The sequence below is a fragment of the Fundulus heteroclitus genome, chromosome 17 (assembly GCF_011125445.2).
Source record: "Fundulus heteroclitus isolate FHET01 chromosome 17, MU-UCD_Fhet_4.1, whole genome shotgun sequence".
NCBI classification, from domain to species: Eukaryota; Metazoa; Chordata; class Actinopteri; order Cyprinodontiformes; family Fundulidae; genus Fundulus; species Fundulus heteroclitus.
In genome coordinates this window covers 7,106,863-7,217,261 of record NC_046377.1, presented here as the reverse complement: position 1 = coordinate 7,217,261, position 110,399 = coordinate 7,106,863, and the positions used below count along the sequence as shown (strand labels likewise).

General features: G+C 42.9%; 7 protein-coding genes and 1 long non-coding RNA gene across 11 annotated transcripts in view; 5 read left to right on the top strand and 3 right to left on the bottom strand.

The window, feature by feature from the left end:
- Nucleotides 1-11,131: 11,131 nt before the first annotated feature.
- On the top strand, nt 11,132-20,634 carry wnt7ba (wingless-type MMTV integration site family, member 7Ba). Its single transcript, XM_012873522.3, has 4 exons — nt 11,132-11,650; nt 12,631-12,857; nt 16,589-16,860; nt 19,864-20,634. The coding sequence occupies exons 1-4, from the start codon at nt 11,568-11,570 to the stop codon at nt 20,341-20,343; spliced, it is 1,062 nt and encodes a 353-aa protein (XP_012728976.2). The 5' UTR covers nt 11,132-11,567; the 3' UTR covers nt 20,344-20,634.
- Nucleotides 20,635-23,977: 3,343 nt separating this feature from the next.
- atxn10 (ataxin 10) lies at nt 23,978-39,317 on the bottom strand. Its single transcript, XM_012873562.3, has 11 exons — nt 39,154-39,317; nt 37,783-37,974; nt 35,842-35,927; nt 35,581-35,677; nt 35,307-35,471; nt 34,108-34,188; nt 33,792-33,948; nt 33,584-33,701; nt 33,119-33,303; nt 30,346-30,409; nt 23,978-27,456 (listed from the first exon to the last, which is right to left on the bottom strand). The coding sequence occupies exons 1-11, from the start codon at nt 39,282-39,284 to the stop codon at nt 27,272-27,274; spliced, it is 1,461 nt and encodes a 486-aa protein (XP_012729016.2). The 5' UTR covers nt 39,285-39,317; the 3' UTR covers nt 23,978-27,271.
- A 33-nt stretch (nt 39,318-39,350) lies between these two features.
- LOC110369207 lies at nt 39,351-41,870 on the top strand. The gene is made up of 3 exons (XR_002428817.2): nt 39,351-39,494; nt 39,574-39,639; nt 41,789-41,870. It is a non-coding gene; the product is annotated as an uncharacterized LOC110369207 (long non-coding RNA).
- LOC105933811 (fibulin-1) lies at nt 40,683-57,103 on the bottom strand. Its single transcript, XM_021322042.2, has 21 exons — nt 56,931-57,103; nt 56,707-56,812; nt 54,844-54,979; nt 54,605-54,752; nt 54,371-54,430; nt 53,076-53,165; nt 51,032-51,163; nt 50,751-50,888; nt 50,234-50,377; nt 49,221-49,346; nt 48,431-48,565; nt 47,995-48,132; nt 47,766-47,909; nt 47,020-47,142; nt 46,762-46,887; nt 46,537-46,656; nt 46,291-46,413; nt 45,981-46,104; nt 42,413-42,555; nt 42,185-42,325; nt 40,683-42,111 (listed from the first exon to the last, which is right to left on the bottom strand). The coding sequence occupies exons 1-21, from the start codon at nt 56,983-56,985 to the stop codon at nt 41,972-41,974; spliced, it is 2,592 nt and encodes an 863-aa protein (XP_021177717.2). The 5' UTR covers nt 56,986-57,103; the 3' UTR covers nt 40,683-41,971.
- A 2,041-nt stretch (nt 57,104-59,144) lies between these two features.
- trim24 (tripartite motif containing 24) lies at nt 59,145-75,287 on the bottom strand. Of its 2 annotated transcripts, none has more exons than XM_012873560.3 (19): nt 74,592-75,287; nt 73,312-73,430; nt 73,051-73,198; nt 70,874-71,006; nt 70,596-70,712; nt 69,721-69,835; nt 69,488-69,634; nt 67,946-68,060; nt 66,458-66,600; nt 66,123-66,347; nt 65,187-65,309; nt 64,949-65,096; nt 64,799-64,856; nt 64,572-64,698; nt 64,181-64,473; nt 62,896-63,007; nt 62,734-62,808; nt 61,069-61,224; nt 59,145-60,969 (listed from the first exon to the last, which is right to left on the bottom strand). In XM_012873560.3, the coding sequence occupies exons 1-19, from the start codon at nt 74,833-74,835 to the stop codon at nt 60,421-60,423; spliced, it is 3,147 nt and encodes a 1,048-aa protein (XP_012729014.2). In that variant the 5' UTR covers nt 74,836-75,287; the 3' UTR covers nt 59,145-60,420. The 2 variants fall into 2 exon arrangements, with proteins under 2 accessions (XP_012729014.2, XP_021177720.2); XM_021322045.2 differs by having other exon boundaries at nt 66,123-66,326.
- A 1,375-nt stretch (nt 75,288-76,662) lies between these two features.
- LOC105933849 (aldo-keto reductase family 1 member D1) lies at nt 76,663-80,358 on the top strand. 2 transcript variants are annotated; one of them, XM_012873567.3, is made up of 9 exons: nt 76,663-76,823; nt 76,932-77,111; nt 77,233-77,349; nt 77,491-77,568; nt 77,755-77,877; nt 79,372-79,481; nt 79,844-80,009; nt 80,106-80,188; nt 80,267-80,358. In XM_012873567.3, exons 1-9 carry the CDS (start codon nt 76,731-76,733, stop codon nt 80,307-80,309), a joined length of 993 nt encoding a protein of 330 aa, XP_012729021.3. In that variant the 5' UTR covers nt 76,663-76,730; the 3' UTR covers nt 80,310-80,358. The 2 variants fall into 2 exon arrangements, with proteins under 2 accessions (XP_012729021.3, XP_012729022.3); XM_012873568.3 differs by having other exon boundaries at nt 76,665-76,823; nt 76,932-77,099.
- A 1,826-nt stretch (nt 80,359-82,184) lies between these two features.
- Nucleotides 82,185-106,920, top strand: kdm5a (lysine (K)-specific demethylase 5A). 2 transcript variants are annotated; one of them, XM_036149206.1, is made up of 28 exons: nt 82,185-83,178; nt 85,407-85,484; nt 86,137-86,259; nt 86,446-86,616; nt 87,400-87,579; nt 88,259-88,337; nt 88,448-88,539; nt 88,636-88,794; nt 90,893-91,012; nt 91,136-91,294; nt 91,778-91,959; nt 93,560-93,722; nt 93,810-93,929; nt 94,034-94,228; nt 94,298-94,479; nt 94,566-94,690; nt 96,064-96,214; nt 97,261-97,381; nt 97,503-97,679; nt 97,918-98,096; nt 98,209-98,527; nt 99,928-100,488; nt 100,581-100,739; nt 100,909-101,037; nt 101,614-101,761; nt 102,966-103,186; nt 103,636-104,103; nt 106,151-106,920. In XM_036149206.1, the coding sequence occupies exons 1-28, from the start codon at nt 83,002-83,004 to the stop codon at nt 106,436-106,438; spliced, it is 5,226 nt and encodes a 1,741-aa protein (XP_036005099.1). In that variant the 5' UTR covers nt 82,185-83,001; the 3' UTR covers nt 106,439-106,920. The 2 variants fall into 2 exon arrangements, with proteins under 2 accessions (XP_036005099.1, XP_036005100.1); XM_036149207.1 differs by lacking the exon at nt 87,400-87,579.
- Nucleotides 106,921-109,086: 2,166 nt separating this feature from the next.
- The window catches only part of LOC105933847 (sodium- and chloride-dependent GABA transporter 2), a 7,759-nt gene continuing 6,446 nt past the window's right edge, over nt 109,087-110,399 (top strand). The window contains 4 exon segments of the mRNA XM_021322050.2: nt 109,087-109,195; nt 109,281-109,466; nt 109,955-110,089; nt 110,377-110,399. The exon segment at nt 110,377-110,399 is cut by the window's right edge and continues 207 nt beyond it. Of these exon segments, the coding sequence (XP_021177725.2) occupies nt 109,189-109,195; nt 109,281-109,466; nt 109,955-110,089; nt 110,377-110,399 (351 nt within the window). The 5' untranslated portion in view covers nt 109,087-109,188.

Below are 110,399 nucleotides of genomic sequence, written 5' to 3'. Positions count from 1 at the left end.
AGGATTAAAGGGTGACACAGGTTCATATCGATCCCCTGATCTCACTCAGAACAAGAAAAATAAACATAAATACACTACATACATTTTTGTTTTATTTTTTAATACCCAAACTCAGCAACATATTTATTTAATATATGGGCACTTTCATTATTAGTATGTATTAATTTATAATTATTATCATTTCTGATGGAAAATATTTTTTTATAATAAAAAAAAATGCAATTACTCATAACATTACTTTACATGGTCTAAACATGGGAACTTTAATGATGTGTTTCTTAAAAGAAAACATAATTTATGTATAGATTGACAGCATCATTTGCATTTAAATATAGATGTGGACACATACCAGCATAGAAACTATAATTTTGTTAAGAGGCTCAGGGTGAGTTTCTTCTCATTTATGTGGTGGGATTTTAAACTTTCCCCTCCACTTTTTGCACATAAGTCTCTTTCTTTCTCTAAATGTAAAAACAAAATAGGAAATATATATTCGGTGGATTCTTTGTTTATATTTTTTGTTTGCAGCAGTTACGTTTAGAGAGAAAATATAATTAAACAGCGATAAAAAAAAATCTGAATTACTGCTGTGACTTGATGTTTTGCTTAAGGTCATAAAACATCTAGAGGAACATGGGGAGGATCGTTCTTTCGTTTTATTTATTTTGAGGAGTGCAATTATCCCACATTTCACTCACAAAGAGTTAAGAGAAAAGTCGTGACGTCTACTTTTTTACTTTTTTCCCCCCTAATAACGTGAACCCTCGACATGTCCCGGGGTTTGAGGGGGGAACGGTGTCGGTTCTAATGGAATAGGCCAGCGCTCTCCAGTTTCCTCATTCTGCAGTCACACACTCTGAGTTCGGGCCATGCCACATCTCCAGACAGTATGGATGGCAGCCGAGACAAAGCCCGGCATTCTCCAGCACCCAGGGCCCCCTCTTGGTTTTATTTCAGGCCGTTGCTCTCAGACACAGACCATTCTGCGCCGAGCACCCAAAGATGGCAGCCAGGAAGAGAAAGAAAAGCAAAGAGGTGAGGCTGAGAGGAGGTGAAGGGGGGGGAGTGGGCGGAGGCTCTGGCGAGGACCAAAACTCACTGCCATCCTCACCACCTGATGGTTACTCTGGCCTGTTCGCCCTCCAGCGTGCTGCAGTGCGGTACCACGCCCCACTCTGTACTGCAAAAAAAAAAAAAAAAACCTCAAATGGGATGCACATGAGGACAGTCGAGTCAGTCACTCTGAGCGGATTACGTTTGAACTTCCATCTTGGTGCAGGAAGTTTTGGTAAACCCCTGAAGACTTCAGTGTGGGTGTTAGTATTGGGTCAAAGTGTATCCTCACAGCCTGCTCTGGTCCATTTAGTGTTAAGCCTGACTTTGTTAAGCCTGACTAAGCAGTGGCTCTTAATCAGTGGACACAATCCCTGTTTAAATGTTGCGTTTATGAATGATTTGAGAATATTTTCCACACATAATGACATCTAATGTGCACAATTCAACAAATTTATCAGTGTAAAATGTAACAGTACAGCTGCCATAATCCGGTTGCATGAATGTGCGCATGTTTAAATCACTACCTTGTTAAAAACCAACGTCAGATTCGGTTTCAGCAGCTCAAGTTCACGCCCGAGATGTTGAAATAGATCAAAAAAAGGATCTCGCTGAACAAAGGTATCAGTCAGGAGAAGGGTACAGAAAAAGATTAGGATAATGGCATAGTTTCAACAATTTCCCTCTGGGATTATTAAAGTATTTCTGATTCTGATAAAGACAGCCATCAATAATTAGAGAACATATGCGTCAAGAGGGACATTACAAAAAATGACTGCCAAAAGAAGCATCAAAGAACCTGCGGGGATTACTGATTGTGTTCTCCGTGTGGCAACGATTCAATGCAATTCAATTCAATTCAATTCAATTTTATTTATATAGCGCCAATTCATGAAACACGTCATCTCAAGGCACTTTACAAAGTCAAGTTCAATCCAATGTCCTGTGATGTCAATATGTCTAGGTTAAGGGGAAGGGTAGCGAAACAGACAAAACCCCACCAAAACCTTACAGTCAAATGAAACTATTCAGGAACTTCTGGGCCACTGTTCCTGAAGGTACAGTAGGTTTGCCACAGTGAAACACGGTGGTGGCAGCGTCATCATGTGGCCTTTTTTACCCAGATCTGTCAGTTCACCTGAGCAAGGCCCGAGGACAAGAGACGCCCGTACAATCTCAGAGATTTGGAGTACTTTTGCAAAGTCGGTGTCCAAATGTTGCAAAGTCAGGGTCTGGAATTCTTCTGCTCACAAATTTAAATGCTTTTTAGCCTAAACTCTACATGATAAATGTCAAGTTATATGGGGAAAAAAGTGTTACAATTACTTATTTTGGTGTAATTGGTTTTGAACATCGCAAAAACTTGCCTTTAACAGAGTTGCATAGACTTCGGGGAGTCGCCATGAGTATGGCCCTGCGCGGCAGGATTCATTCAAGTATGCTCTCTGGGATTTTAATAAACCATTCCGAGAGGAGCCACGGTCGGATGAGCGCGCGTGTTTTCACAGCAACGCTCTGTTTGAGGAAGACGGCTAAAGGATAACAGCTTTTCCCTGAACCTTCTCGGAAGAGAAAACGAATGTCCTTCCAAGGTCAGCTGCGCCGACTGAACCTTCCAGGAGTCCGACATCCATCAAAGGCTGCGAGAAAGCGTGTCGCCGCGGCCCGAACGCGTTTCGCCGCAGGAGCGCCGTCGCCTTATCGTCGGCGGAGAAGAGGCTGGGCAGCATGTGCCGTGGCTCAGTTGCCACAGGTAACGGGTCAATGATTACCGAGGCGGGGTTGACGGTGTCCTCAGGCTGGGGTCATAACAGCGGGGCCTGCAGCTGGCAGCTGTAAGGCGCACGCTCTGATTGGAGTGTCCAAGCTGCTTGGAAAATGCTGAAATAAATACATTAAAAAAACATTTAACAGCAGTTGAGTGTTTACCCAGTTTGAGTCACAAAGCAGGTCCTTTCCCTATCTTCTGCAGGGCCCTCTGGACACCGAATCTGGGAAGGAAGATTGAGACGCTAACTCGCAGCCAGAAGTGCTAATTTAAAGTTAAAATTGAATTCCTTTTCATTAACGATACAGAGGACAATCTTGTTTTTTTCTTCTTTTTTTCTTTGTACAAGTTTACGAGGAGAGGAGGAAGGCTTTAGAAGAAAGAAATAAGAGCAGAGATTCTTTCACGCAATCCCCCTGGGGAGCAGAATAGCAGGTAAGGTGATCTTGCGAATGCTGAGTTCTTCAAAAAGGGACTCGGGCGTCTCTTAACCACATTTCTGGAAAAATCGTCCACTATACCTTTGATAACAGCCATGTTCGTCTTTGAGTAGGCCAGTGATACATTTATAACCTATCTACAGGTAAGCTGGTTGTGTGTGTTCCATATCACTTATCAGGACTACATTTGGTATTATTCTAATACTTTTCAGCAAATTTTTGAAAAGAAACCCCTTTTCTTCACTCAGTAACTGCCTTTGCTGCTCTGTTTTTGGTTGTCTTGCAAGTGGACCCATTGATGTGCTCGTTGCTTAGCCTCCCATGATGGGCAGGGGGCATGTTTTTTTGTGGCATCACCGTAACCACCTACTGCTCTGAATGGATATGTGCCCCACAACCATCGCACCAAAAAGCATCTAATTCAAGCTCTCTCTCTCTCTCGCTGCTGTGCCAGAAAAAGAGCTAGCCTGAAACGACACAAGCACGGCGTGATTTGATGCGTATGAAGGCGGTTGCCCAGGGCGGCATCAGATAGGGGGGCATGATGCACACGCACTCAATAAAGACATTGTAATTTATCTGTCTGTTACACCTTGTACAAGTTTCTATTGCTTTTAAGTTTCTAGTGCTTTTATATATGTACAGTGAAGGGGGAGTTTGCTTCCCCTGCTTGCTCCAGGGAAATGAAGACACTTGAATGTGCTTTTTGCAGCAATGCACTGATTCTTGTCGTAGAATATGTATAATCTCCGGAAACTTGAGTATATATATATATATATATATATATATATATATATATATATATATAGAGAGAGAGAGAGAGAGAGAGAGATAGATAGATAGATAGATAGATAGATAGACAGATAGATAGATATACTGTATATATCTATTTATATATCCCTTCTTTGACCCCCTTTCCGCTTATTTACAGCCCTCGTCAATGCAGCCCAGGAAAACAACTGAGTTCCTATGCTGCGGGTGACCAGGGGACGGGAGGTGAGCTTCAACGGGGACCACGCTGAGTGAATTATGCCTCCAACCGACGGCACATTTGCTCGGTCCGGTGCCTAAATCGGCCCGTTCCAAAAGATTTTGTACAGAAAAAGGGTCTGTGACACTTCTGTAAACAGTTCAAGCACACACAGCTAAGGAGGATTTTGTAAAACGGTCACAGTGAGTCACGTCGTCGTCGCCCTGTTCCATCTTTCCCTCCCTTGTTTCTCGGAGAGATAGAGGCCCCGCCTGCCGAACTGTCCTCCCGCGCTCCGCTCGCTCCTCCCTCCCGCCCTATCCCCTTTCTACATGACATCATCTGCACATCTGTCGTCCCAACAGGGTGCTGGTGACACAGACAGGCCACAAAAAAATCGGAGGAGCTCTCCCTCTACTCTTTTGTCACCGTCCCCATTCCCTTCGTATCTTTTGCTCTCCCTCCACCCGCGCCCGCCCTGCTTTGCGGCATTGTGTCCTGTAAATAATATAGCTGCGTGCTGCATTTCATCCGCCTGCTTCCTCCAATGTGGCGTTGCACTATCTGAGCTAGGCAGGAAACAGCCATTAAACTAAATGATGCATGGACCCGACTCCAGGCCTTGACCCGTGTGATTGTGAGCAAACTCAATCAGCGAGGTCAGCTCTAACGTGAGGTGACTCTTAAAAAAAAAAAAAAAAAAAGTAAGATATTTCTGCCTCACTTTCTCTTCTTTGGTCTGTGTGCGTTATAGTGACGGAGAGGGACGGGATAGAGAGGCAGGGGGAGTTCTGGTGCGTTCCGACAGAACGGCACAGCCCATTAAGGCCCGGAGTCTTTTCAAGGGGGAATAGAAAGTTGGAGAACTGCAACACATGTTTGATTCCCAAAGACCCAAGCGCACTAATTCCTCACATGTGAACTGCTCGCAGATCAAGACCAAAAGTTGTAACCGGTCGGATCACACCAGCTGCTGTGGATTTACAATTCTGCTGATGTACACGAACAAAGACAGCTAATCCTATAATTAGATACAGTAACTGGCAACTTTTAACAAGTTTTTTTTTTCTCTCTCTCTCTCTCTCTCTCTCTCTCTCTCTCCTGAAATTAAGAACGTTTTTCGCGGTAAGTTGATGAGAGATTGGCATAAAGATAAACAAATGACAGTTAATGGTTTTGGATCTGTATCTGAACCTAAACGGTACAAGGTATGGAGAAGAGGAGGCGGCCGACTGGACACTGAACCCGGGCCTGAACAGCAGAATCAGAGCGCAGGACTAATATTTGGACTATTTCTCCTAAGCTTTGCAGCAGAAACGAGCCTGACTCTCCTATTAGCAGGTTACCCGTCAACAGATCACCGAATCTGAATATTTCGGGGGTTTTGCTGTGGATCCTCTTGTTAATTTCTAATGACAGCTTGTCCATTTTATTTGCAACCTCTCCCTTTGACTTTGAACAAACTAAATCCAACTTGTTTCAAACATCTGCTGCAGATGAAGCTTAAAGCAGTCTTTGCAAAGAGCAACAATTACACACGCATTTAAAGCCTCCTTTGCCGCATTGCCCCCGAAACTCAAAGTGCACGTCGCGTGGAGACGGTTAACTTATGAAATTTCGATGGTAGGAACCAAAATGGAGGAACTATTGAGAGCTGGTGGGGGGCGATTGACGGGCTGTACAGCTTCGCATCCAGTAGTTTCAAACGCTGGAGTAAAGAGCCCCCATGAGGACGTCAGCAGTACTCACTTCGTAGTAGGACTGGCCCTTAACCGATTACCGTTTTTCCCATTTTGTCACTTTACAGCCACAAACTCCAGCGTGTTTTATTGGGTTTCGCTGTGACAGACACGCAAAGCAGGGAGGAATTGAGAAACTATTCAAAGGTATTGCACAAATAAAGATCAGAATAAAACACAGGGTGCCGTTTTATTTTTATGTCTCTAAATTGTAGCTCCTGGCCGCCTCTTCAGATGTGTTGTCCTCCCAGAAGGTGAACCTCCACCCCAAGTCCCAAGTCTTTTCCAGCATCTGAGAGGATTTCTTCCAGGATTCTCCTGCATTAGCTCCATCCATCTTCCCAGTAATCCCTGACCGGCTTCCCTGCCACCAGCTGAAGGATACCCACAGAGATCAGTGAGATGTTCAAAGCTTGGGATATTGCTTCATGACCTAATTCAGCTTTAAACTTCTCCATCCCTGCCTTAATGACCAGTTTGTTGTGCTCCTTGGTGCTCATGGAGCTGTTTGTTCGCTAATCGTCTCTGACAAACTTCTCAGGCCTTCACATGACCGCTTGAATTGAACTTCCTTATACAGCACCAAGGTGGACTCCGTTTACAAATTAGGTGACTCCTGATACTTATTTATAAGTATCAGAGTAATTGGGGGCTGAATATAAGTGTGATTTATAGATTTATAGTCATTTGTGTAAAAAAAAAAAAAAAAAAGAAATCTTACCAATGCACAATTATGCCCTCTTTTGTCTCAGTCTTTCGCATAGTATGCCGAGAAATGACGCTGCAGTTTGACATTGAAAGGTGACAAAATGCTAAAAAGTTTCAGGAGAATCAGTAATTTTGCAAGTGGACAGCGTAGATATTTATGACTAATATTGAAAAGTAGACATTTGTATATTTAAATAAATGTAATTGTGTAAATATTTATTCGAAATGTATGTTAAAGTTAAAGAACTTACGTTTAGTTACTTGTTCATTTAACTTTGATTACTTTGTGGGTTTGATTCACAGTGGTTTGCTTTGTATTGTTTACCATTGCCTTTGTAGTTTAAGTGGAATTAATTTAAGTAAATTCACTTATGGATTAGTAATTGGTTTTTTTTTTCTTTTGGGCTTATTTAAAGGATTTTACCTGCTTCTGGACCAATTTTGCACATGTCCTGACATTCACCAAATAAATGGAGGATAAAAGAAGGAAAACTGTGTGGTCCTTTGAGTAAAAACCCTGTTGATAAAAGTCTACATGAATTTATCCATCCCTTTTGAAGTGGGGAAGCTGCACAGATTAAAAAAAGAACTTGACAGTGTTCTTCAACAAATCTGCAAAAAAAAAATTATTAAAAGTTTTCATTGTCTTCAGCCCCCAAATTTATCACCTCAGGATGGATAAATCAACATAAATAATGGAAAACTGTTCAGGACTTAAGAGCACTTGCTGTTTTGGTAACGTGTGCCTCCAGAGCACAGAGGGGTTGAATCATTTCCGCGCTTTGTTGATGCTTTGTCTCCCTCTGCAGGTACAACCAAGTAAAGACAGCTGGATCTCTGACAGCAAGAGCTGAGTGAGGACACGGGGTGACCCACAGCGATGAGTGGGAAAGTCAATCTTGGACTGTCTTTCTGTGAGATTTAAAATCTTTGACACTGGACAGCGACGCGTTTATTTGTTCACTTACTTTTTGTCTAGTTTGCTTTATTTTATTTTTTTTAGGGGGGTGGGCCCTATGTTTCGTTCCAGTCCAAACATGTGCAACCACTCTCGAGTCCGTATTTCAACACAAAAACATAAATCCTGCACACATAAAACGACTCATCTCTCAGGACGTTTATGTGCCTCGTAACGCTGCCTGAAAAATATAGCTCTGCCTTCGTCTGATCTCAACGAGGGGTTTCAAGATGCTCGGCGTGGTGATCTCTCAAAAAGCAGAGCTTGTTCTTCAACGTGGAAGCAATTCTCCCCCCCCCCTGTCAGCTCCCTCTGGTTTCCCTGAAATTCACAACAGTGTAAATTACATTTGATTAAAAAGCGGCGTGGCTTGATTTACTGGCTCGCCTCTGGGGAGCTTTCGGGGTTTTATCTGTAAAATCTTACATCCCTGCTGTGAGCAGGAGGGGGGTGATATTCATTTTTCAACAGCCGCAATCGGATTTTCAGTCATATATCTACATCAGTTCAATACGTTTGCCCTAATACTAGACTAAGACCACTGAAACTGTGGCTGGGCTTAAAAGCAAACCGGAGCAGTGCATAGTTATGCACGTAAAGGCCCACATCTCTGACCTGATCGCATCACCCAAAACACTCAGGTGACTGCTGAATATTTTTCCTTGTTTCAATAAATGCTTAATAAAGCGTGACATAATGATTAATAATGAGTATTGGTTTTACTCTGCTCAAAAAGAGTTCTTACTGATGTGCACTGGTGGTTATTGGACATTTTACGTCATTGTAGAGCCTCAGGATATAACTATGATCCTCAGATCTTCCCAGACTAAACGTTGCCACTATATTCTCTCTAAGGCTTGATTTGTCCTCAATCAAACTAATGGTCACAGCAGCCACCTAATAAGAAACCCAGCAGGTGAAAAAACAACCAGAATTGTCAGAAAAGGGTTGGTTTTAACTTTTTTTCACAGCTTTATTCACGACTTCTGACTGTATTTGATAGCAAATATTTATAAATATGATTCATAAATTTGCCTGTTGAATTTTGTGCTCCTCAACTCTATTCAAGCTCATTTTTGCACAAACAAAATAACTCAAAAACTTAATTTCTTTGCTTATTTGACACATAAACATTGGCTGTATTTAGATGCTTCATGCAACATTTCACAACAGGAGCCACAAACAGAGGATTAGAAAAGGACTAAAGTTGCATAAAAATTGACGAGGACCTCAACGCCTGGGTAAAAATACCCAATGGATAGTTTATGGTTACATAATTGATCGTTAATCCTTATCCGATGATACACTATACAATAGTTCGATAAATGTTTGTTTATTAGAAACTTATGAAAAGAGGGAGAAACAATTCAGTAACTAGATGCTAGTTACCCACTAATGATTTTTCTGCTGCTTCTCTTAATTGATTCTTTAAAAAATGGTTTTATAAAATATAACCAAGATTGCATATAGATGGAATAGGTTAGTGAACGTAACTAACCATTACCTAATGCTGGATCTGATTAATAAACAATATAACACAATGAAGTATAAATCATTAGGTCGCGGTGAACTGTTAACTAACTAAAACTAATTGACTTAGCGGTAAGTAACCAATAGCATAACTGGGATCAGGAGGGAATCACTAAGCATCGTTAGCTGACTATAAACTATCCATTAACTAATCACTAGCAAACAAACAAAAATGAGTAAAGATCACGCGGCGTAAAATATACCTTACTAATCAGAGGTTACCAACAAAAATTGGACCACAATTTCACCAATTAAATTAGATTTTTCTTGTCATTAACTAATACGAACAAATCGTAGGTTATAAATCGAAATGAAATCTAGATCAGAGATTAATAACTAACTATCTATTATAGAAAATACAAGGAATGAACAACAGACTAATATTTTTGCTACAACCATTTATTTTAAATCCAGACGGGATGAGGAATTAATCATTAGATTAAATTGCCTTATGATTAATTTACAATAACTGATCATAGGTTAAATGGAATGGGGAAGACATCATTAACGCTTATTAGACAACAGATTAACATTAAGTAATCATTGGTTATAAATCGAAACGGAAGCAGGAAATAAACATCAAGTACTACTTAGCTGACCATTTACTAACCCTCATCTAGTAAACACAAGCTGCTGGTGTTTTTTTTTTTTGTTTTTTTTACTTATTAATAGGTCCAAAGTGCCTTTACAAACTGGCAGAACTGCCTTTACACCACCGCGTTCAGGCTGACGGACCATGAAGTCATTGTGCGTCGATAACAGAATAAGTGAATGTGGACACTTCAAGAATTTACAGGAAACAAACGAGTCAACCGAGTCAAAAGAGATACTGCATGTAAAATAAAAAAAGATCTGCATAAAGTATGATCATCTTGTCGAGTCAATTGTTTCAAAGTCCAAACTATGTGTTTGTGTTCATGGTGTTTTGTTGTGCATGCATTGTCCATCAGTAGGTCCCGAAAGGAGCCTCTTCTGACTGCATGTGCTTGTGCTTCTACTTTGGATTTTAGAGAAAGACTTCAAAGACTTCAGCCTCACCATTCCTCCGCCATGCCTTCGGGAAATCCTGAACATGCCCTCATGTCACCACAAGAGGGCGTAATGTTTGAACAGCCACCAGAAAAAGTACAGCGTAAAGATTAGTAAGCCTAAAAAAAAAAACAAGAATCTGTCCTGGTGAATAACCCCAGCAGAGGATGTGATTAAACATGATGTCAAGTTTGGAAAAATTGTTTTAAGTCAGAACATGACTGGAAAGTTTTAAGCAATTGCATTTTAAAAAGTCATTATATTGATTCTTTTTGAACCGCACGACATATTTCAAGTGTTTATTCCTGTTGATTATGGCATGGAATTGATGGAGACCAATATATATTGTCCTTACAATCTACCTTACAGTATATGTACTCTGTGAGGACACCAGTGTGTGGCTCTGCTGAGGTGTTAAAGAAGCCCAGGTTGATTTAATAGAGAGATGGAATAAATGCTCTCCAACGTCCTGGCAGATGGCTGACGTTGGGCTTCATAAAACAGAGGACCAACACCAGCAGATGAAAAGCCCCCCATCCCCCTTTTTTATTGGTCTTCTATTCAAATTAAAAAATTTTCGAGAACCGTTTTTATTGTCCCATATCGCTCTGAAAAGAACAGAAATACTGTACTGCTTTTGTGGCCATGTTTTCATCTACTTGTCATGCGAGTTTTGAAAATGTGGCAAAAAGGAAAATGCTGATTGAACAGTAGCAAGGTTTGCATTTACATTGGGCTGGCTCTACATTTTGCTTCAAGCCAATCGTTGCCACAAAATGACTACATGTATAAACACTAGTTTATCCGCTCTAATTTATAAGTGTCGTAAAAAAATATAATTTAGCAGTTTCACTACCAGAGCTGTTCGTGCCAAGGTGGTAAAGAAGCGCGATGTGTAGGGAGAGCGGGGAGGCCGGGGAGGTGCGCTTGGTGGGTGGAGTGTGCCGGCCGGCCGGGTGTGCAGACTCATCCCGGTGGGCTGGTGCGCTCCCTTCCTCCTTCTCCGCAACATTCCCACTTTTGGAGGGCTGACCATAGAGCGTCCGAAACCACGTCCTCCCCCCCATTCCCCCTCCCCCCTGTTTCCACTTTTTTTTCTTGCCCCACCATCACCCTACCAGGCTCTCTTTCAGGGCCAGGTGTCAGGCGCGCATCGGCCGGGAGATGCCTCTGCTCTGGCGCTGCACACTGACAGCGGGCTCGGAGCTGCCGCAGAGCGCCTCGGCTCTTTCCGGGCGCAGCATCCCGGACTGCTTCTAACACATTGAATCCACCTAAAAGGACATATATCTCGGAAATCTTTTTTTTTTTTTCCTTTCTCACATTTTTTTTCCAGAGAGAAAGCAAAGCAAGCTGTGTTCGATGCGCAGCCATGCTTCTCATCTCGTCTCGCAGCGCGCTGCTGTCCGTCTACTACCCGCAGATCTTCCTCATCCTCACCAGCGGTAGCTACCTGTACGTTACCCGAAATGCGCGCGCCTCATTACAGCTCGAGGCGCTTTGATTTCCAGCAGCCTACGTTAGGTCTACGTTACGTTCCAACGTGCGTAAAACCTTTAGCCAATTACGCACAAAATGACACGAGAACGGCAAAGATAAGAAACCGGGACATGTTTTCGAGGACTTTTTTAAAACCACCTTTCCAGATAATCGTGTTCTACATTTATAACATCTTTTGCTGCCAGGTCGTTTCTGGAATACTTTGGAAAAAAATGTGCGACTTTCTTTTCTTGTTTAGCCATTTCCCTCCTGAGTGGAACATGAGCTGCTGATTTCTCCTCCAACACGCTGGCATTTTCATTCAGAAATTGAGCCATAAAACGGCTGAGTGAAAACTTGGACGATTGAGGCCGGCATTTAATCTGCTCGATTTTATGTTTCGGACCAGCTGATGAGATAGCCTGCCCTGGTGGATTTACACATTTCACCAGAACCACTTTGTTGGAGGCACCTCGTCAGAACTGGGCCATAATGTGGGACGGCAGCATATGGAAAATAGTTGTGTTAAATGATGATTACTTCATGCTCTCTTTATAGAAAGAGAGGCCTTTGTGAGGAGCTCTTGTGACCAAGGCCCCCACAATGAGAGTGACTGCAGCACCATATATGCCTCTCATCCAGAACAAGGGCAGGTTCTGCTATGAATACCATAAACTAGAGGGGTTTGTGATTTCTCCTGGGAAGGTGATCAAAATGTGCTCAATTTGAAACCTTAATTAAGCAGTTCTCTTAAAATGTGATCCAATATTTGGTATGGACAAAAGTTTAGGGCACTGCAGTTCCTGATTTTTGACTGATTAAAACCTAGCCTACTTTATTAAAATCACAACTTAGCTTGAGAATTGGGCCCTTCTTCTAGTTTAAGACTGAATTTTTACCGTATTTTTTGCTTTAAGTCTATCCTGGTAACATCTCTGTGATCTTGATTTCTGCAGGGCGTTGTCCTCCGTGGTGGCCCTGGGTGCCAACATCATCTGCAATAAGATACCGGGACTGGCACCCCGGCAGAGGGCCCTTTGCCAGAGTCGACCGGACGCCATCATCGTCATCGGCGAGGGCGCCCAGCTGGGCATCAACGAGTGCCAGTACCAGTTCCGCTACGGCCGCTGGAACTGCTCGGCCCTTGGGGAGAGGACAGTCTTCGGACAAGAGCTGAGAGTAGGTCAGTCCAGTCTGAAACGCTGCTTTTTTTTGGTTTTCCTTTTTAGTTTGTACAAGGTAATGTAAATTACTCCACGGTAGTTTGGGTTTCCTTGTAACACATGAAGATGTTCGAGAGTCAAAGCTACATCCAACTTACAACACTGCAAACGAGCAAGCTCCAGTTCAAGGTTTGAATGCTGTCAACAACCAAGTATAAATTTAATCTAAACCACTGTCCCAAAGTGAGAGGAGACTTCATTATGTCAAGCCTATCAGGGTACGATCTCTCAAATCCCTACCTGTACAGTCTGTAAACACTAAATATCAGCGTCTCTCTGTCCAACATTCATTTTGACTCCTCACAGGAGCCTCTTTGCTTCTAATGTGAACCTCTTCCATAAATTGTTCCGGGTCCAGAATGTTTTTGTTGCGGTTTTGCTATGGGTTTGGGTCCATGTTTAATCTAGCAGTTCTGGGAGTCATCACTGTCTGCCATCTGGACCCCTTGCTTTTGGACCTTTATCTTAGTAAAGATCAGTTTTATCTGGGTAAACAAATTTAAAAAAACATTTGAGATCCAACTTTTTTTGTCACGCCCCGTTATAAAAAAAAACAATTAAGGAATTTCTGTCAGAATCCATTTAATAAGAGCTTTATCAAACCTTGTGAGAACATCGGGGTTGACTTTCTAAACCAGGACTAGACAGCAGTAAATGGATTTTACACAAGCTCACTACATCGACTTTTAGGGCCTGTGGATTAATTTACCTTTCAAATATACGAGGGAGATTCACGCAGTCGATTGATTAAAGGCAGTTCCAGAAGCTGGATGGCAACACGGGTAACCTGCATGCGCCGCCGTTTAATCAAAATAAATCACTGGGCCAAAAGATGGCCGCTTTGGATGATGCTCGCGCCCGATGCCTTGAGAAGTGCTGGGCGGCGCCGCACGACGTATCCGAATAGCTCGTGGATTTAGCTCGGTGAGAGAAGACTTCAGCGTTTGTTTTGAGTTGTGGGGCCGAGGGAACCATGATGGTTTCAGCCAAAGAGTTTGTCATGTTGGAAGGGAGCCATCAGAATTGCCTCTGAAGGAGACGCCATGCTTTGAGAACACAAACACGGCTTTATCCCGCTTGAAGACGTAGGGTATCCCCATACAAACTTGAGTGGCAATGAATGGATTTTGCCCCTTTTGCCCTATAAACATGTAGCTTCTTTGTTATGAAGCTCAAACAGTGATAGAAACGCTTGAGGACGGGCTAAACCGTTGCTGCAATGTGGTGGATCGTCTTAGACAGAAACAGAGCGACACTCAAGCCGCGTGAGAAATCCGGCTGATGAGAAACACCACAGCACAGCGACTCGCTTAGGACCAGTGCGAAAAGCCAGCCAGTAGGTGTCACTTGTGTTTCCTTCAGAGTTGCTGCTGAGATGGAGGGTCTGCTGTCTGAGTTAAATACCACACAAGCAATGATCTCAGAAAACCATCTGCTGCAGCACACAGCAGTCTGTGAAACGGTTGGAAGGCCGTTTAGGAAAAAAAAAAAAAAAAAAAAACTTGCATCAGGGATCACTACTGTAGGCGATGTGAGAGGGATGTAACACCAAGTTTTTCTACCTGCCGGTTGTCTTAACGTTACGGCCGACACATGTCGAAAACATATAATACAGTTGCCGGCCCCCGTAGCTGTTGACGTCTCCGCAAACTCAACAGCCGAGACCGGGCGGCGTTTAGGAAGAAAACGCTTACACGGCACAACAAACACTCACTGGGCTACAGGACTTGTCTGGATGGTCCACCAGACACAAGAATAGGACAGCGGAAAGAAAAAAAAAAAGCGGCAAAGTTGAATCTGAACAAACCACAAGACTTCTGGCTCCTTTAGACCAACACGGCCAAAGTGGAGATTTTCAGAAGTAACACACGGTGCCATGTTTTGTGAGTCACCGTTTAAAGAGCCTGCCATTTCCCCCCCTTATTAGGGGGACACGAGCATCAGTTTTAGTTCTTCAAGACACCACCGATGACTAAACTCTGACAGAGTGAGCCATCAGAATACCAACGTACACCATTTGAGGCGTACATTTGGATGGGCGTAGGCCTGTCACGATAACAAATTTTTCTGAATGATTAATTGTCTCAAAACTTATTGCGATAAACGGTAATATTGTTTGAAGACCTTTTTGCACTGATTTAATGGAAATTACTTAATGTTTGCGATTTCCTGCCAAAGATAAACACACTTTACACTGGAACTGGTTAACAAAATAAAACGAGAAATAAAAATCAAATGGACTCTTAGTCTCTGTTAACTAAAAATACACTTGAATAAAAACTAAACACAAGATAAAACCATGGTGGAAATAAAAACTACATTCAACCAAAAGAGTACAGATAATGAAGTCTGTATATCATTAGATTTTAAAAAAGATAGGCAAAACTGCCATTTTATAAAAAAAAAAAATGCAACGTAACAAAAGCAGATTCTTAAATAAGACTAGATGCCTCAACAATCTTTAAGCAGATCTGTAACTACTTTAGTCAGACAGATTCCGAGCAAGAGTAGCAATGTGTCCAGCTGTACCAAACATTCTCTCTGAACTGGTGCTTGTTGCACAAATACACATGTATTTTTTTGGCCAAGTTTGCCATCAAAGGATTCTTTGACTGACTACCTGATGCGATAGTCAACTCCTCCTCCCTCCTCATTTTTCCCTTCCTAAAAAAAATTAGGAAGGGGAGGGGTCAGTGGATAGCACCGGAGTTAAGCCTTTTCATCCAGCGTCATCAATAGAAACAGAAAAACACAGGCAGAGACGATATAGACGATAAATTAAAAGACGCAGATAGTTTTTATTTATCGTGCGATTAATTGATTTATTGATTATCGTGACAGGCCTAGATGGGCGTACAAACCCATCGAAAAGTGACATGTCGGAACGCATTATCTAGTTTCTTCGCTGTGATGTCCAGCTATTACTTGACCTTGATCTTGTGAGGTTCAACCCCAAAGAGGCAGAGCCCACAGAAGAGGGAGAGTGTAGTGAGATGATGGTGAGACAGGGTGGAGAGAGCTGTGGCTCTGTCCACCCCGTCTTCTCAAAAGCGCTTTTGTATCGCCGTAAAGCTTGTTGGACATTTCAAGACATCAAGAGATTGTGGTAACTGGTTAGGAAAATGTCAGATTTGGTCTCCCTGAAGGCGATATTATGGTGATGTAGCCTAACATTGCACCAAAGACATACCGACAGAGCAAAAACCCTGAAGGAGAATGTTCAATCACAGGTTGGTTCCAGGTTTTCGTGTGGCCGAGTTAAGGTACCAGACCTAAAACCGTCTCACACCTGAACCACATTTAGCTTTTTTTAAACGGTGTACGTCAAAATGATGTGAAGATTATTTACGGTGTTACCCGCTTTTCGTCCAGTCTGCTCTCCTCGGCGTCAAGCCCTGACTGATGGTGACCCATCGTTCATCCCACTTTCTCCCATGGAGCTCTTATTGGGGTTAAGATAGAAGGATTTTCCTGAAAAGTAACTATTTTAAAGCATTTTTCAAACAGAAGTGTTCAAGGGCCAAATTTTGGAGAAAAACTCGGACTTCCCTGATCTGTCAAAATCTCTACTGTGTAAGCCTAACAATCCCTGACTGTAACCCAAGTCAACGACATCTCTAAACACAGAACTCAAGCTAGCCATATGACTTTCAAGTACATTTTTATCCCAATTCTGTCCTCTTTTCTTCAGGCAGCAGGGAGGCGGCATTCACCTACGCCATCACCGCCGCCGGGGTCGCCCACGCGGTGACGGCCGCCTGTAGCCAAGGCAACCTAAGCCAGTGTGGCTGCGACCGTGAGAAGCAGGGCTACCACGACCGGGAGGAGGGCTGGAAGTGGGGGGGCTGTTCGGCGGACGTCAAGTACGGCGTGGAGTTCTCGCGACGCTTCGTGGACGCCCGCGAGATCAAGAAAAACGCCCGCCGGCTGATGAACCTCCACAACAACGAAGCGGGTCGAAAGGTAACGCAATGAGGTTCGCTCTCATCAAACACACGGGTGGTCAGTGAGTTCACAAATTCAAAGAGTTCACACTCGACTTGGCTAAATCACAGACGATTTGGAGCTCAACTCGGACTTTAATACCGCAGCAAGTGCTGCTTTTAGATTTTTTGATTGAACGTACTTCGTATTTTTTTCAATTTGCAGCCAATTTGCTCTAGCCAGAAGGCCCTGACTGTGATTAGGGTAGAACAGAGACAGCAAGAAGAGGTTGGTAAAAAGGGATACGTTTAATTTCTCACACAAATTAATATAATTAGTGAGATAATTAGTGCAGTAGTGACTGCAGAAGCCAGAAGCCGCGCTACAAATATTTTTGAGGTGATTTCTCAAGATGAAGAGAAAATAATCACAAAATGACTACAATAAAATAAATAGCTCATCAATTTATTTATTTATCTAGATAAAAATATTAAAATTAAAGACACACTGTCAGCTTCAAAAAGTAAGTATTGTCTAGTTAATGGTAGCTTAACAGCTAAGGAAGTTGTTTATTTTCGCATAACTTAGTAGATAAATCGTGAAAGCTGACTAGTCGTTTCTAGAAGTTGCAGTTTTTCCACGTGGCCTGTCTGGGTTGTTGCCCAGGGCGGCAACAGAGGGCGGGCCACACAAGCACCATATAAAACGGCAACTTATTTATCTGTCAGTTGTGCCCTGAATAATTTGCTAATGCTTTTTTGGATGTGAACAGGGAGTTGACTCCCCCATATGATGATTAGGTGCCGCCTGGAAGATCAGGTCATGTATGTTTGTCATTCACACTGTGCCCATGTGGCATCAAGTGCCACCAATCCTGTGACGTCTCTGCTTCTTTTAGCTGGACTGTCTGAGTACTCCCTTTGGCTCCTCCCAACTGGTTAATTTGAAGGATTTATTTTGAAGGACGGTTTCTGTCACTGTTATGGGGACTGAAAGCAACCAAAGTCGCATCAGAAGAAAAATTGTAGATAAAACAGCTTTGCTCGTACAGTGTGTAGTTGCGGTCAGACGGCTAGAACGACACACCACACGCCAACAGATTTCACTTTCAGAAATCTTAAAGCTGCCTGCTTGTTTGTCCTCGGGGGAACACCACACATGCTAGATCATCGGGGCAAGACAATCCAACATTTTGAATATCCCCGATCTGAGGTCGGAGCGCTACAGACTTTGTACAGAGTAGAATAGCTCACTCTTAACACACGCCAGGAATATCTCTTAAGATTATCTTTAGAGACGGGGAAGGGGAAGATCGGGGCAAAAATCAGGCTAGAAATCCTGCCATGTGAACCAGCCTTTGCCTTTTCTTTTAAAAAAAAACTGTCCAAACTGCTTCTGGTAAAATGTAAATAAACTGAAAAGCTGCAAATCTTACACATGGGAAGTTTAAACTGAAAGCATTTCTTTAAAAAAAAAAATGCTACTTACATGCATTTGCCTTTTTGTAATCTAATAAAACAACCTGTAAAACATATATAAGTTAAGTAAGCACTTAAATAGACCTGTTGGGTGATAATAATGAGTATTGGTACCTCATTACGTATTTCGTCACCTGGCTTGTCTAGTGTGTCTGGATTATCCATTGAGAATTTCTTGATGCAGGACTTGCATGTCTTCAGTTAAGACTTGATTTGGGACCCGAGATATTTAAGACTAACTTGTGATTTGAAAGACAAACATTAGTTTTGTGTCACGTTTGTAACATTATTTAGTCTACTGTGGGGTTTAATAGTCTCTTTGTTTTGAACCAAATAAACTAAATGTTCATTTAATTTGTCATTCCTATCGTTCCCATTAAGAAGCGATGTTTAGCAGGGACAGCCGTCGCTCAGAGCTGCTCATCGATCCATCCATGTTTTCCACTTACTTGAGATCCGGTTAGGGAGCAATCAGGTCCAGGATGGAAACCCAGACATTCCTCCCTAGATCCTAAGGGATCCAAGTGGGATGTGCATGGAAAAACATCTAAAAGGGAGCGTCACCGAAGGCATCCAGGATCAGATGGAAGAGCTTCCTTTCGATGCAGAGGAGCAGCGCCTCTACACAACGAGCTCCTAACTATACCTCTAATGCTGATCCCAGCCACGCTGCTGAGAAACCTCGTTTCAGGCGCTGGTATCTGGTTCCGGATCCACATCTCATAGTCGTAGGTGAAGGCTAGAACGTGGGCCGACATGTAAATCAAGAGCTTTTTTTGCGTTTTCGGCCCGGCTCTTTCTTCGCCAAGACAGGCGGGAGCTGCATTCTTCCTGCTGCTCTATCCATCCATAACCCGTGGACAAAACATTGAAGTCAGAGCCGGGAATATTCTTGCAGTCCCCCCCCCCCACCCCCTTTCCTTTCCCAGCGACCACGCGTCTGCATCGGAGCGCACACACTGACCCAGCCAGGGTGGAGAACCGCTTCCAAACCTGCGATAATCGACGAGGGGGAAAGACGCAATCCGCTGGTTTGAATAACGATGTGTACGAACATGTGGCCCTTTGTTATTACAGCTTCAAGTCTCTGAATTAAAACCGTACATATTAAGAGTGGATCTTGATCAAAGGTGGCTCCCCCATTACGCTGAAATCAATCACCTGTCTATTTTGCCGTTTGAATTTATTTATGGGGCATTATAATGTATATCTGACTGAAACCACCGTGTAAGAGTATACACATGCAGGGTTACGCAACAGTTCTGGTCAGTCTTCTTCTGTCACTCCGTTCTGTGGTCTGAGGAAAGGTAATGATAATTAGAGACTGCAGCTCGCAGCTACGAGCTATTTTCCCTGCACTTTTTGACACAAAGTTGGCTTGCCAGCAGCTGTGCTGAAAGTTTAAGTGGCTGCAGAAATCCCAGCTTCGCAAAAAAGAGACAGACTTAACCGTTTACGACGACGTTACATTTATCTTACAGGATATATTTTCTTCTCCTGTCAGTTTATTTTATTTCTTTTTTTTTTGTTGCACATAACGAGTCTAAACTCTCTGTGTGAGCAGATCCTGGAGGAGAGGACCAAGCTGGAGTGCAAGTGTCACGGCGTGTCGGGTTCCTGCACCACCAAGACCTGCTGGATCACCCTGCCCGGCTTCAGAGAGATCGGCTACCTGCTGAAGGAGCGCTACGGCCACGCGGTCCAAGTGGAGCCCGTCCGGGCCTCGCGCCTCCGCCAGCCCTCCTTCCTGCGCCTCAAACAGGCCCGGGGCTACCAGAAGCCCACGGACACGGACCTGGTGTACCTGGAGCGCTCGCCCAACTACTGCGAGGAGGACGCGGTCACGGGGAGCGCGGGCACCCGGGGGAGGCTGTGCAACGGCACGTCTACGCACGCGGACGGCTGCGGCGTGATGTGCTGCGGCCGGGGCTACGACACGCACCGCTACACGCGGGTCTGGCAGTGCAACTGCAAGTTCCACTGGTGCTGTTTCGTCAAGTGCAACACCTGCAGCGAGAGATCGGAGGTGTTCACTTGCAAGTAGGCATAGGGAAAAAAGGGGGGCTCAGGACGGATGGATGAGAGCCCCCTCGGCTCCGATACGAACCAAAACATATTTATTACATTTTGCACATATTGGCATCCTGTTAAGTTTACCTTGTAGGGAAAAGGAAACTCCCAGTGATCTTTGGAAATAACTGGGAGCAACAGAGACAGACGGCTGTGCAACTTCGCCAAAGTTTTCCTACCATTTGAACCCCACCCTCACCCCCCCGACGGCCACAAACGTCATCGTATTTCTTTGGGATTTTGGGTATTAAACCAACACAAAGTAGTCAAGTGAAAGGAAAAAACCGTGCATTTTTTTTTTTTTGTGTGTATGATCGCGTGTAAACATGAAGATGTTTAGACATGATGCGATCTAACGTGTTCCTTGGACGTCGTGATTCTGTGTCGTTATTAATGTTACCTGACAAAGAGCTTTATTTACACTGAGGAAATTACGCACGAGTCGACTCTGTTCACCAAGTGGTCAATTACTTTCTGAGGGCAATTGATATCCCCAGATTTTAGTTGCGGTCAACGCAGAAGGAGCTAAACACAGATGTATGTCGCACCTTTCAGATTTTTATTTCAAATCCACGTTTCGGTTTTGGTTCCCATTTCACTATTATGCGCTACTTTATGTTGGTCTGCCACCTAAAATCGTCAAAACACATTCAAGTTTGTGGTCGCGATGAGACAAAATGTGTAAAAGTGATAGAGGCGCGACTATTTTTTGCAAGAACCGCTACTTTGCTTCCATGTTGGTGCAAAGCATGAAGGACCAGTCCAGGCTGTTACTTTCCAGATGAAACATATTTTCAGAAGAACAGAAGTAAGGAAACCGTACATCTGAGACGCACTTTGGACCGGCCTGGAAGCGGCCATGTTCCCTATGAGGCCCGAAACGTGGCAGCCGAGCATCTTCTCACACTGTATTCTGTTTAAACACTGAAACAAATGTAACTATTATTTATGTAAAACACCTTTCAACTGGACAACTCGCAAACACATTTCCTCCACCGTGACCCTCATTCCCCCCCATTTAAAGTGAACCGTAACTTCTGAGGCACATTCGGATGGACGCCTTTCTTTGTTCTCTGCCGTAGGACCCAAGTTCTGCACCGAGCGTTGGTGCTGAAGTGGAACATTTTGCGCATTAAACCACCATCCCAAGGCCAGAGGGTTTCCTCCGCCAACAAACGCATTACTCCAAGCATCCAGCTTTTTTGAGTCCGAATGGCACTCCATCCTGACTGCGCTCATTGTCTCGCTGTTGGACGAGCCCGCGCTTCGGGGGAAAACCACGGAGGCCTCGTTTGACAATCCACGGAGGAGCGATCGGGTCCAGAAACATCCAGGGTTCCCGTGAGCGGGCCGAGACGTGCAATTCCACACGGCAGCCTCTGCTTACACAAAAGCCTTCCAGCGTGGTTTAGGCCTCCTCAGGCGGACGGCGTGGGACCCTCACCACATGGAGGAGCGGGGGCTTCAACACCATTTCTGGACACTAACCTTAATATATTAACATTTCTTTATTTAGGCTTTGTATGAGTTCCAAAACAATTTGAAGAGTATATTTTTATATGAGGAACGTGGCACTTTATGTCATTTCTAGCTGGAAAGTGTTTCTTTTTCGTGTCATTTCATTCATATTTGAAAGCTATAACTTATTTGGAATTTATGTTATTTTGGAATAAAGCTTCTGACATGCAAACGCTCCGTACACTTCAAGGCCGGGGGGGTCCAAAGTGCGCAGCGCACCCACCCGCCAACTGCAATTCAAGAATGATTCGGTCCATCATCACAGGTGATCCAGATGGAGACTCTTTTTTTTTTTTAATTAGAGGCTAAATTATTACAGACAAGTTCAAATCTTCTTACAATTGAAAATGTCGGGCAAAACACATGGTATTAAACTTGCAATAACTACAATTTTTTTTTTTTCTTTTTACGTTCTCTTTAATTTCTTAGTAAATAGGACCACATCTGTCCAATGACTTTTACTCAAATGCAGACTTTGGTTGCACCAAAATCTGATTTTATTTTATTAAAACTGACTAAATACAGCATGCCTTTTCAAAGAAAGGCTGACCCAACTTCTGCTCTTATTCTTAATATAAAAAAATAAATAAAAAAAAGCCCAAAAGAATCAGAAAAAAATTAAACGTCTTTTATTACAGCAAATGTGCAAAATCCCTTTTAAGTTTCGGTTTTAGAATTATTTTTACAGCCCTTTCCTACAGAAAATCCAACTAATTTGTTTGATTAAAATATTGCACGCTTTTATTTTGAGCAGTTGAGCAAAAAAAAAAAAAAAAAAAAAAGTTTCCCTATTTTTCGGGGGGGTAATTTTATTTTTATTATTTTTTTGGGCTTCGATGACTGTTGACGCGACAATTCTGGCACTCGTGACCAACAGTTTGGGCACCCCTGTTTTAAGGGAATTGTCCACATAAAAACAAAAAAAGGGTCCTTTAACTTCTAAAGACGCCCTTAACAGCCAAGTTACATAAAATTATTCCCGTGAAGTTTCTGGAAACGCCACAGGTACACCTCAGTAGTCAAGAACATCATTGAAAGATTCATTCTATGCATAAACCAGCTACACCTGTCAGCAGGCTTCGAGTGTTTATTTCTGTTCATTCGGCTTATTATGGCTTTTAGTTAATGAAGACTCAGTATTCAATTTCTCAGAAAATTTTAATATAACGCGATACCCATACAAATATTTCTATCCCCCTCCATAAGAGAAGCAAGCCACTAAAGCTATTGCTTAAGAAGCTCGCCGTTTACAGAAAGCTGGTTGCAAAACACATAAACGGAAAGTTGAGTGGAAGGAAAACTGCGCAAGCAACAGTAGCTTTGAGAATTCTTTGAAGCCAACTCCATTTCAGCGTTTGGGGAAGAACTACAAGGAATTGACTGCAGACCTGTGCTTAAAGAGTCACCACATAAGACGTATCCTAGACTTAAGCCACTCATAACCAGAGAAGACATCAGCGACATCTATCTGTGGTAAGATGGAAATAACTGGACTATCGCTCAGTGGCCCAAATTCCCCATAGACTAACTCTGGAGTACTGCTACAAGGAAGATGAGAGACATGAGGCATGACCAAGCCTTGAGAGCATAAACTGTACAAACTTTAAGTAAGCTAACATTTCTGTGATCAAAATTATTTTATACCTACATAGTTCTTCCTTCCACTAAACTTTCCATAAATATTCTGATACAGGACTCTTGGCCATGCCGTTCGCCCGCTGAACAGCCGGCCTCTTTATCGTGGCCCTTTTGTTGCTCACCCTCCTTGTGAAGGGTGTCGGTGACTGTCTGCCAAATCAGCAGTCTTCCCCACGATTGTGTGGACCAGCATATAAACATTTCTGCCTTTAAAATACAGTTTTAAAAAACAGGTTTTGGATATGCCAGTTTTTTGGGCAACTATACTTTGGGTTTTACTCAAACCCATTAACATTTCAGTGACGTCTTTATTTGTAGCTCTAATACCTGGAATGAGTCATAAGGCTAATTGGCGACAACAAACTACTTTTTTGTTAAAGGCCGAGTTGGATTTCAAATCTGGCCCTTTAAATGTTCCTACTCAAAAAATAAAAAAAGCTACAAACACAATATTCTTTCATACACTTTTATTGAATGTTATTCCCCAACTCCAACATGAAGCCCATGGTATGACGAACAGAGATCTTTGCAGAAGGCCTCTGAACAGCGCGGTAGAGGCCTGCGATTTAAAACGGCGATAAGAGAAACAATAAAGATTCTTGCATTGTCCGATTCGGCAGACGAGCGGCCGGGTTCCAGTCCTGACACCTCTTCTCTTTCAGCCCAGCTGATTTGCACGGCCCCCCTTCTTTTCCTGTGGGGCTGAAAAGCATTGCGGCCGGCCAGTCGAGCGCAAGTAAACGGCTGTTGTGTTAGCCGTCTGAAATCCCGGTGAGCGGAACCCCGTAAGCTCCCTGTACTATGCTGCCGGATCGGCGGGGAAGGCCGTCCGATTGTTCCAGCCCCGTTTTGTCGTTAGGAATCGGAGGCAGAGCAAACAGGGTGGAGCAGGGCGTGGGCCGGCCCGAATAGCGCCGCATTGTTGAGTTGTCAGAACTGTTCAGCTTAGTGAGCGGCAGGAGGAGCGCAGGAAGGAGCGTCATTCTGCAAACTTCACACTTCTCGTCTGAATTCCCTCAGCCTTTCACGGATAAACGACCCTATGGATAAGCATTTCCAGCGCATGCGATGGCTAGATAGAAAGCGAGCATATTAACCGCCAATAAAACAGCAATGGAGTCGAATATGAGATCCTCTGAGGAAAGGCAGGCTATTTAAATGAGATTTTAATGAGATGATTAATGATTTATGCTGCATAGTGCATGCCATATAGTGGGTGTGGTGGAAATCCCCGGTATTGAATATCAAATCCTTCAGTGCCAAAGCAAGTAAAAAGACAGTAATAAACTCATGTTGGGCACAGAACCTTGGTTTTAGATTTTTAAAGCATGCATAGGGACAGAATACACCACAGTAGCTAAAAAATCTAAATAAATCAGTAAGTCCAAAAGGCCTTTGCTATTGTTGGAATAGTCATTGAAGATGCATAAAAAAAAACAGCTTTACAAAATGTATCTTGTATTGCAGTTGCGCAATCTCGCACTGAAGAAGTAAAAAAAAGGGGCATTAATTTGTTGGAGAAAAAACAAACACTGAATGTCAAGAAGCCCTCTGGGGATAATCGTTCTAGATAGTTCAGTCTCTTTAACCCACAGGTATGTTGCTGGGTTCAGGTCTGGTGATAGCAGTAGGTAGGGTCTAGTTACTTTGGCCATAGGATTAAGATCACTATCCCACTGACTGATCCAATAATGACCACTTTTTCAGTACATGGTGTTCCAAAGAGTGCAACAGACTAATGCACCATAACAGGGTTGCTCTTATTTAGCAAGAAAACATCACAACCCACAATCCTTCACTGTCACAGTTTCACATCAAAACATCAAATCACAATTTTAGTTGCACAGGACTTCTTAAGTGCAGTATCTGGAAGGCTATAACTCTGGTCGCCATTAATATTTGCTTTCAGCTGGACGAGCTTTCCCTCCACATTTTACAGATTTCACACTTTTTCAGACTCAATTTCCCAGAGTTCCCAGTCCTTTGTTATCACCTTGAAATCTAAAATACTAAAAGTAGACTACAAAAATGTATGGCAAATATTTCTACAGTTGTAGGTTTTGAGTGTGTGAGTTTCAAAAAAAAAAAAAAAAAAGAATAAACAATAAAAAAAGAACCTAGAAGAGAGACAAAAAGGACATATGTAAGGAGGGAAAGTATGAAATATGGAATGGAGGTAGGTAGGTTTGTAGGATACGAGGACAAAAGGCTAGAAAGAGGACACGAAAGAAAATGCTTGAGAAGAAAGGAAGGCAGGGCACAAGGAAGAAAGAAAAAATACAAGGAGGACACAGGAAAGGTAGGAAGAACACGATAGAGTTCTTACTGTTGACCCTGTGAAAAGGTCCAGGAACAGGAGCTAGAACCTATTATTAAGGGTATCTGGATGGAGCCATGGACAATAGGAAAGGAACATATGACACAAGAAGGATACAGGAAAGAAAGATAAGAAAGGAAAAGATACAAGGACTAAAGGAAAGAAGGATACACAGAAGAAATGAAGGATACAAGGAAGGTAAAAAGGATGCATACAAGGAGGAGAGAAATAAAGGGCATAGGGAAGCATTATAGGGATGGGTGGAAAGAAGGAAGGAAACAACTGAGTATAAAAGGAAGGTCAACAAGGAATCAAGGAAACAAAGAAGGAAAGGTAAAACCTTTAGACAATGGTTAGATTGAATAATGTGTGGGGGAAAAAAACAACATTTTCTAAAAAAAAAAAAAAAAATTTTCTAATTTTTTTTCCCACCCTTCAATATTCTTCCAGAGCTGGAAAACAGTGAAATCAAATTCCAGACTGCGTAGGAACCCAGAGATATTCACCAATAATTTCACAATTTGATGTTTTCCTAATACTGTGCAGCCCTTATTCTAAACGTTTTAATCACTCAGAGTAACTGGCTGCTTTCCTGAAGCCTGATCTGATCTTTTGAGTCACTGCAGGATAATTTTCCCCACTGAAAAAAAAAAAAAAAAAAAGGACTTAAAGACGGTAGGGGAGGATTCCTCTAAAATAAAAATTTCAGCGTCAGATTATGGTGCTGAAGGAAGAGATTAAGTCGTTTCTAAGCTTTTTACACATTGTTACCGGGGGGGCGCCTGGAAAGGTGCTGTAGGTTGCTATGCTTGTATTTTATGAATAAAAACAACATTTTGTTACATTTTCAATAGTCACAGCTTGAAGTTTTATTCTTGGGTTTGATGCTTTATTATAATACCAATACTACGTCTGGTCGGACATGCAGCTGTTTTAAGCGGTTTAATAAGCAGAGCTGCGACCCGAGGCCATGATATTTTAATTAGGCGAGGCCACGAGGGGGTAGATTACATCATGTTTTAGACATTTGCTTTCATGGTTACGGCAAAAAGCCACGACGGGCCTGAGATTAAAACCCCAGCTCCTGCTGGTAACTTGACCGTGTTTGAAAAGCAGAAAAGCCTCGACCCCGTGGCGCTCTTGTTTTTGGATTAAACCACAAGACATCAGCGTCTCCAAAAAGGTGCCAGCGTGTGTTTGCCACTTAGCGACTCCTCGTTTCCCAGGCTCGGCTCACGCCGGCCCTCTGCTTCTGTGACATGCAGACGCCTTAGAACTTTGCTGAGGTAGAAAAGTTTGTTATAAAGACTTTTCTGATTGACATATTGTAAGTAAAAGCATAATTACTGGGTAAATACAGCGTGCACACTTAAGCTGTGTCACTCCTTCTTTAGCTGCTCGGTGTGAAAACCTTCGTTCTTTAGTGTCTTTAGGAGTCCTTCCTCACAGATTTGAGCAGCAAGCTTCCATCGCGCTCCTCAACGAGGAATCCCAGCTCCTTCAGCGCAGAATAGTCCACCGGACCGCGTCTCTCCAGGGAGGCCACCAGCTCCTGGTTCTGAGAGTTGTTTTCTAGGAGGTTCCTGATGGCGAAGATGGCCCACTGGCTGATAACTTGAGGCGGAGTGGATTAAGGAAACTAGAAGACCAACTTGTAGCCAAGATTCTGCTTTTTGTCTGTTGACATACAGCACCTGGCAAAAGTATCCCTACCTGTTGAATGTTTTCACCTGTTGGTACATTACAACCACAAAACTCAATGGATTTGATGCAGCAGACAGACAGAAAATAGGGCGACTATGTAAAGTTCAGAGGATTCAAAATGTTTTACAACGTAAAAAGCTGCGTAATGTGACATGTCTTTGTATTCGGCCCCCTTTAAGCTGATACTCCATCTTAAACAGGGCTACTGCAAAGTCTTGAAAAGTCAATTCAATAATCTTAATTTAAAAAAAAGGTGCATAGCCACGTTATTCGACTTTTTTATATTTATACGTCAGTAGCTCACTCTGACAGCATACAAAGTTTTTAATGAAAGATTATCATGTCCTGCTGGCGTATTGGTTGTTATTTTATGCTTTGTTTTTGCTCTATTTGTTAGGAAATAAAGCTTTTTGTGTTTATTTACGACTTCAATGGAAGTACGTAGTGCGCATGCACAGCAGGGGATAAAACAAGGAAGCGGCTAACGGCCATTAGCATCTCCCAGCGAAACAATGAACATTCCAAGATCCAGTGGAAAACAAAAAATAAATAAATAAATAAATTTTAAAAAAAGTACCAAAAAATATATATGAATTCAAGAGGGAAAAGACCGGAATGTCGCTGGGAATACTGTCTGAACGTTGGTGTTCACTGAAGCAGACGCTAAACCTGCCGAAAATCAGATGTGGCCACAGAGCTGACTGACGTGAGTTATTGTTCTGATATGAGGCTGTTAAAGTTGCTGTAGATCGGTGTATTTAATTAATAACGGTTGGTCTTCGATCACGCCGAGCTGCCGCTTTACTGCGAGACATTGTAGAGGGTCAGGCTCGGTCCGGCATTATTTAATTGTGATTTATCAATTAAGCAAACAGGCATTACGATAGTTCTGCAATACTGTCACTAGATGGCGCCATGTCTATATCTGGTTATCGCCTGGTGCTTGGGCTATTTTTAACCACAAAAAGGACCATCAAAACATTATCAGGATGGAGGCTTGGTGTATATAACTTTATTTTATCGTGATCAAACAGTTTTTGGTTTTTTATTTTTAAAGCATATAACGTGGCTACATACCTTTAATACTGCCCACATTTTCCAGACTATGGCTTCGATTACTGTATTTAAGGAGGCTTGACAAGAAAATCTTTTCAATAGTGGGCTGAAACCTGGGCCCAGTGTAGGAGGGCAAACAGGTTATGTAGCCTACAGGTACAAAAACCCTCAAGGTTCACAAAGTTTTGTTTATTGCTCAATATATCCATGTAGATAAGTTATTCAAATTATAATAATTATTATTATGTGGTTTTCAGCCTTTAGTCAAGTCTTATATTTTAGAATCTGCTCCGTGTTGAAGTTAAAGAAATAATGTCTCCCTCCTATCACGGTAAAACGTCCTCCTTTCACAAACTAATAGAGAATGGTCTTTTTGTTCTAGTGCTTGATAAACTATTGACAAAGCAATTCATAGGAAAAACAAAGTGTAATAATCTGAAGGCTCGAATTGCAGAAATCTTACTAACAAAAAGGTGACAGCAAGATCTAAGAAATTTTCTTAATTAGACATCACCACACCTCGCCACACTCTTCAGACTGAAGAAGGGAGTTATGGGAATCCTAAACATGGCGACACCTTCAAGCACCTGTTCTATGAAATCTTTTACATAAACTGTAGGGAAGCAGCAGAATGGATTCGTGATAACAGCTTCACGATTGAGAGGGAAGCAAATAAAGCCCCCCCCCCTCCCCAAACCCACTAGCTTGGGACGTCAAACTCCTGTCCGCGTGGTGTTTGTCTTGGGTCAAGGAGAACACGGCCATCCCAACCCAAACAAACCAGTTTTGCAGACACGTTACACGTCTCGGCTTACATTCCCCCCCCCCCCCCACTCTCTTTTTCTTTGACAATCATTTTGTTTTTGAAAAGAAACAAGGTCTGACAACGCAGACCGGCAGAGAGAGTTAGCCCAGGTTACAGCAGTCAGAGACGGCTGCATGGGAACGGCGGATGTGCTCGGCTCAGGCTGCTGGCCCGGTTAAAAAGCCAGCCTTGCTCAGGAATCCGCTTTAGCCTTGATGCCCAGGATAGCTTGGGCTTAGAGTTGGGAGACCTGTTGCGAACGACGGCTGAAAAACAATTAAAAGTGCATCAGATGGTTCTGCAAGTCGCATAATTAGAGAAAACTCTAAACGCAGAGATTTCTTGTCCACTGTGGCCGTTTGAGATAAAGTTTTGTATATTTGCGACAGTCTAAGATGTTCAGACTAAAGCTACTGGAGCTCTCAGTATTCGCCGAATAGTTTTTACTTGCTGCTTCCTTATCTAGCCTACCACAAGGCTACCGTCATGGGAATCGCATGGGTTTCCTCTCCTCCGTCATCGCCTTGCTGCCCACAAATATGTTAGACCGCCACAGAGCTCTGATCTCTCAGCAACAGCAGAAGTTATGAAACACATGAGGCGAGGCCCAAAATTATTCATACAGTGAAGGATTCAGATTTTACAAATCTTTATGGACATTACATCAAATCGAACCTCTCTAACAACCTGCTTTTTAAACGCTTCCTCTGGTATTTTGCCAATTTACGATAAGCCATGGGATCCTCTCCACAGATTCACTATCAGACACCGGCTGAATGTTTCCAACCTTTCACGTCACGAGAAGCTTGCGTATTTAAGCCGCTAGGGCTCAAATATTTCAGGACGGCTGTGGTTTAATAAGGGGCAAGCTTGTTAAGTCAGAATAAAATCACAGAACAATCAAGAAACGAGTTGGATCACACATTTAGAAAGGATACAGGGGTTGTTGCCGTCGATGTTGCAGTTGTCCAAGATGAGCGGGATGCCATCCAGCTCTCTCACCTGAGGAGACAGACGTGGGAGGGACAAATATTTCAGCCAATCAGCAGTTTGATGAGAATATTCTCTGTCCGATTTTTGGTCATTCTTAAAGTAAAAACACAAAAGTTACATTTATCAAAAATCCTTTCGTGGGTGGAGGGGTGGGATGGAATGCGTCTGAGAGGAGATGAACAAACGGATGGATGAACAGATTGAAGAATAAAGGAACGAATTGATAGGAGGGAACGGATGTACGGATGGAAATGAAGACCAAGACAACTTTGAAATCCAGAGTTTTCCAGACTGCATTTACCATCAACTAATTAAATAAACAAGACCCGCCCCCTCTAGAGCATTCCTGTTTTTTAGGAGCACCCACATTTATTAAATTCTGCTTCTATATCCCAGTTTATTTTAAGATTCTTGAGGAAAAAAAAAAAAAAAAACTACAGCGTTGTCCTTAGAGCCTCAAATGTGAGCGAAAGCACCAGTGTTAGTCTAAGACCACCACACTGGGTGATCTGCTCTTCATCATGTGTCTGATCCTATAGGCTTAATGACATTGTGGTCACCCTCCAAACAGACTGGCAGGGAGCAGGAGAACCGGGCCAAGTTTCAGAAAATGGAATAGTCATTTAGACCGTCAAAGACGCTCATGTCTGTGCTTCTCTCCACTCTGAGAACAAAAGCTGCTTACATTACGTCCAAACCCATAAAGGGATGAATAACAAGCGAGCAGACCCCTGACTTCAGGCCGGTACGAGCCGTTCAGTGCTTCGCATGCACATCTTAAATTACCCTCTCTGCCAAAAGGTGAACAGAATGACATTTGGTTTACTGGAAGAAATCCTCGTGAAAACAGATACGGGGTGATTTCTGACCGCTGACGGACCACAGATCAGCATCCATAAATATTACAGAGAGGCCGGCTGAGGGTGGCCATCCCACAGGCATTCCACAAATCTGTTTCTATTAAGTACAACTGGGTGTATGGAGAGGCCAGCTCTTCCCTGACTGCTTCATTATCTGTCGGCGAGAGGCTGATGGGCGACGCGGACGAAAAGCTGATACCATCTCTGCAGGAACCATAGCAGTTTCAAGTTTAAGTTGAGGAGGAAGAAAAAAAAAAAAAAAACACGCTTAGGATCTGTTTGTACACAACAGTTGCCATTTTTCTTAAATCCCCGACAGTCCTAGGGTAATACTCTCAGGGGAAACTAGGGACAATCTATAATGTCAAGTAAAGAGCAAGAAATGTTTATCAAAAAAAAAGTTTAATTTCTTATAAATGCAATGGAAAAAAGTCCAGCCATTAAATAATGGACCCAACTGATTGGCTTGAACCACCGACAGCGACTTGCAAAGCTGACTCCACCTTTTCTCCTGGATCACAAACCCAACGCCCAGTTCTTCCTTGCTCTGAATGGATTCCCAGCCTCTTACAAAAGGGGAGTTTATCAGTAGTGCATCATTTCTGAGCGAGTGGCATCGCGTTGGCACTCAGCCCTACATCTACGAGCCTGTTGGGGTACGTCTCTACCAGCTGGGAAGATCTGAAGACCGAAGACGTTGGCCCTTCTTTACAAAATATTTCAAGCTGCCGTCAGATTGGATGGAAAATACCTTGATAAACGTGAATTTTCAAATCTTGCCAAGGACTGTCAATCGGCTTTAGATCAGGACTATGAATGGGCCATTCTAACACATGAATATAGGTCGACGTCGTAGCCCTGGCTGTATGTTCCTGCTGGAAGATGAACCTCAAGCCTTCAGCAGCCTACCACAGATTTTCTTCCAAGCTTGTTGTGTATTTAGCGCCATCTATCCATCAAACAGTGCAGCGTTAGCTTTCTGCTAAACAATGGAAGGGCTAGCCTCGTGAGACCATCCTGATCTCGCGAGCTTTCAAGGTTTCACTCGCAGATCAGTCTGGCTACTTACCGTTAAAGAAAATTTGGAGCCGTTCACCAAACGAACGTCCAATCAGCGTTGGCTTTGAGGCGGGTTGAGGTGTGACGCAACGAGAAGCGCGACAGTTCAGTCTAAAGAACATGGCGGCTTCAGCCGATGAAACTAGCGTTAGCGTGGCTATCGAGCAAGTTTTATCGGAATTACAGAGTATTTCTTCACTGAAAGAAGAGCAAAACGCTGCTCTGGAGGCTTTTCTCAGAGGAAAAGATGTTTTTGCTCTTCTCCCGAGCTTGTGGTTGTGTTTTCGTCGTCGCTGTTAGTACGTCATATGCTTCGTTGATCTGATTAGTTTATTTGGCCCGTCTATCACCAACATAGGCCAATCAGCTAACCAGTATTTTCGCCCCTTCTCAAAATTACTTCAAACGGAAGGTTTCCAGATGGATATGCGGAACAAATCCATCTGGCGGAGCTAGGTTATGGAAGGGCTGCACATTAGCAAAAAATGCTAATTTTTTGCTAATGTGCAGCACTAATAAAGTGCAAAATGTTGCAATAATGATATGCCTGGATATTTGCTACAAACAAACAAACAGACCCCAGATAAGGTAGAAAAAAAAAGTATAATTTTCATGTCAACGTAAAAGCAGCCGATTGCAGAAATCTGACATATTCTACGTGAGATCAACCCAAATGTTTCAGACTTCTACCAATAGTCTGTTTTTCGTCGTCAAGCGGCATCATTGCACTCTACAGGCGGTCTTTTAGCATAATTAGACATCCATGCACCCGTTTGTCGACGCGCGGCGTGACTCAGACCTTGTTCTGGTTGCTTGCGTTGCTGTGGCAGAGGTTTCCTATGAGCCTGATGAGGTGCGCCTTAAAGCTGACGACTGGAGAATGCGAGGCCGGGTCGTCCTCTCCGGTAAAGGAGGAGAAGTTCTGAGTGGCGCTGAAAATATTCCTGCTGGCCTTCCCGATAGCGTGCACTTGTCCCAGAAGCTCTGCAAAGAAAAAAAAAATAATAAAAGGGTGGACAGAGAGAAAAGGAGAGAGCATAAACCTCTACAGTTTGGTCGTATAAAGTTTAGTCTTTCACTCATAACTCTAAATTAGGTGGTTTGCTCAAAACTTTTTTTTTTTTAGTACTCTGATTTTTACGACTTGTCCACACTGTGGATGTCTTTTTGGCAGGAATGTTAAGTATCTGTCCTGATGGGGGGATTTGATGGGAATCAGGATGTTTGGAGCCCGGTCAGGGAGCTCGTCTGGTTTTTCATTCACCAACTGTAGTCTCCAGAAGATCGGGATGGTCCTGCAGGAACATGAACTGCTTGTGGTCTGAGGTCATCTCGCAAAGCACGTCCAGCAGACTTATCACCGTCAGCGCCTCCTGCAGGACCTAAAGAGGATTGCAATCACAGCCAGCAGCTCAGCCTTTCGAAGGAGGAAGTTATGTGGGTACAGATTCACCAGCTGCTGCGTTTAGTACCTCGTTGCTGGAGGCAGAACCCGTAGCGAGCGTGAGCACGGCACCGCAGCCTTTCTGGAAGGAACTGGCCAGGAAATGGGCCACGCTGGGGGGAACGCCACAGCCCTCTGAGCCCTCTTCCCTCAACTGGGCCAAGAGCAGCTCTAAGAGAGTAACTCTGAAAAACACATTTATTCCCATTTCAGCAGCCGTTCTTCGCTTGCTCTTCTGCTTCACACAATAACTGGACATCTAACGACGTTTGAATCTGAACTTGTGCAATTCCAGGTTAGATTTCAGTAGAAATTTGCCTTTATTTATTTATTTTTGACAGTACCTGTCGTGATTGGACATCCCAGAATACATGCTTTCCACCAGAGCTGAAGACTTGAGGAAATGCTGGGTTGCGATGATCACACTGGAGTTGAATAAAAAGCAAGAATTAGCGCGGAGATCAGTGAAAGTTCTGCAGAGAGTAACACTGTTTAAAACAAGCTGCAATATTTTGTTAATCCTGATGAACAACTACAACCAAAAAGCTTTGATTACCAAATCATTCACATGTGATGCGAACCAGACGTTCAGCCCGTTAAGATCAAATGTGTTGTATAAAAACAAAAACCTGTCAAAATGAAGCGGTTCTTTACGAAATTTTAATCGTTGAGGAACAAATAATTTCCATTTTTTTCTCCAGTCCAACTTCGCTATGACATAAATTACTAATACAGACTGTTCAAAATGGGAAAGACAAGAGCACATGTCATTAAAAAAAAGAAAAGAAAAAAAAAGCCAGATGTGGTTGGACCTTTGTCAGGAAATGACTACAAGATAGTAACTACCTTAACTCGTGTTTGTAGAGGAACAATAAAAAAATAAAATAAAAAAAACACTAGAGGTCTGAGACAAGGCAGGACAAGAACCCATGTTTATTTGGTCATCAGATAAAAGGAGGAGAAAATCTGAAAAATATGCTAAAAAGATGCTTCAATCTATATCAGATTATCCTAAAAAAAAATCCACCATCAGTCATAATACCATCTTTACCAGGGGTGACAATACCCTTGAGGGTGCTATAAATTCATACAAACATACAATGTAAATAAAAAGTTGTCTGTAGCTGATCGAGGCAAACTGTTAAAGCTTTCCTTTCTTTAGCTGCAGCGCTGTGCCGATCCAGTGAACTCATCCAGACCAGAATAATCACAGCCTTTCCAGCTCTTTAGCGGCATGAAGACTGATGGAGGATCTTTCCAGCGCCAACCCCTTTCTAGTAAATATCACTCCAACTGCGAATCATTTAAAAAGGGCCTGCAAGCCGCAGCAAGTCAGCGAGAATTTCAGCCCTGGCAGCTTGAACAAAGCACTTTCCTAACATTCTCTAAATATTTTGTTAATTCTAATCCAAAACCACTATTAATCATACTTTCATTAAAGGTTATTGCACTAATTCTAAACCTGAATGAGCAAATTCCCGACAAACAGGGGGAGTAGGAGATAATAACAGCAGCATGTCCAAGTACCCAAACACACGCTTACGTCCAGTCCAGGTCAGGCTGGGTCCTGCATAGCTCCATCACTTTGAGTGCCAGCTTGATGTTGTGCGGCTTTGACAGATCTTCCACTTTGGCCTCGTCCAGACACGTGTGGAGAACCATGGAGGTGTAGTTCACCACCTTCTCGTCATCAGTGCACAGCAGCTGCCTGTTCACACACAAACCAACCGCTTTAAGTACCCAGTACAGGATGTCTACAGGAGCTTCATGAAGGAGCAAGCGTCGGGGCGACTCTTATCCCGGCTGATTATTCTCACAGGAGGACTTCAGGGAAGCTGCGCTCCCAAACTTCGTCCTTGCTCGTCTGGTTTCCTACGGCGAGGTTGCCAAGAAACTGGATCCCACAGCGAAGCGCTGAGCCACAGACGAAGACGAACGAGCAGATGATTAAACGGAGAGACAGAAAAAACAAACAAAAGCGCAGATCAATATCGGAACGGTCATCATTTCACCATCATCGTTTAAATGCCGCCTTATTTTGCCGAGCTTCAATGGTCCCCCCCCCGACTCAGACTTACGTTCATATGCGGCGTCTTTGCTCTCCAGCTCTGTGGTCTGAAGATAACTTAAGAGTTTAAAGGATGCGTCGATGAATCCAAGTTCCCTAGAGAGAGAGGAGGAAAAAAAAATGCTTAAAGCGCTGCGTTTTACATGCACTCCTTTGGTTCCTTTTAACATTTGGTCCATTAAAACCACAAAGTTTAATGTACTTACAGGAATTTTAAATGAGAGACCAACACAAAGTAGCACATAATTGGGAAATGAACGTCATAGTTGAAAGAAAGCAACGAGAAATCCCACTTGCAGTTCACCAAAGTCCACGGAGAGGACCAAGCAAATGTGAAAGAAGCAGCTCTGCTCCCATGGCACCAAATATTTACTTTATGGGCTGCGTGTAAAACTAACCCTGCTCATAATCACCCTGAACACACCATAAGCCCTGTGAAGCACGGCGGTGGATGGATCATGCTGTGGCAATGCTCTTTAGCAGTTAAAAGAAGTAAAAGCTAGATGAAGCTAAACACAGAGCAGTACCGGACAAGCAGATTAGTGGTGCGATGTGACTAAAAAAAATAAAAACTTTAATCTGATTAGAGGCCCTGCAATAAAAAAAAAAAAAAAAAACATTTAGAAATATTTCTGAATCAAACAGCAAATACTTCACACCACAGGTACAGTTTTTTAATTGCAATACATTTTGAATTAAAAGCTGAACTAATAAAAAAAGACATAACATTTAAATTAAGATCAAAGTACAGCAATTAATATCTTGGTTTAGTGGAAACTGGAATGTTCGACTATGCTTTGGGACCGCCATACAGATCCAGATGCATTCAGGATGTCTTATGTCTATTAAACACTGCAAAAACGGAACTAAAAATAAGTAAAATGTTCTTAAAATTTGTGTATTTTTCTCTGATTTGAGCAGGTAAATAAGATCATCTGCCAATAGAATAAGATTTTTGCACTTAAAATAGGAACAACTAATCTCCATCATCTTATTTCAAGTGCAGGATGTCTAATTATCTTATTTTAGGGGTCAAAATACTATTATATACCATTGGCAGATAATCTTATTTACCTGCTCAAATCTAAGACAAAAACACAAATTTTAAGAACATTTTACTTATTTTTAGTTCCGTTTTTGCAGTGAACCAAGAGCTTTACACTTGCTTATCTTCTAAATCATGCAAATATATGAAGAAAAATGTTAAATACAGGACAATGTGGGTTCCGCCCCCACCATTTAGTCCAGTATTCAGAAGTGTTCCACCTCTCTCTGTGTAACTCTTTATGGTCCCTGCATTCATGTGATTTCTAAATTTTTAAGTAATTTTGTTCACACCTAAGCTTTGTCTGCAAATGGTTGAATATAAATGCATCGGCTGGCCGGCCAGACTGACTCACATGGGGTTTGGCAATTAAAGCGAAGCCAGAGCGACACGACACCTGCGAGGCCTGCGAAGCGACTGTTGTTGGAGTTGAAAAAAAAAAATTAACTCCTGTGTCTTGTTGTGCTGCGACAACCAATCAGGAACTGGTTGGGGCTGTGATGTTCACTTTTCATTCGACGCAGAATGCAAACTGATAATGGCAGCCTGCGGTCGGCGCCGACGTGAACCCACAGTCAAACGAACTGGACCAATCACAGGGCGGGAGGCGGGACTTTACGGTGTGCTACTCTCAGCACTAGATTTACCCAGAATGCACCAGCACTTTTCATTTATTTATTTTTTTAAATAAATCACATGTCCGTTTCTTCCACTTTCGTGGCATAATCTCACAAAAACTGAAGAGATTCATGTGGTAGCAATACGTTAGCATCCCACTGCGCGACCGGAGTTCGCCGGCTTAAAAAGCTGCAACAGCAAGAAGAAGCCATCGGCGGATCCATTTACACGGATGAAACAAACCCCGCGGCTCTCGTCTTCCTAATGCTGCACTCTCGGCGCAATTACCTGAGCAGCTTTTGGTTGCGTGGACTCTGAACACAGGAGTTCCTTTGGGATCGGAAGCACTCAGCAGTCAGCTGGAGATGCAGGGTAAGAGACTGCGGGTCATCGCCGTCTCTGCCTGCACCCTGCAGGCCGTCGTACAGCCTGGCGAGGACCTTGAGGAGATCGGAGAAAACTTCCTCCCCCACCGCATCTCTGGGAACAGAACATTTGCACACATAGGAAAGAATTTCAGCGATGGTCTTGATTTGGTTTGATGGCTCCTGACGGATTAAACCTCATAGAAAAATATTTGTGTGCAATGGATCCATAGCAAATGAAAGTGTAGCATTCATATTTATATTGTTATGTCAAATCTATTAACACATTTGCAGTCTTTTAAATACAAGTACCGAGTGTAGATGTTTATATTTACTGTGGAGCTTCTCTAATCTGGTTAAAGGACCTTGGGTTCATCCTCCTCCTCCTCCATTATTCCCACCCACTCTTCACAGACCAGCACCAGTTGCATCAGTACCACAGGCAACCAAACGGTCCCACAGCATGATGCTACCGTCACTTTTAAGATGTGCATTTATTTTGAAATTCAGGCATGAGACTATTGTAAACAGGTGTTCTATTATTATTATTATTATTATTATTATTATTATTATTATTATTATTATTATTATTAGTTTAAAATTAGAAGAACATGGTTGTTGAGTTAAATGCCTGACGCCTCTAAGAGCTTAGAAATAAAATGGCCAACCCATATTTTATTTTTATTTATTTTTGTTAGTTGATGTCAATGCAAACAATAGTTCGGATTGGCCGATCATATCGATCGGAACTATGAGTGAAAATCTGAGTGAAACCATCTTAATTGTGCCACACCTATAATTTAAGGGCTAGTTAACCCTGGAGACAGATACCATTAAGCAGGATAAGAAACTCAAAGTTCAAGTAGGGAGGCACCATGATAGTCTGATGGAAACCTAATCTGCTTCGGATCAGATTACAGCAACAAGTAAAAGACAACCTTTTAGCAACTGGGTTTGCTCTGTGGGGTAAAGACTTTGCATTAAAAAAAAAATAATTCGGCCAAATGAAATTCCAGCGTAAAAAAACAACAGTGCAACTCACGGCTTTTTATGATGTTCTTTCATTAAGCTTAAGTGTTCCTTTATACTGTGGAACACCTTTATTTGCTCCCAAACATACAGTTTATCAATAACAGAAAGACACGAGTAAATAAAAAACTGCTAAACATGTTTTCAGGGCATCACATGAGCGTGAACGTTGACGCCAGTTGACGTCGAGCTAACTTTAGCCTAGCTACTGAGCTAACGGTTTCACCTTTTTTTTTTTTACCAAAACGAGAGAATCCGACCGTACCTGTATCCTGCATCCTTCAGCGCACTTGTAAACGTTTTCAACGCCTGCAAGTGTCCAGAGCAGAGTTTCTCATTCAAAATATCAGCGAGAGCCGCTGATATTTTCTGCTTGTCATCGATGGAAGCCGCCATGTTTCTCAGGCGGCGTCATGTACGTGGGCGGGACGCGCAGCCCGAGCTCTGGCCTCTTATTGGCTCAATCTCTCAGATGGGCGGAGTCAAAGCATGTGCTCTTGTTTGCACATGTTGACTGTCAAACGGAACTTATGCCACGGTCATTTTCTGGATCGCAACAGTATAGAAATGCCCAACGCAAGGTAGAGCTGTTTTAAACGCACTCAAGTGAGTTCTAAGTTATCAAAATAAAAAAATAAAAATATACTTTTGATGTTTTCATAAGCAATCGAGACCTCTGTTACAGAGTCCTTGAGTGCAAGAAACAGGCTTCAAGATCCCTGAGGGAATATTTTGATTTGGATGGAATTTGGTAGGTTGTGACTCAGTTCTCTCTTTACTAGGTCTGTACTTTTTCACAACGGTTTAGACCGTTTTTTTTCCCCCATTGACAATTGAAATCTGTATTTTAAAACCTCATTTTGTGTTTACTCCGGCTATATTTGACTGACATTAAATTAAAATGCGTGTGATGATCTGAAACCTTTAAGTGAAACAAAAAAGAGCAAAAGCTGTAGAAATCCATTGGGGGATGAATACTTCTTAATATCACTGATACCTTGTGTTAGTGTAAATATTTAAACGACACTGTTAGTGCCACTTTGTAAATGTAAGAGCTTGTTTGCACCTTGTACATTGCGCTGCCATCAGCTAGTATGCCAGTGATTTGATTTGCAAGGGATTTGAATGTCTAAAAGCCATAAGGGATGGCATCTGGAATTGAAGGATGAGTTTCAACCAGTTGCCAGTGAATGTGAAGCTAAACAGACAGAGAGTACGCCTTTTTAGTCACAGTCTGGGTGTGTAGGAAATGCTTATTTTTTGTCTGTTAATGTATAGTTGGAGCAAATGTTACAGCTGGAGCAACGGGGTCACATGAAAAGCATTTGTGATTTCCAAGAACAGTGGCATACCTCGGATCACAAATCTACACGATGTTCCAACTGTATTCCACCGGCCAAGAACAGCACGGCGGTGGGTTGGGGAAGCTTCACGTTAAATAGAGTTGATCACCAATGTTGAAAAGCTTTCACCTCAAGCATTTGTCCGACTCATAGGAGAAGTAGTTGAAGGAGCAAACTATCCAGTAGTAGGAATCCCATTATTTATCCCCTTTAGTGGAATAACTGGAAATGACCCCACAAACTGGAAGTGGAAAAGTACGACCGGAGGAATCCGAGCAGCTGGATTACAGGAAAACGGCACATCCTGTTGGATTTTAGAACTGTAGGAAACCTCAGTTATGTTAACTTGTTGATGATTGGTTTAGTCTGCTGTGAAAGACAGTTTACATCTACAGTATTTATGAGGGGGAAAAAAACACAAGATGAATGTAGCACACTAGTAAAGGTTTTTTTTTTATTATCCACAAATGGTTTCACAAGATTTCAGTACAAAAGATGATTATTTCTGATAAATACAAGCCAGTAAACACAGACGTCTGGCATCAGATGAAAGCTAACAAAAATCGGAAAAAAAAAAAAAAAGGTTAGCAAACCTCATAATTTAGCAGTTTTCTTTTTAGATACTTTTGACTAGACTGGACAAGAAACTAGACATAAATATCTACAAAAATATAAACTTTTAAAAAGAAATATTTTACTACGAAAAACTTTCCATATTTTGTATTAGGTCAAGTTTCTGTTGTCTGACATGTAGTGATAATAGGTTTAATAAAGATATTAAATCATTCTCATTAGAGAAGTTATGGTGAAAATTGGACAACTGTGTGTCATCCAGTTCAATAAAGATCCTTATCTAGACTTTGTTAGTCAAGACAGACATTTTTTTTCTGTTGTAGAAAGTATTTAAAAAAAAATTATAATAATACTATAGAGGAAAACATTTCCACTGCAATGAACAAGATTACAGTAAAACTTCTATTTTCAGGCTCAGGCTCCAGGTCAATTCAAACCTTCATCAACTCATAGCCCCATTTTGTATAAACAAAGCATTTAACACCCATCATTTCACACTAAAACCATGGCATATCTGTTTATTTTTATTTCTACTGAAGTGTTTTTACAATCTAGCAAGACAAAAGGTCACGGACAGACTGAAATCTCATGTAAAAATAATTTCATTCCCACTTTGCTAACTGTAGACTGGTTGTAGAAAATGACTCGAAAATCATTGGTTATCAAAGCAGGTCCAAATTGACATATGGTTGGTGCAAAACACGAAAGAATGAGGCAAAACCATCAGAACACCTTTCATTGGTGTTGGGTTTAAATTCGTACCCAAAATTTAACCACCCAGGAATCACAAAAGTAGTAAAATGTATCCTGACGAAATGTAATATTCTAGTATTATCTGTCGTGAAAGAGCTATTTCTGCTCAGGGAGAGTATCCTCTTTGCAAAATAACTGACATGAAACCTAAACCGTGCACTTTATACATACAACCTCACAGAGGCTGAAGACTTGTTGGCAGCATTAAATCTCCTCCTTTTCCATCATCAGCAACCTGCACTGGCTACTATCAACGTAACTGTAACTGAATTCAATGTATGAGAACAACCTCCACACAAACTGAAATGCACCCGTAGGTACCTTTGTCGATACGTTTAGATCACTCGTCACAATTATTCCCTTTTTTTTCCCCCTGTAGAATTATCTACAAACTATTCACATTCCTTTTTTTTTTCAGAACCAGAATTTAGAGATGAAGACGTGGATAAGGACGATGTTTTGCTGCGAAACAACCCCAGACTGGACATACTGCATGGTCACCTCCAGCACGAGCTCCTTCGGACCCATTACAGCCTTGATCTGGCGGATTACCCCTAAAGGGGAAAACATTCATTAGAACAATGAAGTAATGTGATGTAATAAAGTCAAATCCCGCTTTCCTCTTACCAACAATCATGCCGTTTTGTGTCCGCTTTATCACTTCAAAAGAGTTCAGTTCGTCCGTGGCTAATAAGTCAAAGAGCACGTCAGGCTCATCTGGGAGCAGATCCGGTTTCGCTTCCACGGACGTCCGCAGTAAAACGATCTCTGTTGGAAGAATTGGTAAAAAAAAATAAAATATGTGGTGCAGTTGGACAGGCCAAGGATCAAAAGATGTTCTTTCACTGGTCTCACCCTCTGGCTCCTCTACGTGCCGGAAGGTCGGCAGAGACAGGGCCGTGGAGGTGATGATGTGGACGGGGTCGCGGGCGCAGTCGGCGTTGTGATCCGGGCAGGTTTTGATGCAACGCACCACGGCTGAGGCGTTACCAGCGGATCTGTGAACACGGTGCAGTGATCAGAAGGGCGGAAGAGAAAGGGTGAAGACGTGGAGCGGAGACGGCGTGAGAATGAAGGGGAAATATATGAAAAAATAGAACACCGCTGGAACTTCTTTTACATTTGTACCGACCACAAATTTAGATGTACTTTGTCGGCACGTTACAACAAACCAACACAAAGTAATGCTTAATTATGCACTGTAAGGACAAATGTCAGATGGTGTTCAAGATTTTTTTTTTTTACAAATAAGAAAAGTGTAACCTGAATTTAATTGCGGTCAGCTCTACTTTGATACCGCTAAAAGCTGATACAGTTCCGGTCTTTGATTTTTGACACATTTTCTTACATCTGTGACAGAGAGATAAGCCCTGCCACCGAGATTTCTATATTTGGTGAGGCCCCTGCAGAGATGGTGATATCGGGTGCACAATCAGATGCCGTTGCGTTTTCATCCCCGTTGGCCAGACGTCTTATTTTGCATGACTGGAAGTCAGAGACCTCCCATACACAGGCGCTGGGTTAAGGATGTAATAGCACAGTTAAAACTCGAGAAAATGAAGCACACGATCAGAGGTTCTGTACGGTCTGGCAGCCGTTTCTAAATTATTTTCACATATGATTCCCTGCTGGAAAAACAGGGACATAATTGAGTCATGGGCTCTGTAACCCTACTGTAATATGGCGACATTACTTTATTAATTTCTATTATTATTATTTTTCTCCTCTCACAAGTTTCTTATATTTATATGTTATCTGATTTTTTTTTATTCTACTTATTTACTTATTTCTTTCCCGTGTTGTTGTCATTTTTTTCTTGTTCATGTTGGGGTTGTTGTTTGGTTACTTGTTATTTTGTATATACAAATCAAAATCCAACAAAAAAATATGAATATATATATATACTTTGATACCGCTAAATAAAATCCAGAGCCACGGACTGCCTTCACCTCATTAGTAAATAAGTCGACCCATGTGTATAATTTATTCCCAGTGGTTCCGTGAAGGCTTTAGAGGGTTGTTAGAGACCAAACAGGACCATAAAGGCCAAGGAACACAGCAGACAGGTTAGGGATAAAAGAGTGGAGACATTTAGAGTTGAATTACACTGCAAAAATGGATCTAAAATAAGCAAAATGTTCTTAAAAATAGTGTTTTTGTCCTAGATTTGAGCAGGTAAATAATACGATCTGCCACTGGAATGAGTAATTTGACCCCTAAATTAAGATAACTAGACACCCTGGACTTGAAATAAGATGATGGAGATGAAATGTTCCCATTTTAAGTGCAAAAATCTTATTCTATTGGCAGATCATCTTATTTACCTGCTCAAATCAAGGACAGATACAGTCATTTTAAGAAAATGTTACTTATTTTTAGTTCCGTTTTTGCAGTGCAACAGGTTGGGCGAGGGGACCAGTTATCAGGGAAGCAGCCGAGATGCCCAGGCTGTCTTTGAAAGGAGACGGAGAGATCCCCAGCTGAGGGTTGACACACAGTTGGCAGAACAACTATCACTCGTGCATTCCAGAAACCAGTTTGCCACAAGCCATGTAGGAACACATGTAAGTTTTTGTGCCACCTGCAAACACTATGTGCCGTCTCTGTGCCGAAACACGGTGCTGGCAGCGTCAAGCTGCGGGGACGCTTTTTTTTTCAGTAGGCACAGAAAAGGTGGTCAAATTGAAACGTAAGAGTCCTGAAAGACACTTTGCATCCAACCTGACTAACTTTGAGCCATCTTCCAAAGAGGAATAGGCTAAATTCTCAGCTCTACATGTGTGCACTACAGATTTATATTTGGAAGTTAATCATGAAAACGTGCATCGTTTTGCATCCACATTAGAGCTATGCACTGTTACATGACAAAACGTGAAAAGGTTTAATAAGTGCAGATATTTTCACACGTGTTATCTTTTGGAAAAATTTTGTTTTATGGGGACGTCTAATAATAAATGCGATGGAATATGGGGGCATATTTCAAATTTACAACCGAGGGGTAAGAACGAGGAAACTTCAAAAACATTAGAAAATCACTTGCCAGGCGATCCATTTTGTTGAAAAAGTTAAATAACATTTATTTCTATATTACTGGCACCTACGAATGAGTCACTAAACCGCAAAGGCAACAAAGAGGAAAAGGTATATCTGCTTACGTTTATCTGGCTGACCATCACAGCCACTGGTCTTTCGCTATCATTTACAGCACATTAACCGATAGCCACCCAGCGCCAACACTAAAAAGCCCATTAATCACTCTAACTAAAACACTGCCCCACCAGTAATTGAGCCTCGGTGAATTGGCTGAGCCCCAGGTGCCCCAAAATAAATGCCATATTTATTTTTCTTGCTGTCCACTAAGGCCAGACTCCTTTGATGTTTTGGTGAGGCAGCTTTGATCACGTGGTTTAGGAAAATTTGGTTTCAGCATTAGAAGTGACCGCAGCAGAGGAAGCAAGGGGAGCACTGGTGGAAAAGAGACCGTAAAAGACATTCGTCTCTGTCAATTTTTTGATTCCGTACGCATAGAAAATAAACAGAAAATAGGCTATCAATTTTACTTGAGGTAGAGGGAAATGTCTGACAAAGTGGTACTGGACAGGGAACGTTCCAAAATCTAGCTTCTTGTCTGATTTCCAACGGCGAGATTCTTCAGCGCCCTGGCATTCTTGTGATCGCGAAACAAAGCGGTCAGTACAGAAGAAGGATTTGACATTCTTCTAACACAGGAGTAATTCCCATCACTCACAAACTCACAGCTAGGATCAGCTTAAAAGTAAAAAAAATCACGATAGGCCTGATTCTAAGGGCAGAAGGAGCTGAAAATGTGGTGTAAGTGGATACCACCAGGACATAACCAAACAAGTGAGAGTCAAGTTAGTGGCAAAATGTCTAATATAAAGGACAGTGGCTGGGAAGGGGAGCCGCTGCATTCGTCTGTTGTGTCTGTGCCTCATGTAACCATGTACATCCTAAGCCTGTCTGCCTGAAAAGGAAATTTCACAGTGCTAACACATGATGACAGTAAAACATTCTTTATTCTTGCTTTAAAAAGGCAGGTGACACTGGATCTCCACCTGCTGTCCAAGCTTAGTTAACATCAGAAGTGCAGCGCAGCTAGATGCAGCAGGATGTTAGAAAAGTAGAAGCTTAAAACGTGAAGGTTGTGGCACTTTCTTTTAGGCAAGGTATTATTGTAGTCAGGTTGATGCTCTAATATTAAGTGATCAATAGCTATGGATCATACACCCGAAGATTGTAATGCTGTGAAAATCTAAAGCATTCCACCCAGAGATGGTATAACGGTATAAAACTGTAGAGCAACGATTCAAAGGTTTATCCTCAGAATCCACCTCGAAAGATATTCCTACCGTGTGTTTGGTGAGTGATGATCTAAGGACTTTCTGAGGACTTTCTGTCTTACCCTTTTTCTGTTCGCCTGAAGTTTGCGGGACATTCAAAGAACAGACAGCGAAACCCTCCCTGGACATTGAAGCAGGTCTCCGCGGCAGAACAGGAGTGAGCTCCTGTGGCACATTCATCGATGTCTAAAAAAAAGCAGATAAAAGGAGTTTGGTGGAAGTAAAGATACTACTTCCTGCCTCCCATCATTACAATTAGAAATTTCAGTGATGCTGACATTTGCAAAGAATCAACCACAAGACGCTTCACTTAATGTTATTAATCCAATTGCTATATTTTCTTTATTAGTTGTTGATGCTTGTCCCCCTTACCCTGACAAGTACGCCCGTCATGCGCGAGTGTGTAACCGCTGGTGGGGCAGGTGCAGTTAAAACCACCGGGAGTGTTGAGACATCGGTAGGAACATACATTTGGCATCATACATTCATCAATGTCTGAGAGTAGCAGGAAAGAAAAAGAAACATCAGGGTACCCAAAAAACACTTTGTAAGATAAAAGATTCTTGAAGTTTCCTGGGGAACAGTTTCTTCGGCTTTGCGGCAACAAAGGATGCGTACCTTCGCATGTGATCCCATCCAAATCATTCAGCTGGTAACCGCGGTGGCAGTAGCACTGGTATGAACCGTGGACGTTGGTGCATTCCTGGCTGCAGGGTTTGTCCTCGCACTCGTTAATATCTACCATCGAGCGAGTTAGGTACCGTGCAATGGAAAAAAAGAAAATACAATTTACGCAGTTGATATAAGCATCTAAATTCAAACTTCATTTCCAATTGAGTTTACCTTCGCACTCCCTGCCATCAAAGGCTAATTTAAACCCGGTTGCGCAGCTGCATCGGTAAGACCCCTCCGTGTTCTCGCACCTGTGGGCGCAGAGTCGCCCCGGGTAATGGGTGCACTCGTTGATATCTGAACAGAGCGAGCAATGAACAAGTATTATTTGACTTTGAAACGAAAACAAAAAAAAATCCATATTTTTAGTACGTAAAAAAAAAGTTCCTCGTTCTCTACCAAAAACGAATCAAGTCAATGGTTCTGTACCTTCGCACAATTTGCTGACACGGTTGAACATGTATCCATCTCTGCACTCGCAGCGGTACGATCCTTCCAGGTTGACACAGACATGGCTGCCACACTTGTCGCCAATGAGACACTCATCCACGTCTGAATGAAAGCAGCAATCGAAAAAGACACAGGGATGGTTGAAAACCAGAGCTTTCAGGCAACATGAAACAATAACAAAGAACAGATATTGTATCTGGAAAAGCACCTCATGCCCACTGCTAAATATGGATAAGGATCTCTGACGGTGTGGAGCCTAGACACCTTTCAGAGTTAATGCCATCGTTTACTCTTTGAATCACCAGGAAATTGTTTTGTATTATTTTTTTGTCGCACTAGAGGTGTTTTTTATTCGAAGGTAGGCTGACAGGAAAGGGGCGCTGAGAGAGGGGGAAGGCATTGCAGCAAAGGACCACAGGGCAGAGTCAAACCTGGGTTTAAGGCCTCTATACATGGGTTGCGTGCTACCCCTGCGCCACCGGCGCACCCTTAAAAGGATATTTAATAAAGAAATTTTGTGAAAATGTATCATCACTGGTTAATGCTGCTTCATAATGATCCAATACACATGACAAAATTCAGATTGAAATGGTTCACCAGACAGAAAATCAGCAAAACCTGCATGAATAACCGCTCCGGTGTTATGAGTGAAAGCAAAACAAAGTCCTGAATAAGAAGCCTTTCAAAGACATGGATCTTCTTCATCTCCATCAGCCAGTTTCTACCTTCGCACTGTGTGCCGTTCACGCTGAGGTGAAACCCTCGTGGACATGTCACCCTGTTGGTGTGACAGCTGTAGGAGCCCGGCGTGTTGATGCACGTCTGGCCCGGCTGGCACGGATTGCTGCGGCCCGAGCACTCGTCGGCGTCTAGTAAAGGGGGAAATATGTCAAGGGAACTCGTGTTCGATCGCTGAGTCGTTTCCAGTCGAGTGTGACAAAAAGGCAGACGTACCGATACAGTTGCCGGCTGCATCCGGAGCGTAGCCGTCTGCGCACACCACCTTGGGCTTGCAGTAGAACGAGCCGGCCGTGTTGACGCAAGCGTAGTTCGCTCCACAGTTGTGGCTCCCCAGAGCACACTCATCAATGTCTGAGGAGGACAAGAAGGAAAATATCTGTTTAAAGGAGCTTTTACTAGAGGTAGCATCTTCAACAACAATTTTTTATCTTGTTCCACTCTCACAGGGTTTTGCAAAAGGAGTTTCATGTCTTGTCTTGGGTTGGGTTAGGAGGGGTCAAATAGAAACGCATGCTGCAGCTCTCTGACTTGTGAACCACAATTTCCCTTCTGCTTTCACAATTATGCACCGCTTTATGTTGGTCGACCCACATAAAATCATACATCAAGCTACATTAAAGCGTTAGGCTGGAAGACTTCTGGACTACACCTTGGCAAGCGTGGTCTGTGAGTTTATAGCCGACGTCACAGCTGGTTTGGCTCCGGCAGTGAAACGAGCCCTCGGTATTGATGCAAACCTGACCGGCGGCGCAGTCGTGACGCCCAGTCAGACACTCGTTGATGTCTGGAGGAGACAAAGGCGAGAGAAGCACAGTCGACCGGAGCAAAGTCAGATGGGGGGGATGGATAGCGTTCCATCCCCGCAACGCTATCCATAAAACACTACCGGTTAAAAGAGGGACACCAGAGACAATTGGACTTTTCAGCAACAAAGCTATACACCGCACTCCACATTTAAAGCCTACAAATAAAGCCATGTTGTTGCAGTGGCTTAATCTCCTCTGAAAAGTTTACGTTCATTTAGCAGAAAGAAAAAAAACTACATTTAGATTTACATCTTCTTCAAAATCACAACCTATAGGCAGCCCTAACAATTAAATTCCCATAAAAAGTCACTTTTTTAATGTCTACATTACTGTTTTCAGGTGACACTATGCTGACCAGCTGTTTGGAAGCAATGCAAGATAAAAAACAAAAGCCTTTTCTGCCATCTACTGGTACTGTAACTGTAACTGTGTACTTTTGTCCGATGAGGTTAAAATTGAGCTTTTTTTGGCAACAAATCCACAAAGTGGGTCTGATGTGAAACATGGGATGGATGTCCCTCGCTATGGTGACAGCTGCCAGAACGATATAAACAGCAACGACGAAAGGGAAGTAGGCGTATAAAGCCATTTGACATGTGAAATGTGAAGTGTGCCGCTTCAAAGCGAGTTTACCGTCACAGTTCCTGCCATCCGGAGTCAGCCTGAAGCCAGATAAGCACCTGCATTGGTAAGACCCCTCCGTGTTCTCGCAGACGTGCGCGCAGAGTCGCCACGTGTAATACTTGCACTCGTCGATATCTGAAGAGCACAAAAGAGCACAATCGATATTAATAACGTTTACTGCAGGCGCCCATTAGTCAACGGCAGCTTCCTACATCCACTCGTCTGACAGTAACTTCTGTCTTTGCCGAGGAAAGGACGTATAGTTGTGTGATACCTTCGCAGACTTTGGTGATGTTGCTGCACTGCAAAAATGGAACTAAAAATAAGTAATATTTACTTAAAATGAGTGTATCTGTCCTTGATTTGAGTAGGTAAATAAGATGATCTGCCAATAGAATAAGATTTTTCCACTTAAAATAGGAACATTTCATCTCCATCATCTTATTTCAAGTGCAGTATGTCTAATTATCTTAATTAAGGGGTCAAAATACTCATTCCATTGGCAGATCATCTTATTTACCTGCTCAAATCAAGGACAAAAAGCACTATTTTTAGGACTTTTGCAATAGGAAAGACTCATCTCCATCATGTTATTTCAAGTACAGGATAATAATAATAATTGAACTTTATTGATCTCACAATGGAGAAATTCACTTCTGCATCTTAAACCATTCCCTTGGGGAGCAGTGGGCTGCCACTGTGCAGGTGCCTGGGGAGCAATTGGGGGTTAAGGGTCTTGCTCAGGGACCCAGAATGGCAGCTTGTGGGAGTTGAACTCAGAACCTCTGGGACCAAAGCTCTGAGCTCTAACCACTAGGCCACCACTCCCCTTGTCTAATTATCTTATTTTAGGGGTCAAAACACTCATTCCATTGGCAGATCATCTTATTTATCTGCTAAAATCTAGGACAAAAACACACATTTTAAGAACACTTTACTTATTTTTAAATCCGTGTTTGCAGTGTGAACCTGTAGACAGAGAGAGGCCAAAATCGAACGGACTCAAAGGCGACTGCGCCCACCTTCGCAGCGCGTCCCATCCGCGGTTGGATGATACCCCTGCGGACAGGGGACGGTGGTCCGGCGGCAGCTGTAGGAGCCCGCGGTATTGACGCAGCTCTCTCCGTGCCGGCATGGATTGGTAAGGACCTGACACTCGTCAACATCTGGAGAGAGAGGAACATTTTCAAAAACACTGCAAATATGGATCTAAAAATAAGTAAAATGTTCTTAAAATGGGTGTATTTGTCCTTAATTTGAGCAGGTAAATAAGATTATTTGCCAATGGAATGAGTATTTTGACCCCTAAAATAAGATAATTAGACATCCTGCACTTGAAATAAGAAGATGGAGATGAGTTGTTCCTATTTTAAGTGCAAAAATCTTATTCCATTGGCAAATCATCTTATTTACCTGCTCAAATCAAGGACAAATACACTCATTTCAAGAACATTTTTACTTATTTTAAGTTCCGTTTTTGCAGTGAAGGACTCATCTTTCACCCAACGTCTTCTGGTCGGGGAGGGACGGCAAACGTACCGACGCAGCTGCCAGCGGCATCCCGGGCGTAGCCGTCTCTGCACGCCGCCTTCGGCTCACAGTGGAACGAGCCGGCTGTGTTGACGCAAAAATAGTTCGCCCCACAGTCATGGCTCCCTAAAGCGCACTCATCTATGTCTAAAAGATGTTAGAAAAAAAAACGATGACCGGGTTATAAATAAGTACTACATTGATGTTTTTTTCTGTTTTTCTGTCCATTAAGACTTTATCTACAGATTTGTTACGACAGGATTGTTACCAAGACTCCTCTGATCGTTTACCTTTGCAAACGACGTTGTCCATGAGTTTGAATCCCGGGTGACAGCTGAGCTGGCAGCGAAACGAGCCCTCCGTGTTGATGCAAACCTGCTCAGCGGTGCAGTTGTGACTGCCCGTCTGACACTCGTTGATGTCTGAGGAGGCAGACGTCAGAAATCTTTTCACAGCTTCGGCGAAACAGCCCGACAAACTCAAATAAAACAAAGTTAGAAAAACACCCAAGCAGAACGACGGTAAAAGCGTTTACTTTCACTTCGGCTTGAGTCCAAAAATGCTGAGAATGATTGATTTGCTGCTCACTAATGGTTGAAGAAGGTCCTGATTTAGTAGATGGTACAAATACTTTAATTAATTTTTTTTTTTTTTTTCACTTTCTTTTCTCAGGTATCACTTTACACATGTCAGCCTAAATAATACATATGATTTAGCAATGGCATCAAGGTGTTACTCTATTGTATCTGTTACATTATGTCTGTTGGTTGTGCTGTTCTTTTTACATCTCTCTTTCCAGGTGATGAAGCAGACGGAAGATGTTTTATCATTTCTCTTTTATCTCTTCTTTCTTTCTCCTGTTCTTTCTTTTTTTCCTCCTCTCTTCTTGTTCTTCCTTTACTCTCCTACTTTCGCACTGTAGTGTCCACATAATTTGAAATTCTCCTCGCAGGAATCACAATAAAACTATGCATAAATCAAGCGGAGCACTATGGCGAAAGCTGATTGCTCCACTTGTGAAAGCAAAATCTGTCGAGCTCTATTTGGCATTAAGACATCAATTCTTATTGCCACATTGTTAGACAGGACACTGGGGAAAAAAAAAAGTAGTTGGTACAAATACAAGTGCGAAAAATCTTAGTTGTTAGTTTTATATATAACATTTCCCCATGCAGTAAATTAGTTCTGCAAAAGAAGTTCAAACAAATACCTTATGAAAAACCTTTACTGCATATTGGATTGGACGATGTTTCTGAAAGGAATCGTGTTCTGATCTTTAATGTGCTGTCTTATCCAGTGCCTTGCGAAAGTATTCACCCACTTGGCTTTTTACCTGTTTTGTTACATTTCTACAGGTATCTTATTGTATGTGATGGCTCTGCACAAAGTCCCCAAATGTATGGAGGAAGGTACTCTGTTCAGATGTGCCTAGAATGTAACTTTTCGGCCATCGAGAGAAACGCTATGTCCGGCGTCCAACCCAGCACGTCCCCCACGGTAAAGCAGGATGGCGGGAGCATCGTGTTGTGGGATGTTTTTCAGCAGCAGGGATTAGGAAACGGTCTGAGTCGAGGGAAAGATGGATGGTGCTAAATACAGGGATATTCTGGAGCAGAACTGGTGTCAGTCTGCCTGTGATCTGAGACTGGTGACGGAGGTTCACCTTCCAGCAGGACAATGAACCGATGCACACTGCTAAAGCAACACTCGAGTGGTTTAAGGGGAAACATTTAAATGTGTTGGAATGGCCTAGTCAAAGTCCAGGCTTCAATTCTATTGAGAATCTGTGGTTAGACTTGAAGAGCTCTGTTCACAAGTGAAAACTGTCCAACATGAAGGAGCTGGAGCAGTTTTGTTTTGAGGAATGGGCAAATTCCTCAAAACAAGGCTTATTGAGGCTTATTGTGGCAGCGCTCAAAGGTAAGGACTTTAGTATGGGTGCACAGATCTGCATGCTGAAATCCTATGTTATTTTTTTTCTTCCTATTTGTTTGATTTACGATAAGAAACATTAAACACCATCACGTGAAATGATCATTCCAGTTCGTGACAGGGGCAGCAAAACAGGAAAAAGGCCAAGGGGGTGAATACCTTTTGCCATGAAGGTTTTTCAAATTTTCCATCGTGTAAACCCTTTTAGATAGCTTTAGCGCATATTCAGAAGTCAGCAAAAACAAGTTTCTAATCAGCAGATCGTTCAGATTAGACGGTGATCAGCACCACACCATGATCCCTGTAAAGCACAAACACCAGACTTTTTCCTCCACCACCACCACCACATACCATTACCTATTTTCACTTGTAGCTGAGTTCGTTCCTTTTAATAAAACTTACCCTCACACGTCACTCCATCCCTTTGCAGCTGAAAGCCGTCGTAGCAGTCACATCTAGCGTTAGCTACACACAGCTGGGAGCAGCTGAGCTCTGAAAATGGCAGAGAGAAGTCAAGAAGTACAGTATGTGCGCCTTAAAGACATAATTTTATATTTCAGACCGTGAAAAACAATCTATCCTTCCCTTGTAGGTTCTTAAAATATTCATTCTGATCACTAGTTTTTGGTTTCAGGTATTGTCAGGTGAGGCTTAATGCAATGCCAGGAAGGGAAGACATGATCAATGATGTTATAAACAACAATTTTTATATTACATAAAGGCCATTTATATGGTGGTATAATAATCCACGGCTTTTGTAGCAGCTTTAAAACTGCTTCCATCATACGTCAAGAATTGAGATGTTTTCCCAGTATAGGCTAAGCCATGATCGGGCGAGATTAAATACATGAAACATGTCTACTCTCAAACACGGTAGTGGAGGATTTATGATTTGGGCTTGATTTACGGTCACAGGGGCTGGGTAGGGTTAGGGGGTCTACCATCATGTACACTGACGTTTTTGAATGCTCCAGGAACCACGTCAGAAATTGGGAACAAAAGGCGAGACGTCAAAATCCAATATGTCTGCCGTACGCATACAAAAGTTGTGACAGCTTTCTAAAATAATCAGTGTATTTAAATGTTTAAGAATCCTATTTAATCAGCTTCATTACAGTATATTGCAGAATGCTAGCAGTGTCTTGCTGGTCATTTTAAAAGCAGATAAATATATTTTTTTTGTTTGTGTCCCCAATAGAAGTTAGCAAAAAGTAAAAAAAAAAAAAATGTTCAAACAGAACAGAGTTTGTGACATACATGGTGTGTAGTTTGAGAGCTCTATCATGCTGGGTCCTGCAAAAAGGTAAAAAGAACGGCCTAAAATAGAAAAGAATGAAGTTTTTTTTTTTCATTGGTGCAACCAAAGTCCAACGATGGGACTTTAAACGAGCAGCGAACAGAAAAGCACCAGCAAACCCCCCCGATGAGACGAGTCGATCAACTTTTCCCCACAACAATGAGGGAAACTGATAACGTCAAACACAAGTTTGATCGCTTCAGGCTGTCGCTAAAGAGGACTTAGATTCTGTTTTCTCCTGAGATTATATCTAACTTAAAGACTTAGTAAGGACAGCAAGACTTTTTCTTATTTCCCTTAAGCGACTTTAAATTGCAAGAAGCATACAATAAAACCACAAAGAGACTGTGGTTTACAACAGCTTTACATAAAATGGGAAACAGCAAAGACGGCGGCATACCTCTGCAGGTATTTTCTTCCTCTGGAGACTTGGCTGTAAACGTTTTCGTCTCTTCTGGCGCTGAGACAGAAATAAATAAATGAAGATACGTGATTAAACAGAAAAAGGTTCCTGTCAACCTGCAGTGTATGCTAATGCTTAAATCCTGCAAAGCCAGACAGTGGTCTATAGGATGATAAGATAAGGGGCTTCTAATCAACAGCTGAAGCACAAGCGCTTGCGTTGACCTTTTACCTTTAGCAGATGGATAGATCCCCTTGGGTTTCTCGCAGCAGACCTTAGCGGCGTTAGAGCACAGCTTGTCCAGCTGCAGGTCCTGGAAATCGCAGCTGAAGCCCACGCTTTCCATCTTCAGGCCGAGCGTGCAGCAGTCGCAGCATGTCTAAAGGAGCGGAGAGAGCGGCTCTTGAAGAGAGCGAAGCGTTGACGTTTTCGAAGATGCTGCACGTAAGGGGGGGTGGGAGGGGGCCTACCTGTGAAACTTGGGTTTCCCAGTCAGATCCGGCGAAGAAGGGCCTCTCACAGGCCCGACGGCTACGGCCCATCTTAATGCCCTTGTCGCAGGCTCGCTTTCTTGCTACGGATCGGCAGCAGTGCTCCTGGGCAATGCTGGAAAGAAAGAGCAGGAGTTGAATACGAGACTTTCTCCTTAAAAATAACTCACAACTTACATAATATACCACCTCATTTTGATATCTAATGGGTGCTTTTTAAAGTAAAACACTCCTTTAGTCATTTCACCCTTGTCTGCAGGAAGTGAGGCGATTGCGGTGGCTGAAGGTCGAAGCAATTCACCTCTAATTTTACATAAGGGGGCAGGAAAAGCCTCTTCCGATGAGCGAAGATGCTAACAGAAAAGTTGGAAGTTACTTTAAGGATGACAGAATAGTAACACCACAGCTAACGCCAGGTCTCTGGGTTCTTGGTTTACGTACACTGTAGCACAGCTCGCCGCTACGGGAAGTTAGAAAAGAGCAGAGAATAAAGTCAGAACCAAGCGGAGCACAGGCCTCTCAGTTCCAGCTGCAGATCTAACAACCAGATGGATTTGATCGTTGTTGTAATGCTCACTCCTACAAGCAGCACAAGGTGATGGAAAGGTATGTCTCCCTATTTTATGTGTTCCAACATTTAAAACAACTTGATTACAAAGAGAGAGTGCATGGTGCCTTCTGTGCCATCGGTTCAGAGAGGCAAGCTGTCAGCAGTGCCAGTAAGTGGTTTCTATATGCGACTTCTATAACGCTTTATATGCTTTATATTTGGATATGGAACGCATGGTTTTGAGAGACCTCGGAAATCTTGAGGAATCACCACTTCGCTGAGTCATATTGGTTAATTTTTCCTACAAGGAACCTGAAAAATCCAACTTCCTGGTACAAATCGAGCACAACATAAAACTCCTATAAGCCGGTGTTTGAAAGATCGAGATGCGTTTCTTGGATTTTGTAATTTTGGTGGATAATTATCATAGGCGTTAATTATATACATATATTTATATATTTTATATATATGTGCTAAAATTCTTGCTAGATGTTGTTTCAAGTATATGCCGACATAACTAGACACATTCACCTACTGCTCAATAGGTAGCATTATTAGTGGTGGGTTCAGCTAAAGGCCCTATGGCTGTCTGCCCAGGGTGATACATTATAAAGGGGTGCCACAAGGCAAAAGAATAAACAAGGGGATAACTAAAATTATCTGTAACTTGTGTACAAAAACGGGAGACACATTTGTCAGTGGAAACACCTCCTTTTGTTTGTACGGTGTAAGATGTGTGAGGAGACATGGCAGTATTCCTTTGGTGGCTGGTCACAGCAACATCACTTCTGAGCCAGATTAAATTAATTCGAGGGTTATTTATTTATTTCTGCATGAGTCTGGACCGCGCGTGGTCTAGTTTAAAATCTGCTATACCTGGACTGGTCGTATTCTCACCTGGATTATCCAGCAAATTTGCTTAAATTCAGTATGGACGACCATGACAAGTTAAAAGCAGAAACATTTGTGCATCTCACAGCGAATATGTAATCCTTGTAAGCATTATGTAGAACTCCAGGACCAGGCTTGTCTAAAGCCTACAGCCTCAGAAGTTGTCTTGGTGAGAACTCGGATGATGTTCCATTATATTAATAACAATAAGTGATATGCACAGACAACAGTAAAGCGCCCTGTAGGCTCCAACATGCTTCCTAGGGGTCTCTTGGCCTAGACTGGGACCTTAAAGGCTTGCATCCCTGGTAGGTATGTATCCTTTGCTTCCTCCAGTTGGACTTTACATAAAAATCCCTTTCTGTCACAAGAATAGTGTCCAGGTGTTGTTGTTTTTTTACCTGCAGATGTGGGAGTTGAACCGTGGAAGGGCTGTACAGTCCTGCTCCCTCAAGGCTATCTCCCTGCCAGCGTTACAGCACTCTTGCACAGAAGTAAGCTTGCTCTCTGTAAAGCAGGGTTGACGATAAAGGTTTATTTTATCATCTTATAAAGAGCAGAAGAAGAAAAAAAAAACAGTGGTTAAATTGGGGAAATAATTACAAACTTTAAATTGTTTCCTTACCAATCCCCTGCACAACTGCGCAGAGGGAAACCAAGAGGACAATCCTGTGCGCCATCGGGGCCAGTCGGTACCCAGCCAGTGTCCTGTGAACGATCCGATCCGGTCCTTGACGTCGGCGACGAGAGGTGAGCCGGTACTGAGGGGAAAGCCGCTCAGCCCAGCCGCTTCAAAGCAGCCGGAGAGGCATCACGGGGGAGTGGGAGGGCCCCACGGAGCTGGGATGCCGCGGGTGGGATGTGTGTGAAAGGAGGTGACAACGACGTCACCAGCAAGATAACCTAAACCCGTCAGCAATAACAGTGCAGCGCCTTCCTAAAGTATTTATACTACACTTTTTTTTTCTTAACATGTCACTTTACCACCACAAACTTTAGCGGGATTCTATGGGACAAACCAGGGGCCAGCCACATGCTATGGTCAGATTCTATGGAAGGCCATTTGTGCCAATTAAACGTTAAAGACCGTGTAAATGTGAGATACAAAAACATAAATTCAAGTCATCATTTTGGCCTCACATCTTTCAAATAATCAAGATTGAGTCATAATTCTGACTTTTAAAGTTACAATTTTCTCCTTGGTTGACAATTCTGTCAACAGAGCTATGAGGTTTCCGGTTTTATAATTATAATCCTTTTAAAGCTGAAATCATGACTCATAATTTTGACACATTTTTAGATATGAAAGTAAAAATTTAAAATAATCAGAAATGAAAAATACTTTTATAAAATCTTTTTCCCTATTAATATAGATGTCACTAAGGTTTAATAATCTCTTTGCAGAAGTATATTTTTCTTTGTTCTGAAACCAAACCACAGAAATAAATGGTTTTACTAAACCATAAAATAAACATAGACCTTTGACTTTCAAGGCACAATGTAGGCGTTTATCTTATTTTACTTTAAAATAAGATAAAGTGGTAGTGACGTCTTACTCAAGTCACTACCACTTTACTTGGATCTATAGTTACACACACACACACACACACACACACACATATATATATATATATATATATATATATATATATATATATATAGACTTATATATGTATATATTTATATTACCTTGTGTGGAATGTTGTAAATATATATATAAAAATGTGTGTATATCTGGAGCATGTAACAAAAGTAATTTTCCTCTGGGATTATTAAAGTTTGTCTGATTCTGAAACACACAAACATGGCTCTGTACACTTGCTCTGCCCTCTGATATACTAACACAATGTAGTGTGCTGTTAGGAAGTGGTTTTCAGAATGTTTCTACAAATAAAAATGTGAAAGGTTTGGCAGCATCCCTATCCTTGCTGGATCCTCACAGCATTAGGGCCCCCGCCACTATGTTTAACAGCAGAGCCCCTTCTTTGTGTTTGCGCCATCTCCTACATGGCTAAACATCTTAAGGCTATCAGAGTCAAGTTAATACAAATGCAGACTTTTCAAAAATGTATTTGAAAAAAATACAAGATAAAAAGCATAATTTTCCTTCCACGCCACAATTATGCAACTATGTGTTGACCTCGCACATAAAAACCCAAAACACACTGCAGGTTGTTTTTGACAAAATTGTGGAAAAGTAAAAGGGAAGTTGATGTTTTATAGAAGGTACTTGAAATGCAAAGCAGCTGAAAATGTCACATTTTTATATCACTTTACTTAAAAATAGTGATTTAATATCAGAATTTACACCATTAACTTTTTCTTTTAATTTTTTGACATATTTAGTATGTCAAATGTGGTAAAATAAGTTGCATATATGCATTCGCAAGGCAAAACTGTTTTTTTTATTAAAATCTAAACTCAGGAAGTCTTTCTATGCTTAACACTGACTGTAGCATTGGTTAATGGTATCATGCATCTCCCTTTAGCAGTCAGTTGGCCATGGAAAATCAAACAGAAACCTCTCTGCTTTCTAAATTTGTCGATTTTCATACAGCAGCTTATGGTGTTCCTGCAAGTACCCAAAAGGGAGCAATTTCCTCCATCTAATCATAATGCAACAATCAAGGTCACAAGTTGGAAAACAGATTCTGCTGAGAAAGTGATTATCATATCTCTACGCTAGGACCGATAAAGACTCAAGCAAATAAGATCAAGGAGTGTTGTGTATCTTATGAAGAAAATAAAAAGGCTTCTTTGTGATAAAACTGGAGGTTGGAGCAACAGAAGACCTTAAACTGGCAGCACAGAGTAGAGAAAAACAAACAAGAAGCACAGATTTTTTTTATTATTTTATTATCCAATGTTAGAAAAACAAGTCTAAAGAGATTGTTTTCTTGTTCTAACCGAAAATTACTAGTGGCCACATGATTTATGTCCCAAATGATCCCTTTTAATAAATGTAGGTGATGCCGCTTTTACAGTTTTACTTAGATTTGACATGAAACAGATAATCTATATGTGGATAAAAAAATAAAAAAAACATCCTGCATCTACTGTTAGGTACAGTGGAGGCTCTTTGATGCTGTGGGCCTGGGCTCTGGAAACCTTGTTTGAGAGTGTGGCATTATGACCTCAATGAACCGCCATGAGAACAGAAAGTTCTGGTGGATGTGCCATTATCGGTTCCATCCACGGGATAAGGATCCAAAACGTACGGCCAGATCAGCAGACATAAAACCAAAATTCCTCCGTGGCCATCTCAGTCTCCAGCCCTAAACCTTCCAGGTAAACAGAGAGCTCTCCTTGTTTACCTGGACTAAATGTGATCCAATGGGCAAAAGGGGAATTCTACAAAGTACTTAGTATTGCACCACCTGAGATTCTGACAAAAAAAGGAGACAGTGGCCCAACGTATCAGAAATCCTCCATCAGATTTAATAGTAGGATAGTAGGCATGATGTCCTTTCCCATTAAAAAAAAATGCATTTAAATAAATGTTGAACTGTTTGAAAACACTTAATGGGAGATTCTAAACCTGCGGCAAAAGATGAAATCCTTTTCAGGCCCTGCACACATCCTCACCAGCAATAACCAACAGACCTGTTGCCATCTGTGTGCATAAATGTATGTATATCTGTATATACATGCCACATTGTACAAAATCTGCTCTTTAGCCATCATATATTTGCTGCGCTTTAATACTATAAATTAAAAATTTAAAAAAAAAGAATACTACTGCAAATGAAAGTTTGACCCAAAATGGCTAGAATGCGCATGTTATTTATATTGGAGTGTATTTCATGCATTAAAAAGGTCCAAACTCTGCAGAAACTGTGCTTTCAGTATTAAGAAGTATGTACAGTGTTATTCATAACTTAAAGGCGATCCACACAAGGCCATTTGTGTGCTTTTCACAGTCGTCGCAGGAAACCAGGACACAAAGAGCTTGTCGGCTTCTCCTGGTTGTGCATCTAGCTGCTAGCAGAGTCTGTCCCATGCAGCGGGGCCCCTGCTTCATACATGTTATGAAACCCGTCCCATTGCATCTAATGGAGGCCACGGCTCTGGAAGACTTCTCCTCTGATCTGTCCCTCACCATAGCTGGGATTGGTCTATCCCTCCTGCGCGGAGGCTGCCTCTACGGGAGCTGGACTCTCCGAAGTGTCCGGTGTGTCCTCGGCGTTGCCTGTTGGGAGCTGAGCCTTTTTTTCCTCGGTGCCATCTTTAGCCTCTGCGTCAGCGGCGGGGTGCTTGTCCTCCTGCTGCGCGGCGGTGCTCTCCTCTCGCTTTTCCTCCTCCGCAGGAGGAACGCCCCCCTCTTTATTTGTCATCACTTCACCCGTTTCCATTGGACTTGTTTCAGCCGCTTCTTTGTCCGAGTTCTCCCTCTCTCCTGGGGCCATCGGTTCCTGTTTAGGAACCGTTTCCCCGTCTACATTAGCGCTTCCTTTTCCCGCAGGACTTGATGGCTCCGTGTCCTCGGCAGCGGCGTCGCTTTGCTCCATTGGCTGTTCCTCCTCTTCTTCGATCTCATCCTCCAGGGGCGGGATCATCTGCTCCTCCCTCCCTCCTGGGAAGAGCCGGTCCGGGTAGACGAGCTTCAGCTGCTCCTCAAAGTACTCCTCCAGGTATAAGCCCGCGCTGCCAACCTCTGAGGTCGCCTGGGAAAAAGTTAGAGTGACAACCCGTTTAAGCTCGACGAGAAACATGACGACCCAAGTTGCACCTCGAAAGGACAGCCGACCGGCACGGAGACATACCTTGTAGTACTTGGCGCAGTTGAAAAAGATGAGCCGGACGTCGGAGACGAACCCCTCTGGGCTCCCGTAACACTCTCCCTCCTTTGACTGCAGCCTTTTCTTCACCATTGACAGGTCCATCGGCGTCTTTATTAGCTCCTTGTACCGCCGAGTCTCCTGCAAAAACACACGCGTCAAACAGCGGCTCCTTCCTCTCCTCCGCTTCTTTTTGGTCCAGTTGCCATGGTTTGAAACTACGTGGAATAACTGAGCACTTTCCCCTCAGATTTAAACCTTAAAGGTTCACTATGAATTTATGGCCGATGAATGATTTAAGTGATGGATCGCTGGACTGAAAGCAGGATGGACAGATGTAGGACGGAGGGATGAATGGACAGAAAGAGGCAAAGATGGACCGATAAATGAATGGGCAGACAAACAGGGACACTGAGACGGATGGAGATAGAGGGATGGGGGAAAGAGAGAGATACAAACATTTAAATGCCCTCCCAGAGACCCTCACAAACTGTGGAGGTATTCAAAAAGCACCTAAAGTCATTCCTATTTCAAACGGTCTATTAATACTTATGATTTCAATTTTGCTTTTATGGTGTTTTTTGTTTTTTATTACACTGTTGGGAACTGTTTTAAACCCCCTGCTATTGTAGCACTGAGATTTTATTTGAAATGTAAAAAGTGTGTTATAAGTAAAATTTAATAATAATCATAATACATTTTATTTGTAATGCACTTTACATTTAAGAAAAATCTCTACAGGTAAAATCATCATAGAAAGGTAAAAGCAAAAAAAAATTTTGAAAACTAAACATCATTGTAAAATACATATGAATAAATAAGTCAGTGGCATAATTGTAAGAGGTTAAAAGTAGTAAGTTCTGCCAAAAAAATAAATTTAAAAGTCTGGATATCCTGTGGTTCCCTCAGATGATCGGGGAGGGCATTCCAGGTCCGAGGAGCAGCAGAGCAGATGATTAATTATAATTATTATTAAAAATGTAAAGATGCAAATGAAGGGATGGATGGCTGGATTAGGCGGATTGATGGAAAGATGGAGGGACAAATTTAAGTTCAGTCGCCTACAGTTCAGGTCAGGCTGCTTTGAAATTTGGCCAAAATCTCACAGACTAGATGGACAGAGATGTACGACTGAAATGGCTGAACGAACGGAGGGAGGAGTGACAGACGGACCATCAAACAGACCGATACGTAAATGGATGACAACATTATTGATGGACAAACGGGGGAAAGATGAATGGATGGATGAAGAGATGAATGGATGTCTGTGACTCACACCAACAGAACTGCGTCTATAATAACAAACACGACCTGATGTGGTAAATAAATAGTCAATCTTTTATATAAAACTGGGCTCTTCCTGCAGCAACGCAATTAAAGAAATAGATTGTGTAGACAGAGGGACAGCCAATACAGCCACTGCAGTACAAATACTCATTTATTGTTTATCCTTAAATACTGAAATCAATCCCTTTAACCATCCAACAAGGAATGTTCAAACATGAGCAGAGAGTTAAAGCCAGAATGGCCCCGATTTGCCCCCTAGCATGCAATAAAACCACGAGTTCTTCAACGGCAAACTAACGCTGATCGATACCGACAAACTGCAGCAGACTTGGAGGCGGCTGAATATGGACAGCAGAGAGTTACCGATGGAGATGCCGGCTGCTGGAAGTCCGTGCTGAAGTCGTTGCAGAACAAGTGCAGCAGCAGTCGCTCACATTTCTGCACATAAGAAACACATCGTATTCATTCGTGAGATGTTAGCATAAAATAGAGCGCGTTTAATTGACAGTGTGAAAATGCAAATACCCTTTTGTCCACTGGGGGGAACTTCTCTGAGACGGGCGCGCTCCCTCGGTCGCCGGCGTACTCCATCTCGGGGGACTCCAGGTCACGGCAGAACGAGCAAAACCACTCACCGCTGAAGCGATTGGAAAGACAGGAAAGCATCAGATATATACTCCAAAGCGTCCTGCAAAGTGTGTTTTTTATTTTTTTTTACTTTGAGACAAGCCAACCAGACCTACGGGTCTTACACCCGGCTCATAAAGAACTCAGAAACTGCACGGTGCCACACTACTATTTTTATTAGTAGAAAGCTTATAAAGACCATTCATGTACCAATTAGTGTTGGTCTACAGCAGGGGTGTCAAACTCATTTTGGTTGAGGGGCCGCATACGGCTTAATCTGATCTCAAGAGGGCCACACGAGTAAACTCATTGCAAGATTCAATAGAACTAATAAATGTGGACTTGTTGATTTTTATATTAAGTTATTTTCACTTTTACAAAATATATTATGAATAACCTCAGCGTTTTTAAGAAAAGTATGTGTAATTTCAACAATACTTTTACTCAGTCAAACATTTACTTGTGCATTATGCATAAGAACTGATTACAGTGATTGTACAATGTTGAAAAACATTTATTCACATTTTTTGGAACTTAAAAACACTGTCCTACATGACAAAATACATCGAACAGATAAAAATTAAGAAATTATTTACATTTTTCCACACCTGGAGCACAATCTGCTAATTAAAACACAGTGTGGATAATATAGGAACTGCATATTTTCAATTAAACGAAGTACATGTTTTTTTCAATAATTGATTTATTATTCTCTACCTTTTGTTTCTTTTCTTCTTGTTCTTCCTTTCCTCTCATACTTTCCCATTGTAGTGTCCATATCATTTGAGATATTCTCCGCATGAATCATAATAAAACTATTCACATTCATAAATCAAGCGGAGCACTATGGCAAAAGCAGTACTGCTCCACTTGTGAAAGTCAAATCTGATGAGCTCTTTTTGACATTAAGACAACAATTCTTATTGCCACATTGCCAGACAGGACACTGGGGGGAAAAAAAAAAAAAAAAGAAAAAAAAAAAAAAGAAATTTTTATTTATTTATTTTTTAATAATGATAATGCATTTAGCCACAGGGCCGGACAAAACTGTTCGGCGGGCCGGATCCGGCCCGCAGGCCGTATGTTTGACACCCCTGGTCTACAGCATCAAATGGCGATCAAATACAGACGTTTCGGACCGAACGAATGTGCGTAAAAGGCTCGGTCCTGATCCGCGTCTCACCTCGGCGACTCGTTGAGCGCGGGAATGTGGCAGGAGAGGTGGAAAACCTTCGGGCACTTGTCGCAGCAGAGCAGCTCCCCTCCGTTCTGGCACACGGCGCACCAGTCCTCGTTGGGGTCCTCCTCCGGCTCCGCCTTCTTCTCCGGGCCCGGCTGCGACTGGGTCTGGCTACACTGGTCGGTGGAGGTGGAAGCCGGGGCGCCGGACGCCACGAGCCCCTTCGGCGCCGGCCGAGGCTTCGACTGGGCGCCGGTGCTGCTGTCCGGCAGGCTGGACCCGCCGCTGGATTGCACCTGTGGCCGGAAAAAAATAAAATAAAAATAAAATGCGTCATACGCGCAGTTATGGTGCATCAAGTCCGGATTTGCAAGGATCCGACAACTTTACGTACAAAACTAACTTCGTCCTCGTCCTCGGGTTCGTCCTTGATGACGATTATGGGCCCTGGGGAGAACCTCCTCCTTCGCTTGGGAGCAGGGGCCGCTGGCGGCGTGGAGGTCTGCTTCCAGGAAGTCACCCTGCAGAGCACAAATTTGTTAGGATTCTCACGCTTTCTGCTGGGAAAGACGTGAAAAGAGTGAAAACAGTAAAAAAAATAAAAGCCTGACGCGTTCTTACCCCGTGGTTCTGTCTGTAGAGGACGGCTTCGCCAACGGGGAGTTCTGTCCTCCTGCACCTAAACGCAGCGTTAGAACATCAACTTAAAATTAAAAAACACCCTAGTTTGAGACAAATCACCCAAACAAGACCACCAATAGGAGCACAGACCTGCCATAAGACCGAGCGAGCTGCTTTTCTCTGCATTTCCTGCTGGCAGACACAAACCCACGGCGGGCTTGGGGACGGAGATGCTGACGGTGGGGACGGACGGACCAGCCTCGCTCCTCTTTAGGAGGGACGACTCCGCCAAGCATCTCTGAGGGGCCGGAAACGCAGAGAAGGGCGTTAATTAAAGTGCTCTTTGCTTTTTTTGTTTTTGTTCGTGGGTTATGTTCCCGACACCCACCTGGTGTAGGGAGGCCTGGGAAGCTGCTCCCGCCGACGGAGGCTGCGAGAAGCGGGAAGCTACGTGCGACAGCTCGATGGGTTTAGGGGGGAACGTGGAGCTGTGGATTAATTCTCGTAGAGACTACAAGAAACAACAGAAATATGAGCAATAAATCACTTGTAGACTCAAAAACATCTTTTTTTTTTTTTTTAAAGAAACAGCACAAGAGATCAAACGCATTCTTGGAGATAAACTTGAGATACATTTAGATCAAAACCCTCCCGTAACAGGAAGCAACGTCTTTATCTCAGCCGTAAGTAGTCCACCCAGACCTGACCTCATTAACGTGACACGGACAGCACAATCGCCGTGCTGCGTCATAATCTACAGCAGGCTGCTAAATGTGTTATTTTAAGAAACGGATAAGAGAGAGAGAACGATACGCAACACGACGACGCTGCGACTTTCAGCTCTGTTTTCGTAAAACGCGTCTGGAAGAATGAAACTAAAACGTTGCCAAGACGATGAATGACGTGTTTAGGATCAAACGTCACAGACCTATTGAAATTGAACCTTTTTGGCAACCTGAATATGCTTGTTTGGATGAGAGCTCCTGTGCGAAGCGGCAGAAGAAAAATGATTTATGGTTCACGACATTCTCAAATATCCCAAAAAAAAATATTTAAAAAAATCTGAAAAGTGCGGCATAAAAATAAAGCGTTGCATTTTGATTTTTGTTTCTTCTATGCGTCTGGGTCAGTGTGCGAGCCCACAGGCCTCCAACAATGTCCATGTTGCCAGTAAAGGGCAGATTTAAAAATGTCGCTGAAGCCAGAGGGGCATGCCACACTTTCCAGATTTGTCCCAGTCAAACAACCGTGCATCATTTTCCTTCTGCTCTACACTTGTTACTTTTTTTGTTGGTCTATGACATTTAACCCGGTCTGGAATTACCTGTGAAGCTGTGTAGGTCGGAGGGCTTCTAGGGTTTGGATGGCTGGTCCCATACCTGCGCCCAACCTGTGCCAAGCCGGGGGGGGCTTGGGAGGGAGACGAGCCCCCGTGGATGGGTCTGGTGGGTGGAGGGGGACCGGGAGGCGCTGGTAGTCTGACGTTCTGATACCAGGACCAGTGGTTAGGAGGGGGCTGCCTGTGGGGCTGGTGGGAGAGCTTGTCAACCTTGGATAGGGTAGCGATTCAACAGGTTAGCATCACTTTACAAAAAAAAAAAAAAAAAAATGCTATTTAAAAATGACCCAAATAAATAAATAATGGCCCAAAACAATTACCTGCATCTGGAGCTGAGCTAGCGTGCTCTGCCGCTGCTGCGCTGCTGCGAGGGACAGACTCCCAGCTGGGGCCTCCTGTCTGGGACCCGGCTGATGGTTGGGGATGGTTGGCCTCCCTGGGCATCTCTCCACCACCAGTGAACCTGCGAGAAACAAAGCCGAGAAATAGACCAGATGTCTCTGGCACCGACATCCAAGTTCCTACATGCTTTGTTTCCTTTCTGTTGGAAGGGAGTCTTTTCTCCCTACCCTCACCCAGTGCTTGCTCCATAGGAAGGAATACTTCAGTACTATAACGCAGAAAACTAACTATATTTAAACTATCATTTTTACAGGGCTTTGGAAAAGGATGTGAGTTTGTACCCAAAACTACAATCCTTGACTTCGAATTATTGAAATATTGTCACCGAAAACAGCCAAAGTAGTTTATCCTGCACACTGTACCTCCCACATGGGTAAGAACCTGTGCTGATGGGGGCTGCAGCTTATTTTCTGTCCACTCAGAAAGGTAGGTGTAACATTAAGCACATCTGACAGTTTTCCAGTGTTTCTACAGCTTTTACAGTATTTCCAGACCCAATTAGCCACGTTTCCATAAGTTTAGGGATGTTTACGCCAAGTAAAATTGTATCTCTGATTACTTTTGTGCTTTACAAATCGTGAAACAACACAATTATCCAAATGGTCTCTGGTTTAATATCTTATTTGGCATCCTGCCCAACTCAGATCAGCTCCATTTCCAATTGTGTAAAAGTTTGATGCGTCAGATCTGGGTTACAGCTTGTGCTAAATGAGATCAAAGATAAAAAGGTGAGATAAATCAATGAAAAAACACATTTTAATTTTCTAACTTAAATTCCTGCTTCTATAGAGGTTGGAAAATTCAAACATTTTTCATACTCTTGTTTCCAGACATTGGATAAAAACCTGATTTCAAAAATGTCCAGACTTTTCAACCCTGCACCCGACCCCTCACATTGCACAGGGACACTTTCTGAATCGTGAAACGCGTCAAGAAATTATATCCATCCAAAAAACAGGAGTAAAAATTGGAACAGAGGGCAAAAAGTTCATCTGAAGAGACCTTGTGTTTTCTGTCATTTGATTTCAAAAGGCTCAGCAACAGACGATTGTGGCGCTGACAGAAATAACAATAAAACAACTGCTATTTAGGTCAGATGAGATTAACGCTCTGTGACATAAACGGACGAGGGAACAAAACGTCCTGTTAGCCAGATCCAGGCGCATACATGAGAAAAAAAGACAAAAGCACGAACCGACCTCACAAAGAACTGAACGGAACGTTTCATAAAATCACGTCCCCCTTTTAGTCTTTTTTGCTGTTCTTTGTGCCTCTGCTAGGCTCTATGCCAAAAACGCATCCTTGAACTTAGGAGAGCACTTTCCTCATGTGACAGAGAAAACGTGAGCCCGCTGCAAGCAAGCAAGCAAGCCGGGACGGAAAACAAGCGCCAGGGGTGGACCTACCGAGGTCCACGTTGGTGGCCCAGAATCCAGAGCGGCACTGGAAGCGAACGGAGCTCTGGGGGACGATGGAGGGGTTGTAGGTCGTTCTCATCAGGTAATGGATCTGGTAAAGGATCTGAGAGGCAGAGGGATGGTTAATGTTTAAAAATCAGGAGATTAAGTGAAGCAGAATTACAAGAAAAAGCAGGACAAGCCACAAATGCAGGCCCCGCGCAACGGCAGCCATATTTATTGGCACCCTGATGTGAATAATTCTGTTTTAAAGCATTAAAACAGCATCACCTCTCACTTAAAGTTTTTAATTGTATTATTTATTAAAGGGGGGAGGTCAGTTTTAATAATACTGATGGCCTAATTTCAAATAGCAGGTTACTGTGCAGTAAATGTGACAGACCTTTCATGTCGTCATTTCTACCTTCTTTAAGTTCATCACAGTTTCTACAAGCGTATTAGTACTCCATGGTTTTTAGATCCCATAAATATGTAAACGGCACAGAGGCATATTTCTTTATGCAAGGTGAGAAGGATGCTGAGTTTCACTGGAGCTGTGTGCACAGCAAAAAGGGAACTAAAAGTAAGTAAATTTTTCTAGGAATAAGTCTATATTTTATTGATTTGAGGAGGTAAATAAGACTATTTGTTAATGGGATTGGTAGTTCTACCCCTAAAATAAGATAATTAGATATTCTGCACTTGAAAAATTATGATGGAGATGAATTGTTCCTACTTTAAGTGCAAAATACTCATTCCATTGGCAAATTATCTTATTTGCCTGCTCAAATCAAGAGAAAATGCACTCATTTCAAGAATAATGTACTTAATTTTAGTTCCCTTTTTGCAGTGTGCTTGGCCCGGATGTGACTACGTCTGAGCTTTTCTGCGACTAACAGTCCAAGTGGGTCTGGCATGAAATAACATTGGTCGTCGTCGGGTCTTTAAGCAGGATAATGGTTCAAGTTGTCCAAAAACAACACAGAGCTCAACAACTGCTTCACTGGACACATCAACCTCGGTGCTCAGACCTAAACCAAGGGTGCCAGTAATTCTGCCCACTATTGCATCTAAACTAATATGAGCCGATTCGATACGATGCTCGATACATAGCTCAGCTTGATTTGATCCCAATATCGATAGTTATTACTTTGAAATTAATGCTCAGAGTCATTCGATCAAAAAAAAAAAAAAGACAAATATTATATTTGTGTTCAATTTAAAGAACACTGATATATTAAAAGAGGAAAATAAAGTGCATTTGGTCCAATGCATTTAACGTATCACAGAAACCAAAAATGTTCTGGAATATCGCCCTCTAGGGGTTGGGAGGTATATTGATATTGAAAGCCAGAATATCGATATTAAATCGTTTTTAAAAACATTGATATTAATCTTTGTATGCACAGACCTACTCAGATTAAAGTTTGGACTTGTATCATTTTGTTCAGTGTGAGATTAAGAGATTTGTTTATTAGAAGGCTTTAGCAGGGGTGCCGATAAATTGTGCGGAGTAGCAACAGTCCACATTTGGAGACCGTCGTCTGGTACCAGTCTCTTGCAGTAGAGCAGAGCCGTCCCGCTGTGACTGGCCGTGGCCCATTTGGTGAAGCTGATCACGTGGTCCAGCTGCCGGGTCAGATTGTTGACGTCGTCCTGCTGCTTCTTCAGAGCCAGCTCGTGGTCCTTAGTCAGCGCCTGGATGGATGGTAGGGAGAGGGGTCACAAAACGTCACCATGGGGTTTAAAGGGGCGACGCGTCGGAAAGGAACAGGAGAACGTGCCTCGAGCTGGTTTATCAGGATCTTTCCCTTCCTGTTGATCTCCATGATGAGGTTACAGATGGACTTCTTTATTTCGTTCGTGACAGCTTTCCGATTTTCTTCCACTTGCTGCAGTCTGCAGACGTTTAAGACAAGAGAATGAACGTGGCGCATTTATCAGAATTAACTCAAGGTGGCAACACACTCAACCCTGCATCTGTGTGCGATAACTAAACCACCCCAGAACTATTTGCTGCCTGAACCGACCTCAGTCCCAGAATTACTCATTGCTGGTGGACTTGGAGCTACGCTTACGATCGTCGCCCTGTTAGAAGGTCTGATGATGCCCAAACCTCTCTTCCCTGGCAGAGGAAGCACAGCAGTCCCAGAGCATCACTGGGCCACCACCGTGCATTGTTGACCCACTTTGGCTCATTTATAAATTAGTGGGTAAATTGGGGCCTATTTGTTCTGCTTTTTGAGGTCAGTAGTTGCGTTCCTCCTACGGTTCAGGCTCTTCTGCACCTTCCCTGAACTTTTGGGACCCCAGCGGAACATTAAAAAAGCAGAATTTAATGTAGATAACTTTTTTTTTCCTTGTTTAATTTGTTCACTGCAACAAGCCAAATCTGCAGTCAGGGATAAATATGTTTAACTGCAACCGTGGGACGCCTGATTAGGCAATAAAGAGCTGGAATACATTTAAACAGACAGAGGCATCAGCCCAGAACCAAGCCTGCAGTTATCTCTAACACGCCATATCAGATCTGTGAGACTGCAGGTTGTGGCCAAAAAGAAAGAGGAGCAGAAACTTATGTTTGCTTGCCTGTGATTCCAACTATTGCTACAATATTACAGATATTTGTGCATAATTCAGCAGCGATGCGGCACTTTACCCGGAGTTGATGCAGCTGGAAACGTCCTCGATGGCCTTTCTCTTTTCCTGCAGCTGCAGAGTCATGGTTTCCAGATACTGCTTATGGTTTCTGTAGGCATCCTCCAGAAACTGGTAGCTAGAGACAAGAAAGCGACAACACAGGAGGATCAAAGACGAGTCTCCTCTCTGAACTCTGCCCTGATTTGGGTTGCAGCTGCATATGTGGGCATTTTTCACATGCAAAAAGTTTTTTTTTTGTTGTTTTTTTTTGTTTGCACAGCAGCCCTGTAATATTACTTGTGATCCTTGTGTTTGAGGAGCTGGCAGTCTCGGCAGGTTAGCCGGTCGCACGTCTCGCAGAACAGCTTCAGCGGCTCCTGCTTGTGGACGTCGCAGAAGACGGGCTTCTGCGTGGACACGCCGAGCGCTTCTGGAGCGGGAGGACAGGTTAGGAAGGGTTAAGCGTCGGCTCACGCAAAGAGAACACGTCGATTCGCAGCCTGGAGACTCGTGATTAGATCGCCTGGAGTCTGGAGAGCCTTAGTTTCCAGGTGAACTATTTCATCAAAACTGGATAAACTGCCATCAGCTAAAAGCACAGGGGGGGAAAAAAAGTCTGTTACCAGTGGATATTTTTTAAAACATTAGAGATCTACGGCATCAAGCTGGTTTTCCTGCTCCGGACAAACATACTGTGAGAGAACAGCGGACGAGCAGCGGGGGGGGATAATGAAATAAGCCCCCAACCAATCAATTACAGATACTCGTCTCGCTCCATCATTGGGACAAAAGAGCCGTCAGGGACGGGACAGCGCTAGGCTGGGACGCACCATAAGGCAACTGGAAGCTTGCAGAAAAGGGGACAACTCCCCGGTATCGATCAGATACCCCTCCCCCAGCCCAGGGTCCCCTGCTGCCCCCCCCCCCCCCCCCACTCCTCTTTGATGACTTCCCAGAGCTTTCCACCACTCAGCTCACAATCGTCACCCACCCCCCTCCGGGTGGGGAAGGTCCCACAGCTGCGTGGTAGCGGTGATGGCGGCGTCGGCCATCTTTGTTAGAGCAGCAGCTCATCGACGGCTGAGAGGAAGTGGTTTTAAATAGCCTGAGCAGGAAGGCCAGCTCTGCTCTAGGGGGGGGCCGCCCACGACCCAGATGCAGGTGGTGGGAGACGGGAGGACTCTGGCAAACAAAAATACCGCCACTGTTGTTTTGTTTTTTTTATCTCCGACCGCATGCAGCTGCTGCAGAGCTCCTTCGGTGAGAAACCGCGGCGTCCTCAACGCACAAAGGAGCGTTTTCACAGGTCCTTCCTCCCAGCAGCTGCTGAGACCGTATAACCACCACTGCTCCCAACAAACTCCATAAGTGCTGATCGTCTCTGCTGTATTTGCACAGTTTGGTCGTTTGTTTGTGAATGGCCTGTTATTAGAGATGCACTTTTTTAAAATCGCTCTACTCAGCTGCAAACTTCTTTAATCGAATTATGCCATTTTTAATAACCGTACAGTATTTTGTTTCTCACGCTGTAAATCTGCCCTTACGCTACACTCTTATTCATGTTTTTTTGCTGTTATATTTTATACCCTTGTGTTTACCTTCACTCTGCTGTTTGTACACCCGGATCTCCCCTCTGAGGTATAATGAACGTCATTTCTAATGTAATCTGAGGTACATAGAGGGGGCAATGAGACTTACAGCGAAGGTCTGAAATGTGAGCCGACTTGGTGAGCAGGGTTCAACATTAACATTAATTAGTAAATTTTCCATTTGGCGAGTAAATGTACCAAATAAGTCGTGTTTTTCAGTCATAATTTGGGCAGATGCTTCTTTATGTTCCTCTCCTGTCACCTCATATGACAACAAACACTCTACGTCATGTCCACTCGCTAACAGCTAGCGTTTAGCTCAGGCTAACTACGTAGCCGGATTATGTGGATATTTAGCAGGAGTCAGTCAGGCTTACTTTGGCCGGTAGAAAATATGCCTGGCCGGTTGATCTTTACGTCTGCTGGCCAACTTGGCCGGTGAATCAGGGAGTTAATTTCGGACGCTGCTGGTGACCAGCTGCAGAAAACATCTTACCCCAAACCTGTTCTGTTTTACGAGGGGATCCAGTATTTAGGAAACTGACGAATCAATCGATCTCCAGTTGCCATAACCATAAAAGTGTGCTATATCATTACAGCAAAGCACTGCTCGGATCCAGAATCTGGGATGGATGTTATGTTTCAGGTGCAAGGCCTTCGAAATCTGCTACACTATTATACATCTGGCCCCTTAAATGGACTTTGCTGTCCTTTATCTCCAAGCCAGACACAGATTTGCGTAACCAAAATCCTAAAAGCGGAGGGAAGGTGGTGGGGGCAATGTGGTTATGGAACCCCTTCCTGTTAACCTGCCAAAAACAACCCAAGACCGTGTGCTCCTTTAGAAAAGAGCGAACTGGACGGAGGACAGCCGCCGCGTCCCACCTGGAGACATCCCCTCCTTCTGGCGTATGGTGTGATCTCGGGTGAACTTCACCCTCTGGTGCGCCTCGATGCACGTCAAGCACAGGAACTCCACGCACTCCACGCAGTAGCCCGTCGCCTCCGTGTTGTCTTCGCAGCTCATGCACACCTGCCGGAAGCGGACGACAAGCGATTGAGCAGGGAAGCCATGGTTTGAGAAGAAAAAAAAAATTAGCTTTATTTTTTTTTTTTAAATGAGATTTTTAGAAAGCGGCGCACGACCTGGCTGGTTTTCTCCACCGTGCTGCTGGGCACCTCGGCTGAGTCCTTGACGAAGAAGTTGTCCAGCACGTCGACCTCCCAGCATTCCTGTCTGCACACCGGGCACCGGATGGAGCCACCTATAGCGGGGGGGAAAAACGGGTGGAGTGATTTAAACCTTCGCTTGGACGCCTGTTCATTTGCCACTTCTATACGCTTAGCTTGGTAAAAGGCGACCCGTCAGGTTTGAGTTACACAAAACGCCTCTTTTCACACTGAAAGTGCAAACGGGACGTGACTAAAGACGTTTCCATAAACCATCAGCTACCAATTTTCACCAGTTCCTGTATAAGGGGGAGCCGCTGAGATGTTCCAGTCCTGCTAAACACAAAATATTGTTTCATGGCCTTCATTTAACCAGCTATGCTACAGCAAAACACGCATGACTCAGTCACACGACTGATTCTGGGACAGGAACCGATCCGAGGTCTAAAAGTGACGCATATCTCAGTATTGCTGAACATTTTCCCCACCATCTGAGGCGTCATTTATTAATCTGACCCAGACCAGAACCAAGTTCCTCATCGTTGGAAGTGGCTGTTAAAGTTTGATTAGTGTGGCATGCATTTTGTGTTCGGCCCCCTGGCCCTTCGATAATGGAGGGATCAGCTGACACAGCAACAACAACAACAACAACAACGTTTTGTGCACAAGAGTGGCAGAAAGAAAGCTACTGCTGAAAGTGGCACAAGCCATGTAGGGGGACAAACACGCGTGCCGCAGAAAACACACCCTGCTAATAACTTAATAACGAAACATGGTGGTGGCAGTGTCATCCTGCGGCAATGCTTCTTTTTTTTTTCATTTTTACCAGGGACAAGAAAGCTAATGGGTGTTTATTAGAAGATGGACGGATGAAGATTCCTAGAATAAAACCTGTAAGAGGCCGCAGGAGGATTGAGACGATGCGCCGCCTAAACGTCACTGAGAATCGGCGATAATCTTACAGATGGATGTTCATCCAAGGCAAAAAATGTCTACAGCTGTGCAACATACTTTAAGAACAAATAACTGCAGCTGATGTTTAATTGTAAACCATTTTCAGAACCAATTAACATCGTTTTCCCCTACTCCACAAAAACGCACCACTCTGTTCTGGTGAGGAAACATAGAGTTACAGAGCTGATCGATGTGTCAATTATCTTCTTTTTTTTTAAGATCATTAATGACAAGAGAACCACTGTCATGCACAGAGACAGGCAGTCAAACCGAGCACGATCTCCGTGGACGGGGTAGATCACCTGGACCTTGGTCCCGCCTCGGCTCGGCGCTCCTTAGCGGGGGAGGCAGGCACCTCCTGCAGAAGGAGTGCAGACACGGCAGCAGCTTGGGCTCCCTGTTGTGGAAGCTCAGCTTGCACATGGGACATGTGTCCATGAGTCCGACGGCGCCCTGCTGTTTGAGCCGCTCCCCGCCTGCGGGCAAACTCTCGGCCTCGTTCTCCACGATGATCACGATGTCGTCGTTTTCGGCACTTTCGTCCATTTCTGTCGCGTCACGATAACCAGTTAGTCGAGGTAGCTAGCGCCGCGGCTAGCAGCGAAACGATAGCCCTTTGTTTCGCTCATTTGCACTGAAATGGTAACCCAGCGTTGTACCGAACAGCATTTCAATCCCAAATCCTTTAGTTTAAATACGTCATTGAGTTAAAATAAAAGGGCAACAACACGAATTAGCTCATTCCAGCCCGTGTTTAACGCTAAGTTAGCAATGTAGCTTGTTTCAAACGCATAAACGCCAAACAGAAAACACTATTTTTCATTTTGCGGCGTTTGTTTTTAAAAAAAAGACTAGCAAAATATCACCCAGTGGCCACGTAAATACAGGAAATAGGTTACACGCAAGGTATTTGCGGCTCATACGTCCATTAGGGATAGGCTAGCTGCCGCGCTTCCCTTTTTCTCAAAACACTGGCGATGTGTCGTTCGTGGCCGAGCCGACTGGATGTACCGGCTCTTTTAAGTGAACGATTAGAACCGTTGTTCATCTGAGTTACTTTCCGGTTCAGAGACACGGAGACCCAAATGGAATTTATTTAGGTCGCCCAAGTTGCATCACAGTTTGCATCTCAAAACAACATGACAGACACATACAGTTGCTACTAAATTGAACTCTGTTAGATAGGGCGAAATCAGTGGTTTGAAACACAGATTCCCTCAAGTTTATAATTATCTGCCTAAAAATGTCTAAGAAAATACAGAAAAATACATTAAATAAATGCAAAGAAATTATTGAGTGAAATAAAAAAATACTGCATCGAGCAACAACTTGTGTCCATTTTGTTAGTGTTTTGAGCAAACAGTTTTAGAAATATTTATCAACTCCTTGCATTTACATGTTTTTACTATATTCTGTCTGTGTAATAATTGAAAGAAATTGGCTTATACACTTCATGATAAAATCAACAAACATGTTCTACAGATAAAACCCAAACAGACGTTAACCAGACTTCGAACATTTGCTTACTCTCAAAACATGTGGCAGGAAAATTAACACTGCATATCATCCTGAACATGTTATCCCCAGAGTGAAACGTCGTGGTGGTAGCATCATGCCATGGGGCTGCTTTTTTTGTGTGCTCACATTGTAAAATACACCATGCACTGCAACATACAGTAGATTTTAATCCGTGACATTATGATCCCATTTAAAAAATGTTCGCCATTCAGAGGAGAATCTACATTCAAGAATCAAGATAACGGAGCACATTCATCAGTACAATTATTGTATTCCAAAACAGTTTTGTTGTCCTTCAAATAAATTTAGCATAACTACTGAATGAATATCAAACACTATCCATCCATCCATCCATTTTCCAAACCGCTTTATCTCTCATGGGGTCGCGGGGGTGCTGGTGCCTATTTCCTATCAAACACTATATATATATATATATATATATATATATATATATATATATATATATATATATATATATATATATATATATATATATATATATAACTTTCTTTGTGAGTTGATCCATTTGATATGGATCCTGAAAAATAGCCGCAATTCCCATTACATCACACCGCTACCCAGACGGCGCAGCTGTATTTTGCAGCTACGGTGCATCGCTGGGGACAAACTGCCCCTATATCCAACAACCTCCTACAGCTGGCTTTAACTTGTTTGGGGCGTGCATACAAAGCATGGCACGTGACCTCATAGGTGTGTGTGTGTGTGTGTGTGTGTGTGTGTGTGTGTGTGTGTGTGTGTGTGTGTGTGTGTGTGTGTGTGTGTGTGTGTGTGTGTTGGGAGGCTGGTCTCTCTCTGTCTGGGAGGAGTCATTTGTCTAATCAAAGAGCAAACAAACTCCACTGATTGGCACACTACAGTGGCTTTAGCTCCAGACACAGTGTGCAGCAAACCCTTTGATCATCATGGAACTGACAGCAAAAAAACACTCAATTCCTTTGAGCGATGGAAACAGCATACCTTTAATTGGACTGGGAACCTATGGGAATCCTCGGCAGGTAAGATTGGGGTCAGTTGTTTGGACTATGCGTTAAAAACATCATAGGAAAATCTGTGGCTGACGTTTCATTGGAGACAGTGTGCTCACAGAATATGTTTACTGGCAGACCCCCAAAGGAACTTCTTACGAAGCGGTCAAACTGGCCATTGAGATAGGATACAGACACATCGATGGAGCCTTGGTCTATTACAATGAACACGAGGTGGGACAAGCGATCCGGGACAAAATTGCAGATGGGACCGTGAAGAGAGACGATATCTTCTACTGTGGAAAGGTTTGCTTGTTTGTGAGTTGACCGCTGAACCTTTCCCCCCCCCACAGGATAAAGTTCACGGTCGCAGAGATAACTTAATGCCACAGTTTTGCAACAACTAATGCCGTTGTTTTGCTTTGCACTGATTTCACAGTTGTGGAACACATTCCACCCTCCTGAATTAGTACGGCCTGCTTTGGAGAAAACTCTGCAGATGCTGCAGCTGGATTACGTGGACCTATATATTGTAGAAATGCCCACTGCTTTCAAGGTTAGGAATGTGATTTATGACACCTATAGGGTCTACTGGACCTGCAAAAAAAGGGTCTCTTATTTTGTTAAGGTTGTAATCATTTGTGATTTATGGCTTTTTTTTATATACAAAACGTGAAGTTTCTGTTCATTTTTGAAGCCCGGAGAAACGTTCTACCCTCGAGATGAGAACGGGAAGTACATTTATCACGAGACAGACCTTTGTGCTACATGGGAGGTGAGAGCTCCTTATCACATAGAATCTGGCATTCACACTTGTGGTCCAATTTTGAGACTGTAAAGAAAAGTTAATAGCAGTTGCAAGATAACGATCCGAAGTCAAGGGTAGAATTCAGTTTGCAAACGGGTTTTATGATCTATGTTCCTGGACGATTGCTTTATGTTCTTTGTACATCTTGGACAGGCCATGGAAGCTTGCAAGGACGCGGGGCTGGTGAAGTCTCTGGGAGTATCCAACTTCAACAAGCGCCAGCTGGAGCTGATCCTCAACAAACCTGGGCTGAGACATAAACCCGTGTCAAACCAGGTACTCCATCGCTGCACTGTTCAAACACAATGAACCGTGAGCACTTTTTTGGAACTTTGACAAAAATAGGACACATGCAACATGTCTTTGTCAGGTCAGTGCCGACCAGCAACAGCAACCAAAAAAGGAACCTTTAGTTATTAAAGCTGTAATAAACTGAAGCATTACCATTAGTTAAGCTTTAATAACATGTAGGAGAAGACTACAGTATCACAACAGCTACACAGTTGAAATAATATCAAAAACATTTACATTTGTATCAGCGGGATAAGAATGAAATAACAAAAATAGACCAGATAGGACAATCCGTTGTTGAGTTGTAATCACATTACAAAAAGGCTAAACGTATGAATAATTGATAAATAGTTAATATATTTAGTAAAACAAGACAATGGCACAATAGATTGCCAAGTTCATTTTTACTTAAAATAAGAACTCCCTCATAAGTTACTAAAAATGAGCTTATAAGCTATAAGTAAGCAGTAGTTTGCCATTGGTTATGCTGTGAAACTATCAATATAAGACAGATAGATCGGGTCCGATTATATTATCGTAGCACATGGACAGAGCTTATAAAAAATAAAGAGATAAATCTTTTTTCAAGACGGAAAGAATGAAATAACATAATAAAACATGTCACAATAAATAACCAAATCCACAAAAATGCCTTTTATGATAAATGACAAATAAATATTTAATAAACAGGAATGTATGAGTAGTTACAGGAAGTTATCCTGTGTACTTTTACATTATTGGTCTACTTGCATATTTCACATGAAATAAAATGTTCTCCTGACGATGGAACGAATTAAATAACACAACCATCATCATAGAACGTATTTGGCAGTAGCATTGCTGGTGTGGTTCCAAATACAAAAGATGATCCCAAAGAAGAATTGATAAATATGTCATTAAGTTACTAATAAACAGTAATTACCAATACATAGACATTAATGACGCCGTTAAAATGCTATAAAGCATTAATAAGAACATATTCATGGTGCTATTACATTACCGCTGCCGCCATAGTTTGATTTGATTCAACTGGGAAAGCTTAAAAAAAGATGCAAAGAAAAACAAAATAAAAACAAAAATGACATTAATATGCAGGAACTACTAGCTTACAGTTTTGCCTACATACTGTTAATGAAATATAATGTCAAACAGAAACTAAATAACATTATATTGTCAAGTAAGTACCCCTTTACTACTCCCCCCCTACACGTGACTAATAAATAGTAAATAACTCAGTAAAAATTGTAATTAACAAGTAACGAACTATTAATTAAGCTTATAACGCTTTATAATTCATTGTTAAGCAGTTATTTAATGGGAAAGACAGTAAATGTCTCTTATAGCTGTCTCATAACTGCTTCAGTGCCTATAAGTGTTAACAGTGTAATTTATACCAGGTTTGTTGAATAGTGGTAGGATAACCACTGAGTCTAATTCTTAATTAAAAGAATATGTATTTTTTTATTCTTTTGAACACAGGTTGAATGTCACCCGTATTTCACCCAGCCAAAGTTACTTGAATACTGTCGGGAGAAGGACATTGTCATCGTAGGTTATAGCCCCCTCGGGACATCAAGGGACGCATCGTGGTAATGACAATTCCTTAACTCTAACAGTAAAGGAGCGCCTGCTCTCAGTATTTATCGTATTGATACATAGCGTAGTGTGGATTTCCAATAATCTGTGTAATCCTTCAGTCTGATATTTAACAAAAATCGGCCAAAACGTTGCTTATTTTAGCAAAAAAAAAAAAAAAGCTACACTTTTTGTCCACTGAAAAGAATGGGCGAATCACAAAATAACATTTAAATCTGAGAGGGACATGAAAAGTTAAGGAAGTGGAATTGTGTGTAAGGCAAGCATGGGATATATAATTAAGCTTTCTCAGCTACAATGCTTGGCGTTGTCTTCTTCTTCTTTTTCTTTTAACTTCTTTTTTTTTTTTCAACAGGGTAAACCTAAAATGTCCCCCGTTGTTAGAAGACGAGCTTCTGATCTCTGTTGCCAAAAAGTACCAAAAAACCACAGCTCAGGTGTGCCTGAGGTTCAACGTGCAGAGAGGCGTGGTGGTCATCCCGAAGAGCTTCAACCACGATCGCATAAAGGAGAACTTTGACGTAAGCTTGCGTCACGACGCCTTTATTATAGAATCCAAACGAGTTTAAACGTCCGATACGACAAATAAGTACTCACTGATTTTGTCAAAATTGCAGATTTTCGACTTCTCTCTGTCTGAGGCCGAGATGAAGGCAATTGAGGGGCTGAACAAGAATATACGATTTGTGGAGCTGCTCATGTTAGTACATCGCAGAAGTTTGATCTAGCCTCTCTTTTGAACACACAGCGTTCACGTTTCTATTTCCTGACTCAACAGGTGGGCCGATCATCCGGAGTACCCATTTCATGACGACTACTGACATCCCAAGTCTCAAGACTAAACGTATTCGTGGCTAGCTCGGCAGCTTGGAAATCATTTTCTTTCCTGTGCGTTCAATGAGCATATAATTATTTCCAGCAACAAAATGTTTCATATTTTTTTAAATTTGTGCATAAATCATTGACAAACGAAAGCAGCTATCAGTGCTTGTGTTTTTTGTTGCAAACGGAGGCATAAACTGAATATTTGTAGCTGAAGATTGATAAAATCCTACCTTTTATTAAGACAACGGTGCTGCTGACTGTATGTGTAGTATAGAAGATAAGATAAAATACTTTTTTTGAATGTTGAGCATTGTTTAAATAAAGCATCTAAAGCAGGGGAGTGAAACTCATTTCTATACTTGGGCCACTTTGACATCATGAAGTCATTAAAAGGGCCAGTTGCTCCTGTACAGATGATACTTTTGATTTCATAATTCACTTTAAACTCATCATTCTGCATCACTTTTGCTCTTGCTGGGCATTTCTGGGTTGTTTTAATGCGTTGTGGGAAAAACCGACACCTAGTGGCAGGATGCTGTTACTACACATTTAAAAAAAATCAACATTCGCTACAAGGGGCACAGTTTTTGGCAGGTTACACAGTTTTAGCCCCTTTATACAATTTAAAATGATATATGCATCTACTTTATGAATATTTATTAAATGATCCCAATAAGGTCACTAGACTGACATAGTTGCATTCAAGACCTTTGCACTGAAGCCATATTGTCAGTTTATTTTTCAATGTTATTAATTTTTTTCCAACAATCTACCAAAATCCCCAAATCTCACAAATCTATGGTTATTTAGCATGTGCAGTATAGTATGAGTTTTTTTTTCTTCTGATTTATGTTTGGTCACTTATCCTTATGTAAAATGGCAAATTTATGACAGATCAAACCAAAATACATAAACATTTTTCTGCTGGTATATTTGGGATGGAGAGCCACATTTCCTAACAGTGCACAATAAGCAGAGTATATAGAAAATATATGGTAAGTGCCGGTTGTGTAAAAAGCGAGTGAAACGATGCATATTCAATACGAAAACAATAGATGGCAACATTTCCTGCCTGAAGAACTCAGGTGCAAGATGAAGAAAACAGGAAAAAGAAAAAGAAAAAAAGAAAAGCAAAGCGACTAAAAGCTGCCATTAATTCAGTAAAGACAACTAGACAGTTTGACGACTGACCATTTATTTGTGTATAGCTCATTTTAACTCCTTACAGTTTTGACATATTACCTTTCCTTCTTAAATGTTTAAAAAGGTATAAGGAATAAGATATTCAAAACCCATCACAACTCAAGTTATCTCGATTTATGACTACTTGACCATTTCCTGTTATTAACAATTTAGAGTATCAAAACAATATTCGTGTTCTTGTAGCAAAACAGCAAAAGAACAACAAAAATGTAATGCAGCAACTGCATTCCTGTATATGTAATTACTGTCCTATTAAAATCAGTATGGGGGAGAAAGTTATTGAATATGGTTTAATTTCCCAGTGTATCGTCTTAATCTGTAGCGTTTCTGTCAATTTCTTAAGGCCTCCAGAACCACCGTACAGTTTGCTTGAGCTGCCAGGAGAAAATAATAATTAAGACTTAAAACAGACCATACTGCAACTTTCTTATCGTCTGTTACGAAAATAATAGTTTTAAACCTAAAAAAATAATAAAAATGCCTATATTTATTTGCGGACATTGGAAATAGGCATCAGTACACCTCGCGACCACATGAGGTATAAGCGGGTCAGAAAATTGGTGGATAGATGGATATTTATTTGCTTTTATTCTATACATGATCAACTCCAGGGCTTTAAAACCCGTTTTTCCGAGCCATCCCCTGAAGGCATCACAACGGCTCTCTCTTCCTTGCTAGCGCCAGCTAGCATGTTTGCTAATGCGGCTATGACACTTGCAGACGACGTTCATTTTTACGACAAACTACCGCCTCTAAACGTTTCTAAACCAGAAAAGAAACACATTTCCGTCCATTGGAAATGTTGTCTCGTCTAGCACAAGCTAGGAGACGGGAAACTAGCCCGCTTAAGCGAGTTTATTCGTCCGGCGACAACGTTTAGGTGCGCAACAGACAGCTACAGCTTAGCTAGTGCCGATTTAACTAGCTTCCTGCTTGTTGTCCAGACGCCCCATTGAAAAAAAAAGGGGGCTGCCGAACAGAGGGAATGCATCACCCGGCCACGCAACACCGCTACTAGCGTCCAGCCTGGGTGTCGCTCCTGGGGAGGAAAGGACTCAAAGCGTGAGCCGGGCGCTGTTAAGTTTGTTGGAAAGGCAGAAACACGAAGGGAGAAAGGGATGACAGCGTGTCGGACTGACCCTACCCCACGTCTCAGGTGAACCCTTCCCGGGCCCGGCCTACGCTACTGTTTACGGAGGATGGGAACACAGTCGTCGTTAGCTGCTAGGCTATTCTGTGTTTTGGATTTTCCTCCAAGCCTCGTTATGAATCACCATTTGTCCAGCGTTATGTGATACACCTCCCCACCGAGAGGAGATCGGCACAATAGTCATGGACGCGGAGGAAGTTCCCCAAGAAGACAGCTGCTGTTAAACCATGGATCGTTGATCTCGACTCTTTTTTTTTTTTCTTTTTTATTATTTTGAGCTTGTGCTTTTTTTTTTTCTTTTTCTTTTTTTGTGTGGTTTGTTTAGCTGTTTGTAAATGACTCGTTTCCCCGGATTCGCTCCCACCATGGCCGCGTTCGCTGAGTTTGTTCCCCCTCCGGAGTGCCCGGTGTTCGAGCCGAGTTGGGAGGAATTCTCGGACCCTTTAGGATTCATCAACAAGATCCGACCCATCGCGGAGAAGACGGGCATCTGCAAGATCAGACCTCCACAGGTGAGCAAAGCAGGGCTTTTGAACGCTGGTGTGGACAATGCGCTGGGCTTCATATCCCTTCATATCACACACGTCAAGTGCGCAGCCGAGGTTTTTTCCTGCGGGGCCTGCTTGAATTTTGTGTAACTCTACCAGTCACAACAAGCAGGGTGCTCCAATAAAGGTCAAACAGAGCTTCATTTCTGATCGCATTGTGTGAATCGTCTGCTTTGTTTGTTATAAATCCCCTTTTTTAAACTAGCTTTATCAGTCTTACTTTCTAATGTACCCGATGCTTTGTTTTTTTTTGTTTTGTTTTCCTGACGACTAATGTCCCTAGATCAATTATGGCGATGATGACATTGGAGGAGATGCAGGCCTAGAGCTTATGTCAGCCCTTAAATGGTGACATTTTGCCCTTATTAATGCCCTTTGCACAGCTCCATAAGATTTTTTTTTTTGGTTTGATTTCGTGAAAAACTCAAACATTTTAATAAAACATTTAGTAGTGCACTTGTGATTCATGGCGATAGTGTCAAAGAGGGTTTTTGTCATTGTGGCCTTTCTTTTTTTTTTGCCGGATGATACCATAGTGTTGATATATCCTTGGTAACAGATGTCATTCAGGGGATTTTAAAACCGTTAATATATCAGCCATCTTTCATTTCAAACTGGTTTATTTCCTAATTAAATGAAGGGGGAAAAAAAGAAGCCAAACTAATCATAATATCTGAAAATTTAGATAAACATCACTTCTTACTTCAGATCTATAATTCTGCTACAACATTTCTCAAAAGTATTAGAAAAACAGTTTAATACACTGGACCTTTTTATATATATATATAAAAAAAAAAAACAACAACAACAACAAAAAGCCATTAATCAGGAAAAGTCAGTCTGGTTTCAGGTCAGAATGATTGAAAGCCTTAGCCTTACTTGGAGCTACTGAAGCACTAACTACTGCTGTTGACAATAGGAAAGCTGCTGTGGGTGTGTTTGTTGGTACCAAAAAAAAAAAGAAAGAAGTTATTTTAATGGCAGCAACAGTATGTAAAACCGTGAGGCGTGTCCTCTGAGTCTTTAGACATTTCTCGTGGGGTTCCTCAGGGGCTGAACTCTTTAACTTTATAATATTAGTAAATGACAAATGCAATTAAAAATTAAGTTTGTATTATTCGCCGATGCAAACATTTTTTTGCTGGAAATGACATAGAACAACTGCTAGCCAATGTAATTACAGAAATGAATAAACCAATTGTGGTTTGATAGTAATAAATTGTCCTTAAATCTGAAGAACACAAATATGATGCTATTGGGAAAATGTGGGCCGAACACGGAGCTCAAAACGCAGATAAAAGTAACCTAACCTCACATCAAATATGCTCCAAAAACAAGCTCTAAATGCGCTTCTTTGTTGCACAAAGCCAAACGTGCATTAGATCATAATGCGCTTCACATTCTCTACTGTTTCTTAGTTTTATCCTTTTTTCCATTACTGTGCAGAAGTTTGGGGAAACGGTTGCAGAACTGCAATCGAGTGATTAATCATACTTTCAAAACAGAGTTATAAGAATATTTAACAAGGGCGGGTACCCAGAACACGCTAACCTTTTCTACAATCAAAATCCTTCGAATGAACAGCTATAGCTGGCCTACAAACAGCACTAGTTATGTTGGAAGGCCAAAATCTACCAGAAAACATTACAAAACTGTTTAAGAAAAGAGAAGGAGCTTAAAAGTTAAGAGGTTTAAGTGGATATCAAGCACCCATCATCAGAACAAGGAAAACTTTCTGAGTTTGGGGTGAGGCTTCGGAGCAGGCTGAAAGTGGAGCTCATGGGATAAAAAGTGGGATTATAAGTGGATATAATACTTAAAACATTATTGTTGTTGCTTTTATTGGTGGTAATACATGTGCGAATATAATGTGTCGTGTTTTATTTGTGAATATTTAAGTAGGATTGGAAGGAAATGAATGACTTGTTGCTCGTTATAAAGACATTTCTTCATGTAACCGGTAACAGAAGCGTGAAAGTGTGTCTGGTGGATCACTAGAAGTTTATTTGAACACCAATTTTTCTGCAGCATCACCATTTTTTTCCCCCTCTCCAACTTTTTCTTTTGCTATTTTGTCTATGTTGATGCATATAAAAAAATAAATAAAATAAAGACTTAGAACACAAGATCCAGTTTGGATTTGTTGCCTTTTCCTCATTCCTAATACCTTCTGTTTCTGTTTTATCTGTCAGGACTGGCAGCCGCCTTTTGCCTGTGATGTTCGCAACTTTCGCTTTACCCCAAGAGTGCAGAGGCTGAATGAACTCGAGGTGAGCTTTAAAAAAACAAAAAAAAAAAACACCTCAGGCCAAGACAGCCGCATTTTATCTGACATGTCGGGCAGGGTGGGGAAATGGAGCCGATATTTTGAATCGGTGTGTGTGCAGCGTTGCAAATGCCGTCTTCGAAGCGTCGTTCCTTAATCCTCCGTCTGTCAAGAAGATGTTCGGCAAGTTCAAATAAATCAGACTTCCCTTAATGTTCCCACCTGATAAATGTTCTGTGGTGGCTAAGATGCTAATGCTCTGTCAAAGAATAATAAAAGTCAGGAACATATGAGTTGATTTTTATCAGAAGTCGTTATTGGAATTGCCTGTTTTCCTCATTATGTGGCTTTACAGGAAAATGCTTTGAAAATGTTCTATTTTCTCTTCTGGCTGTTTTTGAGCGAACTAAATCACAAATACATCAATAAGCTGCTGAATTTAGTCCTGGCTGTAACATTTGCACAGATTTTTACTCTCAGTTCTTATAATCCGGGTCAGCAAAACCACTCTGTTAAAGCCTTTTTTCTGGAGGATTCCTTTTTTTTTTTTTTTTTTTTTTTTTTTATCAAACAGCAGTAATATACGGCAGTTTTGCATATATTAATGATAAGGAACTCTTCAGTATTCCTTATTAATAATTTTCTCTCTTTTATAGGCACTCACCCGGGTAAAACTTAACTTCCTGGATCAGATTGCAAAGTTCTGGGAGCTGCAAGGATCCAAGATTCGCTTCCCTCATGTTGAGAGGAAGATTTTGGATCTCTATCAGCTCAGCAAGGTGAAGCATCGTTTCCAGTCTTAGTAGAAATGTGTCGCTGGTATACAGTGAATATAGCTAAGCGCTATTCAACACATTCCCCATGGTGAAATATATTGCTTTCGGACATGTCGGTTTAATTTTTACGTTTTGTATTTAAATCTTGTCTGTTAAAATGCTGATGTCAAACACCTGCGTCCTTTTCAGATCGTGTCGTCTGAAGGCGGCTTTGAGACGGTCTGCAAGGAGAAGAGATGGTCCAAGGTGTCGACCCGCATGGGTTTCCCACCGGGAAAAGGCACCGGTTCTCTTCTGCGTTCACATTACGAGAGATTCCTTTACCCCTATGAGCTCTTCCAGTCTGGAGCTACTCTCACGGTGAGTGGTGCCCACTGGTGACGTAGTTCTGTTTGAAAGCAGCGATTTTTAGAGGGTGATGTTGGACATGAACACTAGTTCTGGAAAGTCAAACGTCCACAAACACTGTTATTGGGATTTTCTTTTTATTAAAGAAACACAGAGTAGTGTGAAGTTAAAAGGAACATGTTTTGCTAAATCTTGACGCAATAGTAATTTTGTTTACTGTTGTACGCCTAAATAAAAAAAGACAGGCCATAAGAAATGCTGTTTGAGATTTGCCACAAGCCATGAGGGGGAAATGCGTCATGCTGAGAGGATGCTATTTTCAACAGGGAGAGGGAAGCTAGATTTAGCCAAGTACCGGTCGGTCCAGGGGCTAAACATGATTCAGCTGCAAAAGAATATAGACTAGGGTGGAGGTTCACCTCTAAAGCATGACAGAAGCCCTTAAATGGACAGCCTGAGCTACAATTAATACTCAAAACTGTTTGAGTCTGCGGTTCTAACGAGACAAAATGTGGAAAAAAAGTTAAATGAGTTTGGATTCTTTACCAAGACACTGTAGTTGGCCAATTGTTTCAGTTTCTCTACACTCCTGAACTATATCCATCCATCCATCCATCTTCTTCCACCTCAACTGGCTCCTCTCGATGTGGAGGAGCAGCGGCTCTACCATAGAGCCCCCTCTGGATGCCCGAGCTTCTCACCCTATCTCTAAGGGAGAGCCCAGACGCACTACGGAGAAAACTCATTCCGGCCGCTTGTGGCTTCATCCATCAGCTCCATCTTGCTTTTATTCAGGGCATCCAGCGGCTGTATGACGAAGGACCAGATGGGGAGGAAGTGGACGAGGGCGTGGGGGAGGAAGCGATGGAGGAAGAGGAGCAAGAAGAGGAGGACGAAAAGGACAAAGAGGGGGACGCGACACAAACCAAAGAGCGGCTCCCTTCAGAGAGGCGCTCTCGGCGGCTGAAGTCGGAGGTAGGAGGCTTCAGTCACATAGACCAGTTTGAGGAAATCATGAGCTCACCTGTTTGCCTTTGTGCTGCTTTTCCTTGTGATGATATCAAGATATGTTTCACTTTCACTAATAAAAAAAATCGGTGTCGCTGTATGGCGGGGTCCGACATTAACACTCGGCAGACGCCAAATGCGAGTAAATTTCAGAGGGCTAGCTGCCACATGGCGAGTAAATGTTTGTACCACTTAAATCGTGTTTTTCAGGCCTCATTTGGGCGGATGCTTCTTTATGTTCCTCTGCTGTCAGCTCGTATGACAACTAGCGCGCACGCACACAAAAACACTCGCACACGTGACGCGAGAACGACAGCCGCTACGTCATGTCCGCTCGCTAACAGCTAGCGTTTAGCTCAGGCTAACTACGTAGCCGGATTATGTGGAGATATTTAGCAGGAGTCAGTCAGGCGTACTTTGGCCGGTAGAAAATATATTTAACTGGTTGATCTTTACGTCTACTGGCCAACTTGGCCGGTGAATCAGGAAGTTAATTTCAGACACTGACTGTATGGTAGACTTTGTATTGAACCTCTATCCTAACAAGGCCATAGTGGGTTTGGTCCGTCTTGGCATTCTGCTTTCTATCAGGATCCATGCCTCTCTTTCACGGTTTACTGATGTTTTTCTCACCGCGCTCCTCTAGAGGGAAAACAAGGAGCCCAAAGGCCTGAAAATCTTCGGATCAAGTCCCAAGATGGTCGGTTTGGAGATCGTATCAGCTGGTAAGAGTCACTCCTGGCAAACTTGTTTTTTTTTGTTTTTTTTTTAATGTAGTAGTTCTAATAAAAACAGGCGGACTCGTCATCGTGTGCGTCTTTCTCGTTCCACATAGATGACGGGTTTATTAAGAAGCAGCGGCACCTCAAAGCCCAGGCCTTCGCCATTAAAATGAGACCACGCAAGGAGACCCTGGAGGTCAACTTTGTAAGAGCCTTTAGTTATTCTCCGCTATCTTTATGAGTGTTGTTCTTTTCACGCATTTTGACTCGATCTGTGACAGCGTTTGTATCTTTTCTTCAGATTGACCTTTATTTCTGCCTGGTGTGCGGACGAGGCGACGAGGAGGACCGACTGCTGCTGTGTGACGGCTGCGACGACAGCTACCACACTTTCTGCCTCATCCCACCCCTGCAGGATGTGCCCAAAGGGGACTGGAGGTGCCCGAAGTGTGTTGCTGAGGTAGGCCTACTGAAGCCTCACAAGTTCAAGAAGCTCTTACATTTTGGTTTCATATGTGTTGTAGGGCTGGGCGATATGGATTAAAAAATAAATCTCCAATTTTATCAAACCAAATCCGATTAATCGATTTTTTTTTTTTTTTTTTTTTTCTTCCTCCTTTTTGTTTCATAAAAAGAAATTAAAGAAATTATTTTAAAACCTTGCTTTTTATGTCAAGTATTTCATCAGGGAGTTGACCTGAATTCAAAGTGCAACTAAAAACAAGCTGTGAAACATGCTTGCAAAACAAGATGGCAGCCGTGCCATTATAAACAATGAAAATATAACATAACATTTGCTGCTAGTGGTATTACACATTGAGCTAAGAACAGGCTTCACTGCACTTGTGAACATCAAACAAAGTAAAAAAAAAAAAAAAAGTAAATAAGTAAATGAAGTACCTTGTATTATGGTAAAAAAAGTTTCCACTTAATATTTTGACAATACATTTGCCTAAACATATATCCAGCATCACATGCTGTTCTCTACATGAAAACCCAATGAGTGTATTGGTAAAATAAAATCCAGATTTTCCAAAAATGAAATTTTAAAGAATTGTAAATTCGAATAAATCGATTAATTGCCCAGCCCTAATGTGTTGTTTTTTTTTTTTTGTGGTTGTTTTTCTGCGCTGGGTCATGACCCCCTTTTTTTTCCCCCCCAGTCCGAAATTGTTTATACAGTATTAGGGACACACTGACCCAGTGAGCGAAGTGGAGCTAAGGTCATATGGTGACACAGAGATATAAAGTTATGTCATCAGTATAGATATGGTAGGAGATACTGTGGTACGCTATAATCTGAGCTAGGTGGATTATATAAGAGATAAATAAAAGTAGTCGGAGAATGGACCGTTGGGGAACCCTATTATTCATTTTCGTCCGGCCAGATTTCTTATTACCAAATGAAACAAAATCGTGCTTGACTTCCAGACAAGAAATATGTAGGAGAGGAACAAATACACAATTGTAAATGGACAATATTATCATACTATACAATAACTTGGCTATATATTCATGATGTACATCATTTTATCTTGATTACCGTACTTTTCGGGCTATAAGTCACACTTTTTTTTTTTCATAGTTTGGCCGATCCTGCGACTAATAGTCAGGTGCGACTTATATCAATTTTAAACAGTAAATCGTACAGACCAACATGAACCAAGTAGTAAACATTACCATCTGTAGCTGTAACAGGGCTCGCTAGGCTTAGTCAAAACTATATCCTGCTCCTGTAGCACTTAAAAATGACTTGAAGCATTAACTTATTGACAACAAAGACTGAACACGTCTATATGTCGCTTCAGTCTACATTCGCGCTGCGGAGCATTGCGTGGTGCAGCTCGAAACACCCAGACTTACTGGGCTGTATGTGAAGCTAATAACAGCTAGCGCTAGCTTAAAGGTCCGTTGTCTGGGCAGTTTACAGCTTTGCTGAGCTTTATGTTAGCTTAGCACGTAGCACCATTACGCTCACAGTCTTAATTTAAGCGTAAGTTTGACAACTTTCAGCTTAATGGGCCACTGGATAAAACTTTGCTAATCTACCCCATTCATCCTGGTATGTTATTCAGCCAGCTGTGTTATTTAATAAGTTGTCTTACCAGATTAAACGTCTGAATAAATGTGTATAGTCCGGTGCGACTTAGTCTGAAAAATATGGTCTTTTTTTTTTTTTTTTTTTTTTTTTTTTTTTTCCCTTACCCAGTTTATTAGCCCGGCTTTATGCTCCTGGTAGCGCCTGCCTTCATCTCGCAAACTGCTGTTTTAATACAGTGTCGCTTAAAAGTGTTGCATGTGGCTCGTGTCTGTCCCACTCCACACCTGTCGGTGTCTTTCCCTTTGGGAAACATTTCCAAACATCCAAGTTTGTGTTTCTTTTACTGAAGGAAAAAGTTCAGTAGCCTTCTTTCAGCCAAATGCCACAAAAAGCAGCGGTCAAGATGGAGCAAGGTCTGCTGGAGGCTTTCAGAACTGAACATCAGCTGTAGCATTTCTGAGAAAGATGTCTTGGTGTATTTGGTATAAATTCAAGTGCGTTTGTGTTTCCCTCACAGGAGTGCAGTAAGCCCAGAGAGGCGTTTGGCTTTGAGCAGGCTGTGAGGGAGTACACTCTGCAGAGTTTTGGCGAAATGGCCGACCACTTCAAATCCGACTACTTCAACATGCCAGTTCACGTGAGTAGAACGAGCTTTGTGAGTGAGTGAGTGTGCGTGAGCGACTCGTTAGTGGTTAAACGCATCGCCTCTGTTTGCACCTTTTTTTTAATCTAAAGTCCAACAAACTCCTTGTATGATTAGATGGTTCCAACAGAGCTGGTGGAGAAGGAGTTCTGGCGCCTGGTCAGCAGCATCGAGGAGGACGTTATCGTGGAGTACGGCGCTGACATCAGCTCCAAGGATGTGGGCAGTGGTTTTCCTATAAAGGATGGGAAGAGGAGGCTGCTGGGGGATGAAGAGGTGAGAGGACCAATGCTCCTCATCTGCTTATACTACTCAATGGATGTGATTTATATATTTTTCTTTTGCTATTAAAACTCCATTCCTGACGAGGTAAAACATAATGCTGAAAAATAACCAGTAGGGGGCAATAATATGCACCATAGCCACATGCAAGCTCCAGCAGTTGTTGCACTAAAACGCATTTTTTGTTGTTGTTGCTGAAATTAGTTCAGATTTCAGCTGCAATACAGCTTACAAAAAAGCAACTTTAATTCTGAATTACAGTTAATAAAGAAAAATGCTGATCTGTTTTAAAGCACTGCAGAGTACTACATTACTATGAGCTTAGTGTGTTGAAATAAATGTCACATGTTCAGGTTTGGTAATTTTTTTCACCCCATTACATTGTTTTCTTTTTAATACGATGTAGTTTTGCCAGGTATTAAACTTGTTATATTTTGGCCAATTGGCAGACAAGTCTTTGATTTCCTCTTCTGACAGGAATATGCAAACTCGGGCTGGAACTTGAACAACATGCCAGTGCTGGAGCAGTCCGTTCTCACCCACATCAACGTGGACATATCGGGCATGAAGGTGCCCTGGCTGTACGTGGGCATGTGCTTCTCCTCGTTCTGCTGGCACATAGAGGACCACTGGAGCTACTCCATTAATTTCCTCCACTGGTAAGAGCTGTTTGATTTAGAGGTGGAAATTGAAACTAATTAGTAATTGTAAAAATAAGTTTGAAAAGTCTCTTTGAGTTAAAACATTTTTTTTCCAGAGTCTGGCTCGAGATGGCAGCAAACTATAACTTTTTCAAGTAAAAGCATCTGTAAAGTCAAAATAGAATCAAAGCAATATTGAAACAATGAATACAATTTTTAATTTAGGTACATTTTACATATGTAGGCTAAGTAAAACAATGACAGGGTTCTTTCAGAGCAGTTTTAGAGACATATTTGAAGATATGAGAGGAGGGTTTTTGTTTTTTTTATATTGGTCCTGGTATAAAAACTATAATATGGCAAGGCAAATTTATTTATATAGCACAATTCAGTACAGAGACGATGCAAAGTGCTTTACATGATTAAAATATAGGAATAAAAGCAAGTAGAGATAGAATGTAGAAACAAAAAAAAAAGAACATTTAAAAACAGTAAAACAGTTTAACTTGAACATTCAAAGGCAATTTCAAACAAATGTGTTTTTAATCTTGATTTAAATGAACTTAGGCTTTCCGCATAAGTGGAGCATAGGAACTAAATGCTGCTTCTCCTTGTTTGGTTCTGGTTCTGGTTCTGCAGAGCAGGCTGGAGCCAGAAGACCTGAGTGGTCTGGATGGTTGATACACTGATAACAAGTCTGTGATGTATTTAGGTGCTAAGCCATTTAGGGATTTATAGACTAACAGAAGTATTTTAAAGTCTATTCTCTGAGATACTGGGAGCCAGTGTAAGGACTTTAGAACTCGGGTTATGGCTCTACTTTCTTAGTCTTAGTGAGGACGCGGGCAGGTAGACAATGGCGGTAGATTTAAAATAGAAGTTGGTAAATTATGCTACAAAGCTTTGCCAATAAATGTCAACATGTTGATTTTTGTCATGCGATCCAAAGAGATGCATCTTAATGAGTCACTGCATTGACGAGTCAGAGGGAGTTTTTTTTTTTTTTATGGAGCCAAATTCTTCCACTTAAACTATGTTTTGAAACAAGAATTTCTGAATTCAAAGTTTTTGTCTTGTTTTGAGTTTAGACCCATTAAAGACTGCATCGTCATCAAACAAATGGATTTTAGTTACTGTTAGTACTTTGTGAGACATTCTTTAAAATGGACAATAAAATGGTTCCTTGGGGAACACCTTTAGATATTGTGTGTTCTTTTTGACCACGTCTGTCATCACAAGCTTTTATGACCAGAAGGGGGGAGTGGTGGCCTATTGGTTAGAGCAGGCCACTTGCATCATGGGAAGTCTGCAAGTTCCATGGTTTGAATTCCAAAGACTTTCACCATGGGCCCCTGAGCAAGAGTCTTAGTCCCAGAATACCAGGCGACACACAATGGAGCCCACTTCTTCCCATGGTGGTTTAAATACAAATGACAAATGTCACTGGAATGTACAAAGTTGCAATGACTAATAAAGATTATTATATATCGTATATTAAAGTACTCGAACTATATTTTCTAAATTAAACAGCTTTTAAATGTGAGTTCAAAATAGAAGCCATAGAAACACTCAGGTTTTATGTCTTTTATGAATATGTCGTTTTTGTCTTGTTGTCCAGGGGCGAACCCAAAACCTGGTATGGCGTACCGGCCTCCGCAGCGGAGAAGCTAGAGGCTGTGATGAAAAAGCTGGCCCCAGAGCTCTTCGACTCTCAGCCAGACCTCCTGCACCAGCTCGTCACCATCATGAATCCCAACGTCCTGATGGACCACGGCGTCCCAGTACGCAAACCCAACACACACCTTTTAAAGATTTCATCTGACAGCGTCCAGGTCACCTCACGCCTCTCCCTCCCCGCCTTCCTTCAGGTTTACAGGACCAATCAGTGTGCAGGAGAGTTCGTGGTAACCTTCCCACGGGCCTATCACAGCGGCTTCAACCAGGGCTACAACTTTGCAGAAGCTGTTAACTTCTGTACCGCAGACTGGGTCAGGAAAAACCAGAGCTCCTCTTTAATAAGCAGCGCCCGATTGATTTCTGATGCTTTTTGTTCATTGTGGCAAAAACGCTTACATGTCCACCGCTTCCTCAGTTGCCGCTGGGTCGCCAGTGCGTTGCTCATTACCGCCGTCTCCACCGCTACTGCGTCTTCTCCCACGAGGAGCTGCTGTGCAAAATGGCGGCCGACCCGGAGAACCTCAACGTGGAGCTGGCGGCCGCCGTCTTCAAGGAAATGGACGAGATGATCGAGGAGGAAACCAAACTGCGGCAGGCGGTCCAGGAAATGGTGAGGTCCTCTTCCCTCCGGTCGGTTCTGTGGCGTAGAACGCGAACGTAATGGTTCCTTTCTTCAAAGGGGGTGCTCTCGTCAGAGCAGGAGGTCTTTGAGCTCGTCCCAGACGACGAGCGGCAGTGCTACAAGTGTAAGACCACCTGCTTCCTGTCCGCGCTGACCTGTCCCTGCAGTCCGGACAGGCTGGTGTGTCTCCACCACGCCAAGGATCTCTGCGACTGTCCCCTCGGCAGCAAGTGTCTCCGGTGAGGTGCTCTTTTAGTCCCGCATACACGAGGGGGGGGTGTAAACGCAGGAAAGCGTGTCTAAACTGCGTCGTCGTTCGTTTCAGCTACCGCTACGATCTGGACGAGTTTCCGTCCATGCTGTACGGCGTGAAGACGCGGGCCCAGTCCTACGAGACCTGGGCCAAGCGGGTCGCCGAGGCTTTGGCTGCAGACCAGAAAAACAAGAAAGGTGAATGGCTGGTGCAACCGCAAACAGCCGGGACGAGCTGTGAAAACACGCCCGCATGGCGATAAGATGCATCTCAGGGTTCCTACGCAGACGGGAAAAGTGGGATTTCATTGTGATGTTTCTCACGCTTGGCAAAGTGTGGAAAAAGAAAGAGGGCAGAAGAAAATATGAATATTTTCAGACTTTAATCTCTATCCGGTTGTTTAAATGCTGTCCTCTCTTCCTTGAGTCCTTTCATCCTTATGCTGTTCCTTCTTTCTTTCTTTCTTTCTGTCTTTCTCTCTTTCTGTATTTCTTTCTGCTGTTCTTTCTTTCTGCTGTTCTTTCTTTCTGCCGTTCTTTCTGCCTTTCTTTCTTTCTGCCTTTCTTTCTTTCTGCCTTTCTCTCTTTCTGCCTTTCTTTCTTTCTTTCTGCCTTTGTTTGTTTGTTTGTTTGTTTCTTTCTGCCTTTCTTTCTCTCTTTCTTTCTTTCTTTCTGCCTTTCTTTGTTTGTTTGTTTGTTTGTTTGTTTCTTTCTTTCTCTCTTTCTGCCTTTCTCTCTTTCTGCCTTTCTTTCTTTCTTTCTTTCTTTCTATCTTTCTTTCTTTCTTTCTTTCTATCTTTCTTTCTTTCTTTCTTTCTGTCTTTCTTTCTGCCTTTCTTTCTTTGTTTGTTTGTTTCTTTCTTTCTTTCCTTATGTTCTCTTCCTTATTTTCGGCCTCCATTTTTCATCCTTCGCTGTGTCGTCCATCCTTCCTCCTTCCCTTAATTGTGTCCTAGCGTCATGCCTTTCTTGTCATCCTCCCCTCTTTGTGCTCCTTGTGTCCACCTCCCATCCTTCATCAAACCTCTTCATTCCTTGTTTCCTAGCTCCCTTCCCTCTGTGTCTTCTTGCTTCCCTTGTTACCTTCCTTTATAACCTTTCTGTCTCCCCCCCCCCCTTTTTTTTCTTTTTTTTCCCCAAAACTGGAAAAAAAGAGAAAGGGGGGAAAAAAATAACCTTCCTGTCTTCCTCTTTTTCTTGCACCCTACAAATTTTCTTTCTGTCCCCTTCCTTTGTGTCCTTTCCTTCTGTACTTATGTATCTTTCATTCTTTTCTCGTTGTTCTTTGTCTCCTACCATCATTCCTTATATCCTTCCCTCCTTCTGTTCTCCTCACTTATTTTTGTTACTTGTTTTCTACCTTGCCCCCTCCTTCCTTGTGTTGTTATAAGTTGAATGCAAAGGACTGGGAGCTGTGGAAAAGTATGAACTTTTATGTGCTGTTTGTGTAGGAGCCCTGGTATGTATGTATGAAAAATGAGCAAAATCAGAGTTATGTGTATGTTTAATGTCCAGGGGTAAGGATGATTTCCAGTCTGAGGAATTTCTCCCTCCTTGTCCGTCTGTGGTAGATCTAATCGAGCTCAAGGTTCTGCTGGAGGACGCCGAGGACAGGAAGTATCCCGAGAACGTTTTGTTCTGTCACCTGAGGGAGATGGTGAAGGAAGCAGACACGTGTTCCTCTGTGGCCCAGCTGCTGCTCAGCCGCAAGCAGAGGCACAGGTTGGTTCTCAGTTTGCCATAAATTTGCCATATTGAATGTGACGCGGCGTGCCGCTGGTAGTTACGCCGCAGATCGGTCTTTTGAGGTGGAGGATTTTTCATTCCCCTCGTTGCAAAAACTTTTTAACCAATACATTATTTGAAATTCAATGCAAAACACCCGTTAAACCTTAGAAGGGCGCCACACTGACTGTTTTAGACACAAAAGCAGGATTTCAACAAATATGCAGTAATCAAATGAATGACCAGGATATGTAGACGGCATTATAAGACAATCATGTTAGCAGCTTATTGGCAAGAAAGGTCGATTTTTGGGGGTGAGTTACCATTTAAGTGTTTTTTTGAAGATCCTATAGGAAAAAGACATTGAATTATGAAAAAATAAGTTATGTCAATACTTTATTCCATCAATTCTCTCTGCCCCTCCGTCCATACGTTCATCTACCCGATCATATCCATCCTCTCATCCGTTTTTGTTTATCCTGACCGCTGTAAAAATATATCAGCCATTAATTCAAAGTAAGCCGCCGTTGGTTTTTTTTTACTTTTCTGCAAATTGAATCCATCAGTAAAGATGCTCCATGTAATCGAAGCCGGTTTGGTAAATCATGGTTGTAGGAAGCAAATGGTGTGTTGCTGATTGATTTATTTATTTATGTGAAGGATTTATTAATGTATTCAACTGCTTTAAAGGTATATAGTCGCATTATACGCTTATAAAAAGACCAAAAACCGTTTGATCATGATAAAATAGTTATATACACAAAGTCTCCATCTTTATAATGCTTTGATGGTCCTTTTTGTGGATAAAAAAAGCCCCAGCACCAGGCGATGACCAGATATAAACAGAGGTGGCGCCATCTACCGGCATTATCGCATAACCGTCATACGCCTGTTTGCTTAATGACGTGATAATCTTTCACAAAAGCTTTGTATGCAACCAGAGTGACCTACTGACATACAAATAAAAAAAAACTCAAACAATGTGGCTTTGCACCTTTACGAGAGAACTGAGTTGTTTTTGTTTTTTTTCTGTGGTTTTGCAGCAGCCGCCTTCGCTCTGAGAGCAGCCGCAACCGCACCAAGCTGACCATGGACGAGCTGAAGGCTTTCGTGGAGCAGCTCTACAGGCTGCCCTGCATCATCAGCCAGGCGCGACAAGTCAAAGTCAGTCCCTCCTGTCGACCTGCGGCCCCCCTCCTCCTCCTCCTCCTCCTCCTCCTCCTCCTCCAGCAGCATCAGCCGCCTGCCATCTTTCCCTCTTTCTTAACGCCCTCTGTGTCTCCAGGAGCTACTGGAGACCGTAGAGGACTTCCACGAGCGAGCCCAGGTTGCCCTTTCGGACGAGATGCCCGACTCCTCTAAGCTGCAGGAGCTTCTGGACCTGGGCAGCGGCCTGGACGTGGAGCTCCCCGAGCTTCCCAAGCTCAAGCAGGAGCTGCAGCAGGCGCGCTGGCTCGATGAGGTGGGCCGTTGTTCCTTAGCATTTCTAATTCTGGCTCACAGCAGCGTACGTGAAGAAAGAATAGACTTTGCAAACTATAGGCTTACAGCTAGGATTGCTTGGCAAAAGGTTCTGCTTTTCATCAGTACCTGGCTGCAAGGGTCTGCATCGTTCCTCTTACTTGCAGCGATAGAGTTGTGCTGTACTCTTGTATTTTAAAAAGAAACGAATCAATTCTGCGATCTTTCTGAAATCTAAGGTGCGTGGGACCCTCGCCGAGCCCCACCGTGTCACTCTGGAGCTCATGAAGAGGCTGATCGATTCTGGAGTAGGTCTGGCGCCGCACCACGCCGTGGAGAAGGCAATGGCCGAGCTGCAAGAGGTCCTGACGGTCTCCGAGAGGTGGGAGGATAAAGCACGGGCCTGCCTGCAGGCTAGGTAAGCTTTTCCAGCTTGAAGTACCGCTCCAGGGCCTAAATATGAGTTGTTGATGTCAAACACAACAGAACACCCCCCCCCCCCCTGCCTGTGTGTCCCCTTGTAAACCCAGGCCTCGCCACAGCATGGTGACCCTAGAGAGCATTGTGCTGGAGGCCAGGAACATCCCGGCATACCTGCCTAACGTTTTGGCCCTGGAAGACGCTCTGCAGAAGGCCAAGGACTGGACCTCTAAGGTGGAGGCCATCCAGAGCGGGAGCAGCTACGCTTACCTGGAGCAGCTGGAGAGCCTGCTGGCCAGAGGTCGCTCCATCCCCGTGCGGCTCGACCCGCTCGGACAGGTGGAGTCTCAGGTGGCGTCGGCCCGAGCCTGGAGGGAGCGCACCGCCCGCACCTTCCTCAAGAAGAACTCCACCTACAATCTGCTCCAGGTAGGAATACGTGATGAGGAGGAGCAGCTTGCCTCTGAAGTGGACACACATGCATGAACTTTCCCACATTTTTGATTAGGGCTGGACGATATAGAAAAAAAGCATATTGATAAAATATAAATGATATTGACTGATATTGATAAATATAAAAAAAGTTCAAAATATAAATTTTAAGTGCAGCCCTGCTGTTGCTTAATGACCAATTTTTAAATAAATGGATTAAAACACAACCCTTTATTCAACCAACGTTTTATGAAAACTGTAAGTGTTAAAAAAGAAGAAAAAGGACACGCGCTCTCTGAACTCTCTGAAGGCTGATGGAGCTTTCCTGGGCTTGTGATTGGTTGGGAGGATGCAGTGACTGTAGTATTAACCTACATGATAGCATAGAATGCACTGTTCTTTTATTTAACTTTTTATTGACCCCTGTTTTTTATATTGAACCATACATCTATTGACCGATATATATGGTTATTGAATTATTGTCCAGCCCTATTTTTGATACATTAGAACCACAAACTCTTCTGTATTTTTAAATCTGCACATAATTGGGAAGTTAAATGAAAACCCTGTAAAATTTGTTAGGATTTTACACACTAAAAATCTGAAAGTGTGCCTTGCACTGTATTCAGCCTCTGGAATCAAACCCTTGGATCAAAGGCAAGGCAAGGCAAATTTATTTATATAGCACAATTCAGTACAAGACAATACAAAGTGCTTTACATGATTAAGATATAGCAAAATAATAAAATGTAGATAGAAAATAGAATAAAAGCAAGTAGGGATAGAATGTAGTAACAAAAAAGAACATTAAAAACAGTAAAACAGTTAACTAGAACAGTCAAAGGCAATTTTAAGCAGATTTGTTTTTAATCTTGATTTAAAAGAACTCAGGCTTTCCGCACTTTCACAGTTTTCTGGAAGTTTGTTCCAGATAAGCGGAGCATAGGAACTGAATAGGACCAACTTCCTGACATCTGGGGTGTTTATCTCCCAGCTTTGCACGTCAGACTCCAGAAGAATATTCCTATTCAGCTGGAAAAATGTCTCAAGCTCAGTCAGGTTAGAAAAAGAGCATTAAAAAAAATTACTTTGCGAGTTCAGCTATTTGGATTTAGGCTCTGTACTTTGACTTGGCCATTATAAGACATGAATATATTCTCTGATCTCCTCCTCCTGAACTGGGCTCCATCTATTTTGCCTTTAATATTGAGAAACTTCTTTGAAAAGCAACGCAAAATTATAATTTCCTTTGACGGTTATCAGATTTAAAGTACAAACAAAAATATTCAGACTAAATCCAGTGAGTGCTCCCAGGATGCTGGAAAGAAGCCGAACCATTTCCCACGCAGGACCTGACCTTTTGGGCTTAAAGCAACATTTTCCCCTTTTTTTAACAGGTTCTCAGTCCTCGCGTGGACATCGGCGTATACAGCAACAGCAAGAGCAAGCGGAAGCGCGTGAAGGAGCTGATGGAGAAGGAGCGGGGCGGCTACGACCCCGACGCCCTGAGCGACCCGGAGGAAGGCCTCGACGAGGTCCGGGACCCGTCGGCCGTGGTGGCCGCCTTCAAAGCCAAGGAGCAGAAGGAAGTGGAGGCCATCCACTCGCTCCGCGCCGCCAACCTGGCCAAGATGGCCATGGCGGACCACATCGAGGAGGTCAAGTTCTGCCTCTGCCGGAAGACGGCCAGCGGCTTCATGCTGCAGTGCGAGCTGTGCAAGGACTGGTTCCACGGGGCGTGCGTCCCGCTGCCCAAGACGGGGACGCAGAAGAAGGCGGGCGTCGGCTGGCAGAGCAACAGCAAAGACTCCAAGTTCCTGTGCCCGCTGTGCCAGAGGTCGCGGAGGCCGAGGCTGGAGACCATCCTGTCCCTGCTGGTGTCCCTGCAGAAGCTGCCGGTGCGTCTGCCTGAAGGAGAGGCTCTGCAGTGTCTGACGGAGAGGGCCATGAGCTGGCAGGTAGTCCCTCCAAACCCTTCCCCCCCGCAGAGTCGTCCTCGCGTTCTCGTTTTTTCTTTTCGGGCTGAATCGGCGTCCTCTCACCCCGACAGGATCGAGCGCGTCAAGCTTTGGCCACGGAGGAGCTGTCCTCAGCGCTGGCGAAGCTTTCCGTGCTCAGCCAGCGCATGGTGGAGCAGGCGGCCAGGGAGAAGACGGAGAAGATCATCAACGCCGAGCTGCTGAAGGCGGCCGCCAACCCCGACCTGCAGGTGGCTCAGAGTTTCACCTTTTAACTTTACCCAGTTAGAAATGAGTCCCACATCTTTTGTTCTGCTGTGCAGCTTTTCTTAAGCGTAGAGAGGAAGTAAATGAAGGCGTCAGATGATCTGGTTTTTAGGGAAGAATGCGCCGCAGTAATCTGACATTTGCGCTCCGCAGGGCCACATCCAGACCTTTCAGCAGTCGGGTTTCAGCCGAGCGGCCTCGCCACGCCTGTCTGTGGACTACGATGACGAGGAAACGGATTCAGACGAGGACATCCGCGAGACTTATGGTTACGACATGAAGGTAAGTGAGGAGGCACTGACCAGGGTTCCTAGACAGCTTAGATTTCAAGGAAAATGAGACAAAAGAAATTGTGTTTCCAGACTCCTTTTGTCTAAATGTTACGTTTTCCTATTTTATTTCCATCCTTTCTTCATTTCTATCACATACCCTTCCTTTCTTTTTGTCTTCCCCTCTTCCTTTTTTCAACAATTTCTTTCCCCCTCATTTTTTCCTTCCTCACATGTTCTCTTTTCTTTCCTTGTCCTCTCTCCTCTTCTTCGCCACCTTCTTTTTTCCTTCCTTGTCCCTGCAACTCTTCCTTCCTTGTGTCCATTTTCCTCCCTTCTCTTGCGTCTTTCCCCCCTTAAATCTTTTCTTTTTATGCCCTGTCTGCCTGTTGCTTGTAGGATCTGTTCTTAAAGACACCGCTATGGAAATGTTTATTATTCTGTATTTTGAAACGATGGTGCAGGACTGAGAAGTCTGGAGAGTCGAGTCTCGACGAGTCTAGAACAAAGCGAAAACTGTTTAGGAACCCTGACTTCCCTTCATACGGTCCCAAACTTCGTCTCCAGTGCTCCACATCTGTTTGTCCAGGACCCAGGCGAGGTGAAGCCCTACCTGTTCTGCGACGAAGAGATCCCCGTGAAGTCGGAGGAGGTGGTCAGTCACATGTGGCCTGCAGCCACTCCGTCTTTCTGCGCCGAGCACGCCTACTCGTCAGCCTCCAAGTCCTGTGTGCAAAGTGAGGCTAAACCCGCTCCTACCGTTCTCTTTACATTAAAACTAGGGCTGGGCAACGATTAAAATTTTTAATCGCGATTAATCACATAATTTGCCCGATTAATCATGATTAATCGCATTGTATGCGCAAACTCCAAGAATTAATTCAAAAGTAGTGTAAAGAGCACTTTTATTTTAATGTTCTGCTGCCATATGAACAAAAGTGTTGTAACATTTGTAGCACTTATTTTATACTGGATATTTTCAACCCATCTATTGAATTTAGTGCACTAGTTGATCTTTTCTTCATAAGAGAACAGCAAGCACTGCAGCCAAAATATAGCCTTTTTTGACCTGCTGTATATTAGCCAGTCCCTAAGCTTGATGTATCATGAAACTGTTGATCTTTTGGGTTTTGTGGTTTTTATTTTATTATTACAATTAAATAATAATAATAACAATAATGTTATGTTCAGTGTTTTTCCGCTAATCCACCTCTTATATATTTCAATCCTTCTGTAATTTTGTCTGTGTTGTGTGCACCTGCCTGTTGCTTTAATCCTATAAATTTCCCCGTCGTGCGATAAAACAAGGATTAGCTAATGTTATCTTATCTTAAATAACACTTTTTAATATATGTACTGGGTTTTTTCAAGGTCTTAATTACATTTTCTGTGTGGGCTCCAGTAACATATGATAGATAATATCTACTTTGAAAGTTAACATGAACTGCTGCTGAAGATGAACACTGATCTACCTGGATGTTCCCTGGAGGACTGAAACGCCTCAGTCAGAGACGTCTGTGGGTCTGTCGGGGCAATGACAGAAGTTTCGTCTCCTCTCTCCGTTTCTGTGGCTCGACGTTTTCATGTTTTTTCGCTGCTGCGGTCTCTCTCAGCTGTTTGTGTGTTAAGTTTGTGTGAGAGCTGAGTGGGCGGGCCAGGCTGAGCCTGCGTGCTGATTGGCTGGCGCCGCTGAGCCATGTACGAGAGGGGAGGGGGAGCGGGAGAGTGCTGCCGTGACACTCAGCGCGCGTGCTGACTGACACTGACCGAAAGCATGTGAGCAACATGCGTTAATGCGCGATAAAATAAATATCGCCGTTAATAGTCTAATGAATTAACGCGAAATTAACGCGTTAACTTGCCCAGCCCTAATTAAAACGGATGTCTAGCTCCATGGATTTCCTCCCAGCCGTCTCTTACATGCAAACATTTCAATTTCAGACATCAGCACGCCCAGAAAGCAACCGAGGAAGACCCCCCTTGTCCCCCGGAGCCTGGAGCCCCCCGTGCTGGAGCTGTCGCTGCAGGCTAAGGCCCAGCTGGAGGACCTGATGATGCTGGGAGACCTGCTGGAGGTGTCCCTGGATGAGACCCAGCACATCTGGAGGATTCTGCAAGCCACGCACCCTCCCTCTGAGGAGAGATTCTTGCAAGTCATGGAGGTAGGGGAGCAAGCTTGCGCAACCTCACTGCAAAAACAGAACTAAAAATAAGTAACATTTTCTTGAAATGAGTGTATCTGTCCTTGATTTGAGTAGGTAAATAAGATTTTTCCACTGAAAATAGGAACAATTCATCTCCATCTTATTTCAAGTGCAGGATGTCTAATTATCTTATTTTAGGGGTCAAGATACTCATTCCATTGGCAGATAATCTTATTTACTGGCTCAAATCGAGGACAAATAGACTAACTTTAAGAACATTTTACTTGTTTTTAGATCCCTTTTTGCAGTGCTGATTGCAACGTCGTAAAGAAGGAAAAGGTGGCGGCAGAGCGCTTGGATTATGTGTCGATCAGCTGTTTAAGTTGAAGTGATTTAGTTACAGTGTCTTGCAAAAGTCAAAATTTGGAGAAATTTTGACCATTTTTTTATTTTTATTTTTTTTACAGCCTGAAAACTCCGTGTTGGAGAAGCCGCTCAAGATCAAATTTAAAGATTCGGAGAAGAAGCGCAAGCGGAAGCTGGAGCGAGCCGAGCAGCACCACATGCTGATGGCCGCCGCCGGTGGCGCCTCGGCCGTCGGGGACCTGAGACTGCAGAAGTCCAAGGAGCTGAAACGGGTTGGCCTGGAGCTCGGCCTCGGCGGCAAACCCAAGAAGAAGAAGCTGAAGCTCAACCTGGAGAAGAACCGGGAGATGAAGCAGCTCGCCAAGCGGCTGGCCAAGGAGGAGAAGGAGCGGAAGAGGAAGGAGAAGGCGGCGGCGAAGGCGGAGGCCATCAAGGAAGGCCTGGAGAGGAGGAAGGAGAAGAAGATCCTGGACATCCCCTCTAAGTACGACTGGTCGGGTGCCGAGGACTCCAACGACGAGAACGCGGTGTGTGCGGCGAAGAACTGCCAGAGGCCGTGTAAAGACAAGGTGAGGACGCATCGCGAGGGTTTAGCTGTCCTCTCCCTCCCTGCAGATCCAGACCTGTCCTGCTGACAAAGTGGCACAGCAGGAAATAGAATAGATGATTGATAGACGTGGAGTTTAGAGGACAAGCAGGTCAGATTAAAAAAAAAACAAAGCTTTGGTTATAAATGCTTAAATCCAAACGCTTTCCTGAAGTGTTATTGAAGCTAGAAATGATTGATTTTACTCTACAAAATCCAGATTCCCAGTGGAGTTTAGAAAAGGAAAGAAAGTTAACTTTTAATTATTTCAGCTCTGGATCAGTGTCTGGACGAGAAAATAAGACTGTGGGAAAATATTTGTATGTTCAGACCTTTTCCCCTCCTTTCTCTAAAGGTTGTCACCTTCCTTCTGTCTTTCCTTCCTTGCTTCATTTCTTCTTCCCTCATTAACTTTGTTCTTTCCTTCCTCTGTACCTCTGTTATGTCTTTGCTCTGTTTTCCCAATGTCCTTCCTTCCTTCCTTCCTTCCTTCCTTCCTTCCTTCCTTCCTTCCTTCCTTCCTTCCTTCCTTCCTTCCTTCCTTCCTTCCTTCCTTCCTTCCGTTGTTCTTTCCTTCCTTCCTTTTATTCTTCCTTCCTTCCGTTGTTCTTTCCTGCCTTCCTTCCTTCTTTCCTGCCTTCCTTTCTTTCTTCCCTCTTTCCTGCCTTCCTTTCTTTCTTCCCTCTTTCCTTCCCTCTTTCCTTCCTTTCTTTCTTCCCTCTTTCCTTCCTTTCTTTCTTCCCTCTTTCCTTCCTTCTTTCCTCCCTTCCTCCCTCCCTTCCTTCCTTCCTGCCTTCCTTCCTCCCTTCCGTTGTTCCTTCCTGCCTTCCTTCTGTTGTTCCTTCCTGCTTTCCTTCCTTCCTCCCTACCTACCTACATACCCATCCCACCTAAATATCTGCCATAAATTCCCTATATTTTATTTTTATTTTATTTTATTCCTATGATTACTGACTCTGAGCCGACGTGACATGTGAATTTCTCCAATGTGAGATCAATAGAGCCTATCTTATTTTATCTTTTCTGGGCTTCTTATGCAGGACATTAGTTAAAAATACCAAAGCTTATTAAATCGTAATAGTTGATGACGTCAACCGTCTATTTCCTTTTTAGGCTTTTCTTTTTCTGACTATATTCTATTTTAACAGGCCTGTGATTGGTTTGGCTCATTAATACAGGGATAAATTCATTTCTCTTCCCCTTCTACAAATCACATCCTTATGTTTGCAAAGAAATGGTTAATAATATCTTTAAAAGCCCAGGATGTGGTTTTATCCGACGCCGTAAACCATGGGTGTCAAACTCCGTTCCTGCACTTTTTAGGCGTTTCCGTCCGTAGAACTTGACTTCACGTAGAGACGATTCACCGGTTTGATGCAGGCGTCTTGGACGAGGGACGAGACTGTCCACCCAGGCTGTAGTTTGACACCCCTGCTGTAAACTATCCAGACAAAGACGTCATTTCTATGCTTTAGAAACGTAGCCGTAGTCTCCAAACATCTCCTTATGGAAGACACTTTTGTGTCCGCCGTAAGAGGTTAACATCAAACATTTTCCCAAATGACCCTGACATAAGAGTCTTGAATATCAACAGCTGATAACAGCACTGGAACACCTTAAAGAGAGTCACACATTACATATTAACAGGTCCCATTGATGTGGTCCATTTCAACCCCAGAACTGAATACTTTCCTCCAAGTTAACCAGTGGCCAGTCTCTGCTCTCTGTCTGTCCCGCCAACAGCCAATCAGAGCTGACCAATCCACTGCACTTTCCAAATTACAACCAGAACTCGTTGAACTGGGAGCCCCGGTCACATAGGAGCATTATTGAATTGTTCATGGTGGCGGCAGCATCATGGTGTGGGGGTTTGAAAAAATTAGAAGCGAGAGACTCATACTTTTAGGATGTGACTAGTGTGAAAGTCTTAATTTGTGTCTAATGTGAGGGTAATCAGAAACACCTTTATCTCAGAGGTAGAGAATCCTAACCACATTTCTGAGTAATTACGTCTCCCTCTCTGCGTCCAGGTGGACTGGGTGCAGTGCGACGGCGGCTGCGACGAGTGGTTCCACCAGGTCTGCGTGGGCGTGTCGTGCGAAATGGCGGAAAACGAGGACTACATTTGCGTGGACTGCTCCCAGAAGGCGGCCGGCGTGCTGGTGGGAACGGCCGTGGAAGAAGTGGCGGCGGAGAACATCGTGGTCTTGGCCCCCTGCGGCACCGCGGCGGCGGCGTCCGTGGCTCCGTGGTCCGCCGCGTCCCTCTTAAACGCCGCGGTTTCACACCAACAGCAGGAGCCTCGGCAGGACAGCTAGCACTGAGAGTGGGCTGAGCACCTCCAGGACAAAAAAAAAACTGTGTACAGGCTTATTTGATGAGAAGGGGACTTCTTTTACCTTCGATCGGGACGTTCTCTGTCACTGTCTGGACTGTAAAGCACAAGAAACGATGTTCTCTCTGACTTCTGTGGTGTTTAGTGCAAAAGTCAAAGTTGTGGGTCTACAGCAACTCCCTTAATGGCAACATTGCTCTAGTTTGATCAACTTCCAACGAAAACACAGATTTCCTCCAGCTGCTTTGTTTAGTCCGAACAAACAAATAGGTTCCCAGTCCGCTCACTGCTGCCCCCTACGGAAACATCTCAATGTGTAGCACTCAAGAACAGAAGAAAACAAAAAAACGGCTAAAAACGTAGTGGAATTATTTATAATGTATATAACTTTTAAACAGTTAAACAAAATGGTTTGTGGCTTTTTGTTTTCTCACCTTTTAATAAACGATTCCTAGTCAAATCGTACACATTTTCTCTTTCTTCAATTCCAACGCAGTAGTAACTTTAAAACTCTTTGACAAACACAAATCTTCGCAGATCATTGCAAAGCGAAGAGACGGATGATGTAAACGGGCCTGGGGGAGCCTCGATCACCTACCCCTATACTTTTTTATTTCTTTGAAATGGCACAAACAATGATTTTTTTTTTTGCTGTATTAATGTTTGACACCATCTTTGTTAGGTTTGGAAAAAATGGCTGGGGAGGAAGGGATTTACAGGACTGTCTCAGAAAATTAGAATATTGTGATAAAGTTCTTTATTTTCTGTAATGCAATTAAAAAACATGAAATGTCATACATTCTGGATTCATTACAAATCAACTCAAATATTGCAAGCCTTTTATTGTTTTAATATCGCTGATTATGGCGTACAGCTGAAGAAAAGTCAAAAATCCTATCTCAAAATATTAGAATATTTCCTCAGACCAAGTAAAGAAAAAAAATTATAACAGCAAAACAAAATCAAACATTTGAAAATGTCCATTAATGCACTCAGTACTTGGTTGGGAATCCTTTTGCACAGATTACTGCATCAATGCGGCGTGGCATGGAGGCAATCAGCCTGTGGCATTGCTGAGGTGTTATGGATGCCCAGGATGCTTCAATAGCGGCCTTTAGCTCATTTGCATTGTTGGCTCTGGTGTCTTTCAGCTTCTTCTTCACAATACCCCACAAATTCTCTATGGGGTTCAGGTCAGGGGAATTGGCAGGCCAATCAAGGACAGTAATGCCATGGTCAGTACACCAGCTACTGTGAGAATCTTATGTCGTCTCTTAACCACTACCATACTTGTGATTTAGTTTACTGAACCAAGCTGAGTGTTTTTCAAGGCTCAGGAAACCCTGCAGTGTTTCGAGTTAATTAGATGATTCAAGTGATTAGTTGAATAGCCTACTAGTATACTTTTTCACGATATTCTAATATTTTGAGATAGGATATTTGGGTTTCTTGAGCTGTAAGCCATAATCAGCGATATTAAAACAATAAAAGGCTTGCGATATTTCAGTTGATTTGTAATGAATCCAGAATGTATGACATTTCATGTTTTTTAATTGCATTACAGAAAATAAAGAACTTTATCACAATATTCTAATTTTCTGAGACAGTCCTCTATATGAGAAACATGGCGATCCTGGGAGAAAAGAGTGATTTAAAGTCTGTCCATGTGTCAGAACGTCAAAGTCCAGACCTTAATCCAACTGACAATTTAGGTATTTTTTTTTTTTTACATTTTATCTGATGAAACAAGTTAACATCACTGTGAAGACGCTACCTCAATGGCAACACATGGGGATGTGGTGGCAGCATCATGCTGGGGGGGGGATACTTATCTTTCTTGAGGACATGGGATGGATTGAGGTAAACATTGAGAAGAAAACCTGTTGGAGGCTGTATGGAAAAAAAACAAAAAAAAAACTTGACCTTGAGATTGGGACGCTTACCTTCTGAGTTGGAAACAAAAAATTGTCTAGATGTGTAAAAGCTATTTGAGCTTTTTTTTTTTAAATCAAAGATGAACATAAAATAAGTTGCTAAATAAGTAACTTCGTGGTTGCAGCGTGACAAAGGGATGTGAATAGTTTCCTGAAGCACTGCGATCTTTTTGAAATTCTCCGGTTCCATCCGACAGCAGGATCACTCACGCTGTCCTGCTCCGACTCAGCCGAGTCCGATCCGGTGGGAACTGACCTCGGCTGCTTTTCTCCTCTGTCTGAGTGGCCTCACCTCTGTCAATGTACTGACAGCAGCAGGGCTGCACTGTATCCATGTAATAAGCAATGAGGATGCCTAACCTTTGCTTATGTCATAACGCTTCAGCACTTTCTGTCTGAAGCGCCACACCTATTGGCCACGAGTTACCTCTGCAAATTTCCCCCCAAACGTTCACGCCAGCGTCGGATCTCAACTTGTTTTATGATTTTTAGGTTTATTGTTCTTTCAGCAGAGGCACGCTGCGGCTTAAAACGACATTGGAGACCCGGGGGGTCAAGGGTCACCCTCTCGGAGTCATGTGTTGCGCCTTAATTTAACTGTCAAGACGTGGTCGGTGATGGACTTTGCACCGAAGGGGGGGCAGACGGAGGCGAAGGCGAGTGCGAGGCCAGCCCAGGTTTAGCATTACAAAGCCCCGCCCCCTTTCGCCAGCCACGTTAAATACTAAAACCTGGAGCTTTCCCCACATCAAAATCGGCAAACGCCTTCAACCCTGAGACGCTCGAAGGTCACGCAGCGATGAAAGGTAAGCTTTCAGCCCCACTGAATCAGAATCGGCCCCCTCTGGTCGGCGCTGGTGTCCTGACCGCCGTTCCCCGCCGGTCCCACAGGAGCCAAGGCAGGCCATCCCAACGGCAACAACCGCATCATGGACGTGCCTCCGCCCTCGGAGGAGAAGATGGAGGAGCGGGGTCAGTGGAGCAACAAGCTAGAGTTCGTGCTGTCGGTGGCCGGCTCCATCATCGGCCTGGGCAACATGTGGCGCTTCCCCTACCTCTGCTACAAGAACGGCGGCGGTGAGCGTAGAGCTTGAAAGTGTTTTGCGTGGAGCACAATCGGCTCATATATAGAAATAAAATTAAAAAAAACCGGCTACAGCAGGTCAGTCTTACCTCCTGAGCCTTCTCCCTCTGTACTGAGAGGGATCTAAAGGGACTGCATCCAGCCCAGGAAGGGTGTCTCTGCTGAATTGGACACCGTGTCCCCCCTGTCTCTCTGTTCCTCCGTGGGGCGGCATGCCGGGTCAGGGTTCAGGTCAAAGCGCGGGGTCAGACAGCTGTTGTTGCCCCTCGCTCGCAGCAGCTGTTCCAGCAGAGACGTGGAAATCTGAGCTCGCCCGGCGCCTTGTGGAAAAGAAGCTCCCGAGCTTGTAGCCACTAATCTTAACACTTTTATTTTTTTATACATCCAGGTTTAGTTTCTGTGTAATCACGCAGGATCAAACGGCTCCAATGTTAAGGGTGATGCGTGCAACGAGTAATCCAGGCCCTCTTTCGACACGCAGGTGCATTTCTGATCCCGTACATGATTTTCCTGTTCACCTGCGGCGTTCCCGTCTTCTTCCTGGAGGTCGCCCTGGGTCAGTACACCAGTCAGGGAGGAATCACCTGCTGGAGAAAAATCAGTCCCCTCTTCGAAGGTAAGGGAGTAGTTGGGGGAAAATGATTCGTGCTTGTTGAACCTCCCTGTGTTTTGTCAAGTTTAGTTTGGGGGACTTTATGTCAAACAAATCTGACAGGTGTGGCACATCTGGAAACTGCTCAATGTCAAACAGGTTAGGTAGAGAGTATCTGTGAGCATTGTGGGAGAAGTCCCCGATTCTCTATTCTGTCCAGACAATGGTGTCTTTTGTATGTCTGCTGACACATTTTTGGGATGTTTTTTTTGCCTAGCTCTGCTCCATTTCCTTAATCACCCGTTCTGCAGGTCTGGGCTACGGTACTCAGGTG

What these genes read in the sequence shown, in the direction of transcription:
- LOC105933849 (XM_012873567.3), top strand. Translation starts at nt 76,731, where the DNA reads ATGGAACTGACAGCAAAAAAACACTCAATTCCTTTGAGCGATGGAAAC. An exon ending in AAATGCCCACTGCTTTCAAG is followed by an intron (nt 77,350 to 77,490) that starts GTTAGGAATGTG and finishes TCATTTTTGAAG; the next exon opens with CCCGGAGAAACGTTCTACCC. An exon ending in GCATAAAGGAGAACTTTGAC is followed by an intron (nt 80,010 to 80,105) that starts GTAAGCTTGCGT and finishes TCAAAATTGCAG; the next exon opens with ATTTTCGACTTCTCTCTGTC.
- atxn10 (XM_012873562.3), bottom strand. Translation starts at nt 39,284, where the DNA reads ATGGCGGCTTCCATCGATGACAAGCAGAAAATATCAGCGGCTCTCGCT. An exon ending in CGCAACCAAAAGCTGCTCAG is followed by an intron (nt 35,928 to 37,782) that starts GTAATTGCGCCG and finishes CTCTCTCTCTAG; the next exon opens with GGAACTTGGATTCATCGACG. An exon ending in CAGCCTGACCTGGACTGGAC is followed by an intron (nt 34,189 to 35,306) that starts GTAAGCGTGTGT and finishes ATTCAACTCCAG; the next exon opens with TGTGATCATCGCAACCCAGC.
- trim24 (XM_012873560.3), bottom strand. Translation starts at nt 74,835, where the DNA reads ATGGACGAAAGTGCCGAAAACGACGACATCGTGATCATCGTGGAGAAC. An exon ending in CGACCTACACAGCTTCACAG is followed by an intron (nt 65,310 to 66,122) that starts GTAATTCCAGAC and finishes TGTTTCTTGTAG; the next exon opens with TCTCTACGAGAATTAATCCA. An exon ending in CCCAGGCCTCCCTACACCAG is followed by an intron (nt 65,097 to 65,186) that starts GTGGGTGTCGGG and finishes CCGGCCCCTCAG; the next exon opens with AGATGCTTGGCGGAGTCGTC.
- kdm5a (XM_036149206.1), top strand. Translation starts at nt 83,002, where the DNA reads ATGACTCGTTTCCCCGGATTCGCTCCCACCATGGCCGCGTTCGCTGAG. An exon ending in ATCTCTATCAGCTCAGCAAG is followed by an intron (nt 86,260 to 86,445) that starts GTGAAGCATCGT and finishes CGTCCTTTTCAG; the next exon opens with ATCGTGTCGTCTGAAGGCGG. An exon ending in CTCGGCAGCAAGTGTCTCCG is followed by an intron (nt 94,480 to 94,565) that starts GTGAGGTGCTCT and finishes CGTTCGTTTCAG; the next exon opens with CTACCGCTACGATCTGGACG.
- wnt7ba (XM_012873522.3), top strand. Translation starts at nt 11,568, where the DNA reads ATGCTTCTCATCTCGTCTCGCAGCGCGCTGCTGTCCGTCTACTACCCG. An exon ending in CGGACAAGAGCTGAGAGTAG is followed by an intron (nt 12,858 to 16,588) that starts GTCAGTCCAGTC and finishes TCTTTTCTTCAG; the next exon opens with GCAGCAGGGAGGCGGCATTC. An exon ending in ACAACGAAGCGGGTCGAAAG is followed by an intron (nt 16,861 to 19,863) that starts GTAACGCAATGA and finishes CTGTGTGAGCAG; the next exon opens with ATCCTGGAGGAGAGGACCAA.
- LOC105933811 (XM_021322042.2), bottom strand. Translation starts at nt 56,985, where the DNA reads ATGGCGCACAGGATTGTCCTCTTGGTTTCCCTCTGCGCAGTTGTGCAG. An exon ending in CGCAGTTGTGCAGGGGATTG is followed by an intron (nt 56,813 to 56,930) that starts GTAAGGAAACAA and finishes CCTGCTTTACAG; the next exon opens with AGAGCAAGCTTACTTCTGTG. An exon ending in TGACGGGCGTACTTGTCAGG is followed by an intron (nt 46,105 to 46,290) that starts GTAAGGGGGACA and finishes GCTTTTTTTTAG; the next exon opens with ACATCGATGAATGTGCCACA.